The sequence below is a fragment of the Heptranchias perlo genome, unplaced genomic scaffold (genome assembly GCF_035084215.1).
Source record: "Heptranchias perlo isolate sHepPer1 unplaced genomic scaffold, sHepPer1.hap1 HAP1_SCAFFOLD_43, whole genome shotgun sequence".
NCBI lineage: Eukaryota > Metazoa > Chordata > Chondrichthyes > Hexanchiformes > Hexanchidae > Heptranchias > Heptranchias perlo.
The window spans coordinates 11,922,983-12,067,161 of record NW_027139442.1 but is presented as its reverse complement, the minus strand read 5'-3'; the positions used below and the strand labels follow the sequence as shown (position 1 = coordinate 12,067,161).

The 144,179-nt window shown below is 45.1% G+C and overlaps 3 protein-coding genes, 3 long non-coding RNA genes and 2 other non-coding genes across 11 annotated transcripts; 3 read left to right on the top strand and 5 right to left on the bottom strand.

The window, feature by feature from the left end:
* Positions 1-34,101: 34,101 nt before the first annotated feature.
* LOC137312607 (zinc finger protein 271-like) lies at positions 34,102-96,476 on the bottom strand. Its single transcript, XM_067979132.1, has 7 exons — positions 96,396-96,476; positions 91,852-93,301; positions 87,935-88,077; positions 86,074-86,444; positions 50,638-50,766; positions 40,282-40,419; positions 34,102-35,057 (listed from the first exon to the last, which is right to left on the bottom strand). Exons 2-7 carry the CDS (start codon positions 92,940-92,942, stop codon positions 34,266-34,268), a joined length of 2,664 nt encoding a protein of 887 aa, XP_067835233.1. The 5' UTR covers positions 92,943-93,301; positions 96,396-96,476; the 3' UTR covers positions 34,102-34,265.
* Positions 60,514-69,324, bottom strand: LOC137312643 (uncharacterized). Its single transcript, XR_010960767.1, has 4 exons — positions 68,825-69,324; positions 68,362-68,448; positions 63,726-63,811; positions 60,514-61,129 (listed from the first exon to the last, which is right to left on the bottom strand). It is a non-coding gene; the product is annotated as an uncharacterized lncRNA (long non-coding RNA).
* Positions 76,080-76,491, bottom strand: LOC137312639 (histone H2A-like). Its single transcript, XM_067979164.1, has one exon. It carries the CDS (start codon positions 76,467-76,469, stop codon positions 76,080-76,082), a length of 390 nt encoding a protein of 129 aa, XP_067835265.1. The 5' UTR covers positions 76,470-76,491.
* A 4,033-nt stretch (positions 96,477-100,509) lies between the features above and the next one.
* trnag-ucc (transfer RNA glycine (anticodon UCC)) lies at positions 100,510-100,581 on the bottom strand. The gene has a single exon. It is a non-coding gene; the product is annotated as a tRNA-Gly (tRNA).
* A 1,721-nt stretch (positions 100,582-102,302) lies between these two features.
* Positions 102,303-123,826, bottom strand: LOC137312644 (uncharacterized). The gene is made up of 3 exons (XR_010960768.1): positions 123,352-123,826; positions 122,918-123,001; positions 102,303-102,387 (listed from the first exon to the last, which is right to left on the bottom strand). It is a non-coding gene; the product is annotated as an uncharacterized lncRNA (long non-coding RNA).
* On the top strand, positions 103,360-110,329 carry LOC137312641 (uncharacterized). The gene is made up of 4 exons (XR_010960764.1): positions 103,360-103,663; positions 103,757-103,847; positions 104,205-104,290; positions 107,821-110,329. It is a non-coding gene; the product is annotated as an uncharacterized lncRNA (long non-coding RNA).
* A 5,116-nt stretch (positions 123,827-128,942) lies between the features above and the next one.
* trnag-ucc (transfer RNA glycine (anticodon UCC)) lies at positions 128,943-129,014 on the top strand. Its single transcript has one exon. It is a non-coding gene; the product is annotated as a tRNA-Gly (tRNA).
* Positions 129,015-131,301: 2,287 nt separating this feature from the next.
* On the top strand, positions 131,302-135,182 carry LOC137312638 (zinc finger protein 436-like). Of its 4 annotated transcripts, none has more exons than XM_067979163.1 (3): positions 131,302-131,661; positions 132,339-132,427; positions 133,739-135,182. In XM_067979163.1, exon 3 carries the CDS (start codon positions 134,073-134,075, stop codon positions 135,024-135,026), a length of 954 nt encoding a protein of 317 aa, XP_067835264.1. In that variant the 5' UTR covers positions 131,302-131,661; positions 132,339-132,427; positions 133,739-134,072; the 3' UTR covers positions 135,027-135,182. The 4 variants fall into 4 exon arrangements, with proteins under 4 accessions (XP_067835264.1, XP_067835263.1, XP_067835262.1 ...); XM_067979162.1 differs by having other exon boundaries at positions 131,302-131,816; XM_067979161.1 differs by having other exon boundaries at positions 131,302-131,827; positions 132,339-132,413.
* Positions 135,183-144,179: the final 8,997 nt, after the last annotated feature.

Sequence of the window (144,179 nt, the reverse complement as noted above, 5' to 3'; positions counted from 1 at the left end):
TTTTTGTACTATGGAAATGTTTGTCTTATTAACGTTTTTTCTTACACAGACCGTATTTTTAGTGCACTCTTTTGTTTGTACACTTTGTCCCTTCCTGACACAATCTGGTTATCCTTACCCCAATTAGTTTCCTGTACTGCTTCCTTGTCTTTTCCCTTTAGCATTCTAGATTCCTCTCCACCGGGACCCCCCACCCCCGATATAATTTAAAGCCCTATCGACCTCCCATTTATTCGATTCGCTGGAACTCTGGTCCCAGCATGGTTCAGGTGTAATCCGTCCCAATGGAACAGCTCTCTCTTTCCCCATTTCAGGTACCATTGCCCAACGAATCGAAACCCACCTCCCCCACACCAATCTTTGAGCCACGCATTCATCTCTCTGATCCTCTGTTGACCCTTTGCCAATTTGCTCATGTCTCAGGTAATAATCCAGTGATTATTACCTTTCTGGTTCTGCTTTTTCCTTTAGTACTTAGCTGCTCAAACTCTGTCAGCAGAACTTTTCTCTTAGTCCTACCTATATCTTTGGTACCTACATGGACCACGACAACTGGATCCTCCCCCTCGCACTCCAAGTTCTTCATCAGCCCGGAGGAGATGTCCTTAACTCTGGCATCGGGTAGGCAACATAGCCTTATGAACTCATGTTCATGCCTGCAGAGAACAGTGTCTATCCTCCCTAACTATAATGTTGCCGACTACAATCACCTTCCTTTTTACTCCCCCTACTTGAAAGGTTTCCTGTAGCACGGTGCCATGGTCAGTTTGCTCGTCCTCCCTGCAGCTCCCGCCCTTGTCTACGAGGGTTGCAACAACCTCGAATCTATTGGACAAGGGCAGGAACTGAGGCTCCTGCAATACTACCTCCTGGATCCCCGTACCTGCCTCACTCGCAGCCACACCCTCCTGTCCCTGACCACGTGTCAATTCTAAAGTATTTAATCGAAGGGGTGTGCCTGACTCCTGGAGCAAAGGGTCCAGGTATCTTTCTCCCTCCCTGATGTCTCACAACGCTTGCAGCTCGGACTCCAGCTCCTTAACTCAGAGCCGAAGTCCCTCGAACCACAGACACTTACCGATGATGTAGTCGCTCCGGACAAAAATGTCCACAAGATCCCACATATTGCAGCAGCAACACATCTCCCGTTCTCCCAATAGCTTATTTATTTATTGAATTAATTTCATGTTATTCAAATTATTTACCTCGTTTAATTTAGTAGATTAATTAAATCAAGCTTTTTAAAAAAATTTAGTTATATACTATGTGTTAATTGATAACGTAGCCCACATTCACTACCAATCACTTATCTGCGACACCGCACAACAATCGCCAGGCAAGAGGGTTCCCTCCCAGTCGGGGAACACTTCAGCAGTCAAGGACATTCAGCTTCCGATCTTTGGGTAAGCGTACTCCAAGGCGGCCTTTGAGACACACGACAACGCAAATTCGACGAGCAGAAATTGATAGCCAATTTCCGCACCCATGAGGACGGCCTCAACCAGGATCTTGGGTTCATGTCACGCTACATGTAACCCCACCTGACGTAGAGTCATCCAGACTCAAGTCGTAGTTGGCTTGTTCTCCGTACACAGATGCAGCCGGACCCGCTGGATTTCCAGCAAAAAAAATTATCTGTTTTTATTCAAACCCCAGCATCTGCTACATTTGACCCTGGTGACCCCACCTCAGTATTCTTGGATGTAATGTTTCCCTGACTAACCTGTTTGAACACCATTCACTCCTTTGATTGCTGTGATTATCTCTCTGCCGAGGTGTGATAAAGGGCAGTTAGAAAGATTATCTGTAATCACCAGGCATTGTTCTCTGACTATATATGCTGTGCCTTCATGTAACTCTTCACTTCACCTGACGAAGGAGCAAAGCTCCGAAAGCTTGTGATTTCAAATAAAGCTGTTGAACTATAACCGGTTGTTGTGTGTCTCCTTACATTAATCACTTATCTGCCTCACCTGTGACATCACACTGCAGTTTTCTCTTGTTGCAGGTATGCTGCTGCTCAGGTCCGCCGCCGCTCTGCAGGAAAACTTAGGAAAAGCAAAGCAAACCTGCACCTCCTTCGCCCACTTCACGAAACTCCCGCACTCACCAAACTCTCAAGTTTCTCACTCCGTGCCCGCTGCACTCAGTGCCGGTTGCACTCACAGGCCCCCCTATTTCTACTATTTCTGACTCAGAGGAGTGAGCCCTGCTCTGCTGCTCTATCAGCTAACCAATGAACGAACCACAGCAGTTCTCCAGTCGGAGAGCTTGATTGTTTGTCTCTGCTTAGCCAAACAGAAACTTAAAAAAATAAAGTTTAAAATTGAACTTAAACAGTTAATCTTACTTAAAAGTTAACAGCAAGATTTTAAAAGAGATTAACCCTTAAACTCCCACACTTACCAAACTCTCAATTTGCTCACTCCGCAGCACTCAAACAGGCAGAAGACATTTTGTTTCGCTCAACCAAAACGACCCGCTGATGTGGGGAAGTGTTGCATATACTTTATTTTACTTTAATAGGTACCGTTAAGTCGAAATGATTGAATTTGTGTCGCCAATAATACCAATTGGTTTGTCAGTTTGCTTGGTGTAAAATGAAGCAGTTTATCGATTTGGTACTGCGTCATCTTAACAAGAGTTTCCGGTGTCCGAATATTGAAAGGTGTTTGAGGCATGTGACACATGTACAGAAACACGACTATCCAGTTCCTGTAACATCCCTGCGTTACACTATCGCATTGTTGGATATTGGATAGTGCAGAAACACGAATATCTAGTTCTATAAGGTGGAACTACTGTTAAATCCCTGGGTTACATTATCGCGTTGCCAGTTATTGGACAATGAAGAAGCAAGACTATCCAGTTCAGTTTATAAGGGGAACTATTAATGCATCCCGGGGTTAAAATATCATATTTATGTCATAAAGAGGTACTATTTTTATATCCTTCGGTTACGGTGTCGTAATGTTAGATGTGGGGCAGTGCAGAAGCACAAGTATCCAGTTAATTATGAGGCTGAACCATTGTTACATTAATGTGTTCCACTTTCGAATTGTTAGAACTTGCTGAGCACAGAAACATGAATATCCAGGACAGATTATAAAGGAGAACTATTGGTGCATCCCTGGGTTGGACAGTAGTATTGGTAGATGTTACAAAGTGCAGAAACACGAACATCCAGTTCAGATTGTGGGGGAACTATTGCTCCGTCCCTGGTTCACTCTGTCATATTGTTAGATATTGGGCAATGCAGAAACATGAATATCAAGTTCAGATATTAGAGTGGAACTGTTGTTACAGCGTTTGGTTAGACTGTGCTATTTTTTTTATTTGTTCACTGGATGTGAGCGTCGCTGGTGAGGCCAGCATTTATTGCCCATCCCTAATTGCCCTTGAGAAGGTGGTGGTGAGCCGCCTTCTTGAACCGCTGCAGTCCGTGTGGTGAAGGTTCTCCCACAGTGCTGTTAGGAAGGGAGTTCCAGGATTTGTCCCAGCGACGATGAAGGAACGGCGATATATTTCCAAGTCGGGATGGTGTGTGACTTGGAGGGGAACGTGCAGGTGGTGTTGTTCCCACGTGCCTGCTGCTCTTGTCCTTCTTGGTGTAGAGGCCACGGGTTTGGGAGATGATGCCGAAGAAGCCTTGGCGAGTTGCTGCAGTGCATCCTGTGGATGGTACACACTGCAGTCACAGTGCGCCGCTGGTGAAGGGAGTGAATGTTTAGGGTGGTGGATGGGGTGCCAATCAAGCGGGTTGCTTTGTCCTGGATGCTGTCGAGCTTCTTGAGTCTTGCTGGAGCTGCACTCATCCAGGCAAGTGGAGAGTATTCCATCAGACTCCTGACTTGTGCTTTGTAGATGGTGGAAAGGTTTTGGGGAGTCAGGAGGTGAGTCATTCGCCACAGAATACCAAGCCTCTGACCTGCTCTTATAGCCACAGTATTTATGTGGCTGGTCCAGTTAAGTTCCTGTCAACGGTGACCCCCAGGATGTTGATGGTGGGGAATTCGGCGACAGTAATGCTGTTGAATGTCAAAGGGAGGTGGTTAGACTATCTCTTGTTGGATATAGTCATTGCATGGCACTTGTCTGGCGCGAATGTTACTTGCTACTTATCAGCCCAAGCATGGATGTTGTCCACGTCTTGCTGCATGGGGCACAGACTGCATCATTATCTGAGGGGTTGCGAATGCAAATGAGCACTGGGCAATCATCAGTGAACATCCCCATTTCTGACCTTATGGAGGGAAGGTCATTGATGAAACAGCTGAAGATGGTTGGGCCGAGGACACTGCCCTGAGAAACTCCTGCAGCAATGTCCTGGGGCTGAGGTGATTGGCCTCCTACAACCACTACCATCTGCTAGGTATGACTCCAGCCACTGGAGAGTTTTTCCCCTGATTCCCATTGACTTCAATTTTACAAGGGCTCCTTGGTGCCACACTAGGTCAAATGCTGCTTGATGTCAAGGGCAGTCACTCTCACCTCACCTCTGGAATTCAACGCTTTTGTACATGTTTGGACCAAGGCTGTAATGAGGTCTGGAGCCGAGTGGCCTGGTGGAACAGAAACTTAGCATCGGTGAGCAGGTTATTGGTGAGTGAGTGCCGCTTGATAGCACTGTCGACGACACCTTCCATCACTTTGCTGATGATAGAGGATAGACTGATGGGGCGGTAATTGGCCAGATTGGATTTGTCCTGCTTTTTGTGGACAGGACATGCCTGCGCAATTTTCCACATTGTCGGATAGATGCCAGTGTTGTCGCTGTACTGGAACAGCTTGGCTAGAGGCGCGGATAGTTCTGAAGCACAAGTCTTCAGCACTACAGCTGGGATGTTGTCGGGGCCCATCGCCTTTGCTGTATCCAGTGTACTCAGCCGTTTCTTGATATCACGTGGAGTGAATCGAATTGGTCGAAGACTGGCTTCTGTGATGCTGGTGATATCGGCAGGAGGCCGAGATGGATCATCTATTCGGCACTTCTGGCTGAAGATGGTTGCAAACGCTTCAGCCTTGTCTTTTGCACTCACGTCCTGGACTCTGCCATCATTGAGAATGGGGATGTTTACAAAGCCTCCGCCTCCCGTTAGTTGTTTAATTGTCCACCACCATTCAGAACTGGATGTGGCTGGCCTGCAGAGCTTTGATCTGATCCTTTGGTTGTGGAATCTTGTTGCTCTGCCTGTCGCATTTTGCTTCCGCTGTTTAGCATTCATGTGGTCTTGAGTTGTAGCTTCACCAGGTTGTGGCCTTATTTTTGGTACGCCTGGTGCTGCTCCTGGCCTGCTCTTCTACACTCCTCATTGAACCAGGGTTGATCCCCTGGCTTGTTCGTAATGGTAGAGTGAGGAATATGCCGGGCCATGAGGTTACAAATTGTGCTGGAATACAATTCTGCTGCTGCTGATGGCGTCTCGTGAATGCCCAGTTTTGATCTGCGAGATCTGTTCTGAATCTATCCCATTTAGCACGGTGATAGTGCCATACAACACGTTGGATGGTGCCCTCAGTGCGAAGACGGGACTTCGTCTCCACGAGGAGCGTGCGGTGGTCATTCCTACCAATACTTTCATGGACAGATGCAACTGCGACAGGTCGATTGTTGAGACGAGGTCAACTAGGTTTTTCCCCTCGTGTTGTTTCGCTCCCCACCACTGCAAGCCCAGTGGTGCTCAACGTGGAGCAGGACTGATTCATTAGCTGAGGGAGGGCGGTAGGTGGTAATGAGCAGGAGGTTTCCCTGTCCATGTTTGACCTGATGCTATCAGATTTCATGGGGTCCAGAGACAATGTTGACGACTCCCAGGGCCACTCCCTCCTGACTGTATATCACTGTACCGCCACCTCTGATTGGTCTGTCCTGCCGGTGGGACAGGACATACCAAGGGATGGTGATGGAAGAGACTGGGACGTTGGCTGAAAGGTATGATTCTGTGAGTATGGCTATGTCAGGCTGTTGCTTGACTAGCCTGTGGGACAGCTCTCTCAATTTTGGCACAAGTCCCCAGATGTTCGTGAGGTGGACTTTGCAGGGTCGACTGGGCTTGGTATGCCTTTGTCGTGTCTGGTGCCTACTGGTCCGATGCCGGGTAGTTCTTCGGGTTTTATTCTTATTATGACTTTTTTTGAGCGAGATTTTACAACTGAGTGGCTTGCTAGACAATTTCAGAGTGCAATTAAGAATCAACCAAATTGCTGTGGGTCTGGAGTCACATGTAGACCAGACCGGGTAAGGACGGCAGGTTTCCATCCCGAAAGGGCATTATTCATAGATATTGGACAGTGCAGAAGCACGAATATCAAGTTCAGATTATGAGAGAGAAACGATTATTACATTCCTGGATTACACTCTCGTTTTGTTAGATATTGGGCAGTGCAGTCATATGAATATTTAATTACGATAATGAATAGAAACTTTATTTACAGCGATGGGTTACAGTCCCGTATCGTTAGATAAGGAGCAGCACATCGGCCTCCGGAATCATTCATGTACATTAAAAATCTCAATCTAGGAGAAACATACAGCACAGTGGTTTACAGAACAGGGGGAGTCCATTTGGCCCATCATGTCAATGCCAGTTCACGGTTAAAGCAATTCAATACGTAAGTTATGGCAAACTTTCTTCCAAATGCCCTTTATCTTCTTCGATTTCAAATATGTGTTCAATTTTCGCTTATGTGATGCAATGGTAAAAGTTACAATTCTCTCTATTCTGGTTTTGCCATTCCCTGTTGCAAAGCATTCAATGTTACAAAAATAATTTACACTTAAACGATTTCATGATGAGTTGGTATTGGTGACCCCTTGTCACTGATCCTCATCGCCAGAGGATACAGTAATTCTCCATTACTCTATATCTGATCCTCACAACCAGAGGATACAATAATTCCCTATTACTCTATCACTGATCCTCACAACCAGAGGATACAGTAATTCTCCATTACTCTATATCTGATCCTCACAACCAGAGGATACAATAATTCCCTATTACTCTATCACTGATCCTCACAACCAGAGGATACAGTAATTCTCTATTACTCTATATCTGATCCTCACAACCAGAGGATACAGTAATTCCCTATTACTCTATCACTGATCCTCACAACCAGAGGATACAGTAATTCTCTATTACTCTATCAATGATGCTCACAACCAGAGGATACAATAATTCTCTATTACTCTATCACTGATCCTCACAACCAGAGGATACATTAATTCTCTGTTACTCTATCACTGATCCTCACAACCAGAGGATACAATAATTCTCTATTAGTCTATCACTGATCCTCACAAACAGAGGACACTTTATTTCTCCATTACTCTTTCACTGATCCTCACAATTGAGGATATAATAATTCACTATCAATTTTTCACTGATCCTCATCGCCAGAGAATACAACAATTGTCTATCGTTCTATCACTGATCCTCACAACCAGCGGATGCAGTAATTCTCTATTACTCTATCAAACACCTTTAAATTTTACAATTTATGTCTCCTCTTCTCCATTTCCGTGGAAATAATCCCAATATTTCAAATCTTTCCTCGTACAGTTTCCCTTCTTTGGCTTCATTCGAGATAATCTAGTTTGTCCTCTGTGGGTTTAATGTTGTTTCTATTATGAGGCGCCCAAACTGCACATTATGCTGTGGAACCACGGGCTTTAACGAAGGAGAATAAATGAGAAAGCTACATCCTTTCCATAAGCCCTTGTGAGCAGTAAAACGGGTTATAACCAAAGAGAAAGAAGGCAAATAACAAATAAACTTCCACCCTATTCACTGTAGCTTGTCTCATCCTAGATAGTGGACTCCCTAAAGGCTGCTTCCGCAGTCCATTTTGCCCCACTTTTCACAACAATGCCTTCAGCCATATCCACGTTCCAGAATGCCCTCTATTTCGATGTCTGTAGATTAACCAAGTTACGTTGTTCAAACAAAACAATGTCCACGAGTAGTTGCTCATGTTAATTTAGCTCAACAATTCCGTTTATTATATAAATCTCTTTCTGGTACAAGAATATTAGCCCAGGAATTACTTTTGCACATACAGTGGACAACTAATGAATACATTCCAATGAAAGTCAACAACAACTCGCGTTCACAGACCGCCTTTAATGTAGTAAACATTACCAAGGGGCTTCACGGAGGAGTGAGGAAAAAAGGGCACGAAAGGAATAAGAAGATATCAGGGGGACTGGCGAAAACCTTGGGTAACGAGTGGGTTTATAGAGGGTGTAAAAGGAGGAGAAGGAAATGGAGAGACGAAGGGGATAAGGTTGGATTTCGAGAGTAGAATTTAGATGTCTGAAGGAATGGCCACCAATGTTGGGATGAAGAGAGTGGAGGATGGTAAAATATAACAATAACTACTTGTATTTATCAAGCGCATTTAACACAGATAAATATCCTTTGCCGATTTACCGAGGTATAATCAGAGGAAAAATGGATCCCCGGCTGAAGAAGGAGATATTAGGAGAGATGACAAAAGCATGAAGCAAGAGATGGCTTTCATAGAAGGTCTGAAAGAAGAAAAGTACTTGCCTATATATAGCGCCTTTCAAGACCTCAGGACTCCCCAAACTGCTTTCCAGTCCTTGATGTGCATTTTGAAGTGTAGTCACTATGGTAACGTAGGAAACGTGTGAGCCAATTTGCCCACAGCCAATTCACACAAACCCATAAGATAAATGACCAGATCAACGGTTTTAGTCATGTTGGTTGAGGGATAAATATTGCCCAGGATACCAGGGAGAACTCCCCAGCTCTTTTTCGAATATTGTCCTGGGATCTTTTACATCTACAGGAGAGGTTATACGGGCCCTCGGTTTAACGTGTCCCATGAAAGTCAGCACCCCCGACACTACAGTGCTCCCTCCGTACCACACAACAGTGTCAGCCTGGATCATGTGTTTAAGTCTCATGGAGTAGGACTTGAACTCACAACCTTCTGACCCAAAAGTGAAACTGCTACCACTGAGCCACATTTGAAAAAGAACAGGGAGATGGACTGGCATAGGGAGGGCACTCTGGAGTGTGCAAATGGCTCAAGGCACGGCTGTCAAAAGAAGGGCAAATGGGCAGTGGATGCACAAACGGACAGAGGCGGATAAGTGCACTGTTAGGCAGGGGCTACCGGGCTGAAGACGGTTTCAGAAATAGCGAGGGGTGAGGTCCTGGTGGATTTCAGTGTAAAAAACAATAAAATAAACTACATGCTGAGGAGACTGGAAGCCAATGGAGTTCAAAAAGGACTTGGGACTCATGAATCAAAAAGAGAGGGGTGGGGATAGAATCAGTGGCCAGGATGTGGAGATTGCGGAGTCAAAGGTCATGACTTCACTATTTTTAACTGGAGCAAATTGTGGCTCATCTAAAACAGAAGGTCGGTCTGACAACACAAATGCATTCGAAGGGTCAAGAGAGGCTATGGTTTTGTCAGCGTACATCTGAAAGCTGGTCCACGCCATGGGCAGCATGTAGATGACGAAGAGGAGGGAGCCAATGATTGAACCTTTAGAGACATCAGGTATAAAGGTGATAGGGTGGGAAGAGAAGCTTCTCCTGGCTATGATCAGATTGGTGAGGGGAAACAAGCGAGCATAGTCCTACCAAAAAAGGCCAATGATCGATGAATGAGGAGGTCACGGTTGGTTTCCTGTAGGTGTGATGAAGAGGGCGGAGATGGGGAGGGGTGGGCCATGGAGGGATTAAACTCCAGGATGAAAATTTTAAATGTCAGGCGAAGGAGAACTGGCAGCCAATGAGGGATGGTGAGGCCGAGCAGGACCTGGTGCTGGTTGGAAGGTGGAGGTTGGATTGCCGGCCAGGAGTGTATTGGAGAATGGAGTCTGGAGGGGACAGATGCATTGATGAGGGTTTTAATGGCAATGGGCTGAGGAAGGAATGGAGTCAAGTGAGGGAAGCACAGGGCCTTTGTGATGGAGGTCAAATCGGGGCATGAGCTCATTTCAGGGTTACACGGGAGCAATTTTTTTGGTGCCGTCAACCGATGTAAAATAAACGGGTAACATCTGCAATAAAATAACGGAGCGAGGAATTGCAATGAAGCTCATTCAGTGTCCGCCTCCTAATATCACCCACAGACATTTCTCGGCTGCAATCCTCAACGTGGCCTTCAACTGTCCCCGTGTCAGAGGCTCAAAATTCTTACTTTAACTGGGAAACTACAGGGACAGAGTGAAACGGGTCTGTTTGTGTCCCTGCATTCAGTGTACACGCTTTGAAATCGGTAACATTTATAAATAAATCGGCAGGAGTGAACATGGTGAATACAATTATATGAAAACTGTAAATGAAGCCGCTCATTGTTGTTAGACCAGTCCTTTCTCAGCACAGTTTTCAACTTTATTCCTGAGAGAGGTTTCATTAAGATAATGTCCTGGACTTTGAGATGTTTGTGATATATCCACTTCATTGTTTACATCGGAGTCAAAGCTGCTGATGTAACGTTTTGTTCAGGTGACTGTAACTAATAGCAATGATCAGGGGTATAACCGTGTCAGTGGAGATTTATCCCCTGTATAAATCAGGCTCGTTGAAATGTATCAGCTCAGAATGCCTGTCGGAGCTGCGGTTTTCAGATCACCAGAAGTCACTGCTTCTCACAGAAATGGGATATTCAGTAATAATTCAGATAGAACGCATTTACTATCCTGTCCTTGCAGCCATTGGAGTTCCGGGTAAGCAATTATCTCATCTGCGAATATTATAATTGGTGTTAACTCTGCTGCTGTACTTGGCTAATTATTTTTCTCCCACCATGCTTTACTCAGTTGCCTGTTAAGTTCTATCAGTTGAACGATGGAATATTTAAAGTCTCTGCTTTTTCAGCCTTGTAAGAGTTGCCTATATCTGTAATGCATTTTATTAATCCTACCCTGGCATTTTTCCTGGATTATTCCCTATACTGAATGTATTGTTGAAACATGGTATGTCCTTAAGCTCTGATAGTTTGGTCTTGTCGCAGCTGCGTTATATCTGTAGTGAACTTTGTTTATCCGACCCTGGCAATGTTATTAACTTATTCTCTGTACGGAATGTATTGGAATCAGGTGTCTGGGCTAAGAGTCGGTATAGACCATCAGGAGCTGTTAACACTTTCATGTTGTGGAACGAACCTGTCCTGGAATATTGTTCATATATGTGTTTTCAGTGATTGATAATGAGACAGCTCACGGCCTCTGTGTTACAAGGAGGCAGCGCAATGTCCTCCCTCCACAATAAATTAGTTCATTTTAACTTGGATTTCAATGTATTCATTGGTTATCACTGTTATGAAAGATTATTTAATTACCTCTGTATCTGACGCAGCTCCAGAGGTCAGGTTCCTGAATTGAGTTTGCTGCTGATTCTTTCACATCTCATTCTCTGCTTCACAGTGGATGAATTCACTGTAAAATGCAATGTTTTGATGTTATGTTGTATCAGTTTGCACTTTATCTGTTGGAATCATGAGCCCTTCCATTTATCTGTGGATTATCAGCAGCAGCGGTGATGTTGGCGTTTTGTTAATTGAACAATGCCGCCACCTAACGCCGACTGTTGTAACCACAGGAGAAGGAATTTCAATTATTGTGAGGTGTGCCTGGAAGAGGCATTCGACTCTGTTTATTCCATGCATTGTAGATGAAGTGAACAGTGTGGGTGAACAGGTGGAGACTTGGATGATCTGTAGAAACACTAAACTGTTCACAGAGGCTTCACCATTTAACAGACTGACACTGAGAATAGAATCATTGGAACACGGGGCTGGTGAAGGGAAAGCAGGCGCAGGATGTTAGGATTTACTCGGATGTGAAAAGTGGCATCGAGCAAGAGAATAGAGAGAGTGCGGAGAAATTGAGAGGAGCGATAGAGAACGGGACTGAGACATAGAACGAGAGAAGGGGAGAAGGAGAGCGGCAGCGGTGTGAATAATTCATCGCAATGAAATGCCTGAACTTCTAATACAATTATGAAGAGGAAATGTGACTTCAACGTGTTATTAGGATGTTGTCAGATTGTGAGAGTTTTATTGTACTCGCGCCGGGTGTGTTTATCGCTATCAGGTCCTGAGTCTGTTTAGGTCAATGTTCCTTTTACTTGTTTACTGACTGAATAAATAAACAAAACTGAAATGTATTTACCGAATAAAATCAGTGATTTCTTGATCGCATTGAATTATTAGGATAATGTTTTCTAGAAGCTATGTGTCAGCTTAATTCAATAAAAAATTAGGTTAATTTAATAAATGCATTTTAATCTAATTTTAATTGAATGTGCAAAGTTAATTTATTGAATACATTATGTAACCAAGGAACTGTTCCCTGACACTAATAACCACAGAAATTAAAGGTTGAATTCATTAATTGCGTTATGTTACTGGGACCTATAGATTAGATTTCATCTCACACTTTGCTGTCGTCTCTCCCTTTGAATCCCAGCCTCTCCTCCCACTGCATCGAATCCACTTTTCACTTATTGATTGCTTCATTTTATCCGCTTTCCAAAACCATTCGTTCCTCACTCCCATCCAACTCCTACATGTCCTTTTGTTTGTCTCGCTCCCAATCTCACTCACTGGCTCAGCCTCCAGCTGCCTCTTCCAAACAGATCCGAAACCTCAAACTGACCGCCGCGGATCTCGGTCTTTCCCGTCTTATGTCAGTCCCTGTCGGCTCTCTTAACTTCGATCAACAAACCAGGGTCACCTCCGTCTGTCTCCTCACCTTCCCGGACCTCGCTCACTTTCCCGTCCATCTGGTGCCCAAATGTGGATTTAACCCGTTGGCTTCCAACTCAGTAAAACACTTCTCCCTTCCCCACCGGCAATGCGCCCTCACTCGGCCCTTCCATTGGATACAGTACAAACTCTCTGTATCAATTTCTCAATTCATTATTGATAACTGTGTTTTAAAACACTTCTCTGCTCGAAAGCGCTGCCCAGGTCAGTGAATCAGCTTCCATGTTTGATGCAGCAATAAAGCTGATAAATTCACCTCACATCCTGTCAAACTGCTCCTTTGCCCAGGTCTGATCAGTAATTTCTCTGCTTCCGTTTCTCTCTCTTACAGTTAACTTGGTGGCGATTGTGATCCTGTCCCGAGGAAAGTGCGGACTCTCCAAATGTATCAGTCGCTACCTGATGGGAATGGCGGCGGCCGATCTCCTGGTCGTTATCACCGATGTCATAATGTGGCGCATTGTTGAGATTTATTTCCCAGTTTCATTCTTGACCATTACCCCCGTGTGCCGTCTCATTGACATCCTGAGATTAGCAGCCACATCGGCCTCTGTCTGGTTCACGGTGGTTTTCACCTTTGATCGATTTGTGGCCATTGGTTGTCAGAAGCTGAAAACAAAATATTGCACCGAGAAAACGGCGGCTGCTGTTATCGGGGTGGTGAGTGCGCTGAGCTGTTTACTAAACATTCCCTGGTACTTTGTATTTGACCCGGAATATATAATGGACAATGTGACCCGGGGTTGTGTCTTGAAACCGACCTTCATCACTTCACCCGCATGGGCAGCGTTTGACTCGTTTAATCTTGTGTTCATACCTTGTCTCCCATTCATTCTGATTTTGCTGTTCAATGTTCTCACCGCCAGGAACATTTTAGCGGCCAGTAGAGTCCGCAGGGGACTCCGGGGCCGCAGCAATGGAGAGAATCACAAGGATCCAGAGATGGAGAACCGAAGGAAATCCATCATTTTACTCTTCAGTATATCAGGCAGTTTTATATTGTTATGGAGCACATTCGTTTTTTATTTTATATCTCTGCGTATTACAAATGTCCAGTACTATACGGTCAGTGACATTGAGTCAGCCGGATTCATGCTTCAACTTCTCAGTTCCTGCACCAACACGTGTATTTATGCTGTGACCCAGACTAAATTCAGAGAGGAGCTGAAGAACGCGGTGAAATACCCAATGAATCTAATTGTTACGTTAATTAAATTATAGAAACAACTGAAGAGTTTTGATCCTAAATTAAATAAAATGTCAATGAGAGTAGATTTTCAGGTTTGGTGGTGGTGTGAGACGGGCGGCAGCGGATCCGTCGCCCGTTATTCACCGCGCCTGATTTTACCATCCATTGACATCAATGAGTTCACTAAAGTAACTCATATCAATCCAATAATTTAAATAAATTTCGAAATTCCAGACAGGAATTATATTTTAGACAATAAATGCGGCGTTGTGAAATGATACAAGATGTGATTCTAACATGAAATTGTTTGCTGTTATTAGTCTGGAAATAATATGATTTCAATATTAAATGTTTAATTCTGAAATGAATAAACTCAAATCCTCCTTTTCGATTGATGATTATTTCCCATCACACAAAATGGTGGTGGGCAATTAAACAACTAACGGGAGTGGAAGGCTTTGTAAACAACCCCATCCTCAATGATGGCAGAGACCAGGACGTGAATGCAAGAGGCAAGGCTGAAGTTTTTGCATGCTCTCCACTTGCCTAGATGAGTGCACCCAAGAACCTGAACACCATCCAGGACAAAGCCTCCCGCTTGATTGGCAACCCATTCCGCATCCTAAACATTCACTCCCTTCACCACTGGTGCACAGTGGCTGCAGTGTGTACCATCCACAGGATGCACTGCAGCAACTCGCCAAGGATTCTTCGACAGCACCTCCCAAACCCGCGATCTCTCCCACCTAGAAGGACAAGGGCAGCCGGCACATGAGAACAACACCACCTGCACGTTCCCCTCCAAGTCTCACACCATCCCGACTTGGAAATATATCGGCCGTTCCTTCATCGTCGCTGGGTCAAAATCCTGGAACTCCCTTCCTAACAGCACTGTGGGAGAACCGTCACCACACGGACTGCAGCGGTTCAAGAAGGCGGATCACCACCACCTTCTCAAGGGCAATTGATGATGGGCAATAAAGGCTGACGTTGCCAGCGACGCCGACATCCCATAAACGAATAAAGAAAACGAGCACTGCGCGGTGGGTTGGACTGAGGGTGAGCTGTCAGGGTCAAACAGCGTTCTGTTCATTGGGACATTTGTTTTGACCAGAACAGAATAGTAATTGACCAACACCCGGACCGTTACTAACTGGTAAAATATTAATGTAATTTCCATCTCCAGTGGGGAGTTCTGGAGCTTGTTTCATCTCTGAGCTGCTGTGCAGCAATGTTTACTCACTGCAGGGTGTTTAATGGGACATGAAGCTGGGCCTGGTTACACAGATCTATGAGGAAACCCCCTGATAAATTTCAGAGACGATCAGGGGCCGGGAGATTTCTCACGGCCGCAGCAGGCCAAGGGAAAGCTCTTCTGCCCCTCCTTGCCCACAAAATATAAGTTGAAAAGGAAACTTCTCAGTGTTCTGGATCATTCGATGCCCATCGAAACTGCGGCTCCTCCATCCATTTGTGCCCAACATTAAATTGTGTTCCACTTACGTCATTATGCTCTGATTTACATATTACACGTGGCCTGACCGGAAACAGATAGGTGTTGCTCCGCTAATCTTCTCAGGACACCCCACACGATTGCGGAGGCAGGAACGTCAGCGTTAAAGGAGCGGTAAGTGACCTGACACCATTTAATCGCCTCAACCACCCCATTTCCGACAGGAGGGGATACTTAAAATCGGCCACACCTTTCATGAGCTACGCCCTAGTATCAATCATCGAAGCCCACAAGCTGGTCCATTGTCTCAAAATGCATCTGTTCACAACACTTGGAGGGAAATTTTCACCATCGCTGAGGGCTGAACTGGTAGAGCGGATCACCCGCCCCTTATAGAACCGGCCCGATTTTAATTTCTGCTCCGTCCGTGTACCGCGGAAGCAGTGAAGGTGAAATTATCCCTCTGTCTATGACCCCAAGATTCTACTTATGTGTGAAAGACACCAGACAGTGTCTGCCAAACACTTACATGGATGTGTGCGAATGCATCCGCGTATTTAGTTAAAAGGTGATAACCTACCTTCAATATTACAGGACCCCTATACCGTGGAGGCAAAGAGTGTTTCACTCCCAACAGCTCGGCAACACAGAACGCTGTGCTCCACATGCAGTTCCCCGGGATGCACACCGAGACGGTTATCAACTGCTGCTGGAAGACCATCAACTGGGTGAAGGAAGCCCTTTGGTCCACCCGGTACCTGCTGGTCTTCCAGCTGAAGGAGCTGTCCATGACTGAGTGTTGCCAACTGGCACATTCCAAGGTCCAGGAGCACGTGCTGACGGGCACACAGAAGGGAGGTGCGGTCTACGGAAAGGATATTTGGGGAAAGGCCACCGTGTAAGGCCATTTCACCTTGTATTGTCCAGCAGGTATTAGAAGATATTTACTCTGTTTTGAATTGTAATAATGGAGTCGTAGTGTGTACGATATGTATTGTATTAATTTGATCTGTAACTGTGAAATGTACATTGAACTGTGTGAATGCATAAATTTTATGAAATAAACTATATTTTGAAATATTAAAAAAAATCCAGTCTCACCGTGTTTATTTTTATTGGACAGTGAAGAGTGGACACAGAGCCGGACAGTAAAGATGTGGGTGGAACAAAGAGCATCTATTGCAGGCACAAGGTGAGAAATAGCAGTATTTTCGAAATGGTGAGAAAGTAGGGACTGTAGATGAGCAAAGGGGTTTGGTGTCTAGGTACACTGACCACGAAAAGCTAATGCACATGTCCAAAAATAATTTTATTGATCCCAATTTCTGGTCTGCCATATCCCAAGTTACCGCTATCAGGTACTTCGCCGACTCTCTGGAATTTGCTGATACAATCAGGCCCCACTACCTCCCTCGCTGGTCCATTCCATACATCCAGCGCCCTCTGCATTAAAATAGTTACATTCAAGCACTCAGCTCATCCTGTGCCCCAGGTAGAGAAGACTATAGTGGCAGGAGGACCCAGACCATCAGCCATATGTGAGTTTGGAAATTTCCAGTTTTAATTCAGATTATTGTATTTACAATTTTTCCCTTTTTCTGTAAATTTCTACTTTTATTTCATTCTTGCAGATTTTGAATTTTTGAACAAATTCTCCAAACCCTGAGCGCAGTGAGTGCTGACTCAGAGCCCTTTGATTGACAGCTCTCACATCCCAACGCCCCCCCCCCCCACCCCACCCTCCTGGGCTGACTCCTCCCATCAAGTGACACGCGGCAGCGTCGTTCCCTTTTGCGCGCTGAAGTCATGACGCGTACGTGCATCCCTGGCCCGAGGGACGCCGCGCATTTGCCACACAATCGCTGTGCCGCCTTCCCTCAGCAACACGCCGGCGCCGGGAGGACGCTCCTTTGGGCGGGCGAGAGGGTGACAGAGGGAGGGCCCGCACCCAAGAGTGGCCTGGGCCTAGGGCCTTGGAATGGCGCGGTGAGAGCTGCCCGAGCTGCAGCTCCTCCGACTCCAGGCCCGAGCGGCATGAATGGGGCTGCAACCCCAGGACGAAGGACCGCGACGCCCGGGAAGGAGAGCCCGCGACCCCGGGACGGAGGGACCGCGAGACGAGACAGGGAAACCTCGACCCATGGAAGGAGGGACCGCGACCCGGGACGGAGAGACCGCGACCCTTGGATGTAAGGACCGCGAACCGGGGCCGAGGGGCCGAGACCCCAACTCCAGCCGATGCAAAAAGCACGACTCAGGGCAGGTAAGGCATTCCTCACTACCATTACCAACAAGCCGGGGATCAACCCTGGTTCAATGAGGAGAGTAGAAGAGCAAGCCAGGAGCAGCACCAGACGATCCTAAATATGAATTGCAAACTGGTGAAGCGACAACTCAGGACCACATGCATGATTAAACAGCGGAGGCAACTTGCTACAGGTAGAGCTAAGCGATTCCACAACCAACGGATCAAATCAAAACTGTGCAGTCCTGCCACATCCAGTCGCGAACGATGGTGGACAATTAAACAACTAAAGGGAGGAGGAGGCTCAGTAAACGACCCCATCCTCAATGATGGCAGAATCCAGTGCGTGAGTGCAAAAGACAAGGCTGAAGCATTTGCATCCATCTTCAGCCAGAAGTGCCAAGTGGATGATCCATTTCGGCCTCCTCCCGATATCCCCACCATCACAGAAGCCAGTCTTCAGCCAATTCGATTCACTCCACGCGATATCAAGAAACGGCTGGGTGCACTGGATACAACAAAGGCTAATGGCCCCGACAACATCTCGGCTGCAGTGCTGAAGATTTGTGCTCCTGAACTAGCCGCGCCTCTCGCCAAACTGCTCCAGCACAGTTAAAACACTGGCATCTACCCGACAATGTGGAAAATTGCCCAGATATGTCGTGTACACAAAAAGCAGGGCAAATCCAATCCGGCCAATTACCGCCCCATCAGTCTACTCTGAATCATCAGCAAAGTGAAGGAAGGTTTCATCGACATTGCTATCAAGCGGCACTTACTCACCAATAACCTGCTCACCAAAGCTAAGTTGGGGTTCCGCCAGGACCACTCGGCTCCAGACCTCATTACAGCCTTGTTCCAAACATGGACAAAAGAGCTGAATTCCAGAGGTGAGGTGAGAGTGACTGCCCTTGACATCAAGGCAGCATTTGACCGAGTGTGGCACCAAGGAGCCCTAGTAAAATTGAAGTCAATGGGAATCAGGGGGAAAACTCTCCAGTGGCTGGTGTCATACCTAGCATAACGGAAGATGGTAGTTGTTTTTGGAGGCCAATCATCTCAGCCCCAGGATATTGTTGCAGGAGTTGCTCAGGGCAGTGTCCTAGGCCCAACCATCGTCAGCTAGTTCATCAACGGCTTTCTCTCCACCGTAAGGTCAGAAATGGGGATGTTCGCTGATAATTGCACAGTGTTCAGTTCCATTCACAACCCCTCACATAATGAAGCACTCCGTGCCCGGATGCAGCACGGCCTGGACAACATCCAGGCTTGGGCTGATAAGTGGCAAGTAACATTCGCGCCAGACAAGTGCCAGACAATTACCATCTCCAACAAGAGAGAGTCTAACCACCTCCCCATGACATTCAACGGCATTATCATCGCCGAATCCCCCACCATCAACATCCTGGGGGTCACCATTGACCAGAAACTTAACTGAACCAGCCACATAAATACTGTGGTGACAAGAGCAGGTCAGAGGCTGGGTATTCTGCGACGAGTGACTCACCTCCTGACTCCCCAAAGCCTTTCCACCATCTACAAGGCACAAGTCAGGAGTGTGATGGAATACTCTCCACTTGCCTGGATGAGTGCAGGTCCAACAACACTCAAGAAGCTCGACACCATACAGGACAAAGCAGCCCGCTTGATTGGCACCCCATCCACCACCCTAAACATTCACTCCCTTCACCACCGGCGCACTGTGGCTGCAGTGTGTACCATCCACAGGATGCACTGCAGCAACTCGCCAAGGCTTCTTCGACAGCACCTCCCAAACCCTCGACCTCTACCACCTAGAAGGACAAGGGCAGCAGGCATATGAGAACAACAACACCTGCACGTTCCCTCCAAGTCACACACCATCCCGACTTGGAATTATATCGCCGTTCCTTCATCGTCTCTGGGTCAAAGTCCTGAAACTCCCTTCCTAACAGCACTGTGGGAGAACCTTCACCACACGGACTGCGGCGATTCAAGAAGGCGGCTCACCACCACCTTCTCAAGGGCAATTAGGGATGGGCAATAAATTCTGGCCTCGCCAGCGACGCCCACATCCCATGAACGTGTCCAAAAAATGCCTATACACAGAACTATCGAGCTCCCACACATTCCCATACAGTTCCAATGCAGACCGAGAAAGCTCCTACAAAGAAACGGACAGCTCCTACACAGATTCAGACGGTCCATACGCAGAACCAGACGGATCCTACACAGACCCAGGCAGCTCCTGCTAAGACCCAGACATCTCCTGAAAAGAACCAGACAGCTCCTACATGGACCATTACCTCTCCTGCACAGACCCAGACAGCAGCTACACAAACCCAGACAACTCCTGACATGAACCAGAGAGCTGCTACACGGACGCAGGCAGTTCTTGCACAGAACCAGACAGATCCTAATTAGACCCAGATAGCTCCGACACTAACCAGGACAGTTCGTACATAGGCCATTGAGCGGCTATACAGACCCAGGCTGCTCCTCGCCAGACCTAGTCAAATCCCACAAAGACCCATTCAGCACCTACACCGACCTGGACTGCTCCTGCACAGATCTAAGGAACACCCACACAGTCCCAGACAGCTCCTGCACAGAACGATGGAGCTCCCACACAGATCTAGAAAGCTCCGAACTCGACCAACACAGATCCTACACAGGTCTACGTGGCACCAACCAAGACCCAGAAAGCACCTACCCAGACACATACAGATGAAAAGAGTTCCTGCACAGACGCAGATAGAACCAACCCAGGGAGACAACTCCTATCCAGGTCCGAACAGCCCTTACACAGACCGTGGGAACTCCGACACAAACCGAGACAGGTCGTACACACACACAGATTGAGCTCCTACGCAGACACAGACAGCTCCTACACAGACCCAGACAGTTCCTGCACAGAACTATGGATCGCCCACACAGACACAGAGAGCTCCTAACGAGACCAACACAGGTCTTGGGTGCACCTACATAGACCCAGACTGGTCCTACCTAGACATAGACAGCAACTACGCAGGTTCGGACAGCTCACATATTGATCCAGACAGTTCCAACACAGATATACGTGTGTACGTTAGCATAGTGGTTATGTTACTGAACTGGTAATCCAAAGGCCTGGACTAACAATTCGTGAATCGTAAGTTCAAATTCTACCAGAGCGGTTGGCCCGCGATCTCTCCCACCCAGAAGGATAACACCACCTGCACGTTCCCCTACAAGTCGCACACCATCCCGACTTGGAAATACATCGCCGTTCCTTCATCGTTGCTGTGTCAAAATCCTGGAATTCCCTAACTAATATCACTGTGGGAGAACTTTCACCACATGGACTGCAGCGGTTCCAGAAGATGGTTCACCACCACCTTCTCAAGGGCAATTAGGAATGGGCAATAAATACTGGCCTTGCCAGTGACGCCCACATCCCACGAACGAATAAAAAGAAACCTGAGAAACAGTGACCTCAATATTAAATGGTTCCAATTGGATGATAGAGCCAAAGTACTGAAAATTCACAACTCATTCCAGATTTCATTATGGCAAACTTCACTAAAAAAACAAAAGATTTGGAACAGGTTAATTGTTTAAAACTATGGGTGGTGATGAAACCGATGTCGAATATAAATGGGAAGTTTTTAAAACACGCTGCCACTGTCCCTTTAATCCCATGGGTGACGACTGTTAGATTCATGGGTTACACGATCGTATAGTTAGATATTGGGCAGTGCAGAACACGAATATCCAGTTCAGATTATATGGGGAATTATTGTCACATCCCTGGGTTATACTGTGTTATTATTAATTACGTGGCAGTTCAGAAACACAAATGTTCAGTTAAATTTAAAACGGAATCAGGTGATACATCCTTGCGTTACAACGTCGTAATGTTAGAAATTGGACGGTGCAAAAACACGATTATCCTGTTCAGATTATAAGGAGGAACTGTTGTTACATCCCTGGGTGACACTGTAGCATTGTTAGATATTGAGCAATGCAGAAACACGAATATCCCGTTCAAATGATAAGGGGGACTATTATTATACCCCTGGGTTACACTGTCATATTGTTAGATATTGGGCAATGCAGAAACAGGAATATCCAGCTCATATTACAGGGGGAACTATTGTTATACCCCCGAGTTACTCTCTCGTATTGTTAGACATGGGGAAGTACAGCAACAGGAATATCACGTTCAGATTATTAGGGCAACTTTTGTTCCATCAATGGGCTACACTATCATATTGATAGATATTGGGGGTTTCAGGCACATGAATATCCAGTTCAGAAAATAACGGGGAACTATCGTTACATCCATTGTTTTCACTGTCGTGTTATTAGAGATGTGACAACGCAGAAGCGAATATCCAGTTCAGATTATAAGGGGAACTATTGCAACATCCCTGGGTTACATTATCAAAGTGTTAGATATTGGGCAGTGCAGAAACATGAATATCCAGTTCAGATTATATGGGGAATTATTGTTACAGCCGTACGTTACACAATCATTTTGTTAGATATTGGGCAACACATTCAAGCAGGATCATCCAAGCACATCACAAATCTCAATCTAGGAGAAACATGAAGTATAGTGGTTTGGAGAAGAAGGGGAGGCCATTTGACCGATCGTATCAGTGCCAGTTCATGGTTAAAGCAATTCAAAACGTATATCATGGTTAATATTCCTCCAAATGCCCTGTCTCTTCATCAATTTGAAACATGTATTCAATTTTCTCATAAATGATACAAAGGTAAAAGTTGCAATTGCCACTTTTCTGGTTTTTCCATTCCCTGTGGTAAAACGTTCCATTCTCCAAAAAAATCTCAGCGTGAAGAATTTACACGTAAACTCTTTCATGATGAGCTGAAATTGATGAGCCCTTATCATTGATCCTCACAACCAGATGATACAGGGATTCTGTATTACTCTGTCACTGATCCTCACAATCAGAAGATACAGTAATTCTCTGTTAGTTTATCATTGATCCTCACAACCAAAGGATACAGTGATTCTGTATTACTCTAACACTGATCCTCACAACCAGAAGATACAGTAATTCTCTATTAGTTTATCATTGATCCTCACAATCGGAGGATACAGTAATTCTCAATTACTATATCACTGGTCCTCACAACCAGAGGATACAGTAATTCCATATTACTCTATCACTGATCATCACAACCAGAGGATGCAGTAATTCTCTTTAATCTATCACTGATCCTCACAACCAGAGGATACAGTAATTCTCTGTTACTCTATCACTGATCCTCACAACCAGAGGAACATAAGAACATAATAAGAACATAAGAAAATGGAGCAGGAGTCGGCCAATCGGCCCCTCGAGCTTGCTCCGCCATTCAATAAGATCATGGCAGATCTGATCCTAACCTCAAATTTAAATTCATGTCCAATTTCCTGCCCGCTCCCCGTAACCCCTACTTCACTTTACTTCGAGGAAACTGTCTATTTCTGTTTTAAATTTATTTAATGATGTAGCTTCCACAGCTTCCTGGGGCAGCAAATTCCACAGACCTACTACCCTCTGAGTGAAGAAGTTTCTCCTCATCTCAGTTTTGAAAGAGCAGCCCCTTATTCTAAGATCATGCCCCCGAGTTCTAGTTTCACCCATCCTTGGGAACATCCTTACCGCATCCACCCGATCAAGCCCTTTCACAATCTTATATGTTTCAATAAGATCGCCTCTCATTCTTCTGAACTCCATTGAGTAGAGTCCCAATCCACTCAACCTCTCCTCATATGTCCACCCCCTCATCCCCGGGATTAACCGAGCGAACCTTCTTTGTACTGCCTCGAGAGCAAGTATGTCTTTTCTTAAGTATGGACACCAAAACTGTATGCAGTATTCCAGGTGCGGTCTCATCAATACCTTATATAACTGCAGCAATACCTCCCTGTTTTTATATTCTATCCCCCGAGCAATAAAAGCCAACATTCCTTTGGCCTTCTTGATCACCTGCTGCACCTGCATACTAACTTTTTGATTTTCTTGCACTAGGACCCCCAGATCCCTTTGTACTGCAGTACTTTCCAGTTTCTCGCCATTAAGATAAAAACTCGGTCTCTGATTTTTCCTGTCAAAGTGCATAACCTCACATTTTCTAATATTGTATTGCATCTGCCAAATCTCCGCCCACTCACCCAGCCTGTCTATATCTCTTTGTAGGTTTTTTTGTCCTCCTCACTCTCTACTTTCCCTCCCATCTTTGTATCATCTGCAAACTTTGATATGTTGCACTCGGTCCCCTCCTCCAAATCGTTAATATAGATTGTAAAGAGTTGGGGACCCAGCACCGACCCCTGCGGTACACCACTGGCAACTGGTTGCCAGTCCGAGAATGTACCATTTATCCCAACTTTCTGCTTCCTGTTAGATAACCAATCCTCCACCCATGCCAGAATATTACCCCCAATCCAGTGATTCTTTATCTTGAGCAATAATGTTTAATGTGGCACCTTGTCGAATGCCTTCTTTAAGTCCAAATACACTACGTCCACTGGTTCCCCTTTATCCACCCTTTACGTTATGTCCTCAAAGTACTCAAGCAAATTTGTCAGACATGACTTCTCCTTCATAAAGCCGTGCTGACTTTGTCCGGTTAAATTATGTTTATCCAAATGTTCTGCTACTGTCTCCTTAATAATAGACTCCAAAATTTTACCCACCACAGGCGTTAGGCTAACTGGTCTATAATTTCCAGCCTTCTGCCTACTACACTTTTTAAATAAGGGTGTTACATTAGCAGTTTTCCAATCTGCCGGGACCTTTGCCGAGTCCAGAGAATTTTGGAAAATTATTACCAAAGCATCCACAATCCCTGCAGCCACTTCCCTCAAGACCCTCGGATGTAAGCCATCAGGTCCAGGGGATTTATCCGCCTTGAGTTCAATTAATTTACTGATTACCAATTCCTCAGTGATTTTAATTGTATTTAGTTTCTCCCCGCCCCCAGAGCCCCCTGTTTGTCCAGTGTTGGGATATTCTTAGTGTCCTCTAGCCTAAAGACGGAAAAAAAATATTTGTTCTGAATTTTTGCCATCTCCATGTTTCCCACCATTAATTTCCCGGTCTCATCCTCTGAGGGAACTATGTTTGCCTTAGCCACCCTTTTTCTTTTTATATAGCTGTCGAAACTCTTGCTGTCTGTTTTTATATTTTTTGCTAATTTATTTTCATAATCTATCTTCTCTTTCTTAATCAATCCTTTAGTTACTTTTTGCTGTCTTTTGAAGACTTCCCAATCTTCTATCCTCCCACTAAGTTTGGCTACCTTATATGTCCTTGTTTTTAGTCGGATACTATCCTTAATTTCTTTACTTAGCCACGCATGGCTGTCATTTCGTTTACACCCTTTTTTCCTCAGTGGAATATATATTTTTTGAAAGTTGTAAAATAACTCATTAAATGAGCACCATTGCTCATCTACCGTCTTACCCTTTAATCTATTTTCCCAGTCCACTTTAATCAAGTCCGCTCTCATACCATCATAGTCTCCTTTATTCAAGCTCAGTACGCTTGTTTGAGAACCAACATTCTCACCCTCTAATTGGATATTGAATGTAACCATATTATGGTCACTCATTCCCAGGTGATCCTTAACTAGGACATTATTAATTAATCCTCTATTACTCTATCACTGATCCTCAAAACCAGAGGATACAATGATTCTCTATTACTCGATCACGGATCCTCACAACCCGAGGTTACAGTAATTCTCTATTACTCTATCACTGATTCTCACAAACAGAGAATACAGTAATTCTCTATTACTCTATCAAACAACTTCATGTTTTGAAATTTAAATCTCCTCATATCCATTTCCATAGAAAAATTCCCGGAATTTTACATCTTTCCTCATACAGTGCACCTTTCCTGGCCTCATTCCAGAGAATCCACATTGTGCTCTCTGTGACTTTAATGTTGTTTGTACAATGAGGCTTCACTGAGGAGTGGGTAAAAGGAGGACTGGCAAAACCTTGGTTAACGATTGAGTTTAAGGAGGTTGTAAAAGGAGGAGAAGCAAATGGAGAGACGGAGGGGATAAGGTGGTTTTCGAGAGTAGAATTTAGATGCCTGAAGGAATGGTCACCAATGGTGGGATTAAGAGAGTGGAGGATGGTAAAATATAACTACTCGGATTTATATAGCGGATTTAACATCGATAAATATCTTAAGACCATTTACTGATGTATAATCAGATAAAAATTGACCCAAGACCAAAGAAGAAGGTATTAGGAGGGATGTCAAAATCATAAAGCAAGAGATGGCTTTCATGGAAGATCTAAAAGAAGCAAAGAACTTATTTTTATATAGCGCCTTTCAAGATCTCAGGACATTCCAAAGCGCTTTGCAATAAATGAAGTACATTTTGAAGTGCAGTGACTGTGGTAATGTAAGAAAATGTGGCCCGCTAATTTGCACAAGGAAAGTTCCCACAAACTGCACTGAGATAAATGACCAGAAAATCAGTTTACAGTAATGTTGGTCGAGGGTTAAATAAAGCCCAAGACACCAGGGAGAACTCCTCTGCTATTTTTCGAATATTGCCGTGGGATCTTTTACACGAGACGGCAGATGGGCCCTCGGTTTATCGTGTGCTCTGAAAGTTGGCACCTCCGACAATAAAGTTCGCCCTCAGTACTGGACTGCAGTGTCAGCCTGGATTATGTGTTCAAGTCTCTGAGGTGGGACTTGAATTCACAACTTTCCAACCTCAGAAGCGAGACTGCTACCACTGAGACACGGCTGGCGCCTGAAAGAGGGAGAGGGAGATGGAGGGGCATCGGGAGGGAATTCTGGAGCGTGGCTGTGGCTGAAGGCACGGCTGTCAAAGTGGGGCAAATGGGCTGAGGAGGCACAAGCGGCCAGAGTTGGAGGAGCAGAGTATTTGGCAGGGACTGCAGGAGGAGGTGAAAGAGATAGCGAGGCGTGAGGCCCGGGTGGATTTAAGTGCAAGAAAGAATAAAAATGAACTGCAGGCTTACGAGACTGGAAGTCAATGAAGGTCAGTAGGACCTGGATGATTGGTGAGGGACTCACCAATCGGAAAGAGAGGGTTGCGGATGGACCCTGTGGCAAGTATGTGGAGTTCGTGGGGTCAAAGATCATGACTTCCCAATTTTTAACTGGATGAAATTGTGGCTCATCGAAAGCCGAATATCGCTCTGACAACTCAAAGACATTGCATGGGAGAAGACAGGCGGTGGTTTTGTCAGTGTACATCTGAAAGCTGATCCATGTCTGCGGACAATGTCACCAAAGGGCAGCATGTAGATGAGGAAGAGGAGGGAGCCAAGGATTGAACCTTTCGAGACATCAGAGATAACGGTGATAGGGTGGGAAGAGAAGCTTCTCCTGGCTATGATCAGATTGGTGAGTGGAACCGAGAGAGAGTGGTCCCACCACCAGAGGCCCAGGATCAATGAATGCGGAGGTCATGGGTGGGTTTCCTGTAGGTGTGGAGGAGTGGACGGAGATGGGGAGGGGAAGGCCATGCAGGGATTTAAACCACAGGATGAAAATGAATCGTCAGGAGTGAACTTGGTCAATACAATGATATGAAAACTGTAAATGAAGCCGCTCATTTGTTGTTGGACCAGTCCTTTCTGAGCACAGCTTTTAACTTTATTACTGAGAGAGGTCTCATTAAGACAAGGTTCTGAACTTTGAGATGTTTGTGATATATCCATGTCATTATTTACACTGAAGACAAAGCTGCAGATGTAATGTGTTTGTTCAGCCGACTGTAACTAATAGCAATGATCAGGGGTATAACCGTGTCAGTGGAAATTTATCCCCTGTATAAATCAGGGCTTGTTGCAATGTGTCAGCTCAGAGTGCCTGCCGGAACTGCGGTTTTCAGATCAACAGAAGTCACTGCTTCTCACAGAAATGGGATATCCAGTAATGTCCCAGATAGAACGCATTTACTATCCTGTTCTTGCAGGCATTGGAGTCCCGGGTAAGCCGTTATCTCATCTGTGAATATTGTAAATCGCTGTTAACTGTGCTGCTTTACTTGGTTAATTATTTTCCTCCCACCATGTTTTACACAACCGCCTTTTCTGTTCCATCAGTTGGATGTTGGAATATTTAAAGTCGCTGCTCTTTTGGTTTTGCATTATATCTCTAATGAACGTTTCATATCCAACCCTGGCATTGTTACTGGATTATTCCCTGCACTGAATGTATTGGAATCAGGTGTCTGGGCTAAGAGCTGGTATCAGACCATCAGGAGCCATTAATTGCTTCATGTTGTGGAACTAACCTGCCATGGAATATTTTTTCATAAATGTGTTTTCAGTGATTGATAATGAGACAGCTCACGGTCTCAGTGTTACAAGGAGGCAGCGCAATGTTCTCCCTCTTCAATAACATGGTTCAGTTTAACTGGGATTTCAATGTATTTATTGGTTGTCAATGTTATGAATTACTATTTCATTATGTGTGTATCTCACGCATCTCCAGAGGTCTGGCTACTGAACTGAGTTTGCTGCTGATTCTTTCACATCTCATTCTCTGTTCCATTGTGGATGAATTCACTTTAATATGCAATGTTTTGAGGTTATGTTGTATCAGTTTGCACTTCATCTGTTGGAATCAGGAGCCCTTCTATTTATCTGCAGATTATGAGCAGCAGCGGTGATGTTGGCGTATTTTTCATTGAACAATGCCGCCATCTAACGCTGTACTTTATGATTACAGGAGAAGGAATTTCAATTCTGGCGATGTGTTTCTGGAACATGCATTGTAGATGAAGTGAACAGTGTGGGTGAACAGGTGGAGACTTGAATGATCTGTAGAAACATTAAACTGTTCACAGAGGATTCACCATTTAACAAACGGACACGAAGAATATGATCGTTGGAACACGGGACTGGTGGAGAGAAAGCAGGCGCAGGATGTTCGGATTTACTCGGATGGGAAAAGGGGCATTGAGAAAGAGAGTCGAGAGAATGCAGAGAGATAGAGAGGAGCGATAGACAACGCGACTGAGAAGGAAAACGAGAGGGAGGGGGAGAAGGAACGAAAGAGAGAGACAGATAAAGAGAGAGAGAGAGAGAGAGCGGCAGCGTTGTGAATTATATATCGGAATGAACTGCTGAAATTTGCAGTACAATTATGCAGAGGAAATGAGACTTGAAGGTGTTATTAGGATGTCGTCGATAGATGTGTGAATTTTATTGTACTCGTGCCGGATGTTTTTAACCCTATCAGGTCCTCAGTCTGTTTATGTGAATGTTCCACTTACTTGTTTAATGACTGAATACATGAACATAATTGAAATGTAATTAAAGAATAAAATCAGCCATTTGTTGATCCTATTGGATTATTAGGATACTGTATTCTAAAAATTGTGTGTCAACTTAATTCAATAAAGAACGAGGCTAATTTAATTAATGCCTTTTAATTTAATTATAATTGAATGTGCAAAGTAAATTTATTGACCGCGTTATATAAAAAAACCGAGATTTTTGTTTAGATAAACATAAAAATTAAAGGTTGAATTCATTAATTCCCTCGAACACCCTCCTCCAGTCTCTCCCTGTGAATCACAGCCTCTCCTCCCACTGCATTGAATCCTCTGTCTCCTCATCCGTTGATTCAGTTTAACCGCTTTCCCAAATCATCTGCTACTCACTCCCCTCCAGCTCCTACATGTCTTTTTCCTTGTCTTCCTCCCAATCTCACTCACTGGCTCAGCCTCCAGCTGTCTTTTCCAATCCGAACAGAAGCCTGAAACACACCGCCGCGGATATCGGGCTTTCCCGTTTTGTGCCACCCCCTGTCAGCTCTCTGACCCCAGAGCAACAAACCAGCAGCACTTACCCCTGTCCCCTCACCTTCCCGGCCCGCGCTCTCTCCCCCCTTCGTCTGGAGCCCAACTACGTCTTCAATACGTTGCATTCCTCCGTAAAACACCTTCTCCCTTCCCCACCGCCACTGCGCCCTCATTCGGCCCTTCCAGTGGATCCGGTGCTCACTTTATTCAATTTCCATATCAATTTCCCAATTCATTATTGATCATTGTATTTAAAAACATTTCTCTGCCCGAAAGCGCTGCCCAGGTCAGTGAATCAGTTTCCAACGTTTGATGCAGCGACAAAGCTGGAAATTTCACCCCAGATCCTGTCAAACTGCTGCTTTGGCTCCAGGTCTGATCAGTAATTTCTCTGCTTCCGTTTCTCTCTCTTACAGTTAACTTGGTGGCGATTGCGATCCTGTCCCGAGGAAAGTGCGGACTCTCCAAATGTATCACTCGTTACCTGGTGGGAATGGCAGCGGCCGATCTCCTGGTCGTTATCACTGATGTCCTAATGTGGCGCATTGTTGTTATTCATTTCCCAGTTTCATTCTTGACCATTACCCCCGTGTGCCGTCTCATTGCCAGCCTGAGTTTAGCAGCCACAACGGCCTCTGTATGGTTCACAGTGGTTTTCACCTTTGATCGATTTGTGGCCATTTGTTGTCAGAAGCTGAAAACAAAATATTGCACCGAGAAAACGGCGGCTGCTGTTATCGGGGTGGTGAGTGCGCTGAGCTGTTTGCTAAACATTCCCTGGTACTTTGCATTTGACCCGGAATATATAATGGACAATGTACCCCGGGGTTGTGTCTTGAAACCGACCTTTTTCACTTCAACTGCATGGGCAGCGTTTGACTTGTTTCATCTTGTGTTAACGTCTTGTCTCCCATTCATTCTGATTTTGCTGTTCAATGTTCTCACCGCCAGGCACATTTTAGCGGCCAGTAGACTCCGCCGGAGACTCCGGGGCCGCAGCAATGGAGAGAATCACAAGGATCCAGAGATGGAGAATCGAAGGAAATCCATAATTTTACTCTTCAGTATATCAGGCAGTTTTATATTGTTATGGAGCGCAGAAGTTTTTTATGTTATCTCTGTGCGTTTCACAAACGTCCAGAAATATATGACCAGTGACATTGAGTCAGCCGCATTCATGCTTCAACTCCTCAGTTCCTGCACCAACACGTGTATTTATGCTGTGACCCAGACTAAATTCAGAGAGGAGCTGAAGAACGGGGTGAAATACCCACTGAATCTAATTGTTAGATTAGTTAAATCATAGAAACGTCTCAAGACTTTTCATTCAAAATTAAATAAAGTGTCAGTTGGAGTAGATTTTTTTACGTTTGGCGGTGGAGTAAGATGGGCGGTAGCGGATCGGGCGCCCGTTTTTCGCCGCCCCTGATTTTACTATCTATTGACATCAATGAGTTCATTAAAGTAACTGATATCAATCAAATAGTTCAAATAAATTTGGATATACAAGACAGGAATTATATTTTACGCGACATATGCAGTGTTGTGAAATGATACAAGATGAGATTCTAACATGAAATGGTTTGCTGTTATTAGTCTGGAAATAATATGATTTCAATATTCAATGTTAAATCCTGAAATGAATAAACTCAAATCCTCCTTTTCGGTTGATGATTATTTCCCATCACACAATGCCAGGTGGGATGGACTGAGGGTGAGCTGTCAGGGTCAGACAGCGTCCTGTTCATTGGGACATTTGTTTTGACCAGAACAGAATAATAATGGACCAACACCCGGACCGTTACTAACTGGTAAAATATTAATGTAATTTCAAACTCCAGTGGTGCGTTCCGGAGATCGTTTCCTCTCTGAGCTGCTATGCAGCAGTGTTTACTCACTGCAGGGAGTTTAATGGGACATGAGGCTGGACCTGGTTGCACAGATCTATACGGAAACCGCCTGATACGTTTCCGAGATTATCAGGGGACAGGGGATTTCGCGCGATCGCAGCAAGTCAAGGGAAAGCTCTCCTGCTGCTCCTTGACCCACAAAATATCAGTTAAAATAAAACTTCTCAGTGTTCTGCACCACTCAATTCCCATCGAAAGGGCGGCTCCTCCACCCATTTGTAACCAACATTGAATAGTGTCCCGCGTACGTCATACTACTCCGATTTACGTGAGTAACCTAACACCTCCATCACCCCATTTCCACTGTGCTGTAAGGGCAGTTCCCCGGGACGCACACCGCGACAGAAAACAACTGCTGCTGGAAGACCATCAACTCAGTGAAGGAGGCCCTTTGGTCCACCCGATACCTGCTGGTCTTCCAGCTGAAGGACCTGCCCACGACCGAGTGTTGCTGACTGGCACACACCATGGTCCAGGAGTACGTGCTGTGGGACACACTGAAGCGAGGAGCAGCCTTCTCAAAGGCTCTATGGGGCAAGGCCACCGTGTAAGGACATTTCACTTTGTATTGTACAGCATGTATTAGAAGCTATGTACCGTGTGTTGAATTGTAATAATTGAATCGTAGTGTGTACGAGCTGTATTGTATTATTTTGAATTGTAACTGTGATATTTGCATTGAACTGTCTGTATCCATAAATGTTATGAAATAAAGTATATTTTTAAAAGTTCCAGTCTCATCGTGTCTGATGTTATTGGACAGTGAGTGGTGGAGATACAGCCGGACAGTACAAATATGGGGAGATAAACAAAGAGCATCTACTTCAGGCACCAGGTGAGAAATAGGATTAATGCCTTAATGATGAGAAACTAGGGACTGGAGAGGAGCAAAGGGGTTTGGGTGTCCAGGTGCACCAATCACTAAAAGTTATTGCACAAGTAAAAAAAAATAATGGTCCCAATTTCTAGGCTGTCATAACCCAAGGTATCGCTATCAGGTCCTTCGCCAACTCTCTGGAATTTGTTGATACAATCAGGCCCCATTGCCTCCCTTGCTGGGCCATTCCATGCATCCAGCACACTCTGCATTAAAAAAGGTTACATTAAATCATTCTGCTCATCCTATGCCCAAGGGAGAGAAGACTAATAGTGGCAGGAGGACACAGGAGGACCCAGGCCATCAGCCTGATATGAATTTGGACGTTTCTGTTTTTAATTCAGATTGTTGGATTTGAAATTTCTTCCCTTTCTTGTACCTTTATATTTTAATTTAATTATTGCAGATTTTGCATTTTTAAACAAATTCTTCAAACACTTTGCGCAGTGAGTGCTGACTCCGGGCCCTTTGATTGACAGCTCTCACCACCTCCCTCCCGGACCCCGGGCTGACTCCTCCCATCAAGTGACACGCGTCAGCGTCACTCACCTTAGCGCGTTGACGTCAAGACGCGGTCCTTGTGCCGGGGCCAGGAGGATGATGATGCGGGTCCTCGCCCGCCAAAGGGAGGGCCCGCACCCGGGAGTGGCCTGAGATGGGAGAGCGGGCTTGGCGGGGGTCGGGCTGACGGCTCCGGTGCTGGCTCTGAGAAAGAGGCCGCTCGGCTCATCGCGCCTTTGCCGGCTCTGTGAAGGAGGCCGCTCGGTCCATCCCGCCTGTGCCGGCTCTGCGAAAGAGGCCGCTCGGCCCATCGCGCCCGTGCCGGCTCTGTGAAAGAGCGATCCGATTAGTCCCACTCCCCTGCTCTTCCCCACAGTCCGGCAAATTTCCCCCCTTCAAGGATTGACCCGATTTCCTTTTGAAAGTTATTATTGAATCTGCTCCCACCGCCCTTTCAGGCAGTGAATTCCAGCTCAGAACAACTCACTGCCGAAAAACATTCTCCTCATCTCCCTCTGCCTCTTTTCCCAATTCCCTTCAATCTGTGCCCTCTGGTTACGGACCCTCCAGCCAGTGGCAAGAGTTTCTCCCCATCGACTCCATCAAAACCCCTCCTCATTTTCAACCCCTCGACTGCTGCTGTGACCCTGACTGTTCCTCCGCGGACATCAATATCTTCCCCACCTGTTTGCCGGGCAGTGAACCGTAAGTTTCTGTTCGTGTGTTACTACACTGGCTCCCGGTCCGACAATGTCTCGATTTTAAGATCCTCATCCTCGTGTTCAAATCCCTCCATGGTCCTCGCCCCCTCCCTATCTCTGTAACCTCCTCCAACCGATGTAATCTCCTCTGACAACCCCATCTCACTCCACCCTATCATGGATTCTACCCCACACATTTATCTCCGCCCACAGCCCATGTACACTCTACGGACGATCATTGCTGGGACACTCTGTCCTGTCATACACACAGTCAGTGTTGGGACACTCAGTCCTGTCATACACACAGTCAGTGTTGGGACACTCAGTCCTGTCATACACACAGTCAGTGTTCGGACACTCTGTCCTGTCATACACACAGTCAGTGCTGGGACACTCAGTCCTGTCATACACACAGTCAGTGTTCGGACACTCAGTCCTGTTATACACACAGTCAGTGCTGTGACAGTCTGTCCTGTCATACACACCGTCAGTGCTGGGACAGTCTGTCCTATCATACACACAGTCAGTGCTGGGACACTCTGTCCTGTCAGACTTGGACGTCTTGTATATCCATCTTTTAAAATGTATAGGAACCCAGTTATAAGGTGTATTCTACTCACCTCATAATAATCTTCAATCAGCTTGTATTATCATCAAGATATCAAGCACTAGACACACTGTCTTTAAAGGAACGCTGATTTATTTGACTCTTGTAAAGAATACTAAACTCCAGCCCAGTTAAAGGGGTTATTAACATCAGAAACAAACCCCAAGTGTCAGGATGAACATGGTTCAGTCCTGGATGTGATTTACAGCAGCGATAGCAGCAGAATCCAACCCCTGCAGTCACATGTGAACCAGCTGGTGTTTCAGCAGGTGGGATGATTGAGTGAATCCATTCCCACACACAGAGCAGGTGAATGGCCTCTCCCCAGTGTGAATACGTTCGTGTGTGAGCAGATTCCACTTTGTTTTAAAGCTCTTCTCACAGACCGAACATTTCAGGGATCTCTTATCAGTGTGAACAATTTGATGTTTAATGAGGCTGGATAACTGAGTGAATCCTTTCCCACACAGCGAGCAGGTGAAGGGCCTCTCCCCAGTGTGAGTCCGTTGGTGTTTCAGTAGATCACTTTTTCTTTTAAAGCTCTTCTCACAGTCAGAACATTTGAAAAGTCTCTTATCAGTGTGAACAAGTTGATGTTCAATGAGTTTGGATGAACGAGTGAATTCCTTCCCACACACGGAGCAGGTGAACGGCCTCTCCCCAGTGTGAACTCGTTGGTGTGTAAGCAGATGGGATGACTGGGTGAATCTATTCCCACACTCAGGGCAGCTGAACGGCCTCTCCCCAGTGTGAGTCCGTTGGTGTGCCAGTCGTTCCGTTTTACTTTTAAAGCTCTTCTCACAGTCAGAACATTTGAAATGTCTCTTATCGGTGTGAACAAGCTGATGTGTCAGAAGACTGGATGACTGAGTGAATCTCTTCCCACACACGGAGCAGGTGAACGGCCTCTCCCCGGTGTGACTGCGTCGATGAGTTTCCAGAAGGGATGGGAATCTGAATCCTTTCCCACAGTCCCCACATTTCCACGGTTTCTCCATGGTGCGGGTGTCCTCGTGTCTCTCCAGGTTGGACGATCAGTTGAAGCCTCGTCCACACACACACAACACGTGTACGGTTTCTCCCCACTGTGAATGGTGCGATGTTTTTTCAGGCTATGTGACTGGTTAAAGCTCTTTCCACAGTCAGTGCACTGGAACACTCTCACTCGGGTGTGTGTGTCTCGGTGTTTTTCCAGTTACACTGATGTTTGAAATCTCTTCCCAGAGACAGAACAGACAAACATTCCTCCTTCTATATTCAAAGGCAGATGATCTTCAGGTGCTGGTGATTTGAGTGACTGTCAGATCTTGATGTGATGTTTGGTTTGAGTTTCCCGTCTGCAAATCCTCCCCTTCTAATACTCTGTAAAAGGAGATGACAAAAGTCCTCACTGTGAATACAGGGAATAGAGGATAGAAATTCAGAAAAGGCAATTCCAGTTTCTATGGAACATTCTTCCCGCTCATTCCCCCAGACTGTAAATCCCCGCCCTTCACACTCACCCTCCTCCCTCTGCTGAAATCGAAACCCATCGCACCATCTCCAACATGTTTCCTTCTATTTATGTTTTCACTCCCCCTGAAGGCCCTAACTCTGACTGGGTTCAGTTATACACTCACTGGTTCCCCTCCCTCTCCTCCCCTGAAGGTCCTGACTTTGACTGAGTTCAGTTCTACACTCACTTGTTCCCCTCCCTCTCCTCCCCTGAAGGTCCTGACTCTGACTGGGTACAGTGGTACACTCACTGGTTCTCCTCCCTCTTCTCCCCTGATGGTCCTGACTCTGTCGAACTGAACCTAGCCGGAGTCAGCACCTTCAGGGGAGGAGAGGGGACGCGAACCAGTGAGAGTAGAACTGAACCCAGCCACTCAATGGTTCCCCACCCTCTCCTCCACTGAAGGTGCTGACTATGGCTTGGTGTTTATGCTCTCATCCTCTTTTCGACACTATGTCGCTCCCTATAGCTGGCTGTAAGTTGTCCATCTGTGATATCTCCCACTTTTGGTGATTTTGGCTCCCTGACCAGTCACCATCACTCCCTGACCAATCACCATTTCTACTTCAATTATAGACTCTCCCTGACCCGTAACCATTTCTCCTTCATTTACAGATATTCCCTGACCAGTCATCCTTTCTGCTTCATTTACAGACACTCACTGATCAATCATCATTTATCCTTCATTTAGAGACACTCCCTAACTCGTCACCATTTCTCCTTCATTTGCAGACACTCCCTGATCAGTCACCTCCTCTCTCCACATCTCCCTCCAGATGTCCTTTCAATTGTGAACAAGGCCCTTGCCATCCACAACCTTATTACTGATGGCTGCATTTAGCAATATAGGAACAAGAGTCAGCCATTCAGCTCCAGGAGCCTGTTCCGTCCTTCAATTAGGTCATGGCTGATCTGTATCTTAACTCCATCCACCCGCCTTGATACCATAACCCTTAAAATCCTTGTCAAACAAAAATATATCAATCTCAGTTTTGAAATTATCAATTGACCCCCAGCCTCAACAGTTTTCAGGGGGAAGAGAGTTCCAGATTTCAACTACCCTTTCTGTGAAAAAATGCTTCCTGACTTCACCCCTGAACGGCCTATCTCTAATTTGAAGGTGATTCCCCCTTGTTCTAGACTCCCCCACCAGAGGAAATAGTTTCTCACTATCTACCCTATAAAATCCTTTAATCTTCTCCAACACCTAAATTAGATCACACCTTAATCTTGTATATTCAAGACAATACAAGCTTAGTCGATGCAATCTGTCCTCATAATTTACAAAAATCATCACTGTAAGTACAGGTTAGAAATTCACAACAGACAGTTCTGGTTTCTCTGGAACATTCTTTCCGCTCTTGCACCTCCAAAGCTGTAAATCCCCCGTCACACACACTCTTCCGCCTTGCCCCTATGAAGCTGTAAATTCCCCGTCCAACACACTCTCCCTCCTTGCCCCTATTAAGCTGTATATCCCCCGTCCCACACACTCCATCCTTGACACGTCCTCGCTGTTTGAAATCCAGATTCATCGCAGCCTCAATTTTTCTCCCATTCTCTCCTGAAGGTGCTGCGTGATGGTGGGGTTCGGGCCCAGTCACTGTTTGCCCTCCAGTACCCGGCCAAGTGGTAATTCTGTACTTGTGAGCCGATATACCGAGCTGTCAGCATTTCTACCATGGGGAGCAGCACAGCCACCGTCCCTGGCTGATTCTGTCCGGTAACGCGGAGGCCAACGGGAGCAGCTCAACAACAACCTGCATTTACACTGAGCGGAGTCTCAGCAACACCGAGTGGGGCTCGGGGCCCGACAGGCGGCATCCCACGTCCGACCCGCCGCTTCCCGGTTTCTTCTCCAGTTTCCACCGAGTCCGACTCGAGACAAACCACAGGAGCGACGCGCTCCCAAAATACAATGCGGGCCTGGGTAGCATGCGCAGCCTGACCAGGAAATCACCGCGTTGGAGAGATAGAGGGGTTTCTGGGGCGCGGGGGATTGTGGGGCCTCCGGCCGCCATTGCTCGCCGGGTGTCGATCAGTGTTTTATTGCCCAAGTTGCGCACAGAACCGTATCGAGAAATAGACACTGAGGAATTCAGAGCCGTTTTGCTGAACAGACACTCACGGTACAATGTAGAACAGTGTTTCTCAAACTATTTTTCTCGTTATCCAGTGGAAGAAAAACACTTCCCCCAGGGACCCAAAACAATAATATCTGGAGCTTTCATCAAATCCCAAAAAAGGTCAGTCCATGCTCACTCTGCATTTCACTTCAAGTAATAACTAAAATTAGACTTCGACGTTCCTTGAAAAACATTTTAAGTACAGTATAAATACAATATGAAAACGGTCAGGTTGAGTTGCACTTACTTAATGTGACGGATGGGTCTGCCTGTTCTTCATGATCTCGTTCCAATCTGGATCACAAGATGAAAGCGCTGCACGCATATCAGGTTTCTTGCTCTTGTCTTTATTCTTGTTAAAGTCGAAAATTGCAGTTCGCACATATAGGTTGTTGTGAACGGCAGCAACAACATAACACTAATCTTACTTAACAGAGCATATTCTTTGAAAGCACTGATCGAAAAAGATGACAAACTGAATGACTTGTGGCGTGTTTTCAGTGCGTATCACAGGTAAGTCGCACCAGCTCGTTTTCTTGCTCAGGCATCAAGTTTAGCTTCTTTATTGATTCAGGATTTTAGAAACCAAAAGGATCTTTCACCTAACGCTTTTCCATCAAATTTTCAAATCCCTCTCCAGGGAAGTAGCGATCAAAATGGTCAGACAGAGCAGCGAGATGTAACTGTATGACACATTTCATTTCATTCGCTTTATCTTAATTGATGCTGTTCTCTCCACCCCAGAGAGCTGTGGATGTTCAGTCGTTTAGTGTATTCAATATTGAGTTTGATAGATTTTTGGACCAGGAAATCAAGGGATATGGGGATAGACCGGTAAAGTGGAGATGAGCTTCAAGATCAGCCATGATCTATTGAATGGCGGAGCAGGCTCGAGGGGCCGTATGGCCTACACCTGCTCATATTTCATATGTTCATATCCTACCAGAGATGCAGTACCCAAAACTAAATGAGGTCTAATCAGAGCTCTGTATAACTGTGACATAACTTCCATTCCTTTTTATTTCATGTCCCTTGAGATAAACATCAAAATACCATTCCCATTTTAACTTATTTTTGCACCTTTTCGTGAATTCTGTACTTGGTCTCATAAATCCCTCTGCTCACCCACAGTTCCTAGTTTCTTCCCATTTAGAAAATACTCTGATCTATCTTTTCATGGTCCAAAGTGGATGACCTCACACTTCCCCACGTTGAACTCCATCGGCCACAGTTTTGCCCACTCACTTAATCTGTCAATGTCCCTTTGCAACTTCCTGCTCCCATCTATAATGTTTACGGTGCCACCTAACTTAGTTTCATCAGCAGACTTGTATATAAGGCTCTCTACAAAAGAACATAAGAAATTGGAGGAGGAGTAGGCCGTACGGCTCCGCGAGCCTGCTCCGCCATTCAATATGATGATGGCTGATCTTCGACCTCAACTCCACTTTCCCGCCTGATCCACATTTGCCTTGATTCCATTAGCGTCCAAAAATCTATCGATCTCAGCTTTGAAAACATTCAACGACTGAGCATCGACAGCCCTCTGGGGTGGAGAATTCCAAAGATTCACAACCCTTTGAGTGATGACATTTTTCCTCATGTCGATGCTAAATGGCCAACCCCTTATCTTGATTCTCTGACCTCAAGTTCTTGACTCTCCAGCCAGGGAATCAGCCTCTCCGCATCTACCCTTTCAAGCCGTCGAAAAATTGTATACTTTTCAATGCGATCATCTCTCATTCTTCTAAACTCCAGCGAATACAGGCCAATTTTACACAATATCTCCTCATTGTACAATTGCAGCAAGTCCTCATTACTCTTATATTGCAACACCCTTGCAATAAAAGCTAACATATCATTTGCCTTTCTCACTCTCAGAAGACCCTTGGTAGCTCACTATTTCCAGTATGTTTGTCCTCTATTCCTTCTATAGGGAAAATAAATTAACGTTGAAAACATTTTGCTATAATTATAACAGTTTATGTTTAGAAACAATATCCAGCTGAACGACAACAAATTCGCTGGCAATCTTAATGAAGGATATAAATTAATAAAAACACTGAAATGCGATGGCTGGGAATCGAACCCGAGTCAATTGCTTGGAAGGCAGCTATGTTCACTACTATACCACCATCGCTGGCAATCAAAGACAAGCAAATTGCTCCGAAACCTCAGACCCTGAACAGACACTGCAGGCTGTTGAATTTTGTTCTTCATTTCAACTGGTTTCTGACGGATCCTTTCTCGCTCTGTTGCAGTTCCCGTTTCCGCCCAGTAGATGTCGCCAACCCCCAATCGACGAAAATTACACAACAGCCATTGATTCTTCACCTGACATCGGACTGAAGAGACAGTCGATACCTGCAATACTTGACCAGCTGGAAATACATTTTCCCGCAGCTCACATCAGCCATTGAGTAAAATTAAATAATTACATTAAATCATTACAGAGACCTGATTACCAGCTGGGCACGAATGGCAGCTTAATATTCAAGTCTATAAGATATTTAGAAAGGACAGGGAAATAGGGAAAGGAGGAGGAGTAGCAATATTACTAAAGGACAATATTACAGCAGTTCAAAGATAGAATGCCAGTGAGGGTGAGCGGGTAGTGTAAACACACTGAAAGACCCATGGAGAGCAAGGTTCATGTCGTAGATGCAGTATATTTGGGTTTTCCGAAGGCCTTTGATAGGTACCGCGTTGGAGACTCATGGCTAAGTTCAGAGCACACGGAGTCAGGGGACAGGTGGAAGAATGGTTTGCAAGCTGGCAACAAAAAAGAAAACAGAGAATAGAGTTTAAGGGTAGTTACTCAGATTGGCAAAAAGGTGGGAAGTGGATTTCCACAGCGATCGGTGTTGGGACCACTGTTGTTCACAATTTACATTAAAAATTCGGGACTCGAGAATTGGAAGTACAATTTCAAAATTAGTGGACGACAACAAATTGGGGGATATAGTTAATACAAAGGAAGAATGCATCAAAATGCAAGAGAACATTAATAAAGTTGCAGAATGAAGAATAAGGAAGTCACATACTGCTTAGACAATAAGAGAAATAGGGAAAGGAGGAGGAGTAGCAATATTACTAAAGGACAATATTACAGCAGTTCAACGATAGAATGTCAGTGAGGGTGAGCGGGATAGAGGAGCAAATGGATCTAGTGGTACATATATACAAATTACTGAAAGTAGCGACGCAAGTTAATATGGTCATAAAAAGGCAAATCAAACACTAGGATACATTTATAGATGGATAGAATTGAAAAGAAAATAAGTTATGTTAAAATTGTATGGGACCTTGGTTAGACCACACTCGGAGTATTGTGCACAGTTCTGGTCTCCATATTATATAAAGGGCTTAGAAGGTGCAAAAGAAATTCTCATGATTCGAGAAATGAGAGGATATTCTCATTCGGAAAAGCTGAACAGACTGGGGGTGTTTTCTCTAGAAAAGAGAAGGCTGAGGGGTGACCTGATAGAGGTCTTCCGATGGGGTTTCGTAGGGTAGACATCGAGAAAATGTTTCCAATTGTATGGAGTCCAAAACTAGAGGTAATAAATATAAAATAGTCGCTAATAAATCCAATAGGGAATTCAGGAGAAACTGCTTTACCCAAAGAGTGGTTGGAATGTGGAAAATGCTAGCACAAGCAGTAGCTCAGGCAAATAGCACAGGTGCATTTAAGGGGCAGCTCGATTAACACATGAGGAAGGAAGGAATCGAAGGGTATTCTGATAGAGTTAGATGAATTAGGGAGGGAGGAGCCTCGTGTGGAGAATAAACACTGGCATCGACCAGTTGGGCCGAATTGCCTGTTTCTGCGCCGTAGTTCCGAAGTAACTCGATGTAAAGGCTCTTTTCAGAGCCACCCACTGTATCTGTGAAAGTGGTGGTTACTGGCTGAACGGAGACGCTGATATGCTCCTGGTGTGGCTTTGAGCTGCTTTATTCTCGTTGTAGGCGAGGTGAGGAATTAATGGGACTGGAGTCGGGGCACCGACCACAGTCCGGTACTTTAAACGGTGACCTGTAGAACCAGTCCACGCATCACCAAATTTATTTTATTTATTTAAACTACTTGCCATGTTGGGCTCTTAAAGCATCACCAGAACTGCTCGACTAACCTTTCCACATCTGTGGAATTCAGCGCTTGGCTCTGTTTCTCTTCTATTTTGTTGGATCATTTACATCACGCATCAAACTCACTGGGGAATCACTGAGATGTAAATTTGTACAGATACAAATAACAGTGAATTGTCTGGTGCCGAGGAGATCAGACACATTACTCGCCTTTCGTCCTGTTAACAAGTAAACCGTGTTTCGAGTCCACCAGCCCGCTTTGATTCCATATGGGGGATTAAACAGGGAAAGCGGGCGGGGCCAGAGTAACAGACAGAGCAGATGGCGGACTCTGATCTTCCAGCTCCACCTCCAGTTCTCTCCGACAACTGATTTCTAACGATAATCGAACCGAAACACAGCGCTCCGCACAAACCCTTACAAACTCGGGCTTCATATTGTAGAATCATAGACTTATAGAAGTTTACAATATGGAAACAGGCCCTTCGGGCCAACATGTCCATGTCGCCCAGTTTATACCACTAAGCTAGTCCCAATTGCCTGCACTTGGCCCATATCGCTCTATACCCATCTTACCCATGTAACTGTCCAAATGCATATTCAAGGATTCCAACACACCCGGAGCTTTTAAATAAGCCACGTTACAATGCAAAGTCAGTAATGTTCCTGCCTGAATACATTGCATTCAATAACAATCAACTCGGCTCCTCCACTTCAGTCTGTTTCCCTGTTCTAACTCCCCACATCCCCACCCAGACGGGTTCAGCAGTTTACAAACACCTTACAAACATTTGGAGAGTCTAATGTGTTCCGGTTTGAGTTATGACGCGGAATTTCTCCGCCAGTGTTACCGTCCCACAGAGACTCTCACCCTGAATCTGTGAAAAGATTTTGACCATGCACTGGGACTGGAGCCGAACACATCCCCAGTTGGAGTGATGTCTGGCCCGGACATCTCATTCTCTCTCTTTTATATCAGACAGTATCCCACCTTCATGTCCGTACTAGCGAGAGAGAGAGAGACACTGTCAGACTTACACTTCCTATCAGTGTGTTCATATCACGCTCAATAGCAGTATCCAACCTTCACATAAAGCGCCAGAGAGAGCGAGAGGGAGAGAGAGGGCGACAGACACGGTGAGTGAGAGAGCGGAGAGACACAGTGCCACAGTATCAGTTGCAGACTGACCTGTAAAGTTCCGTTTTTTTCCAGAAAGATCCCATTGGAGAGACAGACGATGAAATCTCATCTCTCACTGATATTATACCAGAGACAGACACATTATTAATCCCACCCTCAGTGACATTGCAGAGAGTGTCAAAAACAATGGGCCAATTTAATCTTCTTCTGCCTGTTGCACTATATTCGGTTTTGCAGCTCAAGGTCGTTCGGTATTCCAATCAGTAATCGAGAGTTTTACTCTGATTAAATTAATCTGGGACGGTTGCTGTCAGATATTAATCCTACACCGTCCCAGAAAATGCACCGACTCACTCTTTCCTCCTGCTTTCTCCAGGAATGGTTTGAGAAATCCTCCCTCCAGTTTCTTCCTCAAGCGTCAGTTTTATCAGTAAAAAGTTCAAGAATGAACAGAACCCATAGGCTCATTTCACAGCCGCCCACTTTATCTCTGAAAGGCTCTTTACCATCAAAAGATTCCGAGAGAAACAGCAGGGATGGAAACATCTCGTTTCATCGTTGGAGATTGTAAAGTCAGTCTGGATTCCAGCGTTCGGCACTGGTGGAATCCCAACTCTTTCCCATTCTGGTGCCTGTTCCTGCACTGCCTGTGGACCCCATTCCCTCTGACCTTTCCCCCAGCCCCACTTCCTTTGCTCAGACTCTGAAAAATTCCAACTGGGGAAAGTTTCCATCGATTTTTATTGGGAATTCAACCAGATACCTGCGCATGCGTGACTCAGCCCCGCCCCCAGCGCTGATTGTTGGCGAGCAGAAGAGCGCATGCGCGATCCCCTCCCCAGCTCGGCCTGTGGGCGCCATTCCCTCAGTGAGCGGAAGAAGATGGTTCAAAACAGCCGGGAATGGAGAGATCACGGACCCCGGGGGAAGGGAGCAAAGAGCAGCCTCGTTACAGCAGCTCATCGCTTCGGGACCGTGTCCGCAGATGGGCTCAGAGATCGGCATTGAGTCCGGGGGAGTCCGGGGTCTGTTTGTAAGAGGCGGAGTGGATCAGGAACTGGTCCCGGAACATGGAGTGAGCGGAAAAGGGAGAGGTCATTCTCGGGTTGTGTGTGTACAGCGTGTGTCCAGGGTAAGGGAGAGAGAATGGGAAGAACCTGCTATTTAAAATCATTGCTGCTTTCACTCCCCAAACCAGTAGTGAATGTTCCTGGTTTAGGTCCAGTCTCACCCTGTTTATTGTTATTGGACAGTGAAGAGTGGAACCAGAGCCGGACAGTAAGGATGTGGGGAGTTATACAAAGAGCATCCATTGCAGGGATCAGGTGAGAAGTGTGAACGACACATTTTAAACAGCAGCTGTTTGGTTTCGGTTGAACGGTTGATCCCATGGGAGAGGGGATTAGAAACCAGGCCTGTACAAAGGTCCCTGTCCCATCCGGTAGTCCCATTCATGGATCAGTGCAGGGGATGTGTTTTGTTGTGTCTGGATGTGACGAAATTGTTTTAAAACAGCCCAACATACCTGGCACCTTCAGAACCGAGATGAAAAATGTCTTCACTCAGATGGTGGTGAACCTGTGGAATTCGCGACCAGAGGAGGCAGTGGAGGCCTCGTCCTCAGATGTATTCAATAAGAAAATCGATATATTTTTTAATGCAAAAGGTATTAAGGGATATGGGGTAAAAGCAGGAACAGGATATTGAGTTAGACGTTCAGCCATATCATTTTGAATGGTGGAGCAGGCCCGAAGGGCCGAATGGCCTACTCTTGCTCCTATTTTCTATGTTTCTATGGTGTGCAGAAGCTGCATGCTGCAGTATTGCAGTGGAGTCAGACACTGACACTGTTTGTATCGCTGGTTTTCATTTGTGGATATTCAAAATGATCATTAACAGACCATTAAACTGATCACTTTTGTTTTTTCTACCTCACCTGTTCTTGAGTTACAAGAGATACTTTTTCTTTCTACAGGCAAATTTTTGAAGGAGCCAGAAAAAATGTGATTTTCCTCCACCCGAGGCACAAGGAAGAGTGCAGCCAGCTTCTCACACACAGTAGGTACATTATCACACACAGAGCACAGAGACACAGACAGGTCATCAGTTCCTCAGTCTCAGACAGTAGAAGTAGTCAGTCCCACACTGATGCCAAGTACCACAGACACACTTTCAAATAAACAGTCAGAGGAGGAGAGGCAGACGTTGTTTCCATTTCACCCCAATTCAGTACAACTGCCAGGTAGATCCACAAATCCCAGCCCAATATCACACCCACCATCAGATTGAAAGGTAATGTGTCAATTTCACAATAGTGCAGCCTAAGCTAGAAATTAAATCACAGATAGAACTGTCACATGGTGCCCGATTGAAAGATACAGCAATAGCCCCAATAATGTAAACCAAGATTCATCTCAAATAATGAGTAGAACTCACACACATTGTGATATTAAAAGATGCAGTATCCATCCAAATTCTGTAACCTGAGATACAAATTACATACAAGTCCAAAACTCACATATAGTATCAGAGTGAGAAATGCTGAAAGATAGTATAACCTGAGAAACAAAATCAGTTACCAGTTCAAAACTCACCCATTTTATGAACCTGAAAGTTACAATTCGATTAGACCCAGAGCAACACATTACATAGAAGTGCTAAAGTCTCATACAGTGACACCCTGAAAGATACAATATCAATTCCATTAGTGCAGACTGAGCTGCACATTGTATAGCAATCCAAAAATCTCAAAGTTTGAGACTGAGATCCAGGATCAATTGCGTTAGTGTTCATTGTGATACAGGTTTAATATTGGTCCAAAGGGCACACAGCTTGTCTCATTAAAACCTGCAACAAGAAATTCGAATGTGCACGGTATTTTCAAAATTAACTACTATGGGGAAAACTATTTATAAGAACATAAGAACATAAGAACATAAGAAATTGGAGCAGGAGTAGGCCAATCGGCCCCTCGAGCCTGCTCCGCCATTCAATAAGATCATGGCTGATCTGATCCCAACCACAAATCTAAAGAACACAAGAAGTCGGAGCAGGACCCGGCCACATAGCCCCTGGGCCCTCTCCGCCACCCACAGGGCATTGACCGATCCGAACTCAGCTTCATGTCCAATTTCCTGCCCGCTCCCCATAACCCCTAATTCCCTTTACTTCTAGGAAACTGTCTATTTCTGTTTTAAATTTATCTAATGATGTAGCTTCCACAGCTTCCTGGGGCAGCAAATTCCACAGACCTACCACCCTCTGAGTGAAGAAGTTTCTCCTCATCTCAGTTTTGAAAGAGCAGCCCCTTATTCTAAGATTATGCCCCCTAGTTCTAGTTTCACCCATCTTTGGGAACATCCTTACTGCATCCACCCGATCAAGACCCTTCACAATCTTATATGTTTCAATAAGATCGCCTCTCATTCTTCTGAACTCCAATGAGTAGAGTCCCAATCTACTCAACCTCTCCTCATATGTCCGCCCCCTCATCCCCGGGATTAACCGAGTGAACCTTCTTTGTACTGCCTCGAGAGCAAGTATGTCTTTTCTTAAGTATGGAGACCAAAACTGTATGCAGTATTCCAGGTGCGGTCTCACCAATACCTTATATAACTGCAGCAATACCTCCTTGTTTTTATATTCTATCCCCCTAGCAATAAAAGCCAACATTCCGTTGGCTTTCTTGATCACCTGCTGCACCTGCATACCAACTTTTTGATTTTCTTGCACTAGGACCCCCAGATCCCTTTGTACTGCAGTACTTTCCAGTCTCTCGCCATTAAGAAAATAACTTGCTCTCTGATTTTTCCTGCCAAAGTGCATAACCTCACATTTTCCAATATTATATTGCATCTGCCAAATCTCCGCCCACTCACCCAGCCTGTCTATATCCCCTTGCAGGTTTTTTATGTCCTCCTCACTCTCTACTTTCCCTCCCATCTTTGTATCATCTGCAAATTTTGATATGTTGCACTCGGTCCCCTCCTCCAAATCGTTAATATAGATTGTAAAGAGTTGGGGACCCAGCACCGACCCCTGTGGAACACCACTGGTTACTGGTTGCCAGTCCGAAAATAAACCATTTATCCCAACTCTCTGCTTCCTGTTTGATAACCAATCCTCCACCCATGCCAGAATATTACCCCCAATCCCGTGATTTTTTATCTTAAGTAATAATCTTTTATGTGGCACCTTGTCGAATGCCTTCTGGAAGTCTAAATACACTACGTCCACTGGTTCCCCTTTATCCACCCTATACGTTATATCCTCGAAGAACTCAAGCAAATTTGTCAGACATGACTTCCCCTTCATAAAGCCATGCTGACTTTGTCCTATTAAATTATGCTTATCTAAATGTTCCGTTACTGTCTCCTTAATAATAGACTCCAAAATTTTACCCACCACAGATGTTAAGCTAACTGGCCTATAATTTCCAGCCTTCTGCCTACTACCCTTTTTAAATAACGGTGTTACATTAGCAGTTTTCCAATCTGCCGGGACCTCTCCTGAGTCCAGGGAATTTTGGAAAACTATCACCAAAGCATCCACAATCCCTACTGCCACTTCCCTCAAGACCCTAGGATGGAAGCCATCAGGTCCAGGGGATTTATCCGCCTTGAGTCCCATTATTTTACTGAGTACCATCTCTTGAGTGATTTTAATCGTATTTAGCTCCTCCCCCCCGAGAGTCCCCTGTTTGTCCAGTGTTGGGATATTCTTAGTGTCCTCTACTGTAAAGACTGAAACAAAATATTTGTTCAGCATTTTTGCCATCTCCATGTTTCCCACCATTAATTTCCCGGTCTCATCCTCTAAGGGACCTATGTTTGCCTTAGCCACCCTTTTTCTTTTTATATAACTATAGAAACTCTTGCTATCTGTTTTTATATTTTTTGCTAATTTCTTTTCATAATCTAACTTCCCTTTCTTAATCAATCCTTTAGTTACTTTTTGCTGTCTTTTGAAGAATTCCCAATCTTCTATCCTCCCACTAAGTTTGGCTACCTTATATGTCCTTGTTTTTAGTCGGATACTATCCTTGATTTCTTTACTTAGCCACGGGTGGCTGTCATTTCTTTTACACCCTTTTTTCCTCAGTGGAATATATTTATTTTGAAAGTTGTAAAATAACTCCCTAAATGAACACCACTGCTCATGTACCGTCTTACCCTTTAATCTATTTTCCCAGTCCACTTTAATCAATTCCGCTCTCATACCATCATAGTCTCCTTTATTCAAGCTCAGTACGCTTGTTTGAGAATCAACCTTCTCACCCTCTAATTGAATATGGAATTCAACCATGTTGTGGTCGCTCGTTCCAAGGGGATCCTTAACTAGGACATTATTAATTAATCCTGACTCATTACACAGGACCAGGTCCAAGGTTGCCTGCCCCCTTGTAGGATCAGTTACATACTGCTCAAGAAATCCATCCCTGATTTAGGTTTAGATATACACAAGATAGAGTTTCAAACACCAAACTGTAAGCTGATCTCCAATTAAAAGACAGATATGGAATTAATCCTGACTTTTGGACTGTTCCAGAAACTTTTAGATACAGAATGAATCCCAGATACTCAAACAGTACCAGAGATTGGCAGATACAGAATGAATCCATCACACACAGTACCAGAGGCTGAGAGATACAGAATGAATCCCACACCCACACACAGTACCAGAGACTGACAGATACAGAATGAATCCCACACCCACATACAGCACCGGAGACTGACAGATACAGAATGAATCCCACACTCACACAGAGTACCATGGAATGACAGGTACAGAATGAATCCCACACTCACACACAGTACCAGAGACTGAAAGATACAGAATGATTCCGACACTCACACACAGCACCAGAGACTGACAGATACAGAATGAATCCCACACTCACACACAGGACCAGAGACTGAAAGATACAGAATGAATCCCACACTCACACACAGTACCAGAGACTGAAAGATACAGAATAATTCCGACACGCACACACAGTTCACACAGACTGAGAGATACAGAATGAATCCCACACACACAGACAATACCAGAGACTGACAGATGCGGAATGAATTCTACACTCAAATAGAGTATCAGAGGCTGACAGATACAGAATGAATCTCACACTCATGCATAACCAGAGACTGAATATATAGAAAGAATCCCACACACACAAAGTGCACAAAAGACGACAGATAAATGATTAATCTCACACTCACACACAGTGCCAGAGACTTATAGTTACAGATTCAATTCCGCAAACACTGACAGTACCAGAGACTGAGAAATACAGCATGTATCCCACACTCACACACAGTACCAGATAAAGAATGTATCCCACACTCACACACAGTACCAGATAAAGAATGAATCCCACACTCACACACAGGACCAGATACAGAATGAATCCCACATTCACATACAGTACCAGATACAGAATGAATCCCAAATTCACATACAGTACCAGATACAGAATGAATCCCATATTCACATACAGTACAAGATACAGAATGAATCCCACATTCACACACAGTACCAGATACAGAATGAATCCCACATTCACATACAGTACCATATACAGAATGAATCCCACATTCACACACAGTCCCAGATACAGAATGAATCGCACATTCACATACAGTACCAGATACAGAATGAATCCCACATTCACACACAGTACCAGATACAGAATGAATCCCACATTCACATACAGTACCAGATACAGAATGAATTACACATTCACACACAGTCCCAGATACAGAATGAATCCCACATTCACATACAGTACAAGATACAGAATAAATCCCACATTCACACACAGTACCAGATACAGAATGAATCCCACATTCACATACAGTACAGATACAGAATGAAACCCACATTCACATACAGTACCAGATACAGAATGAATCCCACACTCACATACAGTACCAGATACAGAATGAATCCCACATTCACATACAGTACCAGATACAGAATGAATCCCACATTCACATACAGTACCAGATACAGAATGAATCCCACACTCACACACAGTAATAGATACAGAATGAATCCCACACTCACACACAGTACCAGATCGAGAATGAATCCCACATTCACATACAGTACTAGATACAGAATCAATCCCACATTCTCATACAGTACCAGATACAGAATGAATCCCACTCTCAAATACAATACCAGATACAGAATGTCTCCCACATTCACACACAGTACCAGATACAGAATGAATCCCACACTCACACACAGTACCAGATACAGAATGACTCTCACACTCACACACAGTACCAGATACAGAATGAATCCCACATTCACATACAGTACCAGATACAGAATGAAACCCACATTCACATACAGTACCAGATACAGAATGACTCCCACACTCACACACAGTACTCGAAACTAACAGATGCAGAATGAATTGGCAGAATGAAAGGGCTGCCCGTATAATCTGAACTCGGAGCGGATTTTGGTTGATGCTGTGTCTGAAATTGAATTTGAAAATGTCGGTGAAGAAAACACATCCTAAGAAGGGCAACAAAAAACGGTGAATAAATCGCCATCAAAGGCAGCAAGAAGCGGAGAAAGTCGAGGAAGGAGAGTTACTCCATCTACATCTACAAAGTGATGAAGCAGGTTCACCCCGACACCGGCATCTCCTCCAAGGCCATGAGCATCATGAACTCCTTTGTGAACGATATTTTCGAGCGCTTCGCGGGTGAGGCTTCCCGCCTGGCCCATTATAATAAATGCCACACTATCAGCTCCCGGGAGATCCAGACCGCCGTGCGCCTGCTGCTGCCCGGGGAACTGGCCAAACACGCCGTGTCGGAAGGGACAAAGGCGGTGACCAAATACACCAGCTCCAAGTAAAACTCCACAACGTACTGAAAAAAAACAACGGCTATTTTAAGAGCCGCCCACAGCACTTATGTCGTCAATTTATTCATTCCGATCATCATCCTTTGAATCTGGTGGCGAAATTGAAAGAAAGTCAGTGAAACTCCCCCATTTTAATGTTTGTCTCTGTAGAATTTACTGCCCAATAAAGTGAACACGGGTCCGGGATTCGTTCAATTCCCTTTTGCTTTGCTCTCGCTCTCATTCAGATTTACACCGCCCCCGGTTTTCCCGTTAACCACCACTTTCAGGGCTGAGAATCAGAATTCAGTTCCTTCCTCTTTCTCACTGTGGAGCGAGTCTCTGAAATAATTAATTACTGATCTTAATATCCCGCATATAAGCAACACGTTCCCTGCAGTGTAACAATCCGGAATGAAAAGAATTGGCTCATTTTAAGGCTTCGTCAATGATTCCGTTTTCAGGACACACGGTTCTTGTTCAGTCCCTGCAACGGAATCAATCGATAACCTGTGATTTGTTACTTTTACAGGTAGAAGTGAAATTTGGGGTTTAATTCCGCAAGTTAGAGACAATATATTTTTGAAACAGGGCCAGGAATTTGGGACGTGTAATACGGAATAACATTATTACAAAGAGATTTTAAGTCTTTGTGTAAAAACGACATGGCCGAGTAACTTCACTTCTTTCATACACTGAAATTGGCGGCCTTTTTCAAAATTTAAAACAATCGGTCAATTGAGGCCACTCATTTGCTCCGTTTCTTAATTTCGTCTCTCCGATTGGTTAAGGAAATTAGTTTTCAAGCAAAGCAACCAATGAGAAGGAGTCTGTTTACAGCTGGTTTCGACAGTTGGGCCTGTGGTAATTCCAGGTCCCCAATGACTGAGCTCAAACGGTTGAATTTCACAAACCCTCTCAGTATCAGTGTCAGAAACAACCGTCAGAGGGAAAATCCATATCACAAACTGGGCCCTTATCACAGCGGCTCAGCTCAACCTGTTCTCCCATGGAAACCCCCGGTCCCACATCACAACATCTGACTGATAAATAGAACCAAAACAGAGCGAATGGAGTGAAGGAACAATTCACTGAGTGGGGAATTCGGCTCGGGGTAAACTCACTTGTAACGTTCCCTGGACAATTCAGTGCACTCAATGAGGGAAATTTTCCTCAGTAACCGGTGCAGCTCGCCGCCGATACCACGTTACGTTACTGTGTGTTCCAGAAAACTCCTTATAATAAAAAAAACTATTCCGTAGCCCCATTCAACTCCGCACCAGTTCCCAAGTCAGTGCTCTCTCTGTGAGGCGGTGGGTGGCTCTTAGAAGAGCCTTTGTTTTGTGTCCGGTTGGAAATGGTCGAGTCGTTCAGCCGCCGAATCCATAGAGAGTGCGGCCCTGCCGTTTCAGAGCGTACACCACATCCATGGCAGTGACCGTCTTGCGCTTCGCGTGTTCAGTGTAGGTGACCGCGTCCCTGATCACATTCTCCAGGAAAACCTTCAGCACCCCGCGGGTTTCCTCGTAGATCAGACCCGAGATCCGCTTGACACCACCACGGCGAGCCAGGCGGCGGATGGCTGGTTTGGTGATCCCCTGGATGTTATCACGAAGCACTTTACGGTGCCGCTTGGCTCCGCCTTTGCCCAGTCCTTTGCCTCCTTTACCTCTGCCAGACATGATGATTCTTCACTCAGATCGCTGCTGAATGAAAAACCCTCGCCTTTCTTCTGTATTTATAAAGCCCGCCCCGACCTGGTTGAGAAAGGCACATTATCGGAGAGGGCGGGGAGGAGTGTTTGAATGACAGACAGAGCATGAAGTGCGGGAGGGGAGGAGACTGGCTCAGAATGACGGACAAGCGGACGTGCAACTTCAAGCTCCGCCTCCAGGAATTAGTTAAGGTCCTTTTTAAAATTTTCACCAGTATCAAATGCGGAACATAAATTCGGACACAATCATTACAGACTCCGGCTTGATATTCAAGGATTGCTCGAAAAAAAAGGCGGAAAATATAATTTAAATTCAATAATTGAGGCACACTACAGATCCAATACAATCACTATCATAACAGAATCAATCAGTGCCGCTCCGGGACCGTTGGAAGAGGGAGTTTTAGTTTTCAGATTTGTAGCTGACAGGAGGCGCCCAATAGTTCAATAAACATAAATCGGTGTGGAAGGCACCCGATACCTTTCCGTGCTTGGGTCAATATGGGACTGGATAGAATCAGGCACTGGGATGGATGGAGACTGGTCCTGTGTGCGGACTGGATAGATTCAGGCACTGGGATGGATGGAGACTGGTCCTGTGTGGGGACTGGATAGAATCAGGTACTGGGATGGATGGAGACTGGTCCTGTGTGGGGACTGGATAGATTCAGGCACTGGGATGGATGGAGACTGGTCCTGTGTGGGGACTGGATAGATTCAGGCACCGGGATGGATGCAGACTGGTCCTGTGAGGGGACTGGATAGAATCAGGTACTGGGATGGATGGAGACTGGTCCTGTGTGGGGACTGGATAGATTCAGGGACCTGGATGGATGGAGACTGGTCCTGTGTGGGGACTGGATAGATTCAGGTACTGGGATGGATGGAGACTGGTCCTGTGTGGGGACTGGATAGATTCAGGCACTGGGATGGATGGAGACTGGTCCTGTGTGGGGACTGGATAGATTCAGGGACCGGGATGGATGGAGACTGGTCCTGTGTGAGGACTGGATAGATTCAGGTACCGGGATGGATGCATACTGGTCCTGTGTGGGGACTGGATAGATTCAGGTACTGGGATGGACAGAGACAGTTCCTGTGTGGGGACTGGATTCAAGGACTGAGATGGACAGAGACTTGTCCTTGGCCACTGTGTGAAGCGGAATCATAAAACTTCGCAACCTCAGCGTCCAATTTACCCTGAGATAAGCATCTGACCCCATTTCCGCTCCACCACCAAGAAAACATCGCGCGTCTCCTCCCCTGCCTCAGCTGATCTGGTGCTGAAACCCTCATCCACGCCCTTGTTACCTCCAGACTTGGCTCTTCCAATGCTCTCCTGGTCAGCCTCCTATCTGACGCCCTCTGCAAACTTCAACTCCTACAAAACTCCGTTCCCCTATCCTAACTCCCATCAAGACCCGTTCACCTATCACCCATGTGCTCGGTAACTTACATTGCCTCCCATAAGTTTAACCGCTGTAGCGATGTAATATATTAACGTAGACCGGGGATAACTGTGATCAATAGGGCAGTCTCTTCAGACAGTAACCAGCCCTTTCATAGATACAGTGGGTGGCTCTGAAAAGAGCCTTTGGGTTATCAGATTAAATCTTAGCTGCTTTACTTGCTCTTGGAGCTCACAGTGCTGGTTTTCTTCGGCAGCAGCACGGCCTGGATATTAGGCAGCACCCCGCCCTGAGCGATGGTCACCCGTCCCAGCAGCTTGTTGAGCTCCTCGTCGTTGCGGATGGCCAGCTGCAGGTGTCTGGGGATGATGCGGGTCTTCTTGTTGTCCCGGGCCGCGTTGCCGGCCAGCTCGAGGATTTCAGCCGTCAGATACTCGAGCACAGCAGCCAGATAGACCGGGGCTCCGGCACCCACACGTTCAGCGTAGTTCCCCTTTCGCAGGAGCCTGTGAACACGGCCCACAGGGAACTGCAGTCCGGCCCGGGATGAGCGAGACTTGGCCTTGGCCCGAGCTTTACCCCCGGTTTTTCCTCTTCCAGACATTTCCACAATCTCACAAACAGTTTCACAAAGAATGAAGAATTCTTCCCGCACTCGCCCTTCTTGTACCTTCTGGAGGAGTACAGTGGGGGCAATTGTGATTGGTTCATCTGTTCTCAATCTCATTGGTTCAACGAACAGCCAAATGAGAGAGCTGTTTTATTCACCAATCAATAGCCGGCAATGAGAAAAAGGCGGAATATACTGAACTGAACCGTTTTATTGAAATTTGAAAAGCCCGCCAATATATTTGTAACACAAGAAGCGGATTAAGTAAATAATGTCGCCTTAAGACAAAGATTTAAAAATCTCTCTCCTTTTACTCTGTTATTCCACATTTCCCGTCACAACTTCCAGAATCTTTTACAATCCGGTGAAAATCCGGCGTCATTCACCGTTCGCTTTCAATCCGGCGGGAATAAAGTCCCATTTTGTAACGGGACAGATCCCAGCTCAATCTTTGTAAAAGTAACAAACCACAGATTGTGGATTGATCCCTGTTCACAGGAGCTGTAGCGCGATCGAAACCGGAGCTGAGACTCCTGGTGTAAGAAGTCGAACAGTGACAGAGCCTTTCGACTTTTCTGTTCTCGGTGTGAAGTCCCTTTCAGGGTTGTTGCTTTAAAGAGGATTGCGGTTCTGAAAGTGATATTCCCGAATAATGAACAAAAAAACGTGAAAAGGAGAAATAAATGACCTTAAAACGGCTCTGAAGGGGCAGATGCGGGGGAAGGGGCGGAATATGACCGGGAACGAGAGGATCAGGGACACGTTTTTGGTTATTGAAACTAAATAAAACAACGACAGAGATTATACCGGGGCAGTGATTATGAGAATCTACCAGATTTCAAGTGAAATTACAAAAGCACAAGTTAGAGAGACAGTGAGTATCAAACTATCGACAGTAAAATGATTCCATAGAGGTGTTGGTACAGTTTTTCAGAGAGACTGTGGGTGGCTCTGAAAAGAGCCTTTGTGTTTATTTTCTTTTCAGTATATTGAGGAGTTTTACTTGGAGCTGGTGTACTTGGTCACCGCCTTTGTCCCTTCCGACACGGCGTGTTTGGCCAGTTCCCCGGGCAGCAGCAGGCGCACGGCGGTCTGGATCTCCCGGGAGCTGATGGTCGCCCGCTTGTTGTAATGGGCCAGGCGGGAAGCCTCACCCGCGATGCGCTCGAAAATATCGTTCACAAAGGAGTTCATGATGCCCATGGCCTTGGAGGAGATGCCGGTGTCGGGGTGAACCTGCTTCATCACTTTGTAGATGTAGATGGAGTAACTCTCCTTCCTCGACTTTCTCCGCTTCTTGCCGCCCTTGGCTGGTGCTTTACTCAAGGTTTTCTTGGCGCCCTTCTTGGGAGCTGCTTTCTTGTCCTCAGGCATTTTCAAACTCAATTTCAGACTCAGAAATGACCCAAATTCGCTCCGAGCTCGGATTAAATAGGCAGCCCCATAGCCCTATGGTAATGATTGTAAACAATTTTACAACACCAAGTTATAGTCCACCCCCTTCGTCGGGTGAACGTTCACCTGACGAAGGGGGAAGCCTCCGAATGCTTGTGAATTTAAAATAAAATTGCTGGACTCTAACTTGGTGTTGTAAAATTGTTTACAATTGTCAACCCCAGTCCATCACCGGCATCTCCACATCTATGGTAATGAGGGATGGAGGAAGGCAATGATTGTGATTGGGTCATTCGTAGTGAGGTCACAATAATTAACTGTAACTCTCTGATTGGTTTCTTCAAATATCCAATCAGATTTAATACCTGCCACCAATCACAAACTCGCTCACACTGCACATTGTCCGGTTTCATCAATTTGTTCCGAACTGTTGCAGTTCTGCTTCCGGCCAGTAGATGTCCCCAAACCCCGGGTCATTGAAGTTTGCAGATGAGAGAGGGACAGAAGATAAACTCATTCTTCACATTATATTGCACGGGTGGGATTTCGAAAAACTGGGAATGGAAAACAATTTGTTCGACAAAACATGAGTTGTAATGCTGTATTAAATGTTTGTAATTAATGTTGGGGGTATAGCTTATACTGAGGAAGACTACGACAAAATACAAGAAGACTTTAATAAGCTTGCTGAAAGGCGGTGTAAACGGCCATTGAATTTCCATATAGAAAGGTGTGAGGTGGTGCATTTTGCTCGGGGGAATAAGGATGCCAAACACTGCTTTGAAAATAAGAGTCTAAATGGGGTAGAAGAGCAATGGGATTTAGGGGTACAGATTGACAAATCTTTAAAAGTAGCAACACAGGTTGATAAGGCCATGAAATGCAAACACAGAGGTTTATTTCTAGAGGAATATATTTGAAAAGCAGATAAGTTATGTTGAACTGTAATTTTAACTGTCAAACCTTCTGTCAAACTATTAAATCTTCCCTTTCTGAAATCCGTGCTGACTATTCTTTATTATATTTTCGGTTTCTAGATGTTTTTCTGTTGCTTCATTGAGTAAAAGATTCCATGATCATTACTACCACCGACCTTTAGTTAACTGGTCCACAGTTCCCTGGACTTGTTCTATCTCCTGTTTCAAAATATAAGAATCACATCAACTGTCATCCAGTCCTCTGGCACTATTCCTTTCTGTAATGATTTTTTCTATATATGTAACAGTGCCTCTGCTATCTCTTCCCTTGTTTCATTTAATATGTGCGGATGCAATCCATCTGGACCAGGAGTTCTACCACCCTTTCAAACTTAAATGCCTTGATATCTTTATTGACCTCTTCCTCTAATATCATGTTCACCCTGTTAATCTCCCGGGTAAATACTGAGGCAAAGTAATAATTCAATATTTCTGCCATTTCGCTGACATTACCTGTGAGTTTATCTTGTGAATCCCTTAGTGGCCCTCAAGATATTCTGATTTTCCTTCTGTTATTTCTGGCTCTGTGCAATAATTTACGATTTCTTTTTATATTCCTTGATAATTTGATTTCGTGATTCCTGTTTGCTTCCCTAATTGTTTTTGTGACTTCTTCCTAACCTCTTCCTATTCGCTTTTGTCATCCTCTTATTTAATATCTATGAATGAGAAATTCCACCAGCTTGTTGTGTCTGTTCAGGGGCTGATGTTTGGGAACTATTTATTGTCTATGATTAAAGTACCAGAAACCCAAAGGGAGCAATTCAGTCCGAAACTCCACAGAAAGGCTCTATTTCTCCCTCCCAGTGAACTAAGGTGCTATGATGGTGAGTATAGCTCCCTTCCAAACAATTAATTCCAACAGGTTTGAATCCCAGCACGCTGAATTCGGAAACACCAAGACTGGAACCGAATTTGATGATGTTCAGAGGGATAGTGTTTTCAAAACACAAACGAGTCTAATTTATATTAAAAAATATTTTTAAAATTCATTTATTTCCCACATATCGTTGAATTTAACTCTGTTCCTTTGTATTATTATTTGCCCTGATCTGTACAGTGGATACGGGACACAATTGCTCGGATTCAGTGAAATTAATTGATTTTCTGAAGTTTTTCCCTCTGCTGATTCCCGTTCCTTATTTAAATTATGTCGGATTAACCTTTCTGATCTATCGAAGGATCATTGACCTGAACCGTTAACCCGAGCTTCCCTTCTCCACAGATGCTGCCGGACCTGCTGAGCCTTTCCAGCATTTTCGGTTTGATTTTTTTCTATATTTTATCCCTTTCACTTTTGACGGTCGCCGTTGAAACTTGCAGATTTGCACTCAGTTTTTATTTGTGTTTCAGTTCGGTTTATTTGAATTAATATAAATCGTCTCCTGAGAATTCAGACAGAAATATTGCGCAATGTCGAGTGAAATATAATGGGGCAACTTTCGAATGAGGAAAACAAAAACTTTTTTTCGAAATCAATTGTTTAATTTTTAACTGACAAATTAGAAAAAATACGGGAGTAAAAGTTACAGAGAGAAACGATTTCCTCACATTGCACATTGTCCTGAATCTGGAACAACGACAGACAATGTGAATTTGTTCCACTCAGTTACAGTTCTCACTTATGGCCAGTAGATGTCAGACTGCATGTGAGTGTGGCATTAATTCTATGTCTGTCATTCTCTGGTACTGTATGTGAGTGTGATATTCATTCTGTATCCGTCAGTCTCCAATACAGTCTGTGAGTGTGGGATTCATTCTGTATCTGTCAGTCTCTGGTACTGTGTGTGAGTGTGTGATTCGTTTTGTATCTCTCAATCTCTGGTGCTATCTGTGAGTGTGGGATTCATTCTGTGACTGTCAGTCTCTGGTATTCTATTTCAGTGTGGGATTCATTCTGTAACTCAGTCTCTGGCCAAAGTGCAAGTCTGGATTCGTTCTGTATTCTTATTTCAGGTTAGAGTATGGTACTTGAAACTGTATGTTTAATTCATTAATGTATGCAAATCTTTCGTGCTGCATTAATTTGTAAATATTGATACACTTTTGGATTTTGTTTTAATCAAACAATGTTTGCGAGTTTTGTTGAATGATTACATCTTAATCTCCGTGAAGATAATGTGTATTTCAATCTTTTACTGTGAAATTATTGGACTGGTATTTATTTTGTAGCTCAGTCTGGGCTAATAGAATAATTATTGTATCTTTCAGCCTGACACTGTATGAGATTTTTGGACTGGTATGTAATGTGTGGTTCAGTCTGTACTAATGGAATTCATACTGTACCTTTCAGTCTGATACTGTGTAATATATTTAGACAGGTTTGTAAGGTGTAGTTCAGTCTGCACTAAAGGAATTGATACTGTATCTTTCATTTTGACACTGAATGTGGCTTTTGGACTGGTATCTAATGTACACCTCAGTCTGCACTAATGGGATTTATACTGTATCTTCCAGTCTGAAACTGTGTGAGATTTTTGTACTGGTATGTAACGTGTAGGTCAGTCTGTACTAATTAAATCAACACTATTTCTTTCAGTATGGTACTGTACGTGATTTCTGGACAGGTATCTAATGTGAACCTCCGTCTGCAGTAAGGGAATTGATACTCTGCCTTTCAGTTTGATAAATATGATTTTTGGACAGGTAACTAATGTGTACCTCAGTCTAATGGGATTGATACTGTATCTTCCAGTATGATACTTTATGCAAATTTTGGACTGGTATATAATGTGTAGCTCAATCTGCAACAATAGGATTGAAACTGTACATTTCATTCTGACACTATGAGGTTTTTGGACATATATGTGAGTCAAATATGGGTAACATCTGAACTGGTATCTAATTTGTATCTCAGTGTACAATATTGGCATGAATACTGCAACTTTAAACTCATAATGTGGTGTGAGTTGTGGGCTGGTATTTAATTTGAATCTCGGGGTACACTATTGTGATTCATTCTGTACCTATCAATCAGTACCATGTGTCAGTTCTATCTGGTATTTAATTTGTAGCTAATTCTGATCTAATGTGAGATTAACACAGTGCCTTTCAATCTGATACTGGGTGTGATTTTGGACTGGGAATTATTTATCTGCCAGTCAGCGGTATTGAGTCATTGTGAAATAGAAATTCCGTCAGTCTCTCCTGCTCTGTTTGACTGTTGGATTGGGATCAGTTTGGGATTGACTATTTCTGCTGTGTGAGACTGTGGGATTGATGACCTGTCTGTGTCTCTGTGCTCTGTGAGTGATAATATACTGACAGATTACATTAAGAAAGATTGGTAGGGTGGTAAATAGCGAGGAGGATAGCCTCAGTCTGCAGGACGATATAGATGGGTTGGTCAGATGGGCGGAACAGTGGCAAATGGAATTTAACCCGGAAAAGTGCGAGGTGATGCACTTTGGAGGGACTAACAAGGCAAGGGAATACACAATGAATGGGAGGACCCTAGGCAAGACAGAGGGTCAGAGGGATCTTGGTGTGCAAGTTCACAGATCCCTGAAGGCGGCGGAACAGGTAGATAAGGTGGTAAAGAAGGCATATGGGATACTTGCCTTTATTAGCCGAGGCATAGAATATAAGAGCAAGGAGGTTATGATGGAGCTGTATAAAACACTGGTTAGGCCACAGCTGGAGTACTGTGTGCAGTTCTGGTCGCCACACTACAGGAAGGATGTGATCGCTTTGGAGAGGGTGCAGAGGAGATTCACCAGGATGTTACCAGGGCTGGAGCGCTTCAGCTATGAGGAGAGACTGGGAAGATTGGGTTTGTTTTCCTTGGAGCAGAGGAGGCTGAGGGGGGACATGATTGAGGTTTACAAAATTATGAGGGGCACAGATAGGACGGATACTAAGGAGATTTTTCCCTTCGTTGAGGGTTCTATAACAAGGGGACATAGATTCAAGGTAAAAGGCGGGAGGTTTGGAGGGGATTTGAGAAAGAACTTTTTCACCCAGAGGGTGGTTGGAGTCTGGAACTCACTGTCTGAAAGGGTTGTGGAGGCAGGAACCCTCACAACATTCAAGAAGCATTTGGATGAGCACTTGAAATGCCATAGCATACAAGGCTACGGACCAAATGCTGGAATATGGGATTAGAGTAGACAGGGCTGATGGACGGCGCGGACACGATGGGCCGAAGGGCCTCTATCCGTGCTGTATAACTCTATGACTCTATGACTCTATACATACTGTGTGTGAGAAGGAGCTGGCTGCACTGTTCCTTGTGCCCCGGGTGTCGGAAACATCACACTGATTCTGGGCCCTTCAAGGATTTGCCTGCAGGAAGAAAAATTATCTCTTGTAACTCAAGAACAGGTGAGGTAGAAAATACAAAAGTGATCAATTGAATCTCTCTGTTAATAATCATTGTAATATCCACAAATGAAAACCAGCGATACAAACAGTGTCAGTGTCTGACTCCACTGCAGTACTGCAGCACTCAGCTTCTGCACACCAGGTATGTTGGGCTGTTTTACAACAATTTAGTGACATCCAGACACAACCCAACCCCTGCACTGATCCATGAATGGGACTACCCGATGGGGCGGAGACCTTTGCACATATCAGATTTCTAATCCCCTCTCCCATGGGACTAACCGTTCAACCAAAACTAAACAGCCGCTGTTTAAAATGTGTCCTTCAAACTTCTCAACTGATGCCTGCAATAGATGCTTTTTGTATAACTCCCCATATCCTTACTGTCCGGCTCTGTTTACTGTTCTATAACAAACACTAAAGGTTAATGGGCAGGTTTAAAAAAATCAGATTTAATACCTGCCACCAATCACAAACACGCTCACACTGCACATTGTCCGGTTTCAGCAATTTGTTCTGAACTGTTGCAGTTCTGCTTCCGGCCAGTAGATGTCCCCAAACCCCGGGTCATTGAAGTTTGCAGATGAGAGAGGGACAGAAGATAAACTCATTCTTCACATTATATTGCACGGGTGGGATTTAGAAAAACTGGGAATGGAGACGAGCTGCAAGTACATTTTGTTAGAGCAAACACTAGTTGTGATACTGTGATAAATTCTTGTAATTTGTTTCGGAGATATAGTCAATACTGATCAAGACTGGGGCAAAATAAACATGCAGAACGGCCTTGTGAATGGCCATTGAATTTCAATATAGAAAGGTGTGAGGTGATGCATTTCGCTCGGGGGAATAAGGAGGCCACATACTGCATGGAAAATAAGAGTCTGTATCTAATTTATATCTTCATTTACAGGATGGCGTTCACATCTGTATCTTTAATACTTAAATGTATGAATAATTTTTCCCAGTTTTAATTGGTAGATAATGACATTTTAAAAAATGTAATAAGATAATGTGGGCGTCTATTTTTGGACTTCTATTAAATCTACATTGGGAACACAATTGTGAATTTGTGCATCTTCCAATTGATATGGTGACATTTTTGAACTTGTATATAATGTGTAGCTCAGTCTGCATGAATGGAATGCTGTATATTTCAGTCTGAATCTGTATCAGTTTTGTTGTCGTGATTTCAAATGTGCAGCTCAGTCTGCACTAATGGAATTGATACTGTATCTTTCAATCTGACACTGAGATTTTTGGACTGGAACGTAATTTATAACTCAGCCTGCACTAATGTAGGTGACTGTGAGATTCACCTTGTATCTCTCAGTCTCTGGTACTTTGTGTGAGTGTGGGATTCATTTTGTATCTGTCAGTCTCGGGTGCTGTGAGTGAGTGTGGGATTCATTCTGTATCTGTCAGTCTCAGGTGTTGTGAGTGAGTGTGGGATTCATTCTGTATCTGTCATTCTCTGGTACTGTGTGTGAGTGTGGGATTCATTCTGTGTCCGTCAGTCTCTGCTGCTGTGTGTGAGTTTGCGATTCATACTTTACCTCTCAGTCTCTAGTGCTTTATTAGAATTTGGGATGAACTCGGTATCTGTCTGTCCTTGGTACTGTATGCCTGAGTGGGATTCATTCTGTTTCTGTCATCTCTGGTACCATACTTGAGTATGGGATTCACTCTGTGTCTGGCAACCTCTAGTACTGTATGCGAGTTTGGGATTCCTTCTGCATGTCTGTCTCTGTACTGTATCGGAGTGTGAGATTCATTCTGTTTCTGTCCATAATTATTCTCTCAGATTACATTATGATGTTCAATACTGTAGCTTTAATATGTTAATGTTTGAATAGCTTTTCTCATTATTTAATTGGTAAATATGGATACACTTTCGTATTTGAAGCTGGAGGCTTTAATCAGATAATTTGTGTGCTTTTTGGACTACTATTAAATCTGTAAATCTGTGAGTAATATTGTGAATGATAATTTATCTTTCAAATTGATATGGTGACATTTCTGAATTGGTAAATAATGTGTATCTCAGTCTGTGCTAATTGAATTGATACTGTATCTTTAAATCTCATACTGTGAGTATATTATAAACTGGTATCTAATTTGTTTCTCAGGTTACACTGTCACAGCAATTCTCAATCTGATATTGTACATGAGTTTCGGCCTTCATTTTGTATTTGAATGATACACTATTCGAATGGATACTGCATGTATTAAACTCACGTGTGTGAGAGTTCTGGGCTAGTATTCAATTTGAATCTCGGGATATCTGGTATTTAATTCATGGCTAATGTTGCCCTTTTGTGAAATTGACAATCTGATAGTGTGATTTTGGGCTGGGATTTTTGTATCTACCTGTCAGCGGGACTGAGTTCGGGAGAAATGGAACAGTGTCTGCCTCACCTGCTCTGTTTGACTGTTGGATTGAAAATGTGACTCGGGAACTTGGGATCAGTGTGGGACTGACTACTTCTGCTGTGTGGGACTGTGGAACTGATGAGCTGTCTGTGTCTCTGTGCTCTGAGAGTGAGAATATACCTACTGTGTGTGAGAAGGAGCTGGCTGCACTGTTCCTTTGCCTCGGGTGGAGGAAATTTCACATTCATTCTGGCTCCTTCAAGTATTTGCCTGTAGAAAGAAACGTATCTCTTGTAAATCAAGAACAGGTGAGGTAGAAAATGCAGAAGTGATCAGATTAATATCTGTTAATAATAATATTGAATAACCACAAATGAAAATCAGCGATACAAACAGTATCAGTGTCTGACTCCACTGCAGTACAGCAGCACTCAGCTTCTGCACACCAGGTGTGTTGGGCTGTTTTACAACAGTTTAGTGACATTCAGACAAAATCCAACCCCTGGACTGATCCATGAATGGGACTACCCGATGGGGCGGGGAGCTTTGCACATATCAGATTTCTAATCCCCTCTTCCATGGTACTAACCGTTCAACCGAAACAAAACAGCCACTGTTTAAAATGTGTCCTTCAAACTTCTCACCTGATGCCTGCAATAGATACTCTTTGTATAACTCCCCACATCCTTACTGTCCGGCTCTGTTTACTCTTCAATAACAAGCACTAAAGGTTAATGGGCAGGTTTAAAAAATCAGATTTAATACCTGCCACCAATCACAAACACGCTCACACTGCACATTGTCCGGTTTCAGCAATTTGTTCCGAACTGTTGCAGTTCTGCTTCCGGCCAGTAGATGTCCCCAAAACCCGGGACATTGAAGTTTACAGATGAGAGAGGGACAGAAGATCAACTCATTCTTCACATTATATTGCACGGGTGGGATTTAGAAAAACTGGGAATGGAGAACATTTTTTCGATAAAACATTGGTTGTAATGCTGTATTAAATGATTTTAATTAATTTAGGGGGTGTAGTCAATACTGAGGAAGACTACGACAAAATAAGCTTGCAGAACGGCCGTGTAAATGGCCATTGAATTTCAATATAGAAAGGTGTGAGCTGGTGCATTTTGCCAGGGGGAATAAGGAGGCCACATACTGCTTGGAAAATAAGTGTCTAAATGTGGTAAAGGAGCAATGCAAATCGTGTCCTGAGAAATCAGAGAGAAATACTGTGCAATGTACAGTGAAATATAATGGGGCAAATTCACAACTATCGAATGAGTGAAACAAAAACTTTATTATGAAACAATTGTCATCATTTTTCAATAACAAAACGAGCAAAAATACGGGAGTAGAAGTTACAGAGAGAACCTTTCCTCACGTTGCACATTGTCCGATTTCTGTAACCACGACATAAAATGTGAATTTGTTCCGCTCTTTTACAGTTCTCGCTTACGTCCAGCAGAAGTCAGTCTCCAGTACTGTGTGTGAGAGCGGGGTTTACTCTGCATGTCAATATCTGATACTGTGTGAGTGTGGGATTCATTCTGTATCTGCCAGTCTCTGGTACTGAGTGTGAGCATGGTGTTAATTCTGTATCTCTCAGTCTCTGGCACTACATATGAGTTTGGGATCATTCTGTATCTGCAAGTCTGTGGCACTGTATACGAGAGTGGGATTAATTCTGTATCTGCCAGTCTCAGGTACTGTGTATAAGTGTGGAATTAACTCTGTATCTGTCAGTCTCTGGTACTGTGTGTGAGTATGGGATTCATTCAATATCTGTTAGTCCCTGGTATTTTGTGTGAATGAGCGTTTCAGTCTGTTTCCGTCAGTGTCAGGTGCTATATGTGAGGGAGACTTTCATTCTGCATCTATCAATTTCTGGTACTGTTTGTGAGTGATATAAATGTTGTCTCTGTTAGTCTGTGCTACAGTGTGTGAGTTTAGGATTCATTCTGTATCTGTCAGTCTCTGGTACCGTGGGAGTGTGTGATTCATTCTATGTCTGTCAGTCCCTTGTAATGTGTGTGAGTGTGGGATTCATTCTGTATCTGTCAGTCCCTTGTAATGAGTGTGAGTGTAGGATTCATTCTGTATCTGTCAGTCCCTTGTAATGTGTGTGAGTGTCGGATTCATTCTGTATCTGTCAGTCACTGTTACATTGTTTGAGTGCTGTTTTCAATTTGCATGTCAGTCTCTGGCCCTCTATCTGAGTGTGAGATTCATTCTTTATCTGTATGTAATTTGTGTCTCTGTTTACAGTATGGTGTTCAAAACTCTCTCATTAATACCTCAATGTATCAATAATTTTTCCCAGTGTTTAATTGGTAGATAATGATACATTTTAAAATATAATGTTTTCGGTTATAATCAGAGAATGTGGGCACTTTTTGGACTTCTATTGAATCTGTATCGATGGGAAAAAAATTGTGAATTAGTTTATCTTCCAAAATGATATGGTGACATTTTTGAACTTGTATATGATGTGTAGCTCAGTCTGCTTGAAAGGTATACTGTATATTTCAGTCTGAATCTTTATCAGTTTTTTGTAGTGCTTTATAATATGTAGATCAGTCTGCACTAATGGAATTGATACTGTATCTTTCAATCTGACACTATGAGATTTTTGGACTGATGTGTAATGTGTAACTCAGACTGCATTAATGTGTGTGACTGTGAGATTCATTCTGTATCTGTCAGTCCCTAGTACTGTCTGTGAGTGTGGGATTCATTCTATATCTGTCAGTCCCTAGTACTGTCTGTGAGTGTGGGATTCATTCTGTTTCTGTCAGTCCCTAGTACTGTCTGTGCGTGTGGGATTCATTCTGTATCTGTCAGGCTCTGGTACTGTGGGTGTGTGTGATTCATTCTATATCTGTCAGTCCCTTTTACTGTGTGTGAATGTAGGATTCATTCGGTATCTGTCAGTCTCTGTTACATTGTGTGAGTGCTGGTTTCATTCTGTGTGTCACTCTCTGGCCCTCTATCTGAGTGTGAGATTCATTCCTTATCTGTATGTAATTTGTATCTCCGTTTACAGAATGGTGTTCAAAACTTTATCTTTAATAGCTCAATTAATGCATATTTTTCCCAGTGTTTAATTGGTTGATAATGAAATGCTTTAGAATATAGTCAGAGAATGTGGGCACTTTTTGGACTACTATTAAATCTGTATCGATGGGAACACAATTGTGAATTAGTTCATCTTCCAAACTGATATGGTGACATTTTTGAACTTGTATATGATGTGTAGCTCAGTCTGCATGAATGGAATACTGTATATTTCAGTCTGAATCTGCATCAGTTTTTTTAGTGGTATATAATGTGTAGATCAGTCTGCACTAATGGAATTGATACTGTATCTTTCAATCTGATACTTCTTGGACTGGTAAATAATGTTACTCAGCCTGCACTAATGTGTGATTCATTTTGTATCTCTCAGTATCTGGAACAGTTTGTCAGTGTGGGATTCATTCTGTATCTTGTCAGTAGTGTGTGTGAGTTTGTGATTTATTCTATATATGCAGTCTCTGATACTGTGAGTGTGGGATTTATTCTGTCTCTTTCAGTCTCCAGTCTTGTATGTGGGTGTTGAATTCTTTCTGTATATGCAGCCTCTCAGACTGCATGTTGGTTTGGGATGCATTCTCTATCTGTCAGTCTCTGGTACTGTGTGTGAGTGTATGATTCATTCTGTATCTCTCAGGCTCTGGTACTGTGTGAATGTGGGAGTCATTATCTTTCTGTCAGTCTCTAGTACTTTATGAGAGTGAGTAATTAACTAGATATCTATCAGCCCTTGGTACTGTATGCCAGTGTGGGATTCATTCTATATCTGTCATCTCTGGTACCATATGTGAGTGTAGGATTCGCTCTGTGTCTGTCAGTCTATTATTGTATGTGAGTTTGGGATTCCTTCTGCATCTGTCAGTCTCTGGTACTATATCTGAGTGTGAGATTCATTCTGTATCTGTATGTAATTATTCTCTCAGATTGCATTATGGCATAAAAAAATTTAGCTTTAATATCTTCATGTTTAGATCATATTTCTCATTATTTAATTGGTAAATGTGGATACATTTTAGGATTTGACACTGTAGGTTTTAATCAGATAATTTGTGTGCTTTTTGAACTACTATTAAATCTGTATCTCTGTGAGTACTATTGTGAAAGATAATGTATCTTTCAAATTGATATGGTGACACTTTTCAAATGGCGTATAATGTATAGCTCAGTCTGTACTAATAGAATTGATACTGTATCTTTACATCTCACAATATGAGTCCATTATAAACTGATATCTAATTTGTTTCTCAGATTACACTCTCACAGCATTTTTAATCTGATACTGTACATGAGTTTTGGACTCGTATGCAATTTGTATCACATGATACATGTAATATCCATTCGCATAGTGTATAAACTCACATGTGTGTGAGAGTTCTGGGCGAGTAATCAATTGGAATCTCAGGGTACATTATTGGGATTCATTCTGCACCTTTAAATCGGGTGCCATGTGTGATTTCGATCTGGTATTTAATTCGTAGCTAATGTTGCCCTATTGTGAGATTGATACAGTGCCTTTCCATCTGATAGTGTGATCTTGGACTGGGATTTTTGTATCTACCTGTCAGCGGGACTCAGCTCGGGGGAAATGGAACAGTGTCTGCCTCACCTGCTCTGTTTGACTGTTAGATTGAAAATGTGTCTGTGGAACTTGGGATCAGTGTGGGACTGACTGCTTCGACTGTCTGAGACTGTGGAACTGATGACCTGTCTGTGTCTCTGTGCGCTGTGTGTGATAATGTACTTACTGTGTGGGAGAAGGAGTTGGCTGCACTGTTCCTTGTGCCTCAAGTGGAGCAAACATAACACTGATTCTGGATCCATCAAGGATTTGCCTGCAGGAAGAAATTTATCTCTTGTAACTCAAGAACCAGTGAGGTAGAAAATACAAAAGTGTTCGAATTAATATCCATGTCAATGATTATTTTGAATATCCACAAATGAGAACCAGTGATACAAACAGTGTCAGTGTCTGACTCCACTGCAGTACTGCAGCACTCAGCTTCTGCACACCAGATGTGTTGGGCAATTTTACAACGATTTAGTGACATCCAGACACAACCCAACCTCTGCACTGATCCATGAATGGGACGACCCGATGGGGCGGGGACCTTTGCACACGTCAGGTTTCTAATCCCCTCTCCCATGGGACGAACCGTTCAACCGAAATCAAACAACCGCTGTTTAAAATGTGTCCTTCACACTTCTCACCTGGTGCCTGCAACAGATGCTCTTTGTATAACTCCCCACATCCTTAATGTCCGGCTCTGTTTCCACTCTTCACTGTCCAATAACAATAAACAGGGTGAGACTGGAACTAAACCAGGAACATTCACTACTGGTTTGGGGAGAGAAAGCAGCAATGGTTTTAAATAGCAGGTTCTTCCCATTCTCTCTCCCTTCCCCTGGACACACCCTGTACACACACAGCCCGAGAATGACCTCTCCCTTCCCCCGCTCACTCCATGTTCAGGGACCAGTTCCTGATCCACTCCGCCTCTTACAAACAGCCCCCGGACTCCCCCTGACCTTCCCCCGGACTCAATGCCGATCTCTGAGCCCATCTGCGGACACGGTCCCGAAGCGATGAGCTGCTGTAACGAGGCTGCTCTTTGCTCCCTTCCCCCGGGGGCCGTGATCTCTCCATTCCCGGCTGTTTTAAACCATCTTCTTCCGCTCACTGAGGGAATGGCGCTCACAGGCCGAGCTGGGGGAGGGGATCGCGCATGCGCTCTTCTGCTCACCAACAATCAGCGCTGGGGGCGGGGCTGGGTCACGCATGCGCAGATATCTGGTTTAATTCTCAATACAAAAATCGATGGAAACTTTCCCCAATTGGAATTTTTCAGAGTCTGAGCAAAGGAAGTGGGTCTGGGGGAAAGGTCAGAGGGAATGGGGTCCACAGGCAGTGCAGGAACAGGCACCAGAATGGGAAACAGATGGGATTCCACCAGTGACTAACGCTGGAATCCAGACTGACTTTACAATCTCTTACTGTTAAACTGGATGTTTCCATCCCTGCTGTTTCTCTCGGTATCTTTTGATGGAAAAGAGTCTTTCAGAGATAAAGTGGGCGGCTGTGAAATGAGCCAATTGGTTCTGTTCATTCTTGGTCCCTTTACTGACAAAGAAACTTGTGACTCCGTATCTGGAGTCCGGATTCCTCGAACCAATCCTGGAGAAACATGGGAGGAAAGTGGGAGTCGGTGTATTTGCTGGGATCGTGTAGGATTAATATTTGACGGCTACAGTCCCAGTTTATTTCAATCGGAGTGAAACTCTCGGTCACTGAGAGAAATACAGAAGGTCCCTGAGCTGCAAAATTGCAGAGGGTACAACATGCAAGAGAGGGTTAAATGCGTGACACTGTCCCTGAGAGTGGGATTAATAATGTGTCTGTCTCTGAAATAATAACAGTGAGAGATGAGACTGCATCTTCCGTCACTCCAGCTTGGAATGGCAATTGGAATGGAGAATTTTCCAATTTGTTACTGGGTGAAAACGGGACATTGCAGGTCAGTTTCTTTCTCTCTTATGTACAACATATGAAGGTGGAATACTGCTGCTGAGCGTGATACAGAGAGACTGATGGGAAGCGTATGGCTGATACTCTGCCTGTCTGTATCTCTCTAGCGCTGTACACGAAGGTGCGATACTGTTTGCTGAGTGTGAAACGGACACACTGAGAGGAAGTGTGAGAATGATACTTTGTCTGTGTGCCTGTCTCTGTCTGTCTCTTCATCTGTCCGTCTGTATTTCTCTCCCTCCAGCGCTGTACATGAAAGCGGGATATTGTTATTGAGCGTAATATGAACACCCTGTTGGAAGGTAAAGACTAATTCTGTGTCTGTGAACAGACCTCCGGTGCTGTTGGTGAGACGGTCACTGTCCCTTCTATTATGTATGAGCCGGTCTGACGGTGCATTTATCAGTCTCCAGTCCAATAAGGAAAGGTGGGGAGAAACAGCCTGTAACGGCCTGACACTGGACTGCCTATGAATGTTGAATTTATTCAGCAACTGGCCGTCTCTGGGTGTTGAGAATGGGACGGATAGAACACCAGTTACTGTTGTCTGTCAGTCAGTTTAGGAGGAGGGAGAGAAAGACAGAGAGACTGGAGGAGCCCAGAGAGGAGAATTTGTATTATCGTCTCAACCAAACATATTGCTGAGTGTGAATAATATAATCATGTAAAACCAGATATGGATAATCACATCCACAGCTGTGATTGTCTCCTGCCCCTGAATCTGGGGACCAGACACTGAGGAGCGCCGGGCTCGGAGTGTTTAACAGTTACTGAGCTGGGAAACGACAACTAACCCCCGAGAATCTGCAGCACAGGCCGAGCGGGGAGGAAAGCCTGTCCCGGGAATTGTCAATCTGGCGAACAGTTTGTCCTGTGAATGTGAAGATGTGAACATTGTGTCAGAGAGAGTGTGTTAAAGGGGCGGATGGGTTAGATTAATGTCACTGTGTTTGTTTGGCCGGACTCATCGCCAGATTTCCGAGTCCCTTTTGAGTAAAATTTTAAAAAATCCCTGTCAAAGGATCGCCCTCCTCCCCTGCCGAGCTCCGAAGTGGAAATTTAAGGTAAAGTTTCAGATCAATTCAAGATTTCAGGTGAAAAACGGAGATCATGTCAGCGATCGGGTGAGAGAGCGCGATCAGTGCAGCAATGAAACGGGTTTAAATCGAAACTGGTGCTTTTAATTCGGGTGAAAGTTTTTCGACAGCAAACATTCCGGTGTGAGATATAGGAAGGGGCTAGTCTGGGACTCTGGAGTGCCCGATTTGAATTGGAATCGGGGAGTTTAAGAGGAGAGAGAAACACAGAGAGGCTGGAGGGGCCGGGAGCTGACAGCAGGATGTCTCCGCCCCGTCCGCTCTGTGCCTTTAAGTTGCTCTGTGCCGCCGCCTCTCGTTTCATTTCTGACCCAGCTCTGACTGTCAGAGAGATTTTCTCCAGAGTCCCGGACATGACAGACACTGCAGCCGCCGAAACGGCTCCTCCTGCCGCCGCCGCTCCACTCAAGGCTCCGAAGAAGAAGAAGGCGGTTCCCCGACCCAAGTCCACCGGTCCCCCGTTGGGCGAACAGATCCTCAAGATTGTGGGGGATTGCAAGGATCGCAAGGGGATATCCCTGGCCGCGATAAAGAAGGTTCTGGCTGCCAAAGGCCTGGATGTGGAGAAGCACCGGTCCCAGATCAAATTAAGTATCAAGAGAAATGTGGAAAAAGGCTCCCTGGTGCAGATCAAGGGCACGGGCGCCTCGGGCTCCTTCAGAGTCGCTAAGAAGGAAACCCAGGCAAAAGTGGGAAAGAAGGTGAAGAAACAAGTGACCAAGAAATCTCCCGGAAAGAAACCAGCGGCCAAAAAAACAGCCCTCAAGAAATTAACGGCCAAGAAACCAGCGGTCAAGAAATCGACCACGAAAAAGGCGGCGAAATCACCAATTAAGAAGAAACCGGCGGCTAAGATGCCCAAGACCCCCAAGCCAGTGAAGGCGAAGGCGAAGAAGGTGGAAAAACCGAGGGCCAAGCCCAAGCCGAAGTCAGCAAAGCCCAAGAAAGCAGCGGGCAAAAAGAAGTAAAAACTCAAGTGAAACTTGTGACCATCTGAACCCAACGGCTCTTCTCAGAGCCACCCACGTCTCTCAGAAAAGAGCTGATCCCGGAATCAGATGATTCCTGTCCCGGGACCGGGCTCAGATTTCAGATAGAAATCATTTCAAATAAACCCAGGGTCCTGGTGACTCGCTGACATTCGCTATCCCCGCCCGACCCCCAATGTCTGTAATAAAATAGAGAGAATGGGATGTCCGGGCCGGGCCTCACTGGAACTGGCGTGTGTTCGGCACCAGTCCCAGTTCATTTTTTCTCCCAGATTCAGGGCGAGAGTCCGTGACAGGGTAAAACTGGCGGAGAACCGCCGCTATCACAATTCAAACCTAAACACATGAGATTCTTCAAATCAGCTGGAAGAAAGTGTTTATAAACTGCTGAACCCGTCTGGGAGGGAATGTGCGGGGAGATAGAATCGGGTCTGGGACTGAAATGGAAGGAGGCGGGTTGACTTGTTATGGAAGGGACTGTATTTTGGCAGGAATATTGCTGACTGTTAATTGTAATGGGGCTTATTGAAAAGCTCCGGGATTCTATGAAGCCCGAGTCTGTAAGGGTTTGTGCGGAGCGCTGTGTTTCGGTTCTATTATCGATAAACGGTTTGAAATTGGCGGGTGGAGAAAGCTGGAGGTGGAGCTGGAAGATCAGAAGCCGCTCTCCGCTCTGTCCGTCACTCTGACTGTCTCCTCCCCTCCCTGTTTAATATCACACTCTGTCTCCTCCCCTCCCTGTTTAATATTTATCTCTATCTCCTCCCCTCCCTCTCTCACCCTGTGTGTGTTTCAGTCAGGTCAGGGCAGGCTGCATAAAAACGGAACCAACATCAGTTTGCTGTTCATTCAGCAGCGATTTGAGTGAAGAATAATCATGTCTGGCAGAGGTAAAGGAGGCAAAGGACTGGGGAAAGGCGGAGCCAAGCGGCACCGGAAAGTGCTTCGTGATAACATCCAGGGGATCACCAAACCAGCCATCCGCCGCCTGGCTCGCCGTGGCGGTGTCAAGCGGATCTCGGGTCTGATCTACGAGGAAACCCGCGGGGTGCTGAAGGTTTTCCTGGAGAATGTGATCAGGGACGCGGTCACCTACACTGAACACGCCAAGCGCAAGACGGTCACTGCCATGGATGTGGTGTACGCTCTGAAACGGCAGGGCCGCACTCTCTATGGATTCGGCGGCTGAACAACTCGACCCTTTCAAACCGGAAACAAAACAAAGGCTCTTCTAAGAGCCACCCACCGCCTCACAGAGAGAGCACTGACCTGGGAACGGGGAGAGGAAAGATCTCGGGGTGGGGAATCAGTTTCTGATATTTAATTAGTATGGGGAGATTCCCCAACACTCGGTACAGGGAGATCAGAAACAACGGCCGGGGTTCTCGGCCATCCCGAGAGAAGGAGCGGAATTCCCGGTTTCACGGTATAAATGAACAGGCGGTGATACAGAGTCTTTCCCCAGACATTACATTCTCCGCTCAAATTAAAATCCCTCCTCACTCCCTCTGTCCTCTCTGCTCGGTGTTTATTTCCTGCCCTCATTCAATTATCAGTTCGATGTGAAGTTTCTGTTTGAGGAGCGGTTCACCCGGCTGGAACTGGCGGGATTTTTGAAATTGAAGCTGGACTTTGTCCCGTTACGTAAAGCAATGACCGGGGATTTATTCCCGCCCGTTTAGAGACAGATCAGAGAATGAATCGGAATGTGAAACAGCCTGAGATTTGAGCTGAGGAGAAGGAAATAATGGAGATTATGAAGAGAGAGATTCTTAAATTGCTGGAGGGAAATTAAATTTTCTTGAAACTTATTTGATGCTCTGAAATTGGCGGGCTTTTTGAAATTGAAGATTAATTTCAGCTCAGCCAATTGGGACCCAATACCTCGCGCCGTTTTGGTCTGACTGACAGATCTCGGATCAAACCTGCCAATCACAGTCCCGGGGCAGTCCCTGCTTGTCTGGGGGTGAAACCTCAGCCAATCACAGGCCAGGGGCGGATACCCTTAGACGCTTTAAAAGGCGGCCCCAGAGCGCACTCCGTATTCACAGTCTCTGTGTCTCGGGTTGTGTTGAGATCTGTTCAGAAAATGGCCAGGACCAAGCAGACAGCGCGCAAATCGACCGGCGGGAAAGCTCCTCGCAAACAGTTGGCGACCAAAGCGGCCAGGAAGAGCGCTCCAGCCACGGGCGGAGTGAAGAAGCCTCATCGCTACAGACCCGGCACAGTTGCTCTGAGGGAGATCCGCCGCTACCAGAAATCCACCGAGCTGCTGATCCGCAAACTGCCCTTCCAGCGCCTGGTGCGAGAGATCGCTCAGGATTTCAAGACAGACCTGCGCTTCCAGAGCTCGGCCGTCATGGCCCTGCAGGAGGCCAGCGAGGCTTATCTGGTGGGGCTGTTTGAGGACACCAACCTGTGCGCCATCCACGCCAAGCGAGTCACCATCATGCCCAAAGACATCCAGCTGGCCCGCCGCATCCGCGGGGAGCGCGCCTAAACCCGACCCGGCTTCAGCACCAAGTGCAACAAAGGCTCTTTTCAGAGCCACCAAATCGGCGATGGAAAGAGCTGTGATCTCCTGGGTTGAAATGGTGGTACAGTGCAGATTAAAAAAATAATTACACGGGAAATTCATGAAGGGAAGTAGCGGATGTCAAGCGGGGCACGACTAGCATTTATAAACTGTCCATATCATAGCCCGTTATAACATGGGAGATAGTTCGGAGTAGAGCTGATCTGTGAAGTTCTGGGCAGGTACAGTAGCAGTGTTAAACATACACAAACAGACAAGGGTGACAATTCCAGACTAACCAACAGCAGGTATTTGAAAACGACACAGTTTAATTTCCACACATCACACCCAGGATTGGAGGGAGGTGAATTCCACTCACTGCGCAGACTGAGTCCCATCATCACATCCAGTGCCACATTTGGACAGTGAAATTACTGGTAAACAGGTACAGAAACGGCTGAATTCGATCCTACTCTTTCACATCAGGTATCTGCACCCCCAGTGTCAATCTAACTCGGACATATATACAGGGAGAGGATCGTGCAGCGTCCAAAGTACAAGAGATGCAAGTTCTCATTTCCGATATAGTGTCAGCTTGGCTCTGTTGGAAATACTTTAATCTCTAAAGAACCAGTCTCGGATCAAATGGAGTTTGACTATTGTCCCTCTCCAGCTGTAGTGACAGAGGCTGTTTCACTGTAACTCGCAATAATAGAACCAAAGTGTTTTCTTTCAGCGCTAGAATCAGAAGCAGTGTGAAACTTAGTGTCACATTCACTGCGGTACTCGTCAGACTGACAGGGACAGAATAAATCTCTCACTCTCATCTAGTAACAGACAGATTTCAATCACTGATTCAGCAATCGCTGACACAATAATCAACACATCCGTCACCTTCTGGGTAATGGAAGTCAGACCGAGTAAGTGTTGTGGGAGGATGAGACTGTAAATAACACTTAAAATAATTGCTCGAACACAATAGAGTGCGTCTTGTTGCCGATGATCAAACTCACCAGTTATTTCTGTATCCCACCCGCCCAGTTTAATGAACTGATTATTTGTCTCATTTTCCATACAATCTGTATATTTCAACCTATTGGAGGTTGGCGAGTACTGAAACAGATCATTTGTATTTAACAAGCGATCGTTAGTTTGGAACTAACGGGAGGCAGTTAGATCCAGAATCGGAATCAAGGAACGTGAAATCACCAGATCTGAAACAGATTGTTTATTATTAAATTAATTTCTGACTCCGTTCAAACAGTATCCAGCCCTTTCATAGATACAGTGGGTGGCTCTGAAAAGAGCCTTTGTGTTATCAGATTAATTCTTGGCCGCTTTACTTGCTCTTGGAGCTCACATTGCTGGTTTTCTTCGGCAGCAGCACGGCCTGGATATTAGGCAGCACCCCGCCCTGGGCGATGGTCACCCGCCCCAGCAGCTTGTTGAGCTCCTCGTCGTTGCGGATGGCCAGCTGCAGGTGTCTGGGGATGATGCGGGTCTTCTTGTTGTCGCGGGCCGCGTTGCCGGCCAGCTCGAGGATTTCAGCCGTCAGATACTCGAGCACAGCAGCCAGATAGACCGGGGCTCCGGCACCCACACGTTCAGCATAGTTCCCCTTTCGCAGGAGCCTGTGAACACGGCCCACAGGGAACTGCAGTCCGGCCCGGGATGAGCGAGACTTGGCCTTGGCCCGAGCTTTCCCGCCGGTTTTTCCTCTTCCAGACATTTCCAAAATCTCACAAACACTTTCACAAAGAAGGAAGAATGACTGCTGTATTTGCCCTTCTTATGGACTGAAAGATCACCTGATTTGTTGTTCTCTAATACACCTCATTTGCATATTTCATTAACCAATCAGATAGCTGAGAAACAGAAGAGGGCGAGATTTATCGGCCTCAACGGTCAGACCAGGAATTTTATGAATTTCAAGAAGCCCGCCAATTTCAGTCCAGTAAACCACCGGATTTAGATCAATGTCGCCCTGAGCACAAGATTTTAAACCCGTTCTTTTTACCTTGTCTTATTCAGCGCTACACGTCACCAATCGCTGGCGCTATTTTAAAACCTGCTTTAAATTATAGCTCATTCTGTCATCGCTTTCAAACAGTATCGGACTGGACTAAATCCCCATTCACAGCATTCCGTGAAGGGACACATTTCAATTTAATCTTTATAAAAGTGACACGTTATAGATTGGCCCCTTCTCACAGAGCCGGGTGTGCTTCTGTGAAAAGAGGGACCCGGACGGAGTTCTCATTCTGCCCCTACTCCGCTGTTTTACTGCAAGGGGTGTGGTTGCTGTTAATATGGGGATTTTCACATCAGTTGGTAAACATTTCGGAGACTGAATTCAAAGAGATAATAGCACTGCTAAGGTGGTCATTCAGGGTGTGTTCGTGGCCGGAATAATAACGCTTTTAGAACAAAGCGAATGGGAAGGAGCGGATCATAAACTCGCGTTCAGTTCATGTGTCAGAAATTTCAATGGCGTAGTTACAGTATCAGTATTGGATTGGAACAATATCGCGGTATTAAAAAGATACTAAGAAAATATATAAGAAATGCAGCACTTTCAGAGAGGTTGTGGGTGGCTCTTAAAAGAGCCGTTGTTTTTTTTTTCAGTACATTGTGGAGTTTTACTTGGAGCTGGTGTACTTGGTCACCGCCTTTGTCCCTTCCGACACGGCGTGCTTGGCCAGTTCCCCGGGCAGCAGCAGGCGCACGGCGGTCTGGATCTCCCGGGAGCTGATGGTCGCCCGCTTGTTGTAATGGGCCAGGCGGGAAGCCTCACCCGCGATGCGCTCGAAAATATCGTTCACAAAGGAGTTCATGATGCTCATGGCCTTGGAGGAGATGCCGGTGTCGGGGTGAACCTGCTTCATCACTTTGTAGACGTAGATGGAGTAACTCTCCTTCCTCGACTTTCTCCGCTTCTTGCCGCCCTTGGCTGGTGCTTTGCTCAAGGTTTTCTTGGCGCCCTTCTTGGGAGCTGCTTTCTTGTCCTCAGGCATTTTCAAACTCAATTTCAGAAACAGAAATGAACCAAATCCGCTCCAAGTTCGGCTTAAATAGGCAGCCCCACAGCCCAATGGTAATGAGGGATGGGGAAGGCAATGATCATGATTGGGTCACTGGGAATGATGTAACAATAATTATTCACTGTATCTCTCTGATTGGATACCTGAAGAAACCAATCGGATTTCATACCTGCCACCAATCACACTGCACATTGTCCGGTTTCAGCAATTTGTTCCGAACTGTTGCAATTCTGCTTTCGGCCAGTAGATGTCCCCAAACCCCGGGACATTGAAGTTTGCAGATGAGAGAGGGACAGAAGATGAACTCATTCTTCACATTATATTGCACGAGTGAGATTTGGAAAAACTTGGAATGGAGATGAGATGCAAGCACATTTTTTTTAGACCATACGTTAGTTGTAATGCTGTGTTAAATTATTGTAATTGATTTCGGGACTATAGTCAATACTGAGGAAGACTGCGACAAAATCAGCTTGCAGAACGGTCGTGTCAATGTGCATTGAATTTAAATATAGAAAGTTGTGATCTGATTAATTTTGTTAGGGGGAATAAGGAGGCCACATACTGCTTGGGAAATACGAGTCTAAATGGGGTAGAGGAGCAATGTAAATCGTGTCCTGAGAAATCAGAGAGAAATACTGTGCAACGTAAGTGCAAAAATAAGGGGGTAAATTCACAACTATCGAATGAGTAAAACAAAAACTTTATTATGAATTAATTGTCTTCATTTTCCAATAAGAAAACGTGCAAAAATATGAGAGTAGAAATTGCAGACTGAAACTTTTTTTCATCTTGCACATTGTCCTGTCACTGTCACCACGACAGATAATGTGAATTTGTTCCGCTCTTTTACAGTTCTCGCCTACGTCCAGTAGAGGCCAGTCTCTAGTACTGTGTATGAGAGCGGGATTTAATCTGTATCTGTCAATCTCTGATACTGTGTGTGTGGGATTCATTCTGTATCTGTCATTCTCTGATACTCTGTGAGTGTGGGATTCATTCTGTATCTGTCATTCTCTGGTACTGTGTGTGAGTGTGAGATTCATTTTGTATCTGTCAGTCTCTGTTTGTGAGTGTGAGATTCTTTCTGTATCTGTCAGTCTCTGGTCCTGAGTGTGGGTGTGGGATTCATTCTGTATCTGTCATTCTCTGGTACTGTGTGTGAGTGTGAGATTCATTTTGTATCTGTCAGTCTCTGTTTGTGAGTGTGAGATTCTTTCTGTATCTGTCAGTCTCTGGTCCTGAGTGTGGGTGTGGGATTCATTCTGTATCTCTCAGTCTCTGTCACTACATATGAGCTTGGGATCATTCTGTATCTGCCAGTCTCTGGCACTGTATTTGAGAGTGGGATTAATTCTGTATCTGCCAGTCTCAGGTACTGTGTGTAAGTGTGGAATTAACTCTGTAACTGTCAGTCTCTGGTCCTGTCTGTGAGTGTGGGATTCATTCTGTATCTGCCATTATATGCTAATTTATCTCAGTGTGGCATTCATTCTGTAATTCAATCCCTGAGACAAAGTGCAAATCTGGATTCATTCTGTATTCTTATTTCAGTTCCCACTATTTTACTTCAAACTGCAGCCTTAATACTTTAAAGTATAAGCAGTTTTTCGTCAAGTATTTAATTTGTAACCATGGATATATTTTTCGATTTTCTTCAATCAAACAACGTGTGTGAGTTTTGGACTTTTGTTACATCTTAATCTCTGAACGATATTGTGAATGATAATGTACCTTTTAATATGTTCATTGTGAAATTATTGGACTGGTGTGTAATATGTAGCTCAGATCTGCAATAATGTCTGTGTGTGAGTGTGGGATTCATTGTGTTCCTGTCAGTTTCTGGTACTGTGTATGAGTGTGGGATTTATTCTGTATCTCTCAGTTTCTGGTACTGTGTGTGAGTGTTGGATTCATTCTGCATCTGTCAGTCTCTGGTACTGTGTATGAGTGTGGAATTCATTCTGCATCTGTCAGTCTCTGGTACTGTGTGTGAGTGTGGGATTAATTCTGTATCTGTCAGTCTCTGTTACTGTACGTGGGTGTGGGATTCATTCTGTATCTGTATGTGGGTGTGGGATTCATTCTGTATCTATCAGTCTCTGGTACTGTGTGTGAGTGTGGGAATCACCCTGTATCTGTCAGTCTCTGGTACTGTGTGTGAGTGTGGGAATCACCCTGTATCTGTCAGTCTCTGGTACTGTGTGTGAGTGTGGGAATCATCCTGTATCTGTCAGTCTCTGGTACTGTGTATGAGTGTGGGAATCATCCTGTATCTGTCAGTCTCTGGTAATGTGTATGAGTGTGGGATTCATTCTGTATCTGTCAGTCTCTGGTAATGTACGTGGGATTGGGATTCATTCTGTATCTATCAGTCTCTGTTACTGTACGTGGGTGTGGGATTCATTCTGTATCTGTATGTGGGTGTGGGATTCATTCTGTATCTATCAGTCTCTGGTATTGTGTGCGAATGAGGGTTTCATTCTGTTCCCGTCAGTCTCAGCTGCTATATGTGAGGGAGTCATTCATTCTGCATCCATCAATTTCTGGTACTGTATGTGAGTGATATAAATTTTGTCTCTTTCAGTCTGTGCTACAGTGTGTGAGTGCAGGAATCATTCGGTATCTGTCATTCACTGTTAGGTTGTGTGAGTGCTGATTTCACTCTGTGTGTCAGTCTCTGGCCCTTCATCTGAGTGTGAGATTCATTCTTTATCTATATGTAATTTGTATCTTCGTTTACAGTATGTTGTTCAAAACTCTATTTGTAATACCTCAATGTATCAATATTTTTCCCAGTGTTTCAATGGTTGATAATGATACATTTTAAAATGTAATGTTGTTGGTTATAATCAGAGAATGTGGACCTTTTTGGACTTCTATTAAATCTGTATTGTGAATTAGTTTATCTTCCAAAATGATATGGTGACTTTTTTGACCTTGTATATAATGTGTAGGTCAGTCTGCATGAAAGGAATACTGTGTATTTCAGTCTGAATTGGTATCAGTTTTTTGTAGTGGTTTATAATGTGTAGATCAGTCTGCACTAATGGAATTGATACTGTATCTTTCAATCTGACACTATGAGATTTTTGGACTGATATGTAATGTGTAACTCAGACTGCATAAATGTGTGTGACTGTGAGATTCATTCCGTATCTGTCAGTCCCCAGTACTGTGTGTGAGTGTGGGATTCATTCTGTATCTGTCAGTCCCTAGTACTGTCTGTGAGTATGAGATTCATTCTGTATCTGTCAGTCCCCAGTACTGTGTGTGAATGTAGGATTCATTCGGTATTTGTCAGTCACTGTTATATTGTGTGAGTGCTGGTTTCATTCTGTGTGTCAGTCTCTGGCCCTCTATCTGAATATGTGATTCATTCTTTATCTGTATGTAATTAGTCTCTCCGTTTTCAGTATGGTGTTCAAAACTGTATCTTTAATACCTCAATTTGTGCATATTTTCCCCAGTGTTTAATTGGTTGATAATGAAATGCTGTAGAATATAATCAGAGAATGTGGGCACTTTTCGGACTACTATTAAATCTGTATCGATGTGAACACAATTGTGCATTAGTTTATCTTCCAAACTGATATGTTGACATTTTTGAACTTATATATGACGTGCAGCTCAGTCTGCATCAATGGAATACTGTACATTTCAGAGTGAATTTGCATCAGTTTTTTGTAGTGGTTTATAACGTGCAGATCAGTCTGCAATAATGTAATTGATACTGTATCTTTCAATCTGATACTTCTTTAACTGGTAAGTAATGTTACTCAGCCTGCACTAATGTGTGATTCATTTTGTATCTCTCAGTCTCTGGAACAGTGTGTCAGTGTGGGATTCATTCTGTATCTGTCATCTCTGGTACCATATGTGAGTGTAGGATTCACTCTGTGTCTGTCAGTCTCTAGTATTGTATGTGAGTTTGGGATTCCTTCTGCATCTGTCAGTCTCTGGTACTGTACCTGAGTGTGAGATTCATTCTGTATCTGTATGTAATTATTCTCTAAGATTGCATTATGGCGTTCAAAATTGTACCTTTAATATCTTCATGTTTAGATCTTATTTCTCATTAACTGGTATATATGGGTCCTCTGTAGGATTTGACGCTGTAGGTTTTAATCACATAATTTGTCTGCTTTTTGAGCTACTATTAAATCTGTATCTCTGTGAGTACTGTTGTGAATGATAATGTATCTTTCAAATTGATTTCGTGACACTTTTCAAATGGTGTATAATGTGTAGCTCAGTCTGTGCTAATAGAATTGATACTGTATCTATAAATCTCATACTATGAGTGTATTATAAACTGATATCTAATTTGTTTCTCAGGTTACACTCTCACAGCATTTCTCAATCTGATACTGTACATGAGTTTTGGACACGTATGCAATTTGTATCACATGATACATGCAATATCCATTCGAACAGTGTATTAAACTCACGTGAGTGTGTGAGTTCTGGGCAATTATTCAATTGGAATCTCAGGGTAAATTATTGGGTTTCATTCTGTCCCTTTCAATCGAGTACCATGTGTGATTTCGATCTGGTATTTAATTCGTAGCTTATGTTGCCCTATTGTGAGATTGACACAGTGCCTTTCAATCTGATAGTGTGATATTGGACTGGGATTTCTGTATCTACCTGTCAGCGGGACTCAGCTCGGGGGAAATGGAACAGTGTCTGCCTCACCTGCTTTGTTTGAATGTTGGATTGAAAATGTGTCTGTGGAACTTGGGTCAGTGCTTCTACTGTCTGAGACTGTGGAACTGATGACCTGTCTGTGTCTCTGTGCGCTGTGTGTGATAATGTACTTACTGTGTGGGAGAAGGAGTTGGCTGCACTGTTCCTTGTGCCTCGAGTGCAGGAAACATAACACTGATTCTGGGTCCTTCAGGGATTTGCCTGTAGGAAGAAATTTTTCTCTTGTAACTCAAGAACCAGTGAGGTAGGAAATACAAAAGTGTTCGAATTAATATCTTTGTTAATGATTATTTTGATTATCCACAAAACCAGCAACACAAACAGTGTCAGTATCTGACTCCACTGCAGTACTGCAGCATTCAGCTTCTGCACACCACGAGTGGTGGGCTGTTTTACAACAATTTAGTGACATCCAGACACAACACAACCATAAATGGGACTACCCGATGTGGCAGGGTCCTTTGTGCAGGTCAGGTTTCCACTCCCCTCTCACATGGGACTAACCGTTCAACCGAAACAAAACAGCCGCTGCTTAAAATGTGCCCTTCACACTTCTCACCTAGTGCCTGCAATAGATGCTCTTTGGATAACTCCCCACATCCTTACTGTCCGGCTCCGTTCCACTCTTCACTGTCGAATCACAATAAACATGATGTGGAGATGCCGGTGATGGACTGGGGTTGACAATTGTAAACAATTTTACAACACCAAGTTATAGTCCAACAATTTTATTTTAAATTCACAAGCTTTCGGAGGCTACCTCCTTCCTCAGGCTACCTCCTTCCTCAGGGTGAGACTGGACCTAAACCAGGAACATTCCCTACTGGTCTGGCGAGAGCAAGCAGCAATGATTTTAAATAGCAGGTTCTTCTCATTCTGACTCCCTGACCCTGGACACACGCTGTGCACACACAGCCCGAGAATGACCTCTCCCTTCCCCCGCTCACTCCATGTTCCGGGACCAGTTCCTGATCCACTCTGCCTCTTACAAACAGCCCCCGGACCTTCCCCCGGACTCAATGCCGATCTCTGAGCCCATCTGCGGACACGGTCCCGAAGCGATGAGCTGCTGTAACGAGGCTGCTCTTTGCTCCCTTCCCCCGGGGGCCGTGATCTCTCCATTCCCGGCTGTTTTAAACCATCTTCTTCCGCTCACTGAGGGAATGGCGCCCACAGGCCGAGCTGGGGGAGGGGAGCGCGCATGCGCTCTTCTACTCACCAACAATCAGCGCTGGGGGCGGGGCTGAGTCACGCATGCGCAGATATCTGGTTTAATTCCCAATGCACAAATCGATGGAAACTTTCCCCAATTGGAATTTTTCAGAGTCTGAGAAAAGCAAGTGGGGCTGAGGGAAAGGTCAGAGGGAATGGCGTCCACAGGCAGTGCAGGAACAGGCACCAGAATGGGAAACAGATGGGATTCCACCAGTGACTAACGCTGGAATTCAGACTGACTTTACAATCTCTAACTATTAAACTAGATGTTTTCATCCCTGCTGTTTCTCTCGGTATCTTTTGATGGTAAATAGTCTTTCATAGATAAAGTGGGACATTTTGAAATGAACCAATGGATTCTGTTCATACTTGGCCCCTTTACCCATTAAGTAACGTGTGACTCCGAAACTGGATGCAGGAATTCTCAAACCAATCCTAGAGAAAAATGGGAGGAAAGTCGGAGTCCGTGTATTTGCTGGGAGCGTGTAGGATTAATATCTGACAGCAACAGTCCCATATTAATATATGATGTATTAATATAATCAGAGTGAAACTCTCGGTCACTGAGAGTAATAGCGAACGGCCCTGATCTGCAAAACCGAATGTAGTACAACAGGCAAGAGAGGGTTAAATTCGGCCCACATTGTTTTTGTCACTCTCTGCACTGTCCCTGAGTGTGGGATTAATGGTGTGTCCGTCTCTGGTATATCAGTGAGAGACAAGACTGCATCTTCTGTCTCTACAACGGGAATTTCTGGATAAAACGCAACTTTACAAGTCAGTCTGGAACTGATACTGTTGCACTGTGCCTCTCCGCTCGCTCTGTCACAGTATCGGTCTCCCTTTCTCTCTCACTCTCTGGTGCTGCATATGAAGGTTGGATACTGCTATTGAGCGTGATATGAACATACTGATAGGAAGTGTAAGACTGACAGTGTGTGTCTTGCTTTCTCTCTCGAGTGCTGTTTTTGAAGGTGGAATACTGTCTGATATAAAACAGAGAGAATGGGGTGTCCAGGCCACACCGTAACTGGGGATGTGTTCGGCTCCAGTCCCAGTTCATGGTCATAACCTTTTTACAGATTCAGGGTGAGAGTCTCTGTGAGACGGTAAAACTGGCGGAGAAAATCCGCTTCACAATTCAAACCCCAACACATGCGATTCTACAAATCAGCTGGAATAAGAATTTTGTAAACTGCTAATTAAGAGAGTGGATTTTCCGCTTTGGCGGTGGAGTAAGTCGGCGATAGCGGATCGGGCCCCCATTGTTCACTACGCCTGATTTTACTATCCATTGACACCAATGAGTTCACTGAAGTAACTGATATCAATCCAATACTTCAAATAAATTTGGAAATAGCAGACAGGAATTATATTTTATCCAACAAATGCTTTTTGAGAAATAATACAAGATTTGATTCTAACATGAAAAGGTTTGCTGTTATTCGTCGGGAAATAATATGATTTCAATATTAAATGTTTAATCCTGTAATGAATAAAATCAAATGCTCCATTTCGGTTGATGATTATTCCCCATCACACACACTGCCCGCTGGGATGGACTGAGGGTGAGCTGTCAGGGTCAGACAGCGTCCTGTTCATTGGGACATTTGTTTTGACCAGAACAGAATAACTCATAAAATATTCTTGTAATTTCTAACTCCAGTGGGGAGTTCCGGAGATCGTTTCCTCTCTGAGCTGCTGTGCAGCAATGTTTACTCACTGCAGGGAGTTTAATGAGACATGAGGCTGGGCCTCGTTGCACAGATCGAGAAGGAAACCTCCTGATACATTTCTGAGACGATCAGAGGGCGGGAGATTTCACACGGCCGCAGCAGGCCAAGGGAAAGCTCTCCTGCTGCTCCTTGCCTCACAAAATATGAGTTAAAAAGAAACTTCTCAGTTTTCTCGACCACTCAATGCCCATCGAAAGGGCGGCTCCTCCACCGATTTTTCACCAACATTAAATGGTTTCCCCTGTACGTCATAATAATCTGATTTACATATTACAAGTGGCCTGACCGGAAACAGGTGGGTGTTGCTCTGGCCGCTCTTCTCAGGACACGACCCACGATGGTGGAGGCAGGAACGCCAGTGTTAAAGGGGCGGTAAGTGACCTGATACCATTTACTCGCCTCGACCACCCCATTTCTGCCAGGCGAGTATACTTAAAATCGGCCACACCATTCCTGACCTCCGCGCTAGAATCAATCTTCGAAGCCCACAAGCTGGTCCATTTTCTCAAATTGCATCGGTTCATAACACATGGAGGGAAATTTTCACCATCGCTGGGAACTGAACTGGTAGAGCCGATCACCCGCCCCTTATAGAACCGGCCAGATTTTAATTTTTGCTCAGTCAGTTTACCGCCCAAGATGTGAAGGTGAAAATACCCCCTACGTCTCTGACCCCAAGGTTCGAAAGGTGTGTGAAAGACATCAGACAGTGTTTGCCGAACACGAACATGAATGTGTGCGAATGGATCCGCGTATTCAGGTAAAAGGTGATAACCTCATCCACGGAGAATGAACCCCGACACCGTGGTGTCGAAGAGGAGTTCATCCCAACAGCTCGGTAACACAGGTCGCTGTCCTCTATGGGCAGTTGTCCAAGATGCACAACGAGACAGATATCAACAGCTGCTGGAAGACCATCAATTCGGTCAAGGAGGCCCTTTGTTCCCCCGAAACCAGCAGGTCTTCCAGCCGAGGGAACTGTCCGCGGCCAAGTGTTGGCCACTAGCAGAATCCAAGGTCCAGTATTTCATGCTGAGGTGCACACTGAAGCGAGGTGCGGCCTACACAAAGGCTTTATGGGGAAAGGCAACCGTGTAACGCTATCCCACCTTGCATTGTACAGCATGTGTTAGAAGATATTTACTGTGTTTTGACTTGTAATAATGGAATCGTATGATGTGTATTGTATTTGTTTTGAATTGTAATTGTAATATTTACATTGAACTGTGTCTATTCATGAATTTTATGAAATAAAGTATATTTTGAAATATTAAATAAAGTTCCAGTCTCACTATGTCTCTTCTTATTGGACACTGAAGAGTGGAAACAGACCCGAATCGTAAAGATGTTTGTAAACAATTTTACAACACCAAGTTATAGTCCAGCAATTTTATTTTAAATTCACAAGCTTTCGGAGGCTTCCTCCTTCCTCAGGTAAATGTTCAGGAGCTCCTCGAAGCCTACGCATTTATACATATAGAACAATACATGGTGTTTACAGAATGCCCCTGCAACTGCCCGTTGCCAAGGCAATCACCGTGTTCAGACAGAGAGGTGTCACCTGCAGAACCCCCGAATACACATTCAACCGTGTATTCAACCGTGCATTCAACTGTGTATTCGGGGGTTCTGCAGGTGACACCTCTCTGTCTGAACACGGTGATTGCCTTGGCAACGGGAAGTTCCAGGGGCATTCTGTAAACACCATGTATTGTTCTATATGTATAAATGCGTAGGCTTCGAGGAGCTCCTGAACATTTACCTGAGGAAGGAGGAAGCCTCCGAAAGCTTGTGAATTTAAAATAAAATTGCTGGACTATAACTTGGTGTTGTAAAATTTTTTACAATTGTCAACCCCAGTCCATCACCGGCATCTCCACGTAAAGATGTTGGAAGTTATACAAATATCATTTATTGCAGGCATCAGGTGAGAAATAGGGAGTATTTTCTTAAGGGTGAGAAACTAGGGACTGTGGAGGAGCAGAGGGGTTTGGGTGTCCAGGTACACCAATCAATAAAAATAAGTGCACAAGTGTAAAAAATGAATGAAAGATCCCAATTTCTAGGCTGTCATATCCCAAGGTAGCGCTATCAGGTACTTTCCCAACTCTGTGGAATTTGCTGATACAATCAGGCCCCACTGCCTCCCTTGCTGGTCCATTCCATACATCCAGCGCACTCTGCATTAAAAAATATAGATTCAAGCATTCTGCTCATAATGTGCCCCAGGTAGAGAAGACTGAGAGAGGCAGGAGAACCCAAACCATCAGCCTTATGTGAGTTTGGACATTTCTGTTTTTAATTCAGATTGTTGAATTTGTAATTTATCCACTTTTTTTGTACATTTCAATTTTTATTTTTTAATCAAATTCTCCAAACCCTGTGCGCAGTGAGTGCTGACTCCGGGCCCTTTGATTGACAGCCCTCACCTCCGCCGGCCTTCGTCCTGGGCTGACTCCTCCTATCACGTGACACGCGGCACCGTCTCTCACCTTTGCGCGCTGACATCGCGATGCGTGCATGCATCTCCGGCCCGAGGGACGCCGCGCGGTCCCTTTGCCGCTTTCCCTTCGCAACAGGCGCCTGCCGGGAGGATGATGATGGCAGCCTCCGGTCGGAGGGCGGGCGGCCGCTGCTGTGGGCGGGGTCGAGACTGACAGAGGGAGGGTCCGCACCTGGAAATGGCCTGGGCCCCGGGGACTTGGAATGGCGCAGTGAGGGCGGTCCGAGCAACAGCTCCTCCGACTTCAGGCCCGAGCGGCGTTAATGGGGTTGCAAAGCCCGGGACGGAGGGACCGACAGCCCGGGACGGTGGGACCGAGACCACGGGATGCAGGGACCGAGACCCTGGAACGGTGGGACTGAGACCCCGGGACGGAGGGAACGCGACCCCGGGATGGTCGGACCGCGACCCCGGGATGGAGGGATGCGACCCCAGGGACGGAGGGACTGCGACCCCGGGACGGTGGGACCGCGACCCAGGGAAGGTGGGGACCGCGATCCTGGTACAGTGGGATACTGACCCCGGGACGGAGGTGCTGCGACCCCGGGAGGGAGGTTTTTTTTTAATTCGTTCACGGGATGTGGGCGTCGCTGGCAAGGCCGGCATTTATTGCCCATCCCTAATTGCCCTCGAGAAGGTGGTGGTGAGCCGCCTTCTTGAACCGCTGCAGTCCGTGTGGTGACGGTTCTCCCACAGTGCTGTTAGGAAGGGAGTTCCAGGATTTTGACCCAGCGACAGTGAAGGAACGGCGATATATTACCAAGTCGGGATGGTGTGTGACTTGGAGGGGAACGTGCAGGTGGTGTTGTTCGCATGCGCCTGCTGCCCTTGTCCTTCTAGGTGGTAGAGGTCGCGGGTTTGGGAGGTGCTGTCGAAGAAGCCTTTTCGAGATGCTACAGTGCATCCTGTGGATGGTGCACACTGCAGCCACAGTGCGCCGGTGGTGAAGGGAGTGAATGATTAGGGTGTTGGATGGGGTGCCAATCAAGCGGGCTGCTTTATCTTGGATGGTGTCGAGCTTCCTGAGTGTTGTTGGAGCTGCACTCATCCAGGCAAGTGGAGAGTATTCCATCACACTCCTGACTTGTGCCTTGTAGATGGTGGAAAGGCTTTGGGGAGTCAGGAGGTGAGTCACTCGACGCAGAATACCCAGCCTCTGACCTGCTCTCGTAGCCACAGTATTTATATGGCTGGTCCAGTTCAGTTTCTGGTCAATGGTGACCCCCAGGATATTGATGGTGGGGGAATCGGCGATGGTAATGCCATTGAATGTCAAGGGGAGGTGGTTGGACTCTCTCTTGTTGGAGATGGTCATTGCCTGGCACTTATCTGGCGCGAATGTTACTTGCCACTTATCAGCCCAAGCCTGGATGTTGTCCAGGTCTTGCTGCATGCAGGCTCGGACTGCTTCATTATCTGAGGGGTTGCGAATGGAACTGAACACTGTGCAGTCATCAGCGAACATCCCCATTTCTGACCTTATGATGGAGGGAAGGTCATTGATGAAGCAGCTGAAAATGGTTGGGCCTAGGACACTGCCGTGAGGAACTCCTGAAGCAATGCCCTGGGGCTGAGATGATTGGCCTCCAACAAACGCTACCATCTTCCTTTGTGCTAGGTATGACTCCAGCCACTGGAGAGTTTTCCCCCTGATTCCCATTGACTTCAATTTTACTAGGGCTCCTTGGTGCCACACTCGGTCAAATGCTGCCTTGATGTCAAGGGCAGTCACTCTCACCTCACCTCTGGAATTCAGCTCTTTTGTCCATGTTTGGACCAAGGCTGTAATGGGGTCTGGAGCCGAGTGGTCCTGGCGGAACCCAAACTGAGCATCGGTGAGCAGGTTATTGGTGAGTAAGTGCCGCTTGATAGCACTGTCGACGACACCTTCCATCACTTTGCTGATGATTGAGAGTAGACTGATGGGGCGGTAATTGGCCGGATTGGATTTGTCCTGCTTTTTGTGGACAGGACATACCTGAGCAATTTTCCACATTGTCGGGTGGATGCCAGTGTTGTAGCTGTCCTGGAACAGCTTGGCTGGAGGCGCAGCTAGTTCTGGAGCACAAGACTTCAGCACGACAGCTGGGATGTTGTCAGGGCCCATAGCCTTTGCTGTATCCAATGGTACCGCGATCCCGGGAGGGAATGGCCGTGAACTCGGGATGGAGGGACCGCGACCCCAGGGACGGAGGGACCGCGACCCCAGGGACGGAGGGACCGCGACCCCGGGATGGTGTGACCACGAACCCGGGATGGAGTTACCGTGACCCCGGGAGGGAGGTGGTCTTTCAGACCCTCCATGCTCTGTTGTGAGACCTCTGTGTGTGTCTTGTTCTGTTCGTGTTCCATTGCATTGGCTCCCGGTGTGGCAATGCCTCGATTTTAAAATTATCACCCTCGTGTTCAAATCCCTCCATGACAATCTCTCTCTCCCTATCTCTGTAACCCCCTGCAACCGATTTAATCTCTACCGACAACCGCATGTCTCGCCACCCTTAGTGCTCGGACACTCAGTCCTGCATAACACACAGTCAGTGCTGGGACACTCAGTCCTGTTATATGCAGAGTCAGTGCTGAGGCACTCAGTGCTGTTATCGACACAGTCAGTGCTGGGACACTCAGTCCTGTTATACACACACTCAGAGCTGGGACATTCAGTCCTGTTATACACAGTCAGATAAATAAATAACTGCAAACTAAGAATGAAATCTCCAGGACCTGACGGTTTACACCCCAGAGTTTTAAAGGAAACAGGTGGGCAAATTGCAGATGCATTCATCATAATTTCCCAAAGCTCTCCAGACTCAGGAATTGTGCCTTTGGATATGAATGTTGAACATGTCACTCCGTTTATTTAAGAAAGGAGGGAGGGAGAAACCAGGACAATACAGACTTGTCATTTTAACGTCGGTTGTGGGGAACTTACTTAAACCTATCATGAGAGAAAAAAGGAGCTGGTCAAAGAGAGTCAACTTGGATTCGTGAAGAGCAGGTCATGTCTGACTAATTTAGTTGGATTTGTTGAGGAATCTAACAAGGTGGACAGGGGAGTGTCTATGAAGGTTTTCTATATGGACTTACAGAATGCATTTGCAAAGGTTCAGCACAAGAGATTAATAGAATAAATAAAAGGTACAAAATTGAAAGTGACCTTGTGACTTGGGTTGGAATTGGTTGGGAGGTCGGAGAAAAGAGTAAGGAGAAAGGGAATGTTCTTTGATTGGCGGGATATGACAAGTGGTGTCCCCAGGGATCTGTACTGGGGCCTCAGCTTTTCACCATATTTATCAATAACTTGGATGAAGCAATAGAGAGTAATAGGTCCAAGTTTCCAGATGACACTCAGTTATGAAGTACAGTAAGTTGTGTAGATGGAAGCAGGAAGTTACAAAGGGAAAGTTTAAGCGAATGGACAAACTGTGGCAGATGGAGTTCAAATTGGGGAAGTGTGAGATCATTCAATATGGATGCAAAAAGGAAACATTGGAGTATTTTCTGAAAGTGAGAGACTGGGAATGGTGAAGGAGCTCTTTTTCACACAAGGAGAGTGGAAACCTGCTCAGGCTGATTGAAGTGGAACCTGTGATATAATAGAATTTTATGTCCTGTCAGACTTGGATGTCTTGAAGATCCATTTTTAAAAAGGTGGAGGAGCTCAGTTCTAAGACGTATTCCACTCACGTCGTCATAAGTCCTTTAACTGTTACTTTTATCATCGAGATATGAAGGTCAAAAACACTGTGTTTAAAAGAAAGCTGATTTATTTGACACTTGTACAGAATACTAAACTCCAGCCCAGTTAAAGGGAGTCATTAACATCAGAAACAAACTTCCAACTGTCAGAATGAAAGTGGTTTAGTCCTGGATACAGCAATAACAGCAGAATCGAACTCCTGCAGTCACATGTGAACTCGCTGGTGACTCAGCAGGTGGGATGACTGAGTGAATCCCATTCCACACACGGAACAGGTGATCGGAATCTCCTCAATGTGAATACGTTCATGTCTCATCAGATCCCATGTTCTTTTAAAGCTCTTCTCACAGTTTGAACATTTAAAGGGTCTCTTATCAGTGTGAACAAGTTGGTGTTCAATGAGGCCGGATGAACAAGTGAATTCTTTCCCACACACAGAGCAGGTGAATGGCCTCTCCCCAGTGTGAACTCGTTGGTGTGTCAGCAGGGTGGATGACTGAGTAAAGCTCTTCCCACACACGGAGCAGGTGAACGGCCTCTCCCCAGTGTGGACTCGCTGGTGTGTCAGCAGGGTGGATGACTGAGCGAATCCCTTCCCGCACAGGGAGCAGGTGAATGGCCTCTCCCCGAAGTGAACTTGCTGATGTCTCAGGAGGTGGGATGATCGAGTGAATCGCTTCCCACACACAGAGCAGGTGAACGGCATCTCCCCAGTGTGGACTCGCTGGTGTGTCAGTAGGCTGGATGACCGAGGAAATCCCTTCCCACAAACGGAGCAGGTGAACGGCCTCTCCCCAGTGTGAGTACGTTGGTGTGTCAGCAGATCACTTTTTCTTTTAAAGCTCTTCTCACAGTCAGAACATTTAAAAAGACACTTATCAGTGTGAACAAGTTGATGTTCAATGAGGTGGGAAGATTGAGTGAATCCGCTCCCACACACGGAGCAGGTGAACGGCCTGTCCCCACTGTGAATTCGCTGGTGTGTCAGCAGGTTGGATGACTGAATGAATCCCTTCCCACACACGGAGCAGGTGAACGGCCTCTCCCCACTGTGAATGCGTTGGTGTGTCAGCAGATCACTTTTTCTTTTAAAGCTCTTCTCACAGACAGAACATTTAAAAAGTCTCTTATCAGTGTGAACAATTTGATGTTCAATGAGGTGGGATGACTGAGTGAATCCCTTCCCACACACGGAGCAGGTGAACGGCCTCTCCCCAGTGTGTCTGTGTCGATGAGTTTCCAGCCGGGACGAGTAACTGAATCCCCTCCCACAGTCCCCACATTTCCACGGTTTCTCCATGGTGCGGGCGTCCTCGTGTCTCTCCAGGTTGGACGATCAGTACAAGTCTCGTCTGCACAGAGAACATTTGTCTGGTTTCTCCCCACTGTGAATGGTACGATGTTTTTTCAGGCTGTGTAACTGGTTAAAATTCTTTCCACAGTTAGTGCACTGGAACACTCTCACTCGGGTGTGTGTGTCTCGCTGCTATTCCAGTCACAGTGATGTTTGAAATCTTTTCCCACAGATGGAACAGATCAACATTTCTCCTATATTTTAAGGCCGATAATCTTCAGGTGCTGGTGAATCGAGTGACTGTCAGATGTTGACGTGATGTTTGGTTTGAGTTTCTCGTCTGCAAATCCTCCCCTTCTAATACCCTGTAAAAGGAGATAACAAAAGTCCTCACTGTGAATACGGAATAGAAATTCAGAACAGGCAATTCTAGTTTCTATGGAACATTCTACCCGCTCATTCCTCCAGACTGTAAATCCCCGTCCCGCACACTCACCCTCCTCCGTCTGCTGAAACGCAAACCCATCGCACCACTTGCAACAATTTTCCTTCGATTTTATTTTTCTCTCTTGAAGATCCCGACTCGGACTGGTTTCAGTTCTACACTCACTGGTTCCATTCCCTCTCCTCCCCTGAATGTGCTTGCTCTGGCTAGGTTCAGTTCTACACTCACTGCTCCCAACCCTCTCTTCCCCTGAAGGTGCTGACTCTGGCTGGATTCAGTTCTAAACTCACTGGTTCCCCTCCCTCTCCTCCCCTGAAGGTGCTGACTCTGGTTGGATTCTGTTCGACACTCACTGGTTCCTCTCTCCTCTCCTGAAGATGCTCAATCTTGCTGTGTGTATATGGTCTGCCCCTCATTTCGACACTATGTCCCTCCCTATAGCTGCCTGTAAGAAGTCCATATGTAGTACCTCCAAATTTGGCGACGGAATCTCCCTGACAAATCACCATTTCTCCTTCATTTAAAGACTATCCCTGACCTATCACAATTTCTCCTTTATTTGCAGTCACTCCTTGACCAGTCAGCATTTCAGCTTCATTGACAGACACTCCCTGACCCTTCGCCATTTCTCCTTCATTTACAAACTCTCTCTGACCAGTCAGCATTTTCCTTCATTAATAGACGCTCCCTGGCCCATCACTATTTCTTTTTCATTTGTAGACATTACCTGACCTGTCAACATTTCTCCTGCATTCACAGACACTCCCGAACCAATCACCGTTCCTCCTTCATTTACAGACACTCCTTGACCAGTTACTATTTCTCCTTCATTAACAAACGCTGCCTGACAAGTCACCATTTCTCCAACATTTACAGACTCTGCCTGAACTGTCAGCATTTCTCCGTCATTTATAGATACTCCCTATCCCGTCACCGTTTCTCTTTCATTTATAGACACTCCCTGACCTGTCACCATGTCCTCCACCATTTATAGATACTCCCTTACCAGACGCCATTTCACCTGCATTTATAAACACTCCCTGACCCGTCACAATTCCTCCTTCATTTATAGACACGCCCTGACCTGTCACCATTTCGATTTCATTAATAGACACTCCCTAACCAGACACTATTTTTCCTTCATTTACAGACACTCCCTAATCAGACAATTTTTCCATCATTTGCAGACACTCGCTGACCGATCACCATTTCTTCTTCATTTACAGACATTCACTGACCCGTCCCCATTTCTCTTTCATTTATAGACACTCCCTGACCCTTCACCGCTTCTCCTTCATAGAGAGACACTCCCTCACCCGGCACCATTTATCCTTCATTTGGAGACAATCCCGGTCCAGTCACCATTTATCCTTCATTTACAGACACTCCCTAACTAGTCAGCATTTCTCCTTCATTTACAGACACTCCCTGACCGTCCCCATTCCTGCTTCATTTATAGACACTCCCTGAACTGTCACCATTTCTCCTTCATTTACAGACACTCCATGACCAGTCACCATTTATCCTTCAATTACGAACACTCCATGACCAGTCACAATTTCTCCTTCATTTAGAGACACTTCCTGACCAATCACCATTTCTCCTTCATTGACAGACGCTCCATGACCGTCCCCATTTCTACTTCATTTAGACACACTTCCTAACCAATCACCATTTCTCCTTCATTGACAGACGCTCTCTGACCGTCCCCATTTCGACTTTATTTACAGACACTCCCTGACCAATCACATTTCTCCTTCATTTGCAGACACTCCCTGACCGGTTATCATTTCTGCTTCATTCATAGACACTCCCTGACCTGTCACCTCCTCTCACCGCATCTCCCTCCAGATGTCCGTTCACTTGTGAGCAAGGCCCTTGCCATCCACAAACTTATTGCGGATGGCTGCATTTAGGAACATAGGAACAGGAGTTGGCCATTCAGCCCCACGAGCCGGTTCCGCCATTCAATTAGATCATGGCTGATTTATATCTTAAATCTATCTACCCTACTTAGTATCATAGCCCTTAATAATTTGGCCAAACAAAAATCTATCAATCTCAATTTTCAAATTTACAATTGACCCCCAGCCTCAACAGCTTTTTGGAGTGAAGAGAGTTCCAGATTTCCACTCCCCTTTGTGTGAAGAATTGCATCCTGACGTCACCCCTCAATGGCCGAGCTCAAATTTTAAGATGATCCCCGCTTGTTCTGGACTCTCCCACCAGAGGAAATAGTTTATCTCCATCGACTCTATCAAAACCTCTAATCATCTTAAACACCTCAATTTGATCAATCCTTAATCTTGTTTATTCAAGAGAATACAAGCCTCGTCTACGCATCTGTGCTCATCATTTACATAATTCATCACCATAAGTACAGAATAGAAATTCAGAACACACAGTTCGAGTTTCTCTGGAACATTCTTTTCTCCCTTGCCCCTCCTAAGCTGTGAATGCCCTGTCTAACACACTCTCCCTCGCCCCTATTAAGCTGTAAATCCCCGTCCCACACAATCTCCCTCCCTGCCCCTATTAAGCTGTAAATCACCCGTCCCACACTCTCCCTCCTTGCCCCTGTTAAGCTGTAAATCCCCCGTCCCACACACTATCCCTCCGTGACACCTCCTCGCTGTTTGACATCCAGATTCATCGCAGGATCTATTTTTCCTCCTTTTCTCTCCTGAAGGTTCTGTGTGATGTTGGGTTTCGGCCCCAGTCACTGTTTGCCGTCGAGCGCCCGGCCAAGTGGTAATTCTGCACCTGTGAGCCTGTACAGCGAGCTGCCGGCGTTTCAACTACGGGGAGCAGCACAGTCACGGTCCCTGGCTGATTCTGTCCGGCAAAGCTGAGGCCAACGGGAGCAGATCAACAACAACATGCATTTACATTGAACGGAGTCTCAGCAACACCGAGTGCGGCTCAGGCCCCGAATCAGAGCCGGGGGATCGTGCGGGCGGGGGTCCCGGGACTCCATTACACCCATCATCCAGCGCCTCCCCCGTACTACCCACCGCTTCCCGGTATCTTCTCCCGTTTCCACCGAATCCGACTCGCGAACAAAGGAAAGCAGGGATGCCTTCCCAGAATGCACTTCGGGCCTGGGGAGCATGCGCAGTTTGAGCGGGAAGTCAGCGCGTTCGAGAGATAGAGGGGTTTCTGGGGCGCGGGGGATTGTGGGTCCTCCGGCAGCCATTAGTCTCCATGTGTCGGTCAGTGTTTTATTGCACGCGTCGCGCACAGAACCATTTCTCGAAATAAAGACTGAAGAATTCAGAGCCGGTTTGCTAAACAGACACTGACCGTACAATGTAGAACATTTATTTTCAATTTTTTTTCTCGTGACTCGGTGTAAGAAAAACACTTCCCCCAGGGACACAAAAATAATATCTTCTGACTGGAGTTTTCATCAAATCCCAATAAAGGTCAGTCCATGCTCGCTCTTCACTTCACTTCAAGTATTAAATAAAATTAGACATCGACGTTACTTGAAAAACATTTTAATTACAGTATAAATACAGCAAATAAAAGATCAGGTTGAGTTTCACTTAAATAATGTGACGGATGGGTCTGCCTGTTGTTCATGATCTCATTCTAATCTGGATCACAAGATGAAAGCTCGACACGCATATCAGGTGCGCTGTTGAGTCGGTTTCTTTCTCTTGTTTTTAACATTCTCAAATTCGAAAATCCCAGTTCGCACATGTAGGCTGTTGTGAATGGCAGCAAAACAGAACACTAATCTTAGTGAACAGAGGATATTCTTTGAAAGCACTGAGGCAAAAAGAAGATACACTGAATGACTTGTGGCTTGTTTTCAGTGTTCTCACAGGTGAGTCGCACCAGTTCGTTTTCTTGCTCAGCCATCAAGTTTAGTTTAATTTTCTATTCAGGATTTTCGAAAGCAAAAGGATCTTTAACCCAACGCTTTTCCTTCAAATTTTCAAACCCCTCTGCAGGGAAGTAACGACTAAAATTGTCAGACAGAGCAGCGAGATGTAACTGTATGACACATTTCATTTCATTCCCTTTATCTTCATTGAATCTGTTCTCCTCAATGTGTTGTAACAGTGTTGTGAACATGGAATATCTCGGGTGATTATTTTCAGTCAGGCTTGCCACAGTTTTAATGACGTCTGGAATGTTTTTATCTGTTCACAATGTCGAAACAAATCATTGCCTCTTCCTTGTAACTTCAAATTCAGTTCCTTTAAAATTGAGAACATATCAGCCAAGTAAGACAACTTCATTAACCAACTGTCATCATAAAATTGATTTGCAAAATTAAATGTTTCTCTACCAGAACAATGTGAATCTCTTTCCTGAGGTCGTAAACCCTTGTAAGCACCCTGCCCCGTTACAGCCATCGTACTTCAGTGTGAAACAGTAAATTAATAAGCTCAGCTCCCATTTCTGAACATAATGCTTCAAAAAGCCTGCAGTTCAGTGAGCTTCCTTTAATGAAATTAACAATTTTCACTACTTCCTTCAGTACTGCCATGAGATCAGGGGGAATACCCTTGGACGCCAAAGCCTCGTGGTGAATGAAACAGTGATTCCAACCATCATTACCAGCTGCCTCAGATATTCTTCTCACAACTCCACTATTTCTACCTGTCATATTTGCTGCACCATCACTTGGAATTTCTTTGCAATTAGCCCAGTCCAATTTGTATTTTCCATCTACACTGTCATGCAGTGCTTCGAATATTCGAATATCTCTGCTCCTGTTTTATTTGTTGGTAAAGTTAGACAACACAACAAAACTTCCATTAAGTCACCTTGCCCGACATATCTCACGTAAACTAACAGTGTTGCACAATTTGAAACAACAGTACTTTCGACAAGTTGGATAGCAAAATCCCCGGCTAACTGTGACCAAGTAATAAGCTTGGCTTCAAAATGGTCAGCAATAGAACATATTCGCCGAGACATTGTGTTATCACTGAGAGGAATGGTTCTCAATTTTTCAGCAGGCTTCTCGATGAAGATTGTACGCACCATATCCTGAGATGCTGGAAGAATAAGTTTTTCGCCAACTGTATGGGCCATTTTCTCTCTTTCCACACGATATGAGACCAAATATGACACCAGTTGTGCCTTATCATTCAGAGCAGTTGACCGACTAAGAACTTGTGCTGATAACTTTAATCCCCGTTTCTTCCTTTAAAAATATTCAAGCGTGTGATCAACGAGTTCCCCATGTTTTGTCAATAAATGACTTTTTAATTTTGACGAGTTTTAAACTCTTGTTTCCAAGCACCTCGTTACAATTAACACACTGGGGCTTTCCATCTTGGTTTGCGTTTGCACAATTGATGAAACCACATTTCAAAAAAGCCTCACTATACTGCTTCATCCTCGATGTGGTTGGTGGTTCAGAGGTGGTTCAGACCCGGTCGATATGGCAGAAGAGCGTCCATCATTAATTGAACTTTCTGTTGCAGAAGAACTTCTTTCTCTTCTTACAAAACGATTAATTTTGGGGAAATAAAGTTTGATGATTAAGCCGCCCCCGACTCCTTTCCCCTTGATATTGGACTTACGCCAGCACCACACACCGTGGCTTGGAGGCGAGGAAGAGCGTGTCCTGGCAGTTGCTCGGAAAAAGTAAACATAACTGAAGGTGTTTTCCACCAGAAAAAGGCCATCGCTCCACAGAATGAAATGACTGCCTGCCATCTGCCCAACGAAAATTACCTGTGAAATGACTGCCTGCCATCTGCTTAACCGGATATTACCTGTGAAATGATTGCCTGCTATTTGCCCAACGGAAATTACCTAATACAGATGTGAAAGTAAACTTCAGTCCAACATTCAACCAATCAATTTCACGCAATCACAAGTTTTGACGACAAGACTGCATGTGACATATCATCTACTTATGAAATAAATGTTTGCCCTTTTCTTATTTGATGTCCAGTTTTGATTCATTTTATTTTCCTGGGTTTGTATTGTGACCGTACCCATTTAATGGCAGTGAGCTGATATTGTCAATCGGGCTCAGCATTCTCTGGCGAGCAGCTACCGGCCTTATAAGCTCCGCTGATAACCTGATATCTGAAGAATTTCCTTTCCATGTTTCATTATATTTATACTTTTCTATTTAGGTTAAAACGAGGGTGCACAATGTTAAAAACAAAGCAATTTGGCAACATACAGGTCTCCCCAGTAAACGCAAGAGCACGCAGAATGAATCTCAATGGAACAAACCTCTTCTCTTTCACTCCCACTGGAAAAAATCCGAAAAGACCAAACCCTTTCCTATTCCCTCTCATTGCATAGAATCCCAAAGAGAAAAAACTCCTTCTCATTCCAAGCCATTATAGAGAGTGCGGTGCCCAGAACTGAACACAGTACTCTAAATGAGGACTAAACAGAGCTCTGTACAACTGTGATATAACTTCCACTCCTTTTTATTTCCGTTCCCTTGAGATAAAGATCAAAATTTCATCTCAATTTTAACTTCTTTTTAGTGATTTAGTAATCACTGTTGGTGATTTATGTACTTGGATCCCCATATGCCTCGATTCCCCTGAAGTGCAAAAATCTATCGATCTCAGCTTTTAATATATTCAACGACTGAGAATCCACAGCCCTCTGGGGTTGAGAATTCCAAAGATTCACAACACTTTCAGTGAAGAAATTCTCCCTAATTTCGATCCTAAATGGCCGGCCCCTTATCTTGAGACTATGACCTCTAGTTTTAATTCTCCAGCAGGGTAATCAGCCTCTCCTCACCGACCCTGTCAAACCTCCTAAGAATTTTATACGTTTCAATGCGATCACCTACCATTCTTCTAAACTCCAGCGAATATAATCCAATATTACACAATATTTCAACATAGTACAATTGCAGCAAGACCTCCTTACTCTTATATTCCAACACCCTTGCAATAAAGGCTGACATATCATTTGCCTTCCTCACTCTCATTGGACCCTTGGTAACTCACCATTCCCAGTATGTTTTTCCTCTGTTCCTTCTATAGGGAAAAGAAATGAACATTGAAAACATTTCAATATAATTACAGCGGTTTATATTTTGGAAACAATATCCAGCTGAACTGCATCAAATTCGATGACAAACTTCTAGTTTCAAAAGGAAGTGAATTAATAACAATAATTAATTGCGATGGTCGGGAATCGAACCCGGGTCAACTGCTTGGAAGGCAGCTATGCTCACCACTATACCACCATCGCTGACAATCTGCCGCCATAAAATAGTTCCTAAACATTAGACCCTTAACAGACACTGCAGGCTTTTGGATTTTGTCCTTCATTTGAACTGGTTTCTGACGGATCCTTTCTCGCTCTGTTGCAGTTCCCGTTTCCGCCCAGTAGATGCCGCCAACCCCCAATCAATGGAAATTACAGAACAGCCAGTAATTATTGACCTTTTCTCGGACTGAAGAGACAGTCGATACCTGCAATATTTGACCAGTTGGAAATACATTTTGCCGCAGCTCACATCAGCCATTGAGTAAAGTTAAATAGTTACATTAAATCATTACAGAGACCGGACGACCAGCTGGGCACGAGTGGCAGCTTAATATTCAAGCCTATAAGATCTTTTGAAAGGACAGGGAAATAGGGAATGAAGGCAGAGTAGCAATATTACTAAAGGACAATATTACAGCAGTTGAAAGATACAATATCAGTGAGGGTGAGCGGGCAGTGTAAACACTCTGAGAGAGACCCATCACAAGTGGCCCCACTGTACTCCTCCAGAAGGTATAAGAAGGGCGAGTGGGGGAGGATTTCTGAAATCTTTGTGAAAGTATTGTGGAAATGTCTGGAAGAGGAAAAACCGGCGGTAAAGCTCGGCTCCAAGGCCAAGTCTCGCTCATCCCGGGCCGGACTGCAGTTCCCTGTGGGCCGTGTTCACAGGCTCCTGCGAAAGGGGAACTACGCTGAACGTGTGGGTGCCGGGGCTCCGGTCTATCTGGCTGCTTTGTTCGAGCATCTGACGGCTGAAATCCTCGAGCTGGCCGGAAACGCGGCCCGGGACAACAAAAAGACCCGCATCAACCCCAGACAGCTGCAGATGGCCATCCGCAACGACGAGGAGCTCAACAAGCTGATGGGACTGGTGACCATCGATCAGGGCGGGGTGCTGCCTAATATCCAGGCCGTGCTGTTGCCGAAGAAAAGCGCTGTGAGCATCAAAAAGAAGTGAAGCGTCCAAAATTTAATCTAATAACAGGACAAGGTCAGGACCAATCTTATTAAATCCTTTGACTAATTAACAGTAAGAGTAAATAAGGGTAACCTGGTAGATGTAATACATTTGGATTTTCAGATAGCCTTATATAAGGTACCGCATTGTAGAATCATGGCAAAGTTCAGTGTACGTGGAGTCAGGTGACAGGTAGCGGAATGGATAGCAAGCTGGCGACAAAACAGAAAACAGAGAATAGGGGTTACGGTTAGCTGCTTGGAGTGGCAAAAAGTGGGAAGTGGTTTAACACAGGGATCAGTGCTGGGACCACTGCTGTTCACAATTAACATTAACGATTTGGATTCGGGAATCAGAAGTACAATTTCAAAATTTGACGATGATACCAAATTGGGGGGTACAGTTAATACAAGGGAAGAATGTGTCAAAATGCAAGAGGACATTAATAAACTTGCAGAATGAAGAATAAGGTGCTCACATATTGTTTGGATAATAAGTCTAAACAGGATAGAGGAGCAATGGGATCGAGAGCTACAGATATACAAATTACTAAAAGTGGCAAATAAAAGTAGCTTCGCCAGCGTTACCGTCTGACAAAGACACTCGCTCTCAATCTGTGAAAAGATAATGACCATGAACTGGGACTGAAGCCGAACACATCCCCAGTTACAGTGCGGCCCGGCCCGGACATCTCCTTCTCCCTGTTTTATATCTGTAAACAATTTTACAACACCAAGTTATAGTCCAGCAATTTTATTTTAAATTCACAAGCTTTCGGAGGCTTCCCCCTTCGTCAGGCTTCCCCCTTCGTCCCACCTTCATGTCCAGCACTGGAGAGAGAGAAACAGTATCAGTCTTACACTCCGATCAGTGTCTAAATCACGCACACTAGCAATATCCACCTTCATATTCAGCACCAGCGAGAGAGAGGGAGGCAGACACGGTGAGAGAGACAGAGAGCGGTGAGACACAGTGACAGACAGACGTAAACAGTATTAGTTCCAGACTGACCGGTAAAGTGCCGTTTTATGCAGAAAGATCGCGTTGGAGAGACAGAAGATGCAATCTAATCTCTCACTGATATTATACAAGGGACAGACACACTATTAATCCCACACTCAGGGACAGTGCAGAGTGACAAAAACAATGGGCCACATTGAACCCTCTTTTGCCTGTTGTACCATCTGAAGTTTTGCAGCTCAAGGCTGTTCGATATTACTCTTAGTAACCGAGAATTTCACTCCGGTTAAATTAATCTGGGTCTGTTGCTGTCAGATATTAATCCTACACGGTCCCAGCAAATACACCAACTCCCACTTTCCTCCCATGTTTCTCCAGGATTGGTTTGAGAAATCCTCCCTCCAGTTTCGGAGTCACACGTTTATTTATCAGCAGAGGGGCCAAAATTGAACTGGATCCTTTGGCTTATTACACAGCCGCCCACTTTATCTATGAAAGGCTCTTTACCATCAAAAGATATTGACAGGAACAGCAAGGATGGAAACATCTAGTTTAATAGTTAGAGATTGTAAAGTCAGTCTGGATTCCAGCGTTAGGCACTGGTGGAATCCCATCTGTTTCCCATTCTGGTGCCTGTTCCTGCACTGCCTGTGGACCCCATTCACTCTGACCTTTCCCCCAGCCCCACTTCCTTTGCTCAGACTCTGAAAAATTCCAATTGGGGAAAGTTTCCATCGATTTTTGTATTGGGAATTATACCAGATATCTGCGCATGCGTGATTCAGCCCAGCCCCCAGCGCTGGTTGTTGGTGAACAGAAGAGCGCATGCGCGCTCCCCTCCCCCAGCTCGGCCTGTGGGCGCCATTCCCTCAGTGAGCGGAAGAAGATGGTTTAAAACAGCGGGAATGGAGAGATCACGGCCCCCGGGGGAAGGGAGCAAAGAGCAGCCTCGTTACAGCAGCTCATCGCTTCGGGACCGTGTCCGCAGATGGGCTCAGATCGGCATTGAGTCCGGGGGAAGGTCAGGGGGAGTCCGGGGGCTGTTTGTCAGAGGCAGAGTGGATCAGGAACTGGTCCAGGAACATCGAGTGAGCGGGGGAAGGGAGTGGTGATTCTCTGGCTGTTTGTGTACAGGGTGTGTCCAGGGTAAGGGAGAGAGAATGGGAAGAAACTGCTATTTGAAATCGTTGCCTCTTTCTCTCCCCAAACCAGTGATGAATGTTCCTGGTTTATTTTCAGTCTCACCCCATTTATTGTTCCTGGACAGTGAAGAGTGGAAACAGAGCCGGACAGTAAGGATGTGGGGAGTTATTAAAAGAGCAGGCACCAGGTGAGAAGTTGAAGGACACATTTTAAACAACGGCTGTTTGCTTTCAGTTGAACGGTTAATCCCCGGGTGAGGGGCTTAGAAACCTGACCCGAACATCGGGTAGTCCCATTCATGGACCAGTGCAGGGGTTGGGTTGTGTCTGGATGTCTCCAAATTGTTATAAAACAGCCCAACACACCTGCTCTGCAGAAGCTGAGTGCTGCAGTATTGCAGTGTAGTCAGATGCTGATACTGTTTGTATCGCTGGTTTTCAATTGTGGATATTCAAAATAATTATTAACAGATTTTAAATTGATCACTTTTGTATTTTCCACCTCAACTGTTCTTGAGTTACAAGAGATACGTTTCTTTTTACAGGCAAACCCTTGAAGGAGCCAGATTCAATGTGAAATTTCGTCCACCCGAGGCAAAGGAACAGTGCTGCCAACTCCTTCTCACACACAGTATGTATATTATCACTCACAGAGCACGGAGACACAGACAGCTCATCAGTTCCACAGTCTCAGACAGCAGAAGTAGTCAGTCCCACACTGATCCCAAAGTTCCAGAGACACATTTTCAATCCAACAGTCAAACAGAACAGGTGAGGCAGACTCTGTTCCATTTCTCCCGAACTCAGTCCCGCTGACAGGTAGATACAAAAATCCCAGTCCAAAGTCTCGCTTTCAGATTGTCAATTTCACAAAAGGGCAACATTAGCCATGAATTAAATACCAGATACCCCGAGATTCCAATTGAATACTAGCCCAGAACTCACACACACACGTGAGTTTAATACATGCAGTATCCATTCGAATAGTGTACCATTCGAATACAAATTACCTGTCCAAAACTCATGTATAGTATCAGATTGAGAAATGCTGTGACAGTATAACCTGAGAAACAAATTAGATACCAGTTTATACTACACTCATAGTATGAGATTTAAAGATACATTATCAATGCGATCAGCACAGACTGAGATACACACTACATACCAGTCCAAAAATGTTACAAAATAAAATGTAATAATGCAGTATCAATTCATTTAGTGCAGACTGATCTACACATTATATAGCAATTCAAAAATGTCACCATGTCAGTTTGAAAGATATATTATCATTCACAATATTACTCAAAGAGATACAGATATAATAGTAGTCCAAAAGCACACAAATTATCTGATTAAAACCTCCAGCAACAAATCCTGAAGTTTATCCAAATTTACCAATTAAATAATGAAAAATATTATTTAAACATTGAGTTATTAAAGCTACAGTATTGAATACCATAAAGTAATCTGAGAAAATAATTACATCCAGATACAGAATGAATCTCACATTCACACACAGTACCAGAGATGGCAGATACAGAATGAATCTCACACTAACACACAGTACCAGAAATTGACAGATACACAATGAATGTCACACTCACATTACTGCAGACTGAGTTACACATTGCATACCCGTTCAAAGATCTCATAATGTCAGATTGAAAGATACTGTATCAATTCCATTAGTTCAGACTGAGCTACATATTAGATATATTGGTAAATACTCATAGAGTATTTTACTGAAATAAACATTATCAATACCTTTGGTACAGATTGAGCTACACATTATATACTAGTCCAAAAACCTCATAAAAGATCAGACTGGAAGATACAGCTTCAATTCTATTAGCACTGCCTGAGCTGTACATTACATCCCAGACTGAAAATCCCATAAAATATTCGACTGAAACAGAGAGTATCGATTCCATGAGTGCAGACTGAGCCACACGTTATATAGCAGTCCAAGAATCTCATAATATATCAGACTCAAAGATACAACATCAAATTCATTAGCACAGACTGAACTATATGTTACTCAACAGTCCAAAAATCTCATAGAGTAACAGATTGAATGATTCAATATCACTTCCATTATTGAAGACTGAGCTACACATCACATTCCAGTCCAAAAATCTCATACAATATCAGACTTAAAGATACAGTATCAATTCCTTTAGTGCAGGATGAGCTACATATTACATACCAGTCCTAAAATCTCATAGTGTTAGACTCAGATACAGACTTAATCCCATTATTGCAGACTGAGCTACACATTACATACCAGTGCAGTAATTTCAACAGAAACAGACTGAAAAGTACATTATCATTCACAATAAAGTTCAGAGATTAAGATGTGGCATTACTCCAAAACTCACACACGTTGTTTGATTAAAGAAAACCGGAAAGTGTATCCATATTAACAAATTAAATATTCGAAGAACTGTATATACTCTAAAGTATTAAAAATACAGTTTCAAATCCGATACTTTTATCTGAAATAAGAATACAGAATGAATCCAGACTTGCACATTGTCTCAGAGACTGAATTACAGAATGAATACCACACTGAGATAAAATAGCAGAAAATGGCAGATATAGAATGTATCCAACACTCACAGACAGTACCAGAGACTGACAGGTACTAGAGATGGACAGATACAGAATGAATCCAACACTCACAGACAGTACCAGAGACTGACAGGTACTAGAGATAGACAGATACAGAATGAATCCATCACTTATATGTAGTACCTTAGACTGACAGATGCAGAATATACCCTACGCTCACACTCAGTAGTGGAGACTGATAGATACAGAATGAATCCCAAACTCACGCACAGTACCAGAGACAGACAGGTAGAGAATAAACCCCACTCTCACACACAGTCCCAGAGACAGACAGATACAGAATAAACCCCACTCTCATACACTGTACCAGAGACTGACCTCTACTGGACGTAAGCGAGAACTGTAAAAGAACGGAACAAATTCACATCATCTGTCATGGTTGCAGAAACAGGACAATGCAATGTGAGGAATGTCTCTGTCTGTAACAATTACTCTCGTATTTTTGCACATTGTGATAGTGAAAAATGAAGACAATTGATTTATAATAAGGTTTTTGTTTTACTCATTCGATAGTTGTGAATTTACCCCTTTATATTTCAGTGTACATTGCACAGTATTTCTCTCTGGTTTCTCAGGACACGATTTACATTGCTCCTCTACCCCGTTTAGACTCTTCTTTTCCAAGCAGTATATGGCCTCCTTATTCCCCCAAGTGAAACGCACCACCTCACACCTTTCTATATTGAAATTCAATGGGAATTTACACGGCCGTTCTGTATGCTTATTTTGTCACAGTCTTCCTCAGAATAGACAATACCCCCTAAATTAATTAGAAGAATTTAACACAGCATTACAAATATGTTTGGTCTAACAAAATGTACTTGCAGCACGTCTCCATTCCTCGTTTTTATAAATCCCACTCGTGCAATATAATGTGAAGAATGAGTTTATCTTCTGTCCCTCTCTCATCTGCAAACTTCAATGACCCGTGGTTTGGGGACATCTACTGGCCGGAAGCAGAACTGCAACAATTCGGAACAAATTGCTGAAACCGGATAATGTGCAGTGTGAGAGTGTTTGTGATTGGTGGCAGGAATTAAATCTGATTATTCATATCTGCCCATTAACCTTTAGTGTTTGTTATTGAACATTGAACAGAGCCGGACAGTAAGGATATGGGGAGTTAGAAAAAGACCATCTATTGCAGGCATCAGGTGAGCTGTTTGAAGGACAAATTTTAAACAGTGGCTGTTTTGTTTCGGTTTAATGGTTAGTCCCATGGGAGAGGTGATTAGAAACCTGACCTGTACAAAGTTTCCCGCCCCATCGGGTAGTCCCATTCATGGATCAGGGCAGGGGTTGTGTTGTGTCTGGATGTCACTAATTTGTTGTAAAACAGCCCAACTCACCTGGTCTGCAGAAGCTGAGTGCTGCAGTACTGCAGTGGAGTCAGACACTGACACTGTTTGTATCGCTGGTTTTCATTTGTGGATATTACAATGATTATTAACAAAGAGATTCAATTAATCACTTTTGTATTTTAGACTTCACCTGTTGTTAAGTTACAAGCGATATTTTTTCTTCCTGCAGGCAAATCCTTGAAGGACCCACAATCAATGTGATGTTTACTCCACCCGAGGCACGTGGAGCAGTCAGTGCAGCCAGCTCCTTCCCACACACAGTAGGTACATTAACACTCACAGAGCACAGAGACAAGGACAGGTCACCAGTCCCACAATCTCAGACAGCAGAAATAGCCAGTCCCATACTCATCCCAATCCAGCAGTCAAACAGAGCAGGAGGGACTGACTGAATTTCCAATTCACAACAACTCAGTACCGCTGACCGGCAGATAAATAATTCCCAGTCCAAAATCACACCCAGTATCGGATTGAAAGGCTCTGTGTCAATCTCACGTTAGTTCAGCCTTAGCTACAAATTAAATCCCAGCTAGAACTGACACATGGGACCGATTGATAGGTACAGAATGAATCACAATAATGTACCCCGAGATTCAAATTAAGTACCAGCCCACAACTCTCACACATTATGAGTTTAAAGATGCAGTATTTATGACCACATTGTACACTGAGATACAAATTAGATACCAGTTCAGATGTTACCCAAATTTGACTTACATATTTGTCCAAAAACCTCATAGTGTCTGAATGCAATGTCCATTTCAATTCCTTTACTGCAGACTGAGGTACACATTAGATACCAGTCCAAAATTATCATGCAGTATGAGACTGAAAGATATAGTATCAATCCCATTAGTGCAGACTGAGCTACACGTCACATACCAGTCCAAAATTCTCAGTGTCAGGTTGAAAGATACAGAATCAATTCCATCAGTGCAGATTGAGCTACACATTATATACCAGTCCAAAATTCACATAGAGTCTCGTACTGGAAGATACAGTATCAATCCCATTAGTGCAGGCTAAGGTACACATTAGTTACCTGTCCAAAAATCACATTGTGTCAAACTGAAAGGCACAGTATCAATTCCTTTACTGCAGACAGAGGTTCACATTAGATACCTGTCCAAAAATCACGTACAGTATCATAATGAAATATACAGTATCGATTTGATTAGTTCAGACTGATCTGCACGTAACATACCAGTGCAAAAATCTCACACGGTATCAGACTGGAAGATACAGTATCAATCCCATGAGTGCAGACTGAGGTATACATTAGATACCAGTCCAAAAGTTACATTCAGTGTCAAACTGAAAGATACAGTATAAATTCCATTAATGCAGAGTGAACGACACCTTACAAACCAGCCTAAATATATTACACAGTAACAGACTGGAAGGTACAGTATGAATTCCATCAGTGCAGACTGAGCTACACATTATATACCGTGCAAAAATCTCATACATTATCACACTAAAACAATCAATATGAATCCTATGAGTGTAGACAAAGCTACACATTACAAACCAGTCCAAAAATCTCTTGCAGTGTCTGACTGAAAGTTAGAGTGTCAATTCCATTTGTACAGACAGAACCACAGATTACATACCAGGTCAAAAATCTCATACAGTGTCAGCCTGAAAGAAACAATATCAATTCCATTAGCCCAGACTGAGCTACGCAATAAATACGAGTCCAAAAATTTCACAGCAAAAGATTGAAATGTACATTATCTTCAGAGTTTAAGATGTAATCCTACCACAAAACTCACACACGTTGTTAGATGAAAACAAAATCCAATAGTTTATCCATATTGACAAATTAATTCTAGACAAAAGATTTGTATATATCAATGAATTAAACAAACAGTTTCAAGCACTCTACTGTAACCTGAAATAAGAACACAGAACGAATCCAGACTTGCACTTTGCCCGGAGACTGAGTTACAGGATGAATCCCCCACTGAGATAAAATACCAGAGACTGACAGTCACAGAATGAATCCCAAACTCACAGATAGAACCAGAGATTGACAGATACAGAATGAATCCCACATTCACAGACAGTATCAGAGACTGACAGATACTGAATGAATCCCAAACTCACACACAGTACCAGAGACTGACAGATACAGAATGAATCCCACACTCACATTCAGTGCCAGAGACTGACAGATACAGAATGAATCCCAAACTCACACACGGTAGCAGAGACTGACAGATACAGAATGAATCCCACACTCACAGATAGCACCAGAGACTGACAGATACAGAATTAATCCCACACTTACATACAGTACAAGAGACTGACAGATACAGAATGAATCCCACACTCACAGACTGTACTGGAGACTGACAGATACAGAATGAATCCCACACTCACAGACTGTACTGGAGACTGACGGATACAGAATGAATATCACACTAACATACTGACTGACAGACAGAGAATTAATCCCACGCTCTCATACAGTCTGACATCTACTGGACATTAGTGAGAACTGTAACAGAGCGGAATAGTTCACATCATCTGTCGTTGTTACAGATTCAGGACAATGTTCAATGTGAGGAAATAGTTTCTCCCTGTAACTTTTGCTCTCGTATTTTTTTCATATTTTGTCAGTGAAAAATTAGACAATTGATTCATAATAAAGTTTTTGTTTTGATCGTTCGAAAGTTGCCCCATTATATTTCACTCTACATTGCACAATATTTCTGTCTGATTTCTTATGACACGATTTATATTAATTCAAATAAACCGAACTGAAACAGAAATAAAAACTGAGCGCAAATCTGAAAGTTTCAACGGCGACCGTCAAAAGTGAAAGGGATAAAATATAGAAAAAATTAAAACCGAAAATGCTGGAAAGACTCAGCAGGTCCGGCAGCATCTGTGGAGAAGGGAAGCTCGGGTTAACGGTTCAGGTCAATGACCCTTCTATAGATCAGAAAGGTTAATCCGACATAATGTAAATAAGGAACGGGAATCAGCAGAGGGAAAAACTTCAGAAAATCAATTAATTTCACAAATCCGGGCAATTGTGTCCTGTATCCATCGTACAGATCAGGGCAAATAATAATACAAAGGAACAGTTAAATTCAACGTTATGGGGGAAGAAATGAAATTTAAAAGTATTTTTTATATAAATTGGACAAGTTTGGAAACATTATCGCTCTGAACATCATCAAATTCGGTTCCAGTCTTGGTGTTTCTGAATTCAGCGTGCTGGGATTCAAACCTGTTGGAATTAACTGCTTGGAAGGCTGCTATACTCACCATTATAGTGCCTTATTTCACTGGGAGGGAGAAATCGAGTGTTTCTGTGGAATTTCGGACTGAATTGCTCCAATTGGTTTTCTGGCTCTTCAATCACAGACAATAAATCGTTCCCAAACATCAGCCCCTGAACCGACACAACAAGCTGGTGGAATTTCTCATTCATAGATATTAAATAAGGGGATGGCAAAAGCGAATAGGAAGAGGTTAGGAAGAAGTCACAAAAACAATTAGGGAAGCAAACAGGAACCACGAAATCAAATTATCAAGGAATATAAAAAGTAAAAGTAAATTATTCTACAGTCACAAAAATAATAAAATGAATATCAGAATATCTTGAGGGCCACTAAGGGATTCACAAGATAAACTCACAGGTAACGTCAGCGAAATGCCACAAATATTGAATTATTACTTTCCCTCAGTATTTACCCGGGAGATTAACAGGGTGAACATGATATTAGAGGAAGAGGTCAATAAAGATATCAAGGCATTTAAGTTGGAAAGGGTGGTAGAACTCCTGGTCCAGATGGATTGCATCCGCACATATTAAATGAAACAAGGGAAGAGATAGCACAGGCATATATAGGAAAAATCATTGCAGAAAGGAATAGTGCCAGAGGACTGGATGACAGTTAATGTAATTCTTATATTTTGAGACAGGAGATAGATCAAATCCAGGGAACTAAAGACCAGTTAACTAAAGGTCGGTGGTAGGAATGATCACGGAATCTTTTACTCACTGATGCAATCGAAAAACATCTAGAAACCAAAAATATCATATCGAAGAGTCAGCACGGATTTCAGAAAGGGAAGGTTTAATAGTTTGGCAGAAGGTTTGACAGTTTAAATTACAGTACAACATAACTTGTCTACTTTTCAATTCTATTCCTCTAGAATGTGCTGTGTTTGCTTTCTATGGCCTTATCAACCTGTGTTGCTACTTTTAATTATTTGTCAATCTGTACCCCTAAATCCCTTTGCTCTTCCACCCCTGTTATTTTCCAAGCAGTATGTGGCCTCCTTATTCCCCCGAGCAAAATGCACCACCTCACACCTTTCAATATGGAAATTCAATGCCCATTTACACGGCCTTTCAGCAAGCTTATTAAACTCTTTTTTTATTTTTGTATTTTTCCTCAGTATAGGCTATACCCCCTAAATTAATTACAAACATTTAATACAGCATTACAACTACTGCTTTGTCCAATAAAATGTTTTCCATTCCCCGTTTTTCTGAATACCACTCGTGCAATATAATGTGAAGAAAGAGTTTATCTTCTGTCCCTCTCTCATCTGCAAACTTCATTGACCCGGGGTTTGGGGACATCTACTGGCCGGAAGCAGAACTGCAACAGTTCGGAACAAATTGCTGAAACCGGACAACGTGAAGTTTGAGCGAGTTTGTGATTGGTGGCAAGTATTAAATCTGATTGGTTTCTTCTGATATCCAATCAAATCGATAAAGGAAAAATATTGTGTCATCAGTTCCAATCACGATCATTGCCTTCCCTCATCCCTCATTAGCATAGGGCTGTGGGGCTGCCTATTTAATCCGAGCTCGGAGCGGATTTGGTTCATTTCTGAGTCTGAAATTGATTTTCAAAATGCCTGAGGACAAGAAAGCAGCTCTTAAGAAGGGCGCCAAGAAAAGCTTGAGTAAAGCACCAGCCAAGGGCGGCAAGAAGCGGAGAAAGGCGAGGAAGGAGAGTTACTCCATCTACGTCTACAAAGTGATGAAGCAGGTTCACCCCGACACCGGCATCTCCTCCAAGGCCATGAGCATCATGAACTCCTTTGTGAACGATATTTTCGAGCGCATCGCCGGTGAGGCTTCCCGCCTGGCCCATTATAATAAACGCCACACCATCAGCTCCCGGGAGATCCAGACCGCAGTGCGCCTTTTGCTGCCCGGAGAACTGGCCAAACACGCCGTGTCGGAAGGGACAAAGGCGGTGACCAAGTACACCAGCTCCAAGTAAAACTCCACAATGTACTGAAAAAAAAATAAACACAAAGGCTCTTTTAAGAGCCACCCACAGTCTCTCTGGAGAAGCTGTACCGACCCCTCTGTATGGAATCATTTTACTGTAGATAGTTTGATACCAACTGTCTCTCTATAACTCTTGTGCTTTTGTAATTTCTCTTGAAATCTGGAAGATTCTCATAATCACTGCCATGTATAATCTGTGTGTCGCTTTCTATTTAATCCCAATAACCAAAAACGTGTCCCTGATCCTCTCATTCCCGTTCATATTCCGTCCCTTCCTCCACATCTGCCCCTTCAGAGCCGTCTCAAGGCAATGGATTAGACTTCATTTCTTTCTCCTTTTCACGTTTGTTTGTTCATTATTCGGGAATATCACTTTGAGAACCGCAATCCTTTGAAATGCAGCAACCCTGAAAGGGACGTCACACTGAGAACAGAAAAGTCGAAAGACTCTGTCACTGTTCGACTTCTGACACCAGGAGTCTCAGCTCCGGTTTCGATCGCGCTGCAGCTCCTGTGAACAGGGATCAATCCACAATCTGTGGTTTGTTACTTTTACAAAGATTGAGCTGGAAACTGTCCCGTTACAAAATGGGACTTTATTCCCGCCGGATTGAAAGCGAACGGTGAATGGAGCCGGATTTTAAACGGATTGTTAAAGATTCAGGAAGTTTTGACGGGAAATGTGGAATAACAGAGTATAAGCAGAGAGATTTTTAAATCTTTGTCTTAAGGCGACATTATTTACTAAATCCGCTTCTTGTGCTGCAAATATTTTGGCGGGCTTTTCAAATTTCAAAAAAACGGTTCAGTTCGGTATTTTCCGCCCTTTTCTCATTGCCGGCTATTGATTGGCGAATAAAACAGCTCTCTGATTGGGATGTTAGCTAAACCAATGAGATTGACAACAGATTGACCAATTACAAGTGCCCTCACTTTACTCCTCCAGAAGGTATAAGAAGGGCGAGTGCGGGAGGATTTCGTCATTCATCGTGAAATTGTTTGTGAGATTGTGGAAATGGCTGGAAGAGGAAAAACCGGCGGTAAAGCTCGGGCCAAGGCCAAGTCTCGCTCATCCCGGGCCGGAATGCAGTTCCCTGTGGGCCGTGTTCACAGGATCCTGCGAAAGGGGAACTATGCTGAACGTGTGGGTGCCGGAGCCCCGGTCTATCTGGCTGCTGTGCTCGAATATCTGACGGCTGAAATCCTCGAGCTGGCCGGCAACGCGGCCCGCGACAATAAGAAGACCCGTACCATCCCCAGACACCTGCAGCTGGCCATCCGCAACGACGAGGAGCTCAACAAGCTGCTGGGACGGGTGACCATCGCTCAGGGCGGGGTGCTGCCGAATATCCAGGCCGTGCTGCTGCCGAAGAAAACCAGCAATGTGAGCTCCAAGAGCAAGTAAATCGGCCAAGATTTAATCTGATAAACCCAAAGGCTCTTTTCAGAGCCACCCACTGTATCTGTGAAAGGGCTGGTTACTGTCTGAAGAGCCTGACCTATTGATCACAGTTATCCCCGGTCGACGTTAATATATTACATCACTATCGCGGTTAAAGGAATGGGAGCAAATGTAAGTCACCGAGCATATGGGTGACAGGTCAACGGGAGTTGGAGGGAGTTAGAATAGGACAACCGCGATTTGGAGGAGTTCATGTTTACAGAGGAAGGAAGATAGGAAGCTGACCGGGAGAGCATTGGAATAGCCAAGTCTGGAGGTAACAAGGGAATGGATGAGGGTTTCAGCACCAGATCAGCTGAGGCAGGGGCGGTGACGCGCGATGTTTCATAGGTGGAATTAGGTCTTGGTGATCGAGCGGATATGTGGTTGGATGCTCATCTCAGGGTCAGATAGGACACAAAGGTTACGAACGGTAATATTCCGGCTCACACAGTGGCCAGGGACAAGTCTCTGTCCATCCCGGTCCCTGAATCTATCCAGTCCCCAAACAGGACCTGGGTCTGTCCATCCCGGCCCCTGAATCTATGCAGTCCCTCGACAGGACCTGGGTCTGTCCATCCCGGTCCCTGAATCTATCCAGTCCCCACACAGGACCTGGGTCTGTCCATCCCGTTCCCTGAATCTATCCAATCAATCGACAGGACCTGGGTCTGTCCATCCCGGCCCTTGAATCTATCCAATCCCTCGACAGGACCTGGGTCTGTCCATCCCGGTCCCTGAATCGATCCAGTCCCGAAACAGGACCTGTGTCTGTCCATCCCGGTCCCTGAATCTATCCAATCCCTCGACAGGACCGGGGTCTGTCCATCCCGGTACCTGAATCGATCCAATTTCACACTGACTCCAGCTCTAATTCAATTCATAATAGCCACAAATGACCAATCTCCATCCATCCATGTCCCTGAATCTATCCAGTCCCCAATGACCTCAGCTCTGATTAAACACATTGTACCCACACAGGAACTGTCTCTGTCCATTCCGGTCCCTAAATCTATCCAGTCCCCACACAGGACTTGGGTCTGTCCATCCCGGCCCCTGAATCTATGCAGTCCCCTCACAGGACCTGGGTCTGTCCATCCAATACCTGAATCTATCCAGTCCCCACACAAGACCTGGGTCTGTCCATTCCGTTCCCTGATTCTGTCCAGTCCCAATGACTTCAGCTCCAATAAACACATTGTACCCACACAGGAACTGTCTCTGTCCATCCCAGGACCTGAATCTATCCAGTCCCCACACAGGATCATTCTCCATCCATCCCAGTGCCTGATTCTATCCAGTCCCATACTGACCGAAGTACGGAAATGTATAGAGTGCCTTCCACACCGATTTATGTTTATTGGACTATTGGGCGCCTCCTGTCAGCTACAAATCTGAAACTAAAACTGTCCCTCTTCCAACGGTTCCGTAGCGGCATTGATTGATTTTATTATGATAGTGATTGTATTGGAACTGTAGTGTGCCTCATTTATTGAATTTAAATTATATATTCCGCCTTTTTTTCTGGAAATCCTTGAATATCAAGCCGGAGTCTGTAAGGATTGTGTCTGAATTTGTATTTCCTATTTGAGGCTGGTGAAAATTTTATAAAGGACGGTAACTAAATGCTGGAGGCGGAGCTTGAAGTTTCACGTCCGCTTGTCCGTCATTCTAAGCCAGTCTCCTCCTCTCCCGCACTTCATGCTCTGTCTGTCATTCAAACACTCCTCCCCGCCCTCTCGGATATGTGCCTTTCTCAACCAGTTCGGGGCGGGCTTGATAAATACAGAAGAAAGGCGAGAGTCTTTCATTCAGCAGCGATCTGAGTGAAGAATCATCATGTCTGGCAGAGGTAAAGGAGGCAAAGGACTGGGCAAAGGCGGAGCCAAGCGGCACCGGAAAGTGCTTCGTGATAACATCCAGGGTATCACCAAACCAGCCATCCGCCGCCTGGCACGATGTACAAATCTCCAGAGAAAGGGGGGAAAGGCGTGCCCAACGTGGCCCTCATCCTGATGGCCACCTTTGTGTGCGGCTGCATCAAGCTGTGCATAGACCCTCAGTACGCAAACACAAAGTGTCAATACGTGCTGAGGTTCTACCTGTCCCCGGTGTTGAGAAGGATGGGCCTGGCCACGCTGCCACGGAACGCTCCGTCCAGTTGGACCGTTCCGCCCCACCTGTGCTTCGTGGAAAGGTTTGTGCAGGAAAACACCTTTGACCACAAGGCGATCAGCAAGTGGTCCGCACGTAACGTCCTCGAGACCCTGAGGGAAAAGGAGATGGTGGATCCTGTCGGTTGGTTCCCCGAGCAGACTGTCAATGTCATTTGGCAGAACGCCTCATTGCCAGAGCTCTCAAACAAGCACCAAGACCCAGCTTGGCTGGTAGTGAGAAGGGCCCTTCCCGTCAGATCCTTCATGCACTCCCGGGCTCTCAGCGCCACCGCGCGCTGTCCCCAAGGAGGCTGCGGTGGAGACGAGACCGTCACCCATCTCCTTATGGAATGTGCCTTTGCAAAGAAGGTCTGGAGAGAGATGCAGTGGTATCTGTCCAGGTTCGTCCCGAGCAGTTCCGTAACACAGGTTTCTGTGCTCTACGGGCTGTTCCCGGGGACGCACACTGAGACGGACATCAGCTGCTGCTGGAAGACCATCAACTCGGTGAAAGACGCCCCTCGGTCTGCCCGAAACTTGCTGGTCTTCCAGCACAAGGAGCTGTCCTCGACCGAGTGTTGCAGACTGGCACATTCCAAGGTCCAGGACTACGTGCTGAGGGACGCACTGAGGATGGGTGCGGCCGCCGCAAAGGCCCTGTGGGGAAAGGCAACCGTTTAGAGCCTTCCCGCCATTGTAAACCGAGGGGCTGCAATCAGGGAAAAACCCCCTCGGGCAGAATGTAAAATTCAAATTGCTGTAATGTACCTGTAATGAATCTGAAATGGACCAGAAATGAATCTGTAAGCAATAATCTGTGTTGAGTATGATGCAATGAGACACCCTAGAGTGTCATGAACTGCAATGATGTCCAATGTGTTCATTGTACTGCACTTAACGTAACCTGCAAATTGTATAATCTGTATTGTGTACGTTTGGAAAGTGATATGACAACTGTTTTGTATGTACTGCTGCAAATTTTATGAATAAAGTATATTTTTTGGAAAAAAAAATAAAAAATCCGCCGCCTGGCTCGCCGTGGCGGTGTCAAGCGGATCTCGGGTCTGATCTACGAGGAAACCCGCGGGGTGCGGAAGGTTTTCCTGGAGAATGTGATCAGGGACGCGGTCACCTACACTGAACACGCCAAGCGCAAGACGGTCACTGCCATGGATGTGGTGTACGCTCTGAAACGGCAGGGCCGCATTCTCTATGGATTCGGCGGCTGAACGACTCGACCCTTTCTAACCGGACACAAAACAAAGGCTCTTCTAAGAGCCACCCACCGCCTCACAGAGAGAGCACTGACCTGGGAACTGGTGCGGGGTTATGTGGGGCTGGGGAATAGTTTTATAATTAAAGAGTTTTCTGTGACACACAGTACGGTGAAGTGGGATCGGCGGCGAGCGGCACCGGTTACTGAGAGGGAACTTTCCCTTATTGAGTGCACTGAATTGTCCAGGGAACGTTACAAGTGAGTTTACCCCGAGCCGAATTCCCCACTCAGTGAATTGTTCCTTCACTCCAGTCGCTCTGTTTTGGTTCTATTAATCAGTCAGATGTTGTGATGTGTGACCGGGGGTTTCCATGGGAGAACAGGTTGAGCTGAGCCGCTGTGATAAGGGCCCAGCTTGTGATATGGATTTTCCCTCTGACGGTTGTTTCTGACACTGATACTGAGAGGGTTTGTGAAATTGAACCGTTTGAGCTCAGTCATTGGGGACCTGGAATTACCACAGGCCCAACTGGCAAAGCCCGCTCAAAACTGAGGCTACCTCTCATTGGTTACTTTGCTTGAAAACTAATTTCCTTAACCAATCGGAGAGACGACAATAAGAAAACGGAGCAAATTGTTGGCCACAATTGACCGATTTTTTAAAATTTGAAAAAGGCCGCCAATTTCAGTGTATGAAATAAGTGAATTACTCGGACATGTCGTTTTTACACAAAGACTTAAAATCTCTTTGTAATAATGTTATTCCGTATTACACGTCCCAAATTCCGAGCGCTGTTTTAAAAATATATTGTCCACAACTTGCGGAATAAATCCCCATTGATAGATTGCTGATATGGACAAATTTCACTTCTACCTGTAAAAATAACAAATTCCAGGTTATCAATTGATTCCGTTGCAGGGACTGAACAGGAACCATGTGTCCTGAAAACGGAATCATTGACGAAGCCTGAAAATGAGCTAATTCTTTTCTCCAATCGTTCTTTCTGGATTGTGACACTGCGGGGAACGTGCTGCTAATATGCGGGATATTAAGATCAGTAATTAATTATTTCAGAGATTGGCTCCACAGTGAGAAAGAGGAAGGAACTGAATTCTGATCCATAGCCCTGAAAGTGGTGATTCACGGGAAAACCAGGGGCGGTGTAAATCTGAATGAGAGCGATAGCAAAGCAAAAGGGAATTGAACGGACCCCGGATCCGAGTTCACTTTATTGGGCAGTAAATTCAACAGAGACAAACATTAAAATGGAGTAGTTTTACTGACTTTCTTTCAATTTATCTACCAGATTCAAAGGATGATGACAGAGTAAAGCAGCAATTCTGTATCTGTCAGTCTCTGGTGCCGTATGTGAGTGGGATTCATTCTGAATCTGTCAGTCTCTGGTACTGTGTGTGACTGTGGGATTCATTCTGTATCTGTCAGTCTCAGGTACTGTGTGAGTGTGGGATTCATTCTGTATCTGTCAGTCTCTAGTACTGTGTGTGAGTGTGTGATTCATTCTGAATCTGTCAGTTTCTGGTACTGTGTGTGAGTGTGGGATTCATTCTGTGTCTGTAAGTCTCGGGTACTGTGTGTGAGTGTGGGATTCATTCTGTGTCTGCAAGTCTCGGGTACTGTGTGTGAGTGTGGGATTCATTCTGTGTCTGTCAGTCTCTGGTGCTGTGTGTGAGTGTGGCATTCATTCTGTATCGATCAGTCTCTGGAACTGTATTTGAATGTGGGATTCATTCTAAATCTCTCAGTCTCTTGTCCTGTGTGTGAATGTGGGATTCCTTCTGGATCTGTCCGTCTCTGGTACTGTGTGTGAGTGTGGGATTCATTCTGTATCTGTCTGTCTCTGGTACTGTATTTGAATGTGGGATTCAATCTAAATCTGTCAGTCTCTTGTCCTGTGTGTGAGTGTGGGATTCATTCTGGATCTGTCAGTGTGTGGTACTGTGTGTGTGCGTGCGATTCATTCTGTATCTGTTAGTCTCTGGTACTCTCTGTGAGTGTGAGATTCATTCTGTATCTGTCAGTCTCTGGTACTGTATTTGAATGTGGGATTCAATCAAAATCTGTCAGTCTCTTGTCCTGTGTGTGAGTGTGGGGTGCATTCTGTATTTGTCAGTCTCTGGTACTGTGCGTGAGTGTGTGATTTATTCTGTATTTGTCAGTTTCTGGTCCTATGTGTGAATGTGTCGTACATTTTGAACCTGACAATGTCTGCTACTGTATGTGAGTGTGGGATTAATCATTTTTCTATCAGTTTCTTGTCCGGGATGTGAGTGTGGGATTCTTTCTATCTCGGCAATCGCTGGTTATGTATGAGTGTAGAATTCATTCTGTATCTGTCAATCTCTGGTAAAGTATGTGAGTGCTCGATTCATTCTATTTCTGACAGTTTCTGGTGATGTGCGTGAGTGTGGGATTCATTCTGTATCTGTCAGTCTCTCGGACTGTGTGTGAGTGTGGGATTCATTCTGTATCTGTCAGTCTCTGGTGCTGTGTGTGAGTGTGGGATTCATTCTGTATCTGTCAGTCTCTGGTGCTGTGTGTGAGTGTGGGATTCATTCTGTATCTCTCAGTCTCTGGTGCTGTGTGTGAGTGTGGGATTCATTCTGTATCTGTCAGTCTCTGGTGCTGTGTGTGAGTGTGGGATTCATTCTGTATCTGTCAGTCTCTGGTACTGTGTGAGAGTGTGGGGTTAATTCTGTAGTTGTCAGTCTCTGGTACTGTGTGTGAGTGAGGGATTTATTCTGTATCTGTCAGTCTCCTGTACTGTGTTCGAATGTAGGATTCATTCTGGATCTGTCCGTCTCTAATACTGTGTCTGAGTGTGGGATTCATTCTGTATCTGTCAGTCTCTGGTCCTGTGTGTGAGTGTGGGATTCATTCTGTATCTGTCAGTCTCAGGTACTGTGTGAGTGTGGGATTCATTCTGTATCTGTCTCTCTCTGGTGCTGTTTGTGAGCTTGGGATTCATTCTCTATCTGTCAGTCTCTGGTACTGTATGTGAGTGTGAGATTCATTCTTAATCTGTCAGTCTCTGGTCCTGTGTGTCAGTGTGGGATACATTCTGTATCTGTCAGTCTCTGGTACTGTGTGTGAGTGTGCGATTCATTCTGTATCTGTTAGTCTCTGGTACTCTGTGTGAGTGTGAGATTCATTCTGTATCTGTCTGTCTCTGGTGCACTACATGAGCGAGGGAATCATCTGGTTACTGTCATTCTCTGATACTGTGTGTGAGTGTGGGATTGATTCAAAGCCTGTCAGTCCCTGGTACTCTATGTGTCAGTGTGATTCATTCTGAATCTTTCAGTCTCTGGTCCTGTGCGTGAGTGTGTGATTTATTCTGTATTTGTCAGTTTCTGGTCCTGTGTGTGAATGTGTGGTACATTTTGACCCTGACAGTGTCTGCTACTCTCTGTGAGTGTGGGATTAATCATTTTTCTATCAGTTTCTTGTCCGGGATGTGAGTGTGGGATTCTTTCTATATAGGCAATCTCTGGTTATGTATGAGTGTAGAATTCATTCTGTATCTGTCAATCTCTGGTAATGTATGTGAGTGCTCGATTCATTCTATTTCTGTCAATCTCTGTACTATAAGCGAGTGTGGGTTTAACTCAGCATCTGTCAGTCTCTGATACTGTGTGTGAGTGTGGGATTCATTCTGTATCCGTCAGTCTCTGGTACTGTGTGTGAGTGTCGGATTCATACTGTATCTGTAAGTCTCTGGTACTGTGTGCTGGTAAGATTCATTGTGTTTCTCTCAGCCTCTGGTAATGTGTGTGAGTGTGCGATTCATTCTGTATCTGTCAGTCTCTGGTACTGTATGTGAGTGTGGGATTCATTCTGCATCTGTCTGTCTCTGGTACTGTGTGTGGGTGTGAGATTCATTCTGTATCTGTCAGTCTCTCGGACTGTGTGTGAGTGTGGGATTCATTCTGTATCTGTCAGTCTCTCGGACTGTGTGTGAGTGTGAGATTCATTCTGTATCTGTCAGTCTCTGGTGCTGTGTGTGAGTGTGTGATTGATTCAGTATATTTATGTCTGGTGCTGTGTGTTAGTGAGATTCATTCTGTCTCTCAACCTCTGGTAATGTGTGTGAGTGAGATTGCTTCTGTTTCTGTCTGTCCCTGGTAATGTATGCGTGTGTGATTAATTCTGTATCTGTCAGTCTCTGGTACAGTGAGAATCTGGGATTCATTCAGGATCTGTCAGTCTCTGGTACAGTACAAAAGTCTGGATTAATTCCTTGTCTGTATTTTAATTGGAGATCAGTTGACAGTTTGGTGTTTGAAACTCTATCTTGTATATATAAACCTATAAATAGTTTTCCCCATAGTAGTTAATTTTGTAAATATCGTGCACGTTAGAATTTCTTGCTGCAGGTTTTAATGAGAAAAACTGTGTGCTTTTTGGACCGATATTAAACCTGTATCACAGCGAGCACGAATGGAATTAATACTGGATCTCAGTCTCAAACTGAGATTTTTGGATTGCTCTGTAAGGTGTAGCTCAATCTGCACTAATGCAATTGCTACTCTATCTTTCAGGTTGTCACTGTACGAGACTTTAGCACTTCTATGTAATGTGTTGCTCTGGATCTAATCGAATTGAAATTGTAACTTTCAGTTTCATAAAATGAGTGAGTTCTGAACTGGTATCTGATTTTGTTTCTCAGGTTATACTGTCTTTAAGAATCTCTCACTCTGATACTGTATGTGAGTTTTGGACTTGTATGTACTTTGTATCTCAGGTTACAGAATTGTGATGGATACTGCATCTTTTAATGTCATAATGAGTGTGAGTTCTACTCGTTATTTGAGATGAATCTTGGGTTACATTATTGGGGCTAATGCTGTATCTTTCAATTGGACACCGTGTGTCAGTTCTATCTGTTATTTAATTTCTAGCTTAGGCCACACTATTGGGAAATTGACACATTGCATTTCAATCTGATGGTGGGTGTGATATTGGACTGGGATTTATGGATCGACCTGGCAGTTGTACTGAGTTGGGTTGAAATGGAAACAACATCTGCCTCTCCTCTGACTGTTGAATTGAAAGTGTGTCTGTGGTACTTGGGATCAGTGTGGGACTGACTACTTCTACTGTCTGAGACTGTGGAACTGATGACCTGCTGTGCCTCCGTGCAATGTGTGTGATAATGTACCTACTGTGTGTGAGAAGCTGGCTGCACTCTTCCTTGTGCCTCGAGTGGAGGAAACATCACATTTATTCTGGGTCCTTCAAAGATTTGCCTGGAGAAAGAAAAAGTATTTCTTGTAATTGAAGAAGACATGAGTTGGAAAATACAAAGTGATCAATTTAATCTCTGTTAAAAATCATTATGAAAACCAGCCATACAAACAGTGTCAGTGTCTGATTCCACTGCAGTACTGCAGCACTCAGCTTCTGCACACCAGGTTTGCTAAAACAATTTAATGACATCCAGAAACAACCCAACGCCTCCACTGGTCAATGAAAGGGACTGCCCGATGGGGCAGGGACTTTTGTCCAGGTCAGGGTTCTCATCCCGTCTCCCATGGGATCAACCGTTCAACCGAAACCAAACAACCGCTGTTTAAAATGTGTCCTTCACACTTCTCACCTGGTGCCTGCAATAGATGCTCTTTGTATAACTCCCCACATCCTTACTGTCCGGCTCTGTTTCCACTCTTCACTGTCCAATAACAATAAACAGGGTGAGACTGGAACGAAACCAGGAACATTCACTACTGGTTTGGGGAGAGAAAGCAGCAATGATTTTAAATAGCAGGTTCTTCCCATTCTCTCTCCCTTCACCTGGACACACCCTGTACACAAACAGCCCGAGAATGACCTCTCCCTTCCCCCGCTCACTCAATGTTGCGGGACCAGTTCCTGAACCACTCCGCCTCTCACAAACAGCCCCCAAACTCTCCCTGCCGTTCCCGCGGACTCAATGCCGATCTCTGAGCCCATCTGCGGACACGGTCCTGAAGCGATGAGCTGCTGTAACGAGGCTGCTCTTTGCTCCCTTCCCCCGGGGGCCGTGATCTCTCCATTCCAGGCTGTTTTAAACCATCTTCTTCCGCTCACGAAGGGAATGGCGCCCACAGGCCGAGCTGGGGGAGTGGAGCGCATGCGCTCTTCTGCTCACCAACAATCAGCCCTGGGGGCGGAGCTGAGTCGCGCATGCGCAGATATCAGGTTTACTTCCCAAGACAAAAATCGATGGAAACTTTGCCCAATTGTAATTTTTCAGAGTCTGAGCAAAGGAGGTGGGTCTGGGGGAAAGGTCAGAGAGAATGAGGCCCACAGGCAGTGCAGGAACGGGCACCAGAACGGAAAACAGATGGGATTCCACCAGTGCCTAACGCTGGAATCCAGACTGACTTTACAACCTCTAACTATTAAACTGATGTTTCCAAACCAGCTGTTTCTCTCGGTATCTTTTGATGGTAAAGAGCCTTTCATAGTTAAAGTGTGCAACTGTGGAATGAGCCAATAGGTTCTGTTCATTCTTGGACTCTGTGCTGATAATTGAACGTGTGACTCCGAAACAGGGGGGAGGATTCCTCAAACCAATCCTGGAGAAATATGGGAGGAAAGTGGGAGTGGTGTATTTGCTGTGACCGTGTAGGAATAATATCTGACAGCAACAGACTCAGTTTATTTTAATCGGAGTGAAACTCTTGGTTGCTGAGAGTAATACTGAGCTGCAAGATTGCTGAGGGTACAAATGGAAGAGAGGGTTAAATGTGTGACACTGTCCCTGAGAGAGGGATGAATAATGTGTCTGTCTCTGAAATAATATCAGTGAGAAATGAGACTGCAACTTCTGTCACTCCACTGTTGTTAGCAATTGGAATGGAATATCTCCCTATTTGTTATTGGATGAAAACAAGCAATTACAGGTCAGTTTCTCTCTCTCTCTTTTGTACTGTAAATGGAGGTGGGATACTTATCTTGAGCGTGATACAGACACACTGAAAGGAACCGTAAGGCTGATACTGTGCCTGTCTGCATCTCTCTGTCTAGCGCTGTACGTGAAGATGTGATACTGTTTAAAATGTGTGAAACGGACACACTGATGGGAAGTGTGAGACTGGTACTGTGTCTGTCTGTCTGTGTCTCTGTCTGTATCACTCTCTCTCTAGCGCTGTACGTGAAGGTGGGATACTGTTTACTGTGTGTGAAACTGACACACCGATGAGAAGTGTGAGACGGATACTATGCCTGTCTGCCTTTGTGTCTCTGTCTATCTGTTTATCTGTCTGTCTGTCTTTCTCTCTCTCTAGTTCTGTACGTGAAGGCGGGATACTGTTACTGAGCATAATATGGACACACTGAAACAAAATGAAAGACTGATTCTGTGTCTGTGTGGTGTTGTTGAGACGGTCACTGTCCTTTTACTATGTATGAGCCGGCCTGACGGTGCACTTAACTGTCTCCAGTCCTGTAAAGAAAGATGGAGAGAAACAGCCTCAGTAACGAGCCGTCTCTGGGTGTTGAGAATGGGATGGATAGGACACTAGTTACTATTGTCTGTCAGTTAGTTTAGGAGGAGAGATAAACACAGAGAGACTGGAGGAGCCCAGAGCGGAAAATTATTATTATCGTCAGAACCAAACATATTCCTGTGTGCGAACAATCTAATAATGTAAAACCAGATGTGGATTATCACAGCCACAGTTGTGATTGGCTCCTGCCCCTGAATCTGGGGACCAGACACTGTGAGGAGCGCCGGCCTCAGAGTGTTTAACAGTTACTGAGCTGGGAAACTACAACTAACCCCCGAGAATCTGCAGCACAGGGCGAGCGGGGAGCAAAGCCTGTCCCTGGAATTGTCAATCTGGAGAACAGTTTATCCTGTGAATGTGAAGATGTGAACATTGTGTCAGAGAGAGTGTGTTAAAGGGGCGGGCGGGCTAGATTAATGTCACTGTGTTTGTGTGGCCGGTCTCATCGCCGGATTTCCGAGACCCTTTTGAGTAAACTTAAAAAAAAATCACCGTTAAGCGATCGCCTTCCTCCCCTGCCGAGTTCCGAAGTGGAAATTTAAGGTTAAGTTTCAGTTCAATTCAAGATTTCAGCCGAAAAATGGAGATCATGTCAGCGATCGGGTGAGAGAGCGCGATCAGTGCAGCAATGAAACGGGTTAAAATCGAAACTGGTGCTTTTAATTCGGGTGAAAGTTTTTCGACAGCAAACATTCCGGTGTTAGAGAAAGGAAGGGGCTAGTCTGGGACTCTGGAGTGCCGGATTTTAATTGGAATTGGGAAGTTTCAGAGGAGAGAGAAACACAGAGAGGCTGGAGGGGCCGGGAGCTGACAGCAGGATGTCTCCGCCCCGTCCGCTCTGTGCCTTTAAGTTGCTCTGTGCCGCCGCCTCTCGTTTCATTTCTGACCCAGCTCTGACTGTCAGAGAGATTTTCTACAGAGTCCCGGACATGACAGACACTGCAGCCGCGGAAACGGCTCCTCCTGCCGCCGCCGCCGCTCAAACCAATGCTCCGAAGAAGAAGAAGGCGGTTCCCCGACCCACCGGTCCCAAATTGGGCGAACAGGTCCTCAAGATTGTGGCGGATTGCAAGGATCGCAAGGGGATATCCCTGGCCGCGATAAAGAAGGTTCTGGCTACCAAAGGCCTGGATGCGGAGAAGCTCCGGTCCCAGATCAAATAAAGTATCAAGAGAAATGTGGAAAAAGGCTCCCTGGTGCAGATCAAGGGCACGGGCGCCTTCAGAGTCGCTAAGAAGGAAACCCAGGCAAAAGTGGTAAAGAAGGTGAAGAAACAAGTAACCTAGAAATCTCCCGGAAAGAAACCAGCGGCCAAAAAAACAGCCATCAAGAAATTAACGGCCAAGAAACCAGCGGCCAAGAAACCAGCGGTCAAGAAATCGACCACGAAAAATGCGGCGAAATCACCAATTAAGAAGAAAGCGGCGGCTAAGAAGCCCAAGACCCCCAAACCAGTGAAGGCGAAGGCGAAGAAGGTGGAAAAACCGAGGGCCAAGCCCAAGCGGAAGTCAGCAAAGCCTGAGAAAGCAGCGGGCAAAAAGAAATAAAAAATCAAGTGCAACTTGTGACCATCTGAACCCAACGGCTCTTCTCAGAGCCACCCACGTCTCTCAGAAAAGAGCTGATCCCGGAATCAGATGATTCCTGTCCCGGGGCCGGGCTCAGATTTCTGATAGAAATCATTTCAAATAAACCCAGGGTCCTGGTGACTCGCTGACATTCACAACCCACGCCCCAAGCCCACTGTCTGAAATAAAATAGAGAGAATGGGATGTCCGGGCCGCGCCTCACTGTAACTGGCGTGTGTTCGGCTCCAGTCCCAGTTCCTTTTTTCACCCAGATTCAGGTCGATACTCCGTATCAGGGTAAAACTGGCGGAGATCCGCCGCTATCACAATTCAAACCCCAAATCATGAGATTCTTCAAATCAGCTGGAATCCAGTGTTTGTGAACTGCTGAAACCGTATTGGGGTGCGAATTTGGTCCCCATGGCTGTTCCGTGTGTTTGGGTAAAGAACTGGTTATCGAAGGTGAAGACATTGTGATCCAGGATGAAGCGGATGAGTTGTAGGATGGCGTCCGGAGATTGGCTGTTGTTGGTGTTGAGTATTGATGCTGTCGCAGCGATGCCGTCATCGTGGGGGATACTGGTGTATCGTGCCGAGACGTCCATCGTGGTGAGAAGTGTTCCTGGTTCAACTGGTCCGTGGGTGCTGAGTTTTTGTAGGAAGTCTGTAGTGTCGCGACAGAAGCTGGGGGTTCCCTGTACGATGGGTTTCAGGATGCCCTCGATGTATCCAGAGAGGTTCTCACACAGGGTTCCGTTGCCTGATACGATAGGACGTCCGGGTGTGTTGGCTTTGTGTATCTTTGGGAGGCAGTAGAAGTCTCCCACACGGGGAGTACGTGGGATGAGAGCGCGTAGGATGCTTTGAAGGTCTGGATCGAAGGGCTTGATCAGTTTGTTGAGCTGGTGGGTGTGTTCTTTGGTCGGGTCTGCGGGTAACCGCCTGTCGTGTTCCTGGTTGTCCAGTTGTCGGTATGCTTCTTTGCAATAGTCCGTTCTGTTCTGTATGACTATGGCTCCTCCATTGTCCGCTGGTTTGATGACGATGTTGCGGTTGGTCTTGAGAGCGTTGATGGCGTTACGTTGTGCTCGGGTGACATTCTGGACTGTCTTCTGAGTGCGGCTGATGAATCTGGCATTGACGCATTTCCTGACAGCTTGAGCATACATGTCCAGCTGAGGGCAGCGACCCTCTGGAGGAGTCCAGTTTGACTCTTTCCTCTTCGGTTGCTGAATGTCGGTGGCTGAATGTCCTTGACATTCAGCCACCGACATTCAGCAACCGAAGGGTAAGCGTACTCCAAGGCGGCCTTCGAGACACACGACAACGCAAAATCGTCGAGCAGAAATTGATAGCCAAGTTCCGCACCCATGAGGACGGCCTCAACAGGGATCTTGGGTTCATATCACGCTACACGTTACCCCACCAGCGATCAAATGTTATCTGTTTTTAATATAACGGGTCAGTTGCTGTCTTTTCTATGTTTCTACCTCTCTATCTCTGTTTTTTTTTTGTTTGTTGTTTTTTTTGGTGATTTGTATATTCTGAGACCTGGCAGGTAACACCTGTCTGTCTGCACACTGATTGCCTTGGCAACGGGCAGTTGAAAAAACTGTCTGTTATCACCAAGATTGTTCTGTGAATTATAAATGCGACTTCAATTCGAGGACTTCATTTCCACATCGTTCACCTGAGGAAGGAGGAAGCCTCCGAAAGCTTGTGAATTTAAAATAAAATTGCTGGACTATAACTTGGTGTTGTAAAATTGTTTACAATTGTCAACCCCAGTCCATCACCGGCATCTCCACATCACTTTCTAAAGAACTTATAGACTTGCATATTAAGCAGCCAGTCGTGCCCAGCTGATAGTCAGGTTACCGTAATCATTTAATGTAATCATTTAACCTCACTGAATGGGTGATGCGGCCGATATTCGGTGAAGGATTCCTGGCTGTTGTGTAATTTCCATTGATTGGGGTTGGCGACATCTACTGGGCGGATACGGGAACTGCAACAGAGCGAGAAAGGATCCGTCAGAAAGCAGTTCAAATGAAGAACAAAATCCAACAGCCTGCAGTGTCTGTTCAGGGTCTGATGTCTAACAACTATCTTAGCATCCTGCATTGTCAGTGATGGTGGTATAGTGGTGAGCATAGCTGTTTTCCACGCAGTTGACCTGGGTTCGATTCCCAGCCATCGCAATTAAGTGTTTTTATTTGTTTATTTCCATCAAAAACTCTTGAGTTTGCAATCGAATTTGATACAGTTCAGTTCGACATTGTTTCCAAAACATAAACGGGTTTAATTATAGTAGAATGATTTCAGCCTTCATTTCTTTTCCCTCCAGAAGGAATAGAGGAAAAACATGCTGGAAATAGTGAGCTGCAAAGGGTGTAATGAGAGTGAGGAAGGCAAATGATATGGTAGCCTTTATTTTAAGGGTGTTGGAATATAAGAGTAAGGAGGTCTTGCTGCAATTGTAGTATTAGGAAATATTGTGTAAAATTGGCCTATATTCTGTGAAGATAGAAGAATGAGAGGTGATCTCATTGAAATGTGTAACATTCTTAGACGGCTTGACAGGGTAGATGCTGAGAGGCTGATTCCCCTGGCTGGAGAGTCAAGGACTGAAGCTTATCGTCACAAGATAAGGGGGACGGCTATTTAGGATCGACGTGAGGAAAAATTTCTTCACTCAGAGGGTTGTGAATCTTTGGAATTCTCTACCCCAGAGGGCTATGGATGCTCACTGGTTGAGTATATTCAAAGCTGCGATCGATAGATTTTTGGAATCTCGGGGAATCAAGGGTTATGGGGATCGGGAGGGAAAGTGAAGTTGAGGTCGAAGATCAGCCCTGATCTGATTGAATGGCAGAGAGGGCTCGTGGGGCCGTATAGCCTACTCCCGCTCCTATGTCTTACGTTCTTGTGTAGAGAGCCTTATATCCAAATGTGCTGATGATACTAAGTTAGGTGGCACAAATAACATTGTAGATGGGAGCAGATAGTTGCAAAGGGACATTGATAGATTCATTTGTAGGCAAAACTGTGGCAGATGGAGTTCAACGTGGGGACGTGTGAGATCATCCACTTTGGATCATAAAAATATAGATCAGAGTATTTTCTAAATGGCAAGAAACTAGGAACTGTGGATGAGCAGAGCAATTTATGGGACCAAGTACAGAATTCACGAAAAGGTGCAAAAATTTTTTAAATGGTAATGGAATTTTGATCTTTATCTCAAGAGATCTGGAATAAAAAGGAGTGGAAGTTATGTCACAGTTATACAGAGCTCTGGTTAGACCTCATTTAGAGTACTGTGTTCAGTTCTGGGCACCGCACCCCTGACAGGATAAGAATACATTAAATATGAGTAGGAATAGATGCCTCGAGCCTGCTCCGCCATTCAATAGATGATAGCTGATCTTGAACCTCAAATCCGCTTTACCGCCCTATCTCCATATCCCTTGATTTCCTTGTCCAAAAATCTATCAAACTCAATCTTGAATACACTAAACAACTGAGCATCCACAGCCCTCTGGGGTGGAGAGAACAGCATCGATGAAGATAAAGGAAATGAAATGAAATGTGTCATACAGTTACATCTCGCTGCTCTGTCTGATCATTTTCGTCGCTATTTCCCTGCAGAGGGATTTGAAAATTTTATGGAAAAGCGTTGGGTGAAAGATCCTTTTGCTTTCGAAAATTCTGAATCAATAATGAAGCTAAACTTGATGCTTGAGTAAGAAAACGAGCTGATGCGACTCACCTGTGAGCACACTGAAAACACGCCACACGTCATTCAGTTTGTCATCTTTTTCGATCAGTGCTTTCAAAGAATATCCTCTGTTGAGTAAGATTAGTGTTCTGTTATTGCGGCCGTTCACAACAACCTACATCTGCGAACTGGGATTTTCGACTTTGAGAACAAGAGAAAGAAACCGACTGAACAGCGCACCTGATATGCGTGGAGAGCTTTCATCTTGTGATCCAGATTGGAAATAGATCATGAACAACAGGGAGGCCCACCCGTCACATCAAGTAATGAAACTCAACCAGACCTTTTTTTTACTGTATTTATACTGTATTTTTAAAAAAATTCAAGCAACGTCGATGTTAATTTAAGTTGTGACTTGAAGTTGAATTAGTGAAGTGAAGAGCGAGCATGGATTCACCTTTATTTGGATTTGCTGAAAACTCCAGTCAGAAGATATTATTGTTTTGGGTCCCTGGGGGAAGTACTTTCCTTCCACTGGCTCCCGATGAAACCAGTTTGAGAAACACTGTTCCACATTGTACGGTCAGTGTCTGTTTCGCAAACCGGTTCTGAATTCCTCAGTCTGTATTTCTCGACACTGTTCTGTGGGCGACGCGGGCAATAAAACACTGACCGACAACCGGCGAGTAATGGCGGCCGCAGGCCCCACAATCCCCCGCACCCCAGAAACCGCTCTGTCTCTAAAAAGGTGCTCATTTCCTGATCAGACTGCGCATGCTCCCAGGCCCGCCTTGCATTCCACAGCGCCTCGGCCTTGTCGCTTGTCGCGAGTCCGACTCGGTGGAAACGGGAGAAGAAACCAGGAAGCGGCGGGTCGGACGGGGGAGGCGCTGGGTGATGGGTTTAATGGAGCCCGGGGATCCCCGCCCGCCCGTCCACCCGCCGGGTCCCCCGGCTCTGATTCGGGGCCTGAGCCGCACTCGGTGTTGCTGAGACTCCGCTCAGTAAATGCAGTTTGTTGTTGATCTGCTCCCATTGGCCTCAGCTTTGCCGGACAGAATCAGCCGGGGACTCTGGCTGTGCTGCTCTCCATGGTTGAAATGCCGATAGCTCGCTGTGTAGGCTCACAGGTGCAGAATTACCACTTGGCAGGGTACTGGAGGGCAAACAGTGGCTGGGCCCGAACCCCACCATCACGCAGCACCTTCAGGAGAGAAAGGGAGAAAAATCGAGGATGCGATGAATCTGGATTTCAAACATTGAGGACGTGCCAAGGAGGGAGAGTGTGTGGGATGGGTGATTTACAGCTTAATATGGGCAAGGAGGGAGAGTGTGTGGGACGGGGGATTTACAGCTTAATAGGGGCAAGAAGGGAGAGTGTGTGGGACGGGGGATTTACAGCTTAATACGGGCAAGGAGGGAGAGGGTGTGAAACAGGGCATTTACTGCCTAATTGGGGCAAGGAGGGAGAGTGCAGGACGGGGGATGTACAGCTTAATAGGGGGAAGGAGGGAGAGTGTGTGCGACGGGGCATTTACAGATGAATAGGGACAAGGAGGGAGTCTGTGTGCGACGGGGGATTTGCAGCTTAATATGGGCAAGGAGGGTGTCAGTGTGCGACGGTGGATTTACAGATGAAAAGGGACAAGGAGGGAGAGTGTGTGGGACGGGGGATTTCCAGATGAATAGGGGCAAGGAGGGAGAGTGTGTGGGACGGGGGATTTAAAGCTTCATATGGGCAAGGGAGAAAATAATGTTCCACAGAAACTAGAAATGTTTGTTCTGAATTTCTCTCCTGTACTTGCAGAGATCACTTTCGTCGATGATGAGGACAGATTGCATGGACTAGGCTTGTATTCTCCTGAAAACACAAGATTAAGGGGTAATCTAATTGAGGTATTTAAGATGATTAAAGGATTTGATAGGGTAGATCGAGAGAAACCACTTCCTCTGGTGCGACAGTCTGGAAAAAGGCGGGGATCACCTTAAAATTAAATCTCGGCCATTCAGGGGTGATGTCAGGAAGCAATTCTTCACACAAAGTGCAGTGGAAACCTAGAGCTCTCTTCACTCGAAAAAGCTGTTGAAGCTGGAGGTCAATTGAAAATTTGAAAATTGTGATTGATAGATTTTTGTTTGGACAGAGTATTAAGGGTTATGATACCAAGGAGGGTAGATAGAGTTAAGATACAAATCAGCCATGGTCTAGTTGAATGACGGAACAGGATCGTGGGGCTGAATGGCCTACTGCTGTTCCTATGTTGCCAATGGCAGCCATCAGCAATAAGGCTGTCGAAGGCAAGGGCCTTGTTCACAAATGAACCGACGAGGGAGATGTAGAGAGAGGTGGTGACTAGTCAGGGAGTGTCTGTAATTGAAGGAGAAATGGTGATGGGTCAGGGAGTGTCTGTAAATAAAGGAGAAGTGATGATTGGCCAGGTCGTGTCAGTAAATGAAGGAGAAATGGTGACTGGTCAGGGAGTATCTATAAATGAAGGAGAAATGGTGACGGGTCAGGGAGGTCTGTAAATGAAGGATAAATAGTTACAGGTCAGGGAGAATCTGCAAATGAAGGATAAATTGTGACAGATCAGTGACCGTCTTTAAATGGAGGAGAAATGGTGACTGGTCAGAAAGATTCCATCGCCAAAATTGTGAGATATCACAGATGGACTGCTTACAGGCAGCAATAGGGAGGGACATAGTATCGAAATGAGGGGTCGAGGATATACACCCAGCTAGAGTCAGCATCTTCAGGGGAGGAGAGGGATTGGAACCAATGAGAGTAGAACTGAAACCAGTCAGAGTCAGCACCTTCAAGGGAGGAGAGGGATTGGAACGAATGAGTGTAGAACTGAACCCAGACAGAGCCAGGACTTTCAGGAGAGGAGAGGGTGGGCAACCAGTCAGTGTAGAACTGAAACCAGCCAGAGTCAGGACCTTCAGGGGAGGAGAGTGAGGGGAACCTGTGAGTGTGGAACTGAACCCAGTCAGAGTCAAGGCTTTCAGGGGAGAGAAAAAGCTTAAAAAGAAGGGAAAATGTTGGAGATGGTGCGATAGGATTGGATTTCAGCAGAGGGTGGAGGGTGAGTGTGTCGGACGGGGATTTACAGTTTGGGGGAATGAGCGGGAAGAATGTTCCATAGAAACTAGAATTTCCTGTTGTGAATTTCTATCCTCTGTTCACAGTGTAAACTCCTTTTACAGGGTATTAGAAGGGGAGGATTTGCAGACGGGAAACTCAAACCAAACATCACGTCAAGATCTGACAGTCACTCATTTCACCGGCACCTGGAGATCATCGAGCTTTGAATATAGAAGGAGAAATGTTTGTCTGTTCAGTCTGTGGGAAAAGATTTCAAATATCAGTTTAACTGGAAAAGCACCGAGAAACACACACCCGAGTGAGTGTTCCAGTGCACTGACTGTGGAAAGAGCTTTAACCAGTTACACAGCCTGAAAAAAAAATCACACCATTCACAGCAGGGAGAAACCATACACGTGTTGTGTGTGTGGACGAGGCTTCTACTGATCGTCCAACATGGAGAGAGACAAGGACAGCCATACCATGGAGAACCCGTGGAAATGTGGGGACTGTGGGAAGGGATTCAGTTCACCGTCCCAGCTGGAAACTCATCGACGCAAACACACTGGAGAGAGGTCGTTACCCGGCTCCGTGTGTGGGAAGGGATTGAATGCGTCATCCAGCCGACTGAAACACCACCGAGTTCACACTGGGGAGAGGCCGTTCACTTGCACTGTGTTTGGGAAGGGATTCACTTGTTCATCCAGTCTTCTGACACATCAACTTGTTCACACTGATAAGAAACCTTTTAAATGTTCTGACTGTGAGAAGAGCTTTAAAAGTACAAAGGATCTACTGGCACACCAACGTATTCAAACAGGGGAGAGGCCGTTCACCTGCACTGAGTGTGGGAAGGGATTTACTCTGTCATCCAACCTGCTGACACATCAACGTACTCACACTGGAGAGAAGCCGTTCACCTGCACTGAGTGCGGGATGAGATTCACCCAGTCAGCCCACCTGCTGACACACCAGCGAGTTCACACTGGGGAGAGGCCGTTCACCTGCTCCAAATATGGGAAGAGATTCACTCGTTCATCCTACCTCATTGAACATCAACTTGTTCACACTGGTAAGAGACTTTTTAAATGTTCTGACTCTGAGAAGAGTTTTAAAAGTAAAAGGCATCTTCTATCACACCAACGCACTCACACTGGGGAGAGGTCGTTTACCTGCTCTGTGTGTGGGAAGGGATTCACTCGGTCATCCCACCTCATTGAACACCAAATTGCTCACACTGATAAGAGACCCTTTACGTGTTCTGACTGTGAACAGAGTTTTAAAAGAATGGGGGAGCTGCTGAGACACCAACGCACTCACACTGGAGAGAGGCCGTTTACCTGCTCTGTGTGTGGGAAGGGATTCACTCGATCATCCCACCTGCTGATACACCAGAGAGTTCATGAGTGACTCCAGGGGTTGGACTCTGCTGTTAATCACATCCAGGACTGAACCACGTTCATTCTGACGGTTGGGGTTTCTTTCTGATGTTAATACCCCCTTTAACTGGGCTGGAGTTAATATTCTGTACAAGTGTTAAATAAATTAGCTTTCTTTTAAACACAATGGGCTCAAAATTGGGTCGTGTAGCGCCCGTTGTTTCTGCGCTACGTGGCATCTCGAAGTGCCAAGATAGCTCCGTGCGGACGTTCCCAGCGTGACGTGCACCGGTCGCCAACTTGGACTAGGTATTAGCACGTGCGCAAATACCGAACGCCGGCAGCTTGTAAAGTAAGGAGATAATGGATACAATCAGTGTGCAACGCTGATTTAAAGTGACAGACACCATTTTGGATCTTAAGGTTCAACTCAATGCAGTCCTACCCATTGACCATCTGATCATGTCTTAGAGTGCCTGGAGGACCCCCGACCAGCGCTTTTTAAAGTGACCATGCAGGATGTACAGGATAGCGGGTGGATTATTGGTCGTGGCTGCTGATGCATTTGTGACTGTTTTTGGAGGTATCCTAAGCTGGGACATAGCCTAACAGTTAGAGCCAGGACTTGCAGGAGTGAAGTTAGGAATCACTTCTACACGCAAAGTGTGGGAGAAGTTTGGAACGTTCTTCTGCAAATGACAGTTGATGCGGGCTCAATTGTGAATTCTAATTCTGAGATTGATAGATTTCTGTGAATCAAGGGTGTGAAGGGATATGGGGCTCAGGCCGGTATACGGAGTTAGGCCACAGGTCCATCATGATCTCATTGAAAGGCGGAACAGGCTCGAGAGGCTAAATGCCACTTCCACTTATTGCCTCCTGTTATGAGCCACCTTCTCCTGCATGAAAGCGAGACATGTATCTGGGTGATGTGCTTGTCATGGGTGAATAGCTATCAGTGAGTGTGTCCTGTGGCTTGCAACAGTGGTAATGTGTAATGGTGAGAGGAAGCATCTGACTGAAAGAGTTGAGTAATGATTGTTGAGTTTGTTGGCATGTGGGCGATGGGGGGAGGAGTGGGTGTACAATGCCTGGTGCAGTTGGTAGGAGACGACACTTGACAGTTGACCTTACTCAACTTTGACCACTCGTGTCAAAGTATTGAATTTCTTCCTGTAAGGCATCCATGTTCATGGTGCTGTGCGCCTGGCATTGACTTCGTCCCCTGGTGGCTCCCACTGCCTTTTGGTCATTTGTCTGGAGGGCGTCTTGACCCCTTGCGGATATAGGATGTCCCTTTGTCTGACCACCTCCTGCACCTCTGCAGAGAGCCATGTTGCACGCACTCTTGCAGGCTCAGATTGGCAGATTGGAGAGGTCTGGCATACAGATTGTCGGATGTGAGATTTCGTAGTGTGCAACCTTTATTCAATGTTTAACACAACTCATCAGTTTGTAAACATAGGGTAAGGGTAAAATAGTGTAAAGCATCTGTGCTTTACATGTGTGATGTGTGATCTCCGTGCTTACATTAGGCTTAGTTTTATCTTCAAAGAGATTTGAAGAGAAACACTCTCCCTTTAAGAGATTGGAGCCACCCACCACTCCCCCAACCCCCCCACCCCCCATGCTGGTCGAAAATGAGCATTTCTATATCTACCCTATCGAATTCCTTTATAATTTTAAATATCTGTTTCAGATCACCCCTCAACTTTCTAAACTCAAGGGAATGCAAACCAAGTTAATACAACCGGTCCTCATAATTGAACCATTCAAGCCCCAGTACCATTCTGGTGAATGTACACTGTCCCCCTTCCAAGCCCAATATATCCTTGGTGAGGATCAGTACTACAGATGGGCTCTGACCAAGGCTCTGTAGAACTGAAGCATCACTTCCTCCCCGTTTTATTCCAGCCCTCGATATAACGGCCAACATTCCATTCGTCTATGGTTATTTTTTGTATCTGTGCATTAGCTTTCAGCGACTTGTGTACATGGACATCCAAATCCCTTTGCTCCTCCACCGTCCCCAGTCTCTCACTTTAAGAAAATACTCCAATGTTTCCTTCTTGCATCCAAAGTGAATGATCTCACACTTCCCCACACTGAACTCCACCTGCCACAGTTTGTCCATTCACTTAAACTGTATCTTTGTAAATTCCTACTCCCATCTACACCACTTACTGTGCCTCCTAACTTAGTGTCACCTGGAAACTTGGATCTACAACTCTCTATTCCTTCATCCAAGTTATTGATAAATGTGAAAAGCTGAGGCCCCAGTTCAGATCCCTGGGGACAACACTTGTCATATACCAACAATCAAAGAACTTTCCATTTGTCCCTACTCTCTTCTCCAACCTCCCAAACAATTCCAACCCAAGTCACAAAGTCACTTTCAATTCTGTGCATTTTTATTTATTCTATTAATCTGTTGCGCTGAACTTTATCAAATGCCTTCTGGAAGTCCATACAGACAAAATCCAAAGACATTCCCCTGTCCACCTTGTTAGTTACCTCAAAAAATCCAACTAGATTAGTCAGACATGTCCTGCACTTCATAAATCTATGGTGACACTCTTGAATCAGCTCAGACTTGTTAAAGTGCTGAATCATTTTGTAACTTCCCCACAACTGACCTTAAACAGACAGGTCTGTATTTTCCTGGTTTCTTCCTCCCTCCTTTCCTAAATAACGGAGTGACGTTTTCAATTTTCATCTCCAAAGGCACAATTCCTGAGACTAGAGAGATTTGGGAAATTATGACTAATGCATCTGCAATTTCCCCACCCGTTTCCTTTTATACCCTGGGGTGGAAACCATCAGGTCCTGGAGATTTCATTCTTTGTTTGCAGTTATTTATTTATCCGATTGTGTATATCAAGACTGAGTGTCCCAGCACTGACTGTATACATTACAGGACTGAATGTCCCAGCACTGACTATGTACATAACAGGACCGAGTGCCCAGCACTGACGGTGTATGTAACAGGACTGAGTTTCCCAGCACTAACGGTGGAAATAACAGGACTGAGTGTTCCAGCACTGACAGTGTATATAACAGGACTGAGTGTCCCAGCACTGACGGTGTATATAACAGGACTGAGTGTTCCAGCACTGACGGTGTATATAACAGGACTAAGTGTCCCAGCAGTGACTGTGTGAATAACAGGACTGAGTGTCCCAGCACTGGCCAGATAACAGGAATCTGTATCCCAGCACTGACTGTGTGCATAAGAGGAGTGACTGTCCCAGCACTGACTGTGTGTCTGAGAGAACTGACTGTCCCAGCACTGACTGTGTGTCTGACAGGACTGAGTGTCCCAGCACTGACTGTGTGCCTGACAGGACTGACTGTCCCAGCACTGACTGTGTGTCTGACAGGACTGACTGTCCCAGCACTGACTGTGTGTCTGACAGGACTGAGTGTCCCAGCACTGACTGTGTGTCTGACAGGACTGACTGTCCCAGCACTGACTGTGTGTCTGACAGGACTGAGTGTCCCAGCACTGACTGTGTGTCTGACAGGACTGACTGTCCCAGCACTGACTGTGTGTCTGACAGGACTGACTGTCCCAGCACTGACTGTTCTTCCAGTGTACATGGTCTGTGGTGGAGATAAATGGGTGGGGTGGAATCCATGATAGGGTGGAGTGACATGCGGTTGTCGGAGGAGATTAAATCTGTTGGAGGAGGTTACAGAGATAGAGAGGGGGCGAGGACCATGGAGGGATTTGAACACGAGGATGAGGATTTTAAAATCGAGATGTTGCCGGGTCGGGAGCTAATGCAGTAACACACGAACAAAAACTGACGGTTCACTTCCCGGCGAGTTCGGAGAATCCGCCAGTCAGGTCACAGGTGCAAATGGGAACTGCTGGAAGAAGACACACATACACACTCACACAGATCTTACAACAGAGTACGTGACGGTTTCAAAGACCATCTCCCTCCCTTGTCTTAATCCACGATCACCGTCTTCTCCATCACCCAAAATCAATCTGCGGACTTATCCTCCCACTGCTTTCTACTCACCGAATTACAGCTTCCAGATCCCCAGCGCAACACACTTAATAAAAAATAATAATTGTGGAGACAACAGATAAGTTGAGATTTCTCTCTTTGGAGCAGAGAAGGTTGAGGGACGATTTACCAGAATGGTATCGGGGATGAGGGACTTCAGTTACATGGAGAGACTGGAGAAGCTGGAATTGTTGTCCTTAGAGCAGAGACGGTTAAGGGGAGATTTAATAGAGGGGTTCATAATGAGGAGGGGTTTTGATGGAGTCGATGGGGAGAAACTGTTGCCACTGGCGGGAGGGTTGGCAACCAGAGGACACAGATTGAAGGGAATTGAGAAAAGAGCCAGAGGGAGATGAGGAGAATGTTTTTAGGCAGCGAGTTGTCCTGATCTGGAATTCACTGCCTGAAAGGGCGGTGGGAGCAGATTCAATAATAACTTTCAAAAGGGAATCGGATTAATCCTTGAAGGGGGGAAATTTGCGGAACTGTGGGGAAAGAGCAGGTGAGTGGGATTAATCGGATCGCTCTTTCAAAGAGTCAGCACGGGCGCGATGGGCCGAGCGGCCTCTTTCACAGAGCCGGCACTGGAGCGATGGGCCGAGCTACCTCACTCTGTGCTTTTTGATTCTCGCTCACTTTTGGGCTGCGACCCACTGCCCGTTTGAATGGGAGGCGGCAGAATGACTCCCCCCACCCAGCCCCGAGCCCAGCCTGACACCGGGCGCTGCCAGAGTAGAGATTCACGGAGCCCGCAGGAGGCTCCGAGTAACTCCGCCCTTCTCCACCACGACCGGCCCCGCTCTCCCCTCTCAGGCCACTCCCGGGTGCGGACCCTCCCTCTGTCGGCCTCGCCCCCGCCCACAGCAGCTCCCTCCTGCCCGCCGGCCCAAGGCCGCCAACATCTTCCTCCAGTGGTCGGCCTGTTGCTAAGGGAACGTGGCACAGAGACCGCGCGGCGATATGTGGCATCCCTCGGGTCGGAGCAGCACGTACGCGTCGTGACGACAGCGCGCAAAGGTGAGTGACGCTACCAGGTGTCACGTGATGGGTGGAGTCAGCCCAGCAGCATGGCGGGGGGAGGTGAGAGCGATCACTCAAAGGGCCCGGAGTCAGCACTCACTGCGCACAGGGTTTGCAGAATTTGTTTTAAAATGAAAAATCTGCAAGAATGAAATTAAAATAGAATTGAACAAAAAAAGGAAAAAACTCTAAATGCAAAATTCGGAATTAAAAGCAGAAATGTCCAAACTCACATAAGGCTGATGGTCTGGGTCGTCCCGCCACTATTAGTCTTCTCTACCTGGGGCATAGGATGAGCCGAATGTTTGAATGTAACTTTTTTGATGCAGAGGGTTCTGGATGTATGGAATGGACGAAGAAGGGAGGCAATGGGGCCTGATTTTAGCAGCAAATACCAGAGGGTTGGCTAAATACCTGATAGCGGTAACTTGGGATATGACAGCCTCGAAATTGGGATCTTCAAAATTATTTTGGTACATGTGCACTAGTTTTTAGTGATTGGTGTACCTGGACACCCAAACCCCTATGCTCCTCGACAGTTCATAGTTTCCCTCTATTAAGAAAATACTCCTATTTCTCACCTGGTGCCTGCAAAATGTGCTCTTTGTATAACTCCCCACATCTTTACTGTGCGGCTATATCTCCACTCTTCACTGTCCAATAATAACAGACACGGTGAGACAGGAACATTTTTTTAATACTTCAAAATATAGTTTATTTCATAACATTGATGGATACACACAGTTCAGTGTAAATATCAGAGTTCCAATTCAAAACAATACAATACAGATCCTACACACTACCATTCCATTATTACAATTCAAAACACAGTACATATCTTCTAACACGTGCTGTACAATACAAGGTGAAATCGCCTTGCACGGTGGCCTTTCCCCATAGAGCCTTTGCAAAGGCCGCACCTCGCTTCAATGTGTCCCACAACACTTACTCCTGGACCATGGAGTGTACCAGTCGGCAACACTCGGTCGTGGACAGCTCCTTCAGCTGGAAGACCAGCTTGTTTCTGGCGGAAAAAAGGACCTCTTTCACCGAGTTGATGATCTTCCAGCAGCAGTTGATATCTGTCTCAGTTTGCGTCCCAGAAAACAGCCCGTAGAGCACAGCGCCCTGTGTCACCGAGCTGTTGGGAATGAACTAGGACAGATACCAACGCATCTCTCTCCACACATTCTGCAGGGAGGGGCAGTCCCCCAGGAGATAGCCGATGGTATCGCTCCGCTGCAGCCTCGAGGGAAGCTCAAGGTGGCGGTGCAGCAAAGACAGCACTGGGAGGGCCCTTCTCACCACCATCCAGGCTATATCCTGGTGCCTGTTGGTCAGTTCCGGCGATGAGACGTTCCAATAAATAGTTTCTGGTCGGGGAACTGACCAACCGGATCTACCCTCCCCTTTCCCTGCAGGACACTCAAAACGTTCTGTGCCGTCTACTGTTTGATGACCTTGTGGTAGAAAGGGTTAACTTCACGACAAATGGTGGGGTACGGTCTAGCTGGACGAGACATCCTGCATCTGCTCGGCCAGCGTGGCCAGACCCAACTTTCTCAGTGTGGGGACTGTCACTACCATTGTTATCAAACCTCAAACTTGTTCCATTTGATCAGACGGCTTGAGGGTGTAACAGGCAGAGCTGCAGCGTTTCAATTTACATTCATCTGAAGTTCCCTTGAATCACTCATTTATATAACTATCTTGGCTCAAATTTGGAATCTGACTACTTTCTGTGAGATATAAACCTTTTTGGATCCGGGTCAGTAAAAATTCTCCGAACATCTTCTGCTGGTGGGACCTCAAGGGTATCGGTGGACAATCGGTGATTCGGGCCAATCAGTGATTCGGTTACGAGACATATTTCCCTCTTTAATTCGGTCTTTTGTTTGGAAGAGCCCTGGACTGTGCTGTGTGTAAACTTTAACCTTCTGACCTCCAATGATGTGGAGTGACTTAGAGAGGGCGCAGTACAATGGAAGTACCTGCGTCTCTCTTTCTGTTTAGTTTAGCCCAGCTCCCCGGAGACGAGTTGATGTAAAATTAATTGAATTAGTCTTACCATGATAGACCGGTCTAAGCATGGTGACGGAACTCTCTGATGGGAAGGGGTAAAGGGCACAGTACTTTGAATAATGGGGGCGGCAAGCATCGGACCAGTAACAAGTCTAGTATTAAGGGTGGTGATGATGTTGATGTGCCTCTCTGTCCACTGCCGTTCAACTCCCTGCCGGAGTAGCCCATACAGGGGAGCAGCAATTTCTGTATCGTCAGAGATACAATCCCCACACAATCCTGTCATACCCAGAAACAAGTGCAGGGAGGTCTCATCAGTGGACCGTGGTAAGGAGGTGATAAGCTTGACTTTATCTTGGTCCACAGACCGGGACCCTGCCTCTAGGATGACACCAAGGAACGTGATCTGAGTTTTCATCAACTGCAGCTTTGTAACATTGATTCTAATTCCAGAGGACTCCAGTCGATGAAAAACCTCACTCACCATTCGCAGGGGATCTTCCCGTGTCTCGGTCTGTATTCGGATTTCATCCACAAAGTGGATCACAGCCTGGGGATTCACAGCCCTATCAAAGCTCCTTTCATGTGAGCAGGGAAAATAGCGGGGCTGTTGTGGGAACCTTGAGGGAGGACGGTCCAAGTGTACTGATGTCTTTCGAAAGTAAAGGCGAGTTGATACTGCGAATCTGGATGGAGCGGCAGGTTCCAGAACCCGTTCGAGATATCTCTCACAGAATATCAGTGAGACCGATGGACCATTCGAGATATCTCTCACAGAATATCAGCGAGACCGATGGACCATTCGAGATATCTATCACCGAATAACAATGAGACCGATGGACCGTTCGAGATATCTTACTGTCGCTCACAAGCTCTCCACCGCCTCTCTCAGATAGGGGTCCTGTCTCTATGGAGGGGGGTTATCACTTATTACACGAATAGACGAATCCATTCGCCCACATTCATGTCAGTGTATGGGAAATACTATCTGATGTATTTCACACACCTGTCGAAACTTGGGATCAGAGACGGAGGGGGGTAATTTCACCTTCACTGCTTGGGCGGTAAACTGAAAGAGCAGAAATTAAAATCAGGCCGGTTCTGTAAGGGGCGGGTGATCCGCTCTATCATTTCAGCCCCCAGCAATGGTGAAAATTTCCCTCCACGTGTTTTGAACCGGTGCAGTTTGAGACAATGGACCAGCTTGTGGGCTTCGAAGATTGATATGAGGGCGTAGGTCAGGAAATGTGTGGCCGATTTTAAGTATCCCCGCCTGGCGGAAATGGGGTGGTCGAGGATAGTAAATAGTACCAGGTCATTTAACGCCCCTTTAACACTGTCGCTCCTGTTTCCGCCATCGTGGGTAGGGTCCTGAGAAGAGCGGCCGGAGCAACACCCACCTGTTTCCGGTCAGGCCACGTGTAATATGTAAATCAGGGTATTGTGACCTACACGAGACATCATGTTGGTTACAAATCGGTGGAGAAGCCGCCCTTTCGATGGGCATTGAGTGCTCCAGAATACTGAGAAGTTTCATTTTAAATTATATTTTAAGTGGCAAGGAGGAGCAGGAAATCTTTCCCTTGACCTGCTGCGGCCGTGCGAAATCTTCCCGTCCCTGATCGTCTCAAAAATGTATCAGGGGGTTTCCTTATAGATCTGTGTAACCAGGCCCAGCCTCGTGTCCCATTAAACTCCCTGCAGTGAGTGAACATTGTTGCACAGCAGCTCAGAGAGGAAACGATCTCCGGAACTCCCCACTGGAGTTTGAAAATACATTAATATTTTACCAGTTAGTAACGGTCCGCGTGTTGGTCCATTATTATTCTGTTCTGGTCAAAATAAATATCCCAATCAACAGGACGCTGTCTGACCCTGACAGCTCACCCTCAGTCCATCCCAACGGGCAGTGTGTGTGATGGGAAATAATCATCAACCGAAAAGGAGGATTCGATTTTATTAATTTCAGGATTTAAACATTTAATATTGAAATCATATTCTTTCCAGACTAATAACAGCAAACCATTTCATGGTAAAATTACATCTTGTATCATTTCACAATACCGTATTTGTCGGGTAAAATATAATTCCTGTCTGGTATTTCCAAATTTATTTAAAGCATT

What these genes read in the sequence shown, in the direction of transcription:
- LOC137312639 (XM_067979164.1), bottom strand. Translation starts at nt 76,469, where the DNA reads ATGTCTGGAAGAGGAAAAACCGGCGGGAAAGCTCGGGCCAAGGCCAAG.
- LOC137312607 (XM_067979132.1), bottom strand. Translation starts at nt 92,942, where the DNA reads ATGGAGAAACCGTGGAAATGTGGGGACTGTGGGAGGGGATTCAGTTAC. An exon ending in AGTCACCAGCGAGTTCACAT is followed by an intron (nt 88,078 to 91,851) that starts GTGACTGCAGGA and finishes CCCCGCCCACAG; the next exon opens with CAGCGGCCGCCCGCCCTCCG. An exon ending in TCACCTTCACATCTTGGGCG is followed by an intron (nt 50,767 to 86,073) that starts GTAAACTGACTG and finishes GTTTTTTTTCAG; the next exon opens with TACGTTGTGGAGTTTTACTT.
- LOC137312638 (XM_067979163.1), top strand. Translation starts at nt 134,073, where the DNA reads ATGGAGAGAGACAAGGACAGCCATACCATGGAGAACCCGTGGAAATGT.